This window comes from Notolepis coatsorum (assembly GCF_963971535.1).
Source record: "Notolepis coatsorum genome assembly, chromosome: 13".
Lineage (NCBI taxonomy): Eukaryota > Metazoa > Chordata > Actinopteri > Aulopiformes > Paralepididae > Notolepis > Notolepis coatsorum.
In genome coordinates this window covers 42,051,852-42,196,030 of record NC_140177.1, presented here as the reverse complement: position 1 = coordinate 42,196,030, position 144,179 = coordinate 42,051,852, and the positions used below count along the sequence as shown (strand labels likewise).

At 43.4% G+C, this 144,179-nt stretch overlaps 1 protein-coding gene across 1 annotated transcript; it reads right to left on the bottom strand.

The window, feature by feature from the left end:
- Positions 1–72,267: 72,267 nt before the first annotated feature.
- On the bottom strand, positions 72,268–143,260 carry LOC311238646 (F-box-like/WD repeat-containing protein TBL1XR1). Its single transcript, XM_084326779.1, has 16 exons — positions 143,093–143,260; positions 140,870–140,932; positions 126,144–126,247; positions 114,682–114,827; positions 110,398–110,617; positions 109,460–109,592; positions 97,307–97,448; positions 90,775–90,838; positions 90,554–90,651; positions 90,361–90,421; positions 85,541–85,662; positions 84,865–84,939; positions 84,589–84,716; positions 77,535–77,700; positions 76,957–77,058; positions 72,268–72,959 (listed from the first exon to the last, which is right to left on the bottom strand). The coding sequence occupies exons 3-16, from the start codon at positions 126,199–126,201 to the stop codon at positions 72,933–72,935; spliced, it is 1,542 nt and encodes a 513-aa protein (XP_084182905.1). The 5' UTR covers positions 126,202–126,247; positions 140,870–140,932; positions 143,093–143,260; the 3' UTR covers positions 72,268–72,932.
- Between the last annotated feature and the right edge of the window lie 919 nt (positions 143,261–144,179).

The window sequence follows — 144,179 nt, the reverse complement described above, 5'->3', positions numbered from 1 at the left end:
CTAGCAAGGTCAGTTTCCCCACTGCTAGGACTGCCCTTTCAGCTAGCAAGGTCAGTTTTCTCCCACTGCTAGGACTGCCCCTTCAGCTAGCAAGGTCAGTTTTCTCTCACTGCTAGGACTGCCCCTTCAGCTAGCAAGGTCAGTTTTCCCCACTGCTAGGACTGCCCCTTCAGCTAGCAAGGTCTGTTCCCCACAGCTAGGACTGTCCTTCCAGCTAGCTTGTTCTCTCTTGCTGTTCCAGCCCTGTCTGCTAGCCTAGCTCCGGCAGCCAGCGCAGCCTCTATGTTAATGTAGCATTACAGCTAGCATAGGCCCTGTAGCTATCTGTGCCCTGGCTGTTACCCTTCAGCTACCCTAGTTACCCCTCAGCTCCTCTGGTTACCCCTCAGCTCCTCTGGTTACCCCTCAGCTCCTTAGTTACCCCTCAGCTCCTCTAGTTACCCTTCAGCTCCTCTAGTTACCCCTCGGCTTCCCTAGTTACCCCTCGGCTACCCTGCCCCTTTGCTAGCCCCGCTTTTGGTGTAGCTTCCCCGCTAGCATGGCCCAATTTTTTGTTTTGTTGCCTTGTCATTTCCCCTGCCCCTCTGTCTGTATTTTTGGGTCGCCCGGTGGCTCCCGTGGAGGGGGGAGTACTGTGAGGTTTGCCTTTCCCTGGACCTTTAATTCCCTGTTCTCCTCACTTCTCCAGCCCCCACCCTCGCGCTCGTTTAGCCTCGTCTGCTCTTCAGCAGCCCACACCCTTGGACTATCTGTCAGTATCTGTTTGATTGGTTCGTGCCGAACACACTCTTCTAGTTCAAGTATCAATTACCTTCACGCACCTGATGTGTATTCTAATTAGCGCCCCTGTGGGCTTTAAATACCTCACTCTTCCCCTCAGTCCTGGTCGGGTCGTTCCGTATCATATCTCTATCAGCAAACTCCTACGGGAGGTTCTCAATCTGTAGGCTCCTACGGGAGTTTCTGTTTCTGTCTGTTATGCTGTTTCATCTCCGGCGTGAGATGCGCTCAAGCCTTCGCCACCTGTCGCCGTTTGCCTGGAGGGAGACACTGTACTGCGCTCTCTAATCCTCTACGGGAGGTATTCCAGTGTTCCACTCCAGACCTCCGAGCCAGACGCGCTCTTCACTCCAGACGCGCATCCAGACGCGCATCCAGGCGCACTCCAGACGCGCATCCAGACTCCGCGACAGACGCGCTCTTCACTCCAGACGCGCATCCAGACGCGCATCCAGACTCCGCGCCAGATGCGCTCTCCGTACCGGCGCGTACTCCAAGCAGACGTGCACCACTCAGACCTCCGCGCCAGATGCGCTCTCCGTACCGGCGCGTACTCCAAGCAGACGCGCACCACTCAGACCTCCGCGCCAGATGCGCTCTCCGTACCGGCGCGTACTCCAAGCAGACGCGCACCACTCAGACCTCCGCGCCAGATGCGCTCTCCGTACCGGCGCGTACTCCAAGCAGACGCGCACCACTCAGACCTCCGCGCCAGATGCGCTCTCCGTACCGGCGCGTACTCCAAGCAGACGCGCACCACTCAGACCTCCGCGCCAGATGCGCTCTCCGAGCCGGCGCGCTCTCCTACAGACGTCTAGCCTGCGCCCTCCTACTCCTCCCTGTAAGCAGCTCCAGCCCTCGCCCTGTCCAAGGCCTTAACCCTGTTTCTCTCTGTCCCTGTCTCCAGCCCGCCTCCGCGGGCCTCTGTCCCTGTTCCCCTCCAGTGCCCCAGTCCCTCGCCCAGTCCAAGGCCTTTACCCTGTTTTCTATGTCCCTGTCCTCAGCCCGCCTCCGCGGGTCTCTGTCCCTGTTTCCCCTTTCTAGTCCTCCTAGTCCTCCCTGTCCAGTCCTTCTAGTCCTCCTAGTCCTCCCTGTCCAGTCCTTCTAGTCCTCCTAGTCCTCCCGGTCCAGTCCTTCTAGTCCTCCTAGTCCTCCCTGTCCAGTCCTCCTAGTCCTCCCTGTCCAGTCCTCTCTAGTCCTCCTAGTCCTCCCTGTCCAGTCCTCCTAGTCCTCCTAGTCCTCCCTGTTCCTGCCCTGTCCCTTGCCCTGGCCCTATCCGTTAGCCTTTCCCTTAGCCTTCCCCTTAGCCAGCTCGCCTCTTAATGGCACTGTGCCTATTTTCCCAAGTTCTTGTTTTTCCAGTATTTTGTGTTCTCCCTTAAAGGGACAGTGCCGTTTTCTGTTGTTTTCAATAAATGCCCAGTTCTTGGCTTACTCTCATACCTGTCTTGTGTTGTGCGATTGGGGTCGGTTACAAACCATAACAGTTTATGTGATTATGTGATATCGCTGTTAGACTGTGCACGCCCAGGGAGCGAAATTCACTTTTTGACTCACCGGCCAGTGGCGGGTAGATGGGAAGAATCTACCCGCCAAGCATATTTCTTACCTGCCAAATTTTTTTGATTAAAAAAAAATATATATATATATTTTATATAAAAAAATTTTTTTTAAATAAAATATATATTATATAATCATACTTGTAGTTGTATTATCTGCGAGACATTGCCACATTTGTTGTAAGTCAAAATGCTCGCTATCTGCAAACAGCTCCACTGTCTGTGTATACTTGAGTAGCCTCCAGCTCCAGCAAGGATTCTCCGGCGATGCAGCTAGACCCTATACTAATACTTTACATTCAGCATGCAAGGATTCTCCGGCGCTGCAGCTGGACCCTATTGGTATAATGTTACGGTTCTTTGGTCAAATCACATTCATCAATCCCTCAGCTAGAATACGCATTGAATCAATGTTATAAGACATTGATATCAGGAGCTATCTGTAGCTACTGCTAGCCCGCTAGATAACGTTAAGACAATTTAGTTTACTGGGACATATAGATCTAACGTGAGCTAGCTAACGTGAGCTAGCTAACGAGGGAACGGAGGTATTATGCACTCGAGTCGACTATTGCTGGAGCATTTGTTGATATCAGCAGCTATCAGTAGCTAGCCAGCTAGATACCGTTAGACAATGCCTCGTCATGTATTAAACTAAAAGTGAATAGTTGACTGGGTCATTGTTTAAACAGTAACGGTAGCTCATGGAGGTCCGCTCTAGACTAGAGCAGACTGCCTCTGTGTTGATACGAGCAGAAGCCTTCAAGCCAATAGTATCCCGCTGCAGGGCTGGGCGGATATGACTCGTTGTCACGTTTTTTTTCAAGATAAGAGTATCATACGAACCGAATGTTGCTAACTGCCGGAGCCATCGATATTATGACTGGGGCTGCGCTTGGGGCGGAAATGAGACTCGCACAGATTTTCAAAATAAGAGTATCGTTATGAACTACACGCCACACGGCGGGCAGACCTCTCAGTGGCAAGCGCCAAACGTAAAAACTGAGCGCCAATGGCGGGCGGCGGGCTTAAATTTCGCCCCCTGTGCGCGCCGTCAGGAAATAGGAGCAGCGATTATCAGCGCACGGCACGAGCGTGCATGCATACACATATACTATCGATCATCTAGCGTTTATTTGAAAACGATTCATAAATAGGCCGACAAATGACAACGTTCTAGAATATTCCAGGAAAAGGCGATTATCAGGGAATCTCTTCTTTTTTCAGTGAAACCGAGTGCTTTTCAGAATGGTAGAACACGGAAATTAAGCGATAAAAAAACAATCTGCGTTGACAATGTTGACTGGAAAACGAGTCTTTGATAAGCGACGGGCAGATTAGACACATATAGCCATCATTTAAAACATAGATTAGGCGATATTAACGTTAACATTGAAGTGGCCCTGGGCATTCAAGGGACTAATAATGAATTAACCTTGGGCAGTGTAGTAGTTTTCCCAACAAACTGTTTAAAATTGTACTGTACAACACGGACTCAGAATGGCGAATTGGACGGAGGTAAATTGCAACATTACATTCATAACTAACTCAAAGCTACCCCCCCCCCCTCCATTGCTCTAAACTGTCCTTATTTGATCTCCTGGAGAGGAGGCAAATAAGAATAAGCAGCTGAGTGAATTAGCACATACTGACATTCCTACCATAGGCGGCTGTTTACAAGCCTTAGGATCAAATAGACTTCTTGGAAGCAACATTTAGAGATAATGTTGATTGTAAAGAGCCAGACAGTTGGTCTCAAACTATAAATAAGATCAGAGGAAGCCTTTTGTTGAGGGGAGGGGGGAAACACGTAGGTGTTTTGCACCAGACCCCTGAGAACAGACCACGTGAGCGGATCGGCGCGGCCGAGAAATCCGCTCTTCGCTCTTTAAAGCTTGGTCCGCTCCGCTAATCACTCATGTTGACCCCGCCCCCAAGTCGCTCTCCGCTCGCTCCCCGCTCACCTTGAATCGAGCGCTCCCCGCTCCCCGCGCCAGATCGCTCGGCAGTTTTTTTTCTTCTTTTTTTGGAGCATGGTGTAAATGAGCTCAAACTACAACAGTCTACACCCCCTGGGCCCCTTAACAATTGTTTGTATTGAGCCGCATTGTAATTGTAGCCATTCTGCAATGTTAAATAACGTTGTTTATCCATTCACTATCTCTATTAAGCGATGATAGGCTAGCCGAGCCACAATGCTATGGTCGCTGCCATTAACGTTAGCATGTAAGCTAACGTCAACAACAATGGCGTCGATATACTTTTTCTAACTAGAGTGAGTGTGGGCGTCTCTACAGTGACAAAGCCTGAACGAACAGCCTATCACAGGTTCACCCTTCTCATTGGTTGAAAATGGCCTTCATGTTTGTACATCGCCATCTGTTGCTTTGGCATTGTACTGCATGTATATATTACATCAGTGTTAAACCACTGTGAGCGGCCTGGAGTGGATTGGAGCGGAGGAGAACTCTCGCTCCGGACGTCGCGCCGACTCATTTTAAAACCCACTCCTCGCTCACGTCAAAACCGGCCGCTCCGCGCCCCGCGCCGCTCGCGCTCCGATCCGCTCACATGCACTGCCTGAGAACAAAAGCAAGTCGGAACTAGCTCAGATTAGAAAGTACCCCTTTAGAAACCGATTCTGCAGCTGTGTGGAACACCCCTTCTTTTAGAAACTGCTAGAAAACTCCTAATAAGGAATTCCGTTCTGTCGCTATTCAAGGGTGGGTAGCCTATTAACAGACAGGGCTACTGGTCTTCCAATAAGGGAGCTCGGTAACGCTCAGAACGACCCGCCCTCATGACGTAATGTTGGGGGCGGAGACCTAGACTTTAAGATGGCGTGCTCTGAGAGAGAGCGACAGAACCCCCACGAACGACAGACAGCAAACAACAGCCAATCTACACTCTTCCTCCACTCGACAAAGAAGACAGCGGCGAGACGCCCCGGAGCAGACGAGAGATAACAACGGAAGAACGAGAATAGACGTCGAGCCCATCGATATTGAATATTTAGTCTGAAGTCTGATGAACCTCGGCATAGAGAGGGCATCCATCAGGTTTCATTGCATTGTTCTTTCAAATCATTGATTTGTATTGATTGAAATCCTTTTTCATTAAACACGGATTCTTCAAAATATCAAACTGCTCAGACCTCACTTTCTCAAGCCGTCGTAACCACCGGTGGCCGTGCCGCAGCAGCAAACCATTACCTGGTTTGCTTGTTTGTAAATATAGTACTTCAGGGCTTTAAAGGTTTAACACAACGCAGAGCAGATAGAGGTTTAGTTTCTGATAAAATCAGAACAATAAGCTAGAATAGTACTACATTTGGTGTCACGACCCCAGAACGAGAAGCGTCAGTGAAACGAAATTTTTTTTCTTCATTCGTCAACCTCATCAAACAACAACGTCGACCGGAGCTGCACCAGTTTCGATCCTGAAAGTAGGTGAGTGATGAAGAGAATATGTGGTCGTTCAGTTCGAACCAAAGGGGGGGTTGATAAGGTATTACCTCATATAGATAAATATATGAAGAAGCACTAGAAACCACTCGTATTGGGATATATGAGTAACGTTGAGAGCCTCGTATAGAATAAACTATACGAAGGAGGGAAGGCATACGACTGTTGTTACAGCATGATCATAGCGTTGGACTGCAGTGGGTGCATTGTTTATTGAATCGTGAACATGATGTACCTGGAGTGGCAAAGTCCGATCGGGCGCATTTTGGGTAGTGAAAACACCTATTTCATAATGACCTAGAAGGTGGAGCGCAGATGAGGTAGCTATTTTTTTACATATCGAAGCAATGTGGGAATCGTGTCTATGCTGAGTTTGTGGGTCGGAGTCTGCGCTAGGTAACTGACTCAACGGCACCAGCGGGGATTCTGGCCCGTAGGCAAAGTATGGGGTCGTTAAACACACGAGTTCGAAATTTTTGGATCATGTAAATCAGAATGAATAAAAGCGAATTAGATCAGTGTAATAATAGGGGACATGTTATGCGATTACAGGAAGGAAACGACACGATTAATATGAGCGAGGGCTGGCTGGTGGAGGCGGGGTTAGGGAGGGGATTAGGCACCCCGAACCTCTAGCCTCTAACAGGCGGCAGTGGGCTCGCAAGAGTCTGGGCGCACGTTAAACACATCATATAGTGCTGGGGAGTTACTGAAGGCCCTCGTGCGTAACGAGGTATGAATTAACATACCACTGTGGAACCGCCTAGTCGGCCCAGGAAACGTTGCACGTAAGTTGGTGTGGGCACTGGGTGGTACGTGGACGACAGTCCACACCTAGGAGCAGGGCGGTGCACCGGAGGGGGCACGGCTCCTGCCATGAACAGGCTAGGCTGGCGAAAACGGTCAATATTTCCATGCCCAGAGCAAGCGGGGTGGGGACAAGACCGTCGGTTTCTAAACTGAGTGGCTGATAGGTACTACGGACAGTCAGCCGCTTGGGGTCCTGACTTGATGACGGACTATGAGGTCGCTATCGACTGGGTCGCCAGCCGGTCAGGAGAGCGTTATGACCCCTGCTTATAGTCACAGAAACGCAGGAAGTGGGACTGTGAGTGACTGGACAGTATGGGCATAAATGCACTTGGCTCAATGTACAGTCAGGCCACAGTAACCTTACTAGCCGGTACAGGGTTAGTAGGCGAGCTGTGCTTCTGTCTTCTTCTTTCGTGTAACGTCAGAGGTCCAACTCCGTATCTTGTAGCCATGCCCTTAACTCTGGTCCCACATCAAAGAGGCTGGCTTCCGAGGGTGGTTTGTATAGGGGGCAGATGGTCAGGATGTGTTTTTGAAAAGAAAATGCTGGGAAGCAGAGGGATGAGGGGTGTCAATTCAGAGGAATCTGAATTGTCTCTCCTAAGATTGGAAAGGGACCCAGCCTTAAACTGCACCTGAAGGTAAAATAAGGGGACTTCTTCTGTTCATGTGGGGAGACCTTAGCCTGGAAGTGGAGGCCTGTATCCTTAGTTGGGTGAAAGGGGGTCCAGTGTAGGCGGCAATGCGGCCCTGAGAAGCCGGTTTCCCCACACGTGGCATCTCCTGATCCTGGCGGGGAGAGGTGCATCTAAGTAGGGCAAGAAGTGCATCCGAACGGGAGGAGGGTACTCTTAACTGGAAGGAGGTTAAAAGGGTCAAAGCGGGGCGTTGATAAACTGAGTAGTAAAGTGGTATGGACCGAGGATGGCTTACGGGCATTTGAAACAATCAAGTCCCGACTGTTAGAGGCGCCGGCCCTGGCTTTGCCTAACTATACCAAGAAATTCATACTCTACGTCTCTTCTTCTCCAGATCAGAAGCAGGCGTGCGCGGTGTTGGCCCAGAACACAGGGGTGGGGGCGCGACCTCAGCCGATGGCGTACTACTCAATTGCCTACTCGGAAGTAGAGATGGGGATGGCTCCATGCTACCGAGAAATGGCTGGAGTATATACAATGTACGAGAAAGCCGCAAGTATTATGATGGGATATCCAGTGGATATCATGGTGAGGCATGACTTAAAGAGTCCGGTAAATATGCACTAACGATGCCTCGCATTAAACATTACTACAGGCTTTTGGAACAGGAAGACGTGACGCTGGTCAGGTGTTCCATAACGAACCCGGCAGCCGACATCCCTACGCCTGAGGATGGAGAACCCCACGACTGTGTAGTCGAAGCAGAGAGGTACTCTAAACTCAGAGCAGACTTGCAGGCGTTTCCATTTAGCAGTCCAGATCTGGAACTATGGACTGACGGCTCTTGCTATCGAGTTGGGGAGGGACTAAAAGCAGGCTACTCCGTGATAAGGTCACAGGGCGAAGGGTTTGTGGTGGAAAAGGCCGAAGCATTATCACAACCCTGTTCAGCCCAGTTAGCAGAATTGGTCGCACTGACGGAAGCATGTAACATGGCAGAGGGCAGAACTGTAAATATTCATACCGACTCGGCCTACGCGCATGGAACAGCATTCTTATTTGGCACAGTGTGGAAAGGGCGAGGTTTTAAGAAAGCTGATGGAAGCGCCATAAAACATTGTAGTCAGATTAAACGGTTGTTAGAAGCAATTATGAAACCAAAGCAGATTGCGATAATCAAGTGTGCTGCTCACCAGTCAGACGAGTCCAAAATAACTCGAGGGAACAAAAGAGCAGATGAAGCTGCCAAGGAAGTGACAGGTGCCGACAGGGCAGGTAAGGTTTTGGTTATCACACACGGAGTTGAGTTAGAGGACAAGATAACCTACAAGGATGTTTTGACTTTCCAGGAGGAGGCTAGTCAGGTAGAACGGAACCTCTGGATAACCAGGGGAGCTTGTCAGGATGATTCAGGTTTGTGGCGCGACATCAGTGGATTTGTGGTGGCTCCTGCTGGCCTGGTCGGACTGCTGATCCACACGGCTCACGACTTTTGCCATGCGCATCGGGGAGAGGTAAGGAGAAAAATCAGAGAATATGGCTTTTGGGCGCCAGATTTAAACAGTCAAATTGATCATGTGATAAAGAGATGTGTAGTATGTTTGAAAAACAATATACGTAAGGGGATTAGTGTGTCACCAGGACATATCCCCACGCCCAATGGCCCAATGCGAGACCTTGTAATTGAATACATTGACATGATTAAACCAATTAATCAGAAGAGATATATTCTTGTCGTTGTCTGTCGTTTTTCAAGGTGGGTGGAGGCGTGCGCCACCCGGCACAAGGATGCAGCATCGGTGGCTAAGTTCTTATGCCAAGAGGTATGTCCCCGTTTTGTGCTAATGGACAGAATCTCCTTTATCATCCGCAGAGCCAGGGGTTGGTGGAACGCATGAACGGGACACTAAAAAACAAGTTGGTAAAGATCTGTCAACACACAGGATTGAATTGGCTAAACGCTCTCCCTTTAGCGTTAATGGCATGCCGGTCAAGCGAAATTCGCGGACTGCGTTTGACACCGCACGAAATGATGTTAGGTCGCTGCATGGTAGTACCAGGTTTGCGCGCGACAGGCAAAGGTCCAAGTTTGGACATCCTGGACAACGATATGCGTGAGTACATAAAATACATGTCAAAGATACACACAAATATTCTGGATCATGTCTCCAGTAGACAGGAGCATGAAACCGGGGAGGAGGTGAATAGGCAGACTACACCTCAAATCATACAGGGCGACTACGTTTATGTTAAAGTATTTAGACGTAAGTGGTTTGGCGCGAGACGGGAAGGGCCATACAAAGTCGTCCGAGCCACCGAGAGGGCTTTACAGATTCAAGGATCACCGATGTGGTTCCACATTTCTCATTGTGTAAAATCAATAGATACGGGCCAAGAATGGGAACCTGAACCACGGGACCTTGACGATGAAACCGGGGCGTCGCAACCGTTACATGAAGGCGAAGTGGAAGCGGCGGATGATGAAATTGGGGTGGCGCAAACCCCAAACGAAGGGGAAGATGCGAATGATTATGGCGAGCCAGACCGAGGGGACCACGATTGGCCACTAGTAGAGGATGAGGGGTTTTTACAGGAGCCAGACAGAGGAGAGGATTATGAATTGGAACATAATAATTTCTCCTCTGTGGATTTGGAGAGTGTACCAGAAGGACCGGAGGAACCAGTGCTTAGCACAAGCCCGGAACGAGATACTCGACCACAACGAGTCATCAAGAAACCTCAAAGGTACACATAGGCGAAAGAAGGGATAGTGTAACTGATAGGCTATGGAGAGAGCGTGTATATATTTTTTGATTTTTCATTATTGAGCTCTCTCCTTTTTTAGAAATGTTTAGAAAATGAATGCAATGTAATAATCTTTTCTTTCAGAGTGGTTCGCACAAAATAGACATGTTTGGTTAAGAAACACATAAGTATAGTCTAAACCCGGTAATTGGTACGATGCCCTTTTTGTATAAAGGGACGGACCTAGACGGAAGTGAAATTGGAATAACTGATACATTGTGTATAATCTGCAAATAACTGGAAATTGTTAAACGGTGTGAGTGAATTGAGAACTGTGTAAACATCAACTGATTCATAGTTGTTCATTGGGTAAGGGAGCTAATGTGGGTGTTGAAAGCAATTGATACTAACAAATATGAAATATGAGCTAGAAGGATGCTGGAAATATTTGGTTCTTGGGTGATTTGGCTAAACAGTAAAAAGGTTAAGGAATTTGTAACATTTTGGTTGAAAAAAAGACTAACAAGTATATTGGGGATCATTAATCCCCAAACCGGGGAAACTGTAGTAGTTTTCCCAACAAACTGTTTAAAATTGTACTGTACAACACGGACTCAGAATGGCGAATTGGACGGAGGTAAATTGCAACATTACATTCATAACTAACTCAAAGCTACCCCCCCCCCCCCTCCATTGCTCTAAACTGTCCTTATTTGATCTCCTGGAGAGGAGGCAAATAAGAATAAGCAGCTGAGTGAATTAGCACATACTGACATTCCTACCATAGGCGGCTGTTTACAAGCCTTAGGATCAAATAGACTTCTTGGAAGCAAGATTTAGAGATAATGTTGATTGTAAAGAAGAGCCAGACAGTTGGTCTCAAACTATAAATAAGATCAGAGGAAGCCTTTTGTTGAGGGGAGGGGGGAAACACGTAGGTGTTTTGCACCAGACCCCTGAGAACAAAAGCAAGTCGGAACTAGCTCAGATTAGAAAGTACCCCTTTAGAAACCGATTCTGCAGCTGTGTGGAACACCCCTTCTTTTAGAAACTGCTAGAAAACTCCTAATAAGGAATTCCGTTCTGTCGCTATTCAAGGGTGGGTAGCCTATTAACAGACAGGGCTACTGGTCTTCCAATAAGGGAGCTCGGTAACGCTCAGAAGGACCCGCCCTCATGACGTAATGTTGGGGGCGGAGACCTAGACTTTAAGATGGCGTGCTCTGAGAGAGAGCGACAGAACCCCCATGAACGACAGACAGCAAACAACAGCCAATCTACACTCTTCCTCCACTCGACAAAGAAGACAGCGGCGAGACGCCCCGGAGGAGACAAGAGATAACAACGGAAGAACGAGAATAGACGTCGAGCCCATCGATATTGAATATTTAGTCTGAAGTCTGATGAACCTCGGCATAGAGAGGGCATCCATCAGGTTTCATTGCATTGTTCTTTCAAATCGTTGATTTGTATTGATTGAAATCCTTTTTCATTAAACACGGATTCTTCAAAATATCAAACTGCTCAGACCTCACTTTCTCAAGCCGTCGTAACCACCGGTGGCCGTGCCGCAGCAGCAAACCATTACCTGGTTTGCTTGTTTGTAAATATAGTACTTCAGGGCTTTAAAGGTTTAACACAACGCAGAGCAGATAGAGGTTTAGTTTCTGATAAAATCAGAACAATAAGCTAGAATAGTACTACAGCAGTCAAAGTGTTAACAATTGTGTGTATTGAGCCGTACTGTATTATACCCATTCTGCAATCTGTTAAATAAAGTTTTCATTCATTCATTCATTGAAATGAGTAACCAAGCAATCAGTCATTCCACCTCTGGTTTCAGTTTGGTACTGTTAGATCCTGATCAATCTGGCCAGTATCACGTCTTCGTCTGTTTGGCTCTCCATCCAATTCCTCTGCGTTGTGTCATTTTAATGGTCCTGACGTCTCCTATACTGGCAGATAAGATCCTTATCTCTCCCCGTTAGTACAATCCGCAAACCATAATAATTCTCCACCTCCGTAAGAATCCGACACTTCGACAACGTGAAATACCTTACAAGGAAAAGCGTGGTTTTATTTGATAAACAGAAAACCTCAGCTCAGATGTTAACAGATTGTATTGTCCTTGAAGAGTCTATTCTAATGATCTCTCGGTGTGTTCAGATTGTCCTTTCAGTCCAATAGTGGTCAGGCCTAGTCGTTAGCCAAGACCATCCTCGTGGTGGCCGAAGCTAATGATGATGTGGCATTCTCCCCCCCCCCCTCCGTGATAAGAGGAGAGAGTCTCTTGGTCCCTTCCCTCCTGTGGGATTCGTTTCTTTGGTCCTACCCGGAACCACCGTCAGCTTTATAGGATCTTCGTCATAACTATGATAGCCCACCCCTTTCTGGTTGTCATGTGCCGCGTTGTCATGACAACTGTGTTAATAACCTTTCACACCATTAAACATTTCATTCACTGTTGCATTAAAGAGGTCACCCCTCTCCCTCGCTCTGTACCGCTCCTTATCTTTGTTTTGTCTTCCAATCGGAATTCAAAACAAACCCCCCCCACTGGCAGTGTGCTTGTGAAACCTCTTCTTCTCCACCGTCAATATCATCCCGTGATGATAATGATATTACCCTCTTAAAGCGTCTCTTTATATCAGTTTTATAAACCAAATATACATTGAAAAAACCACCATTTTCTCTCAATCCCCCCTTGATTCTTATCACCCCTTCAGAATCATAATTCATTATTTGGTTTTTTAATTAATTATGCCAAAAATAGCCTGTGGTTGAAGCAAACCAACCTCATCTCTCGTGCACAAGAAATTAAGACGGCCCACGGTCAACCCAGTGATCTTGCTGCCTGATGTCTGTTTGCGCCCCCCTTCGTGCACAAAGGGAACCGAAACCGACCACCAACACCAACAACATCCAACGACTCATAAAAATTAGAGCTCCTCTGTCTGCTCCCAATAATTCTATCCTGTTGTTTTACTGTTTTCCCTCTTATCTACCTTCTATATATATATATCCTTCTATACATATATCTTCTATATGAATCTTCCATTTATATCTCATACTCCTAATCAATGAACACAGGACTTCTCACTGTTGTCTCGTCTCTCGATCTCCTGATTGACTCTGAAAGGAAGTCCCTGCTTGTCCATGATTCACTGCGCGTTTTCTGTTGTTTCAAAACGCTCTCTATACAGCCCCCTCCGATGTCCGCCTCGTTCTCCCCTGGGCAACACCGCCTGCGACCGCTGGACTCCGCCCCGTTGGCCGTCTCCGCCCCGTCGGCCGTCTCCGCCCCGTTGGCCGTCTCCGCCCCGTTGGCCGTCTCCGCCCTGTTGGCCGTCTCCGCCCCGTCGGTCATCTTGGTTGAGGCTCATCTCCACCGCCGTCGGCCCTCTCCAGACTCTGAAAGCAGAAACACCACGCCGGCAGTTTTTCTGTACACTCGACCCTGTGTTTTCTATTAGTCTACCGTGGCTTTGGGCCTGCAGCTCGTTCCCTATATATTTTTTCCTCTGCAAGCCCCTGCCATGGCCACGCCCTTTCAGACTGTTGGACGGTGTGAGTGTCCTACAGCCCAATGGCGCTATTTGTTCTCTATTAGTCCCCCACCTTCTCAACACCCATATCTAATCCTACAGGGCTGTTCCCTGTTTTGTTGTCTTCCGGCGTGACACCAGCAGCTAAACGATACCCACTCCGCGCTCTATCTGTTCGTCCCACGGATGACCCCCAGCGCGCGCCAGTTCTTTCTGGTGACGTGTCCCCTCAAGACTCTGCCTATCTATTAGGTGTGAGAAGGCCCCACTGGAATTCAAACTCCCTCTTTATTCCATAATTGACCCATACAAATAACTGCACCTCCTCTGTCTGTGCAATTCTTATTTAATCCATTGTATGATTAAACTCTATTTAATTAACCTGTATATCAATATTATTATTATAATAGATCCACTCTCTGTGCTGCAGTAGATTGACTATTGAATCACTCCCCCACTCCGCCACTAGATGGTAGTACAGGCCTATATCTAAATATTCCCCTATGGGTAATGAAAACTCCCCAGCACTACCCCCTCTCCGCCACTAGGTGGCGACCTACTCCTCCTCTATGGTGGTTTAGTTGACGTGTCACTTCCTGGTTCTTATCTGTTATCTCCTCGTGGCTCACGGCCATCTTGTATCATCCTCCTCGTGGCCCCTTTTGCGGCCATCTTGTCTCGCTCATAATGGCTACTCTCTCAAACAAATGGCCGCTGCCCTCCTTTTTCAAGGCCTAACAACAAAACAACTGTTTCTTAGAGTCTCGTCGGCCAAACAGATCATAATGATGTCTGCAGGTCACATGACAATAGATGATCTACTAACATGCAAGTACTGAACAGGTCAAAAATAGACTGAATGCCAAATGACGGTAGGTCTGAAAAATGTAGGTAGATACTCCCGACTCACAGTCCCGCGTTCCCGCCTCTTGCGAGGAAAACAACCCTTACATTACAGACCAACAAAAATGGAATTAACCCCGTAGAACACTGCCTTCCTTCACCGGCCCGTTTGTTTTTCATTCCCTGTAGATAAAACCCATCTTGGTTTTTCAAAACACCATGGCTCTCTGCTCATATTATCACAGCTGGCTTCTCTGTCGCTACTTATTTACGGATGCACTATCTGTTCGTTTTTATTTGGCTTAAAAGATCAAAACAACCGTGTGTGCACAGTGAACTCACATCTTTCTCCTAAGCGCTGTTTCTCCTACAGCGCTGGTCCGCCTCATGACCGTTCGACTCGACGCTCTCTCCCAGGGCTGGCCGGCCTTGCTCGATCATGATTCTCCCACACACGATGACTGTTGTCCACTGTCGCCCCATTATTGAAAAAGTATTTATCCGTTGTTCTTATCTCTTGCAAATCCGGCTGTCATCATCGGCAACCAACTGTTCCCGTTGTTTTTATCTCTTGCAAATCCGGCTGTCATCGGCACCAACTGTTAGATCCTGATAAATCTGGCCAGTATCACGTCTTCGTCTGTTTGGCTCTCCATCCAATTCCTCTGCGTTGTGTCATTTTAATGGTCCTGACGTCTCCTATACTGGCAGATAAGATCCTTATCGCTCCCCGTTAGTACAATCCGCAAACCATAATAATTCTCCACCTCCGTAAGAATCCAACACTTCGACAACGTGAAATACCTTACAAGGAAAAGCGTGGTTTTATTTGATAAACAGAAAACCTCAGCTCAGATGTTAACAGATTGTATTGTCCTTGAAGAGTCTATTCTAATGATCTCTCGGTGTGTTCAGATTGTCCTTTCAGTCCAATAGTGGTCAGGCCTAGTCGTTAGCCAAGACCATCCTCGTGGTGGCCGAAGCTAATGATGATGTGGCATTCTCCCCCCCCCCCTCTGTGATAAGAGGAGAGAGTCTCTTGGTCCCTTCCCTCCTGTGGGATTCGTTTCTTTGGTCCTACCCGGAACCACCGTCAGCTTTATAGGATCTTCGTCATAACTATGATAGCCCACCCCTTTCTGGTTGTCATGTGCCGCGTTGTCATGACAACTGTGTTAATAACCTTTCACACCATTAAACGTTTCATTCACTGTTGCATTAAAGAGGTCACCCCTCTCCCTCGCTCTGTACCGCTCCTTATCTTTGTTTTGTCTTCCAATCAGAATTCAAAACAAACCCCCCCCACTGGCAGTGTGCTTGTGAAACCTCTTCTTCTCCACCGTCAATATCATCCCGTGATGATAATGATATTACCCTCTTAAAGCGTCTCTTTATATCAGTTTTATAAACCAAATATACATTGAAAAAACCACCATCTTCTCTCAGTACACATAAATGAGTTAAATCCCCTGGTGTTAGACTGGGGAGAGGTCTTTCTTGCTAACAGAACCTCAAAACCAATTACAAAAAAGTTTCAAGTTTCAAGTTCAAGTTGCTTTATTAGTTGTCATACAAAAATACAGAATACTTTTATATGAAATGCTTTTTCCTGTTCTGCTCCTGAGAGAGAGATTCACATGGCGGCCATTTTGCTTGTATGTGAAAACATGTAGGCTTAAATAAAGTACTAATCTCAACCACAGGAAAAAGGTACATTGTATGTTATGTTATAGCCAAAAGTAATATGTTGAAGTATGTACAAAAATGTAAATGTACGTATTACAAATAAGTACATATATTACATAATATATATAATTCACATGTTTCCCTTTGAAACTTGATTTGTATTAACTCCGTCAGACACACAAAAAAGTATATAATTCTAATTATTTCAGTCCAACAAGAATCTAAAGTTCTGAAGTATGTTGTAATAGTGTTTAGTTACTCTGGCATGCAATCAAATATATAAACCTCAGGTGTAATTTCACACTATTCTGAAAACCTAGATTTAGATATATTTGCATTTTCAAACTTTGTTTTTAATTTTGATATGATAAAAAAAGATATCATTAAGTAAATAAGACAAGAGGATGAAGATCTGATGCTCCTTTATTACTTAAACAACATAAACTGAAGAAGAAATGAGCATTTTCCCCAAAATTAACAAAAACAAACATCTGACGGTGTTGACAAAGATCTGACGGTGTTGACGAGAAACTGACGGAGTTGACAAAATTGTATATGCATCTCTGATAAATGAACACATGCATTTTTTTTAAACAGATGGAAGTGACAATGATAAGAACTAATAACTCCTTGTCTTATACTGAACATTTTGTTAACTCAATTGTGATATCAACAAACTTTACATACACCGTTTCCAACTATTACAAAATGCACTGTTTCCAACAACAAAAACAGTAATTGAGACCAGGAGCCCTTCTTCTCGTCCCTATTTTCATCTACCTCTTCTACACCACTTCCTGATCTCTACTTTCTCACCCACTTCTCCTCTTTGTTTCCTTCTGCATTTCCGATTAGTTTCACTATGATGTCTTGAACTGGGCAGAAACAGAACCTTTTCTGTTGGACCATGGGGATGCAGAAATTCCACTTTCACATCTTGTTGATCAGTATCCACATCGATGGTCTTGGCTAGCCACCAGTGGTCATCATATTAGGGCGGGCCATACTTTTGTGCAAACATGAATTTTAAAGAAATCTTAACAGGAGGGGTGTCTAAAATATGTGTTTCTTGTGGGGAATGCAAATATAGGATATTTTTTTGGATATAATAACTCTAACCTACATCATTTTGGATTTCAAATGGCAGATTTGACCATTTTTCACCCCTTCGCAGGGCCGGACTGGGAGAATTATTCAGGCCAGGAAATATAGTGCGAAATATAGCCCAAGTCAGGCCACTTTTTAAGCAGGGGGTCTGGGGGTCCCCCACCAGGAAGATTTTTGTTACAAAGACTTAATTCCCTGCATGCTGGTGCAGGACCTTTAAAATGTTTACCCTTTAAATGCCATTGTTTGTGATGGCATCACAAATTATTGTTAAAAAAACACACAAACATTTAAATATTTTCAATATATCAAATGCAAAGTGGATTTTTCTGGGGGGGATTATTACAGGCTAATAATTGTTATAATCATCATGTGTCAATGATTGGCAATGATTTGTTTTTGTAATGTCAGACTTAACAACTCTTATCAGAAAAGTGAGAGTATTTCATTTTTAATCTGACATTACAAGAACAATGAAAAATAAAAATGGTTATGATCAGGACTGAAGTTGAATAAAAGATGTATGGGGGAAAAAAAGTGACGATGATGATGATGCATGGTAACTGTTACAAAGGGTCAGATTAAACCGAATATATGTATTTATTGATTGATATATATTGCATAATATTTGTATATCGTTTGATATCCCTTGTGTATTCTTTGTACATATACACGGAATATCCCTTTAACCTACTACAGACCATAATATTTCGTTCTCTTATTGGATGGCGTGCCACCAGCGCCAGTGTCTTACCCCCAGAGTCGAGTTCAAAGCTACCGTCAAGGCTTGTCTCAACATGCCCGGTTCTGCCCAGGACTACGAGACAGGAATAAGGCTGGTACTAGTTTGTTCCCCCAACATATAAATATGGCGCAGGTGAATACAGAAGTAGTTCAGTCCGCAGTTCAGTCCGCAGTCCGTTCAGTTCAGTCTTAGTAACAAGTGAAGCCTCACCCACTATGCAACGTGCGGTGAAGTGGGCCCGTATTGCCCCAAGATAGAGTCTTGTTTATCCTAATACGTTTGTTCAACGTATCGTTCGCTCCTTACTAGTAAAAGCCTTCATCACGAGTCAAAGACCAAGTGAAGTGAGCAATTGTGTGTCTAAATAGAGCACTTATAGCCGCGTGCGAATAGGATAGTGGAGTATCAGAGCTTGGTTGAGTAACGTCAAGTTCAACTTGGTTGGTGTGGAGTACCGCGCACCGGAGGATCTACACCGGGGAATGCAGACCCCCTCTCCGGCTGGATTATTATTCTTATTGCTTTTTAACCATGCTGTTGGAGCGGAGAAGAATCGTCTACACCCACTGCTGTGGGACCTGCCCGTGAGGACCATCATTCGAGCCCGTCTCTATTGGAGGGGCTGACCGGCTTTCACCTGTGCGGCGCGCACACTGGGATTACAGCTGCCTTTCGTCTGCCGAGCAGGGAGTAATATACAGTACCGCCTCCAGGAGCCTATTGAGTCCCCGCTGACCCGGACTTTGCATTAGAGCATTGCCTCCCCCTGCTGGCTTACAACCGGTGGAACCCCCCTACCAGTATCCCATAGATATAATTCCTAATATTCAAGTTGTATTCTTATCTCATGCGTAACCAGAGAATGGACATTCATTATTGATTTGCCTACGCACATTCCTTTGCCTTATAAGCGCATTCAAGTAAAGTATATTATGTATTCTTGCTGCTAATAAATACTTAAAGACAACTTTGTGTAGAACCGATTCATTGTGGGGAAGTGTTCTCATCATATACTCGTGTACGGTATGGCCAGTATAATGTACATAAGACGGTAGTGGTTTAATGATACCATACTTGATTAATACAGTCAGGGAATTGTACCCCTCAGTTACAGTAACGTTAGCTATGTTAGCTAGCTAGCATGTTTATTTTTATTACTGACTAACCTGGTGGTCCCGTGGTGCAAAAAAACATTTGGTAAATGTTGCCACATTTAGCGGCATCTCCTGCAAGGGCCTTTATTTTTATTTCCCTCTCCCTCTCTGCTCCATGCTTCCTCTTTTTTTCACTGTTGAAGTGTTGAAACATTTAATTTCCAGTAATTTCCATCTGACTGTTCTGTGAAATACAAGCAGTCAGCAGTATGTATTTTTCTCTCCCTCCCTCTCTGCTACACCTTCCTCTTTTTTCCACTGTTTTTATTTTTATTTCTTTTTCATATTTAATTAATTTTTTTTTTAAATCATACACATAGACATAAACATGACAACATAAAATTAGATATACAAGCATTACAGTACACATCCAATGAAATCACCATTTAAATAAATGTATTATACGAGCTATACACCTAATACTTGCTATCTAATACCCTACACACATATGCTCTCGCTCGCTCCCCCCCCCCGGACCCCCACTTGGATAATCCATCCATTATCATTCGCTCCTAACCAGGCACTACAATTCATATGCTAGCTTTTATTCTCTCCACCACTTCTAACCACATTGCAATTTTGGATTCACTGACACCTAAAATTCTTGCTGTAGATATTTCTAGATAAATCACATCGAGATATGTAAGAATCCAAACCTTCCAGCTAATTTTTTCCGGTTGAAACCATCGTGATGCTATCAGCTTTTTAGCCGCTGTGATACCAGATAAAACGAATCTCTTTAGCTGTATAGGGACTGCTAACTCAAAAACATCATTCAACAGCAATACAGAGGGGTGTACAGGTATATTCAGAATTAAGAAATTTGATAATTGCTGGGACACTTCTTTCCAGAATATCTTAACTGGTGGGCAATCCCAGTACATGTGCATAAATGTACCCTCATCCCCATTTGTACATAAGGAGCATCTGGAGTCTTGTTTAAGTCCCATTCTGTTCAATCTTATAGGAGTCAGGTATGTCCTATGAATATAGTTAAGATTGATTTGTTGATGGTCCGGGTTACGTGACACAAGTCGAATGTTTGCCCAGGCTTCTTGCCAATCAAAATTTATTTCCAGGTCTGGTATATCCCTCCTCCAGACTGAGTCTAGGTGGAGGATTCCATACGAGGACGTTAGTAATTGATGATAAAAATCTGATACAAAACCTCTCGATGTCTCTCTTTCATAGAAGAATTTGTGGTATCTGTGGTGTTCAATTGGTATCCTTAAGGGGACTCCATGAGCCTTCAAACATAACAATAACTGTGCGTAAAAATAATATGTGGAACTGGTGAGAACATCTCCTAATGTGTGTATGCCCTGCTTTTCCCATTTAGGGTATCTTATAGGTCGTTTTCCAATCAGGAGTGCATTGTTATTGAATAGGGGAGTATGACTATGCCATTTATGTGGGTTCGAATATTTTTTTTGTGTTTCACGCCATATCCGGATCGCATGAGTAATAATGGGGCCAAATTTCAATTCGCATTGCTTAATTGATAATTTGGTGTATACTATATGTCCTGCAGTCTATGTGGTGCTACTATATTTACTTCTAAATTTCTCCAGGATACTGATGCTTTGGGATCAAACCAGGTTGTCAGTGGTCTTAAAGTGTACGCCTTAAAATAGTGGTAAAAATCTGGAAATGCCATACCTCCGTCGGCTTTGTTTCTCTGTGCGGTGGATCTTTTTATACGTGGTGGTTTGTTATTCCAAATAAATTTGTATGCGGTAGAGTGTAATTTTTTCCAGTAACCATCTGGAGGGGGTAACGGTAGCATTGAGCTAATGAAGTTGATTCTAGGTAGGACATCCATCTTAACTATTGATACCCGTGCCTGTACTGAGTTTTTAAGTTTTGACCACCTGTCAAAGTCGTATTTGATCTTATTTTGGATTTTTATGTAATTGTACTTCACCGTTTGGCTTATAGTAGGGAATACTTCAACTCCCAAACATCTAAAGTGTTTAACCATTGGTATTTCTTCTGGAAGGAGTATATTTTTTGCAGGGGCATTAAGTGGAAGGAAAGCCGACTTTGGCCAATTTATCCTAAATCCCGATAGATTGCCAAAGTCATCAATCAACTTGAGAAGATGAGGCATTGCGGTGTTAGGGTTTTGCATGAACAGTATTACGTCGTCCGCATATAAACAAATTTTATGTTGTGTGCCCTTGATTGCGATTGGTTCTATGGATTGGGATTGTCTTAAATATTGTGCTAAAGGCTCTAATGATAAATCGAATAGTCCGGGACTAAGAGGGCAACCCTGTCTAGAAGAGCGTGATACCGGAAAGATTTCGGAGGTGATTATACCTGTTGTAATCATGGCCGATGGGTCTTTGTATAATACTTTAATCATATCAATGAATCCTTTTCCTAACCCCATCCTTTCTAATACTGCCCATAGATAAGACCATTCTAACCTATCAAAAGCTTTCATCGCATCCAGGGACAGCATCGCCTTAGGTGTGGTGTCATCCTTGCTGGCATCTAGTACGTGTAGTAATCGTCTTATATTATCCGTGATCAAGCGGCCTCTTATGAAGCCAGTCTGATCCGGATGAACTAAAGACGTCATATGCTTTTGAAGTCTGATGGCTAATACCTTAGAGTACAGTTTGATATCGGTTCCGAGGAGGCTTAAGGGTCTATAACTACCGCAATCGGTGGGGTCTTTGTCTTTTTTAAGGAGGACTGTTATGAGTGCAATATTGTCGTTCTTATGGAAGTTCCCCTCCTTGATTGAGTATAAAATCATATCCAATTACGTCCCAACATGAGAGGTACATTTCTGGTGGGATACGTCTCTTCCAGGAGCCCTACCACTTTGCATTTCAGATATGGCGTCCCTGAGTTCATCTAGTGTGATGGGTGTTTCTAACTGTTTAGCGTCATCCTCTGATAGTTTAGGGAGGTTAATTTGATTAAGATATGTGTCCATTTTGTTTTGATCGAAGGTCGTTTCTGATTTATACAAGTTGGAGTAGAACTCTTTGAATGTCTCGTTGATTTTTTTAGGGTCTGTAACAAGTCCTTGTTGTGCTTTAATGGTAGTTATATCTGCAAATTTTGCGTTGACTCATAGCTAGTAGGTGACTTGGTTTAGAACCTTGAGAGTAATGCTGTTGTCTTGTGCTACGTATTTGTACTTCAGATTGTTGTTTATAAATGGCATTAATCTCTTTTTTTTAACACATTAATTTGAGTTTCCAGTCGACCCGAGTAGTTGTATTGTAAAGAAGAAAATAACGTAGAGTAAAGCGTTTCCAGCTCTGCCAGTTTTGAGCAACGATTCTTGCGTATTTTGGAGGAAAAGCACCCGGTAAAATCCTTGATCAATCCCTTTACCGACATCCATAATATTCTGGGGTCCTGCACCGATTTCGCATTCTCCAGTAGGAATACAGAAAGAGCTTCATTGAGTTGTGTAATGAATTCCTTGTTATTCAGCAATATCGAGTTAAATCGCCATCTTGGGGCTCGGGATGACAGTATACCAAATGATCCTTTTAGGAGTAAATAACAGTGATCTGATAATGCATTGGGTACCATTTCCACGTCATAGTTATCAAATAGTCTCGGGGATGCAAAAACATAATCTATTCTGGAAAGTGTGTTATGTCTTGCAGATCGACAAGAGTACTTCCGGGTCGTGGGGTTGAGTGATCGCCATAGATTATTTACACCTGTATTCTTCGACCAAACCTTTAACGCATTAGATGTATTTTTCTGTTCGTTGGAAAAGGTGGGATAAGATTTATCCATCCCAGGATCCCAGATGGCATTAAAATCCGCACCAATTATAAATGAGTATTCAGGAAGGTCTAACATTGTTCTGGTAAGTGTAGTGTAGAAATTAGCTTCGTACAAATTTGGGGCATATACCGCTACCAACGCTATTTTCCTATTCCTGTATACAATCTTAGCTATGATTATCCGACCATCTGCATCAGACCATACTCCCTTCAATTCAATATTCAACTTCCGTTTCACGACTATAGCAACTCCACGGGTTCTCGTTCCAAAGGAAGAGTGACTAATGTTATGGTATATGTTGTCCGCTAACGTAGCTTTGTCTTCCACTAAAATGTGCGTTTCGCTTAGAAGAGCCACGTCAACCCGTTTTCATCAGTGTGAGCACGCTTTTGCGTTTATGTTGATTATTTATTCCCCCAGTATTCCAGATCATTATATTCAAACTAGCCATAATCTATACATGTTGTTTTGTAGTTGTTGGTAATGCTTCTGGAGTGCGAATTCACAATGGATTTACATCCTACTATTGAGGTCCCGTTGAGAGCCGAGCATAAGAACATACATATATACAAATAAACCCCTGATCCCCCCTCCCTTAAAGAGCCGTACAAGGTACCTATTTGATACCTCCTTCGCGTACAACTCCATCCTATCCTGCACCTCCGGTCAGCCCAGAATGAGCAATTTATCCTAAACTTTCCTATGTAAACCATAGAATCTAAACTTTTAATTCTAATTTAATAGAATGTCACCTGTGGCCAAGCCACTCTCCCGTTAATGTAATTAAACAAAATGAAAAATATACCTCAATTAGTATACTCATTTAAATTTTTTTTTTTTTTTTTTTTTTAAACCTTCTGGTTAGAACATTTCAGAAATAAAGAAATAAAGAAAAAGAAATAACGATGTTTAGAATTAGATTATCGAAACCCATAAAATCAGGGAATAACTGCTTAAATTATTATATATATTTTTTTCAATAACTTTGCATGTTTACACATCTAGATAACAAGGAGGTTTTTAAATACTTGTATGCAGATCGTCCCCCGTCCAAGAGTGATCATTAATCTGTTATGGTGGTCGCTGTTCTTCACATCTATTTCATGACCAAGTCTCATATCGTTGTTATTTTCCAGGGCCATCATTGAAAAAGGTATTGTATTCCAGAATGCTCTCAGCCGCGCAGATTGTTGTTGTAATGTTCCAGTACATTCCTCGTGTCATAGAACAATATCAATCCAGTGTATTCCAGTATATTCCATTATGACTCATAGCCTTCAAGTAAAAAAAGAAAATAGAAAATTCTAGAATGTTCCAAAAAAGTCGGTATCAAATCATGACCTGCATATTACCATGAATCTATATATATAGTGTTTAGCGTTTTATATTAAATTACTTATACCTCAATGTTGTCAAAAGCTTGTATGATGCCGTTTTTGATGTCCGTGCGATTGCAAAGTTATCCAAAAAAGATGAATCTTGTCATCCACTTTTTGTATTCTTCATGTAATCTTCTGCCGCCTCAAGCGAACATAGCACAAATCTTTTTCCATCTCCCTCCACAATGGAAAGATTAGCTGGATAACGTAGGATGGGGTGGAGACCTTTCTCATAGAGCTGATGTACCACATCCTTGTAGCGGGCCCGTAGAGTTATAGCTTCCTTGCACATGTCCTCATAGAACCACACTTTTTTCCCTTTATATATCAGTTTTCCCCATTTCTTGCGTGCTTCCCTGATGATCGTGTCTCTTGTTTCAGTTTCACGTAGGCTAGCAATGATCACTCTTTCTTTGTTGTTGTTGTAGTTTACGGTGCCTATTCTGTAGCGTTTGTCCACTATTGGTTCTGTAGGTAGGATTTCAGGACCTAGAATTTCGACTAGCACTGCAGCAAACGTGGCATCTGTGCATTTGACTGATTCATCCAAACCCACTATACGGATGTTAAATCTGCGGGCGTGACGTTCGATTTCGAGCAATCTGACCGTGTTTTTCTCGTTGTTGTCATGGATCATCTGCCAAAGCTGTTTGTCCCCCACTTGCATCCTTCGATACTTCGGCGATATTCTCATATAGATCCTTATTCTTCTCCTCTTGTTTCAGTGAGTATTCGTTCACAGTATTTGCAACTGCCGTTATGCGATCGGTTTGTACTACAGCCTCTGCCCTGATGTCTTCAAGTTTAGCCTCTATAGCTAACTTAAATGCGATAGCATTAGCTTCGGCTCTCTCAACAGCCCTATCCGCTCTGTCAGCTATATTTATACCAGCCTTGGCATCAACTTTATCAACCTTGTCGGTTAAGATCTTTATCAGAGTGGTCAGCGTTTTGAAATCGGGTGAAGTATTCTCCATGTCTGTCTCGGATGAGGTCGTAGGAACGTTGAAATCCATGGGATTGTCGAACTTTTTATTCTCAATCGCGTCCGCTTTCTCCTTCACAGTAGAGCGCGTCACCGCAGCGTCTACCGTTAGATTGTCTGCTTCACGGCTCTTTGTAGTATCTTTCTTTGCTGGCATGTTGATTTTTCCTGTTGATATAGTTAGTTGAAGGTCTTAGTTAATATATACGTCGAGGTTTAAACACATTAGTGTTGTAAAAAGTAGGTTTTTAAGTGAAATTTACAAAAACGGGAGCGGAGCGTGTGACCAATGCGACCGTCACATGCTGTCGTCAAACCGGAAGTCCTCTTTTTTCCACTGTTGAAACATTTAATTTCCAGTCATTTCCATCTGACTGTTCTGTGAAATACAAGCAGTAAGCAGTATGTATTTTTCTCTCTTTCTCTCTCTGCTCGACCCTTCCTCTTTTTTCACTGTCCATTTTCAAGCGCAGGTTATGCTTGACATTTTTTGTCTTTCGTTGTCTCTCCCTGTCATTTTGCAGAAGTGCCATCTGCCATTCCATTCGCCATCTCCACTGTCAATCAGTTGTATGGCCTGGTCCCGCCTCCACCAATCACATGCCGCTCCCTTTGTGTGTGTGTGACAGACAGACAGAGCTCCCGATGGCCAGTCCGGGCCTTCGCCATACATGGATGCCAACATGAATCTGAAGGAAATCCTAACATGCAAAGTGTCTAAATGATGTTTCTTAATGGGGAATTTAAATATGAGTACATTTTTGGGATAGGATAACTCTAACCTACATAATTTTGTATTGCAAAATTTCCAAATGTACCCATCCCCTTTCGAAGATTTTAAAAGATATGGGAAATCATTTATAATGACAAAGCCATCATTAGCACTATCCATCGTCACACATCGTCACACGTGCAGAGTTCGGGAAGAAATCCTGGACATGGACAGTCTGTGTTATACCCTGTATGAATGTTGGCTTTTTCTGAGGATGCTCCCTTTCTCTCATTAACTTATAGGTTAACCCAAACTCTTTCATTTGTTGAAGAAGACGATACTTTTTAAGAATCGTGCCTGATGACACATTCAGTGCTGGTTTTCGGCGCCGTGGGCCAGGAGTTTGTTTGTTTGTCTTCAGCTCTCTTCTGAGGATGTGGTGGAATAGCAGGGCCTTTTGGATTTTCCTATTCCTTACTTTTCTTCCTGATAGCATATTCTTTGTTTTCGTACCTGGAGTGTCCAGTGGTGATGTATTTGTATTTTGTAGCCTTTTTTCAGCACATTATTGTTTTTCTCAGGTTGTTTTGTTGCTTTGTTACATTTGTAATCTTCTCTTTTAAAGTTTGTATTTCTCTTGAATGCCTTTTTCGCATTTTATTTTGTTTCTGTTCCTGTCTGAGAGACTCTCTGCGCTGTCTGGCATTGTTATCTAGAACAGTGGTTCTCAAACTGTGGTACGCGTACCACTAGTGGTACTTGGTGGTACTGCTGGTGGTACTTGAAAACATTTCCAAAAAAGCTAAAAAAATATATATATATATATATAATAATAATTTTTGTGCAGTCAGGCCACTGAACTTAGAAGCAGGCCAGGCCAGTGTTTCTGGTTGCGGCGGCGCGATAGTTAGATAATCTAAGTGGGGAACAACCAGGAGATCACTGTGACAGAGAGTAATGCAGTCTAAACAGTCATAAATCTTTAATTAAACTTCAGCCCTGATCATAACCATTTATTTTTATATTTCTTGTAATGTCAGATAAAAAATGAAATACTCCCACTTTTCTGAAAAGAGTTGGTGTTAAATCTGACATTACAAAAAACCCATCAAAATATGTGTTGCTGCTAATCATTGACACATGCCTAGCCTGTAATAATCTCCCCCAGAAAAATGTACCTTGCATTTGATATATTGAAAATATTTTACTTTTTGTGTTTTTTTTAACAATAATTTGTGATGCCATCACACAAACTGGCATTTAAAGGGTAAACATTCAAAAATGTATTGAATATGTGTTTTCTTCTTTTTTACAATAATTTGTGATGCCCATCACAAACACTGGCATTTAAAGGGTAAAAATGCCTGCACCAGAATGCAGGAAATTAAGTTTTTGTAACAAAATAAGTGTGTGTGTGTGTGTGTGTGTGTGTGTGTGTGTGTGTGTGTGTGTGTGTGTGTGTGTGTGTGTGTGTGTGTGTGTGTGTGTGTGTGTGTGTGTGTGTGTGTGTGTGAGAGAGAGAGAGAGAGAATGACGGACAATTGCTTGCTGTGTGAGAGAGAGAGAGAGAGAGAGAGAGAGAGAGAGAGAGAGAGAGAGAGAGAGAGAGAGAGAGAGAGAGTGAGAGAGAGAGAGATAGAGAGAATTAAGTACATTTGCTGAAATACAGTTGTTCTTAATTTTCTCACTTGCTATGTGAGAATGTTAGTTATTATGTTCTCAATGCCCCTTGCATTGGATGAGTTGTGTGGAAGCGTAGTTCTAGTGCTATCTCTTTGTACATTGTGGCTGTGTCTGACAAAAGTTAACAATAAATAATGGTATCAGGAATACATTTGCCTCCTGCATGAACTGTGCATAGCTGAATAGACTGTATTTTAACGCCGGTCATATGGTGGTACTTGGAGAGCCAGCTACGTTCTCAGGTGGTACTTGGTGTAAAAAGTTTGAGAACCACTGATCTAGAATATCCTGATCTGGGGGGGGTGTTTGCCTCCAGCACTGCACCTTCAGAGGACCTTTTCTATCTGCACCTTTTCTGGACCTCTCTCCAATATTTTCTCCGATACCTCTGTGCCCTGTCTCCCATCTTGTCTATTTCTATAACATTTTTGTCTTGAACCCTCTTTTTCCACCTTTGTCTTTCCTGCTCTTGCAAGGCATGTTTGCTCTCTTCGTCACTGTGTATTTTTTCTCTTCTCTTTCATTGGTACTTTCTATTTCTTCTGCTTTGCTCCTCAACTGACAATTTTTGTCTAGCCATGCTTTCCTATAATACAAAAGTCATGAACATTTATTAGAATAAGACTATAAAATCAGGTGTCTATTTACTAAACATGATTGATTGATTGACGTTAAAGCTGCAGTGCGTAGTTTCTACAACTAGATGTTGCAAACATCTTCACACTGGCTTGTGCAGACAAAATCCATGTTCAGTGGAAGCAGTGGGAGAAAATTCAAGAAGACATGTCATTCCAATATTCCTAGGGTATATTACAACTGATAAGATTGTGACAACTGACTAGCAAAGAATTATCCTGTTGATTACTCCATACCATAATGTATTACACTATGGATGGAAAGTCAGAGAAAGGATGATGCAGCAATCTAGACATGCATGAACCAGTCCTATATTAAGAATTATTATAAAGATATTAAGATGAAATATCCACAGTTTACCACTGTGCACCTTTGCTCTGATGATCTAAGTAAACAGTATAATAACAACAATAACTGTTTTCTTCTGTCTTGTAGCCCTTCTGGGATATGAAAGGGCAACATGGAACTCCTTCCCCGCTCTATTGATTGATTGATTGAAAAGTTTATTAACAGATTGCAGAATGGGTACAGTACAGTACAGCTCAATACATACAATTGTTAAGGGGATGCAGACCAGAGAAAGACTTTCGTCTTGTTTACATCAGGGTCCCCCATTTTCAATTCATCATAACATATATGACATACATGACATACAGATAGACAGTACTGCTACATCTATACATTTATGACATATCAGATTTGCAAATACAGTACTGTTTGTGATACAAAAGTGTCCAGAAAAAGAGTGTATATACATTTGGCGTAGAAACTGTACATTTTATAATAAGAGGCAAGAGTGTAGATGTTTGGTAGTGAAAACTACACACTGCACCATATTTTACATCAATCAATCAATCAATCAATCAACGTAGACAAGTGATATATTTATATTTATTTATTAACACATGTGCTGGGAAAGTAAGACAATTATTCAATAAGCAGACCACAGCCTGCCCATGCTCTAAAAGTCAGAAGTGTATTGTAATGCATGCTATTATATGCACACTTCTGTGCAGATAAAACTCTGAAATAACATTTAAATCCTTTACCATTGTGGTATAATTATGTCCTCATGTAAATATATCCCCCTCCCCTGTGTTCCCTTTACCTGTGCCCCCCCCCCCCCCCCCTCTGTGGAATAAGACACTCCCCTCCCCTGTGTCCCCATTACCTGTACCCCCCCCCCCATCTGACCTATCAAATGGGACCACACCCCCTCCTGTTAACTATATAGATCTCCTCTTGAGATCTAGCCAGGGTTCTTACCTGGGTAATTTCAGCTGATCACCTGGGGCGAGAGCCTCAGCCATTCTCTCTATGTATTCTATCTGTTTGGTTAATAAACCTTGTTATTATCCAAGCCTCGGTTGACTGAGACATTCTTCATCAGGATATCCACAAATATCCCACAATTGGCGTCTACGAACTTGTGACGGACTTTTTGCGTCCTCCCGGCGTGCTGTATCATTCAACTATACAGAGAAAAGTGAGTATAATAGGATGGTCGACCAAAAATGTATGGAAGGAATTAAAATCTTCCCGCTTTTCTCTGTGCCAGGTGAATATTACAGAATGTTGTCCAATATTGAGATCATGGCTGAGTAGAATAATGTGCATTAATATATCTGATCTGTATTGAGAATCGTTACCAGGGCGCGCGTGCACCTGGGTCCTTTATCAGGCGGTTCTGAGAGGATGGGTTATAGTGCTATTCCCAAAAGTTTAGGCACAAAGGTTGAGGTGCTATTCCTGGTCGAGTCGGAGCCGACCGAAAGCTAAGGCACACACAGGTTGTTGGATTGCTACCCCTAGTCTAGCTGATGCAGACTAAAAATATAGGCAACAAAATAGATACGTGAGCTTATTATGATGTGATATCCTTGGAAAACGCTACTCTGTTAAAAACGTTCTGTGATTCCTTTGCAAAGAGGCGGGAAGTTAGGACCGAGAAGCTGATGGAATCATAATTAGAAATTACCAGAGTAGCGTCATAATATTCATTGTTTCAACCTCAAACTAAGCCCACAATTTCATTCCTGAAAACGATGTATTTTGGATTAAATTAACCAATTGATCAATACAGATAGCGGGAAGATGATCACGCGATGTCCTAGTTAGTACATGATTACGCGATGTCCCGGGAGTACGTAAATGTACATTAAACGGGACATCAGTCGCGGAAAGTACATTAAACAGGACGTTAGTCGCGGGTTAAGAGGCCGAGAGTATGATTAAAAGGTATATATAATCTAATATATCGCTGGTAAATTTCGAAGTCAGGTTCGGTCGTTATGATTTTAATAACGATGTGTAGTTATATATCAAGGGTATTAATGCCTTGTCGCAACAGATGTTGGCCGACTAAACGTAAAGCGATCCAATACAGTCAGATATACACACACGTTAACTTATATGTATTATTGTTTGTTTGTCTGTTTAAGTCTCGTTTGTATGTGCACAAGTATTATAGGACCCGTCGCGTTGCTTTATTGAGTCAAGAACCGGCTGCGGATAGCGCGACGAGCATTGAGAAACGAGTTACCGTTATACAAAGAATAACATTGAAGTGCAGTTCACGGGAACAAACTAGGATAGTAATTTCCGGATTCCGCAGAACACCGGCCCGCGGGAACGGCCATTTGGGGAAGTATAGTTTTATCGTTTCAGTTTGTTTACGTTTCACATATGCACAGGCGCGTTCATTCGGTAACAAAACGCTGGTATAGGAATTCCAGGCTATTGAGAGCTCGTGGGAAAAATACTGTATGAATTACAAAGCGTTATTTCCGAGGCGAATGAGAACACACGAACGTCGCATGGAGCAATGACGTGACGCTATGCGCGCCGTGAAGTTATTATTTTATATTAAACTATCCATAAGCGAACGTAAAGTGTAATGTACCCAAGGCCAAGGGTGCGTGAAATCCACGTGTAGTATATGTTTTATTTGTATATGTATGTGCGCGCTGCTATTGGAAAATGTTGAGTTGAGGTGGCGAGATGCGGGTTGCTGACGACACGTAACGGATCCAACCCAACACAACAGCTGTCCCCGGTGAGTATGACAATCATAAATATAGATGCATTGATTGATTGAAAACTTTATTAACAGATTGCAGAATGGGTACAATACAGCACAGCTCAATACACAATTGTTAAGGGGATGCAGACCAGAGAGAGACTTTAGTCTTGTTTACATCAGGGTCCCCCATTTTCAATACCAGATTTGTTTACATCAGGGTCCCCCATTTTCAATTTATCAGAACATATTATGACATACATGACAGACAGATAGTCAGTACTGCTACATCTGTACATTTATGACATACCAGATTTGCAAATTCAGTACTTTTTGTGATACAAAAGGAGTCAAGAAAAGGGAGTCATTTGACGTAGAAACTGTACATATACACAACTATCAGTTAAAGCAAATTACAACTATCTCAGATCACTTGAGTGTTTATGTGCTTTAATTTACACATTATAAGTCACATAAAGCTAATTACAATGTCTGTTTCAGAATTATAATACATCTGTGGGCGTACCGGTCATACTGACCATGGGAGCTAAACAAACACTTCCGGTTCCCAATATATGGCAGTACAGGAATTGTAGTCCACATAAACAGCGTTAGATTAGACTTTATAAGCTTTCAATGTTGAAAACTTGGAACACAAACAACATAGATCATGTTTAAAAGTAAGATGTTTAGGTTATATTCACTTGAGTTAATGTGTTTATCTAAAGAACCAATGAAAGATAACTAGCCCTTTCCATTGTAAGACATTTTAAACATGATTCAAAATGTGTGGGTCCACATTCATATGCTTGTGTACATATGCGATATGATTGATAAATGATAACACTATCATTACATCCAAGAACGGGATGGATGAGATCTAGCTAATGTTTGTTGAGCACACAGACAGTCAAAGAGGATTCACCCAGGTTTTAGAAAAGAGTGGAAAATTAACATGTGTTTGTATTTACAGATCTGGCTCTGAGGCGAGATGCAAAACAGTGAATGACTACACCCAAATTGTATCACAAAAGACAGAAAATCCAACAATTTGCATGTCAACCGAGAGACAGTGCAGAGCTGAGAGACAATCGATTGACCATTTGGAACAAATCTACATCCAAAACACCCACATGTAAATTTCTTCAGAGTGGGCACTTGGGAGACAAAGCAATGCAAATGCCTGCACTCGTGACCACAGACTTGATGAACTCACCTAGCGGTGGATGGCAACAGAGAACCACTTAATTAACATGAATTAGACACCGGTGATGAATTTGCAGTTATGAAAATCTACCTAACTCCCATACTAACAATAACTAACCAGTCGTTTTCATCATCTCTTTTCAAAAGACACATGAATTAGAGAAGTGCCCGAGATGAAAGATTAATGATGAAAACAACTACTTACAATCCCCTCCTTCTATTCTCTGTTTATAACCAATAACATGCATGACTTTCCTTAGACTATTCTTTTAACAACTAATACTTTCCATGATTGCAAAATTATCAACCACCAAAATTGCAGCACAATTATCTAAATGTACAAGATATCAACAACATTGATCATTTAGCTGACACTTTTATCCAAAGCGACTCACAGGTTCTGTACGACAGGACATCAGGCAAGGCACACCTCTATCAGCTGAGTAACAATGGTCATCAAAGTGTTGAGTGCTACAGTGTAGATTAGTTTATTAGGACAAATGCATGACAGTAAGGTTAGTTAAAACGTAGATGACAAAACAAATGATTGTTTTTCATGCAAAAATTAACTGGCTACCTAGATTTTATGTTTTTTCCCCATGCTATGCTATGATGAGCCATACTGAGATGTGAAGAACAACCGAGAAGTCATGGCGAGGTAAGTATCTTGAAGAAGCACACCATCGTACGCGGCCTGAGGTAAGATCAACTTCAATTTAAGACCATCAGAATATGAAGACAAGGAGCTATTTTATCTGATTCAAGACTTTGGCCATTCATTTACAAATTTTATTTAAAGTGTAATGCTGGAAGATCTAGTTAGATACAAGATCTGATAAAATTGTAGTGAATGTGACCTTCTTGACGTAAGGAATCACTGCTAATGCAATTGGCTTGCATTTCCTATTGTCAATTAAGTGATTGTATTTAAAATGAAATGAATTAATCCCAAAATGATTTTCCACTTTAGCAGAAAGGCGTTGAATCATTTATGTGAGGAGTTTTCTAAGGCAGTGTTTATCACCCTCAGATCACGAATTGGTGAGAGGACAGGACGAGTGAGACGATGCGCGACCTGAACCACGAAGCTGCGGACACAACCAATGACGATTCGGACAATAAGAAGAGATCTAAAGACGATAAAGGGCGAGAATGTCTCCTTCACTATCGCAGCAAGCGGGCAGCCAGAGAGACGGTATAGGATTACTAATGCTTTCACCAGCCAAGAAATAGGCCTGTCGCAGTACACCTACCCCATCGCCAAGCTGATGGATAAATATGTGCACCTGCGTCAACTACCTATCCCGCTCATAGACGGTGCCACCCCGACCCTGCTGATAGGCTCCGACCATGCAGACCTCATAGTCCCGATAGACCGGGTCCACACAGGGCCCAGAGGCTGTCCTGCAGCAGTCGAGACCCGCCTAGGATGGACATTACAAGGCCCCCTCGCTAAGTCTCTTAACCGAACAGCAGCCACTAGCTGCCTCCACTCCAGAGTGACAGAAGAAGACACCACCCTCCTACAGCATGTCGAGAGGCTATGGACACTAGAGACAATGCCCTTTAAGAACGAAAAGAAAGACATTCGTTCCAAGGAAGACATTTACGCCATAGCACTCCTCGAGCAAGGGACAAAGAGAGTCAAAGTCAATGGAGTGATGAGATACGCAACTCCACTCTTGAGGCGAGAGGGTATGCCCACCTTCCACGCCCCAAAAGAAGCGACGGAGCGGTATCTATTGAACACAGAGCGGCGCCTAGCCAGAGACCCCGCTCAAGAGACTGTGTACCGCGCTGAGATTAACAAGCTAATCACAGCGGGACACATAAAGAAAATTGACAACCAGAGGCGACGACAACAACCGTGAGAGAACCATCCAACCCAGCCCACAGACATCCCCAAGAAAGTGGAGCAGGGGACCACGAAGGAGACTGACCAAGGAGACACTGACGAAGAGGAGATCAACCTTTTGACAGCCTCCACCCCGGCACTGCAGACCAAACCCATCACCTGCAGATGGGAACCAAGTCCCCGACCATCAAGGTGGATTCCCATGACAAGATTGTCATCCGTGTGAAAAAGAGCGTCCTACTGACTAGCCACTACACCGGCGGGCCCTCGCCCTCCATCAAGTGGTACCGCAATGACGAGGAGAGGACAGCGAAACCAGCACAACACATTCAAAAACGCCCTGACCACCATGTCTCTGGGCCTGATGGGAGCCAAGCGTGAGCACAGTGGCGGATGTGTGGTGGTGATGGAGAACAACATAGGCTGCAGGAAAAGACCACTATAGTTGACTGCTACCGGTGACCCTTGACAAGGTACACAGGGAGCGGACGGCGACCTCCTGTAGGCCCCCTCTGAATGAACGACGACCAGTGAATGTTCCCGACTGCATCGTCAAGAAGAGACATCATCAGAGACCTGTAGAACAAGATACTTCTGAACACACATTGTCCACATTGTTATGTATGTATTGGCCCTGCCACACGACAGACCGAGAACAGATGATCAACACTTCACAGCAACTGTCAGATTCACAAACAAGAACTGTTTCACAGAGTTCATATGTATCTGGAAAATTATTGACTAGGAATATGATGAAATACAATCAGTAAGATTGCATTAACCAATTTTATAATGACAATGAGAAATGATCACAGAGTCACATTACAAAATGGTATTGTTAAACAGGGCAGAACCAGTTGGATTGTTCCAAGACACCAAGTTTGTGTTCAACATTGATAGTATGCACCACAGAACAATGCATAACGATTATCATAATCACCTTTTATATTAACCACTAGGTTAACGGTTTTCAATTTTATTTTGACACATTAGCCACTAAGGTAATGTCTATTGTATGTATTTATTTAATTTTTATGTGTTACTGTTTGGCCCTGCCACACGACCGACAGAGAACACCTTGTCAACAACGACGCAACATCATTCAGATTAATACCTTCACAAGAAGGAAACTTTTCACACAATTGTATGTATCTGCAAAACGATGAACTAGGGATGTGATGAAAAGAAATCAATGAGAAAGCATTAACAATGGTTAGTAATAATGAGCTAAAATGTATTGCTGAAGGAAGAAGTGACCACATGATCACATTACATCACATTTGAATTACTTAGGTTACAAAATTGTATTGTCAGACAAGAAAGAATCAGTTGTTTTATTCTCTCATAGAAGAGGACATGTAACGTTGTTTTGCACCTATATGGTGAACCATTGATAGTATATGCACTAGAATTACATACAGAAGCGATGCATAAGACGTTTTATCTCCTCATTTATAGAGAAGAAATGGAGAAAATTGCCTGATTGTAAGTAAAGACCAACAAAACTGAGGCAATCACAGATGAAAGTGACACTCAAACTCAGGGTAAATACAACTGGATCCTAAGTAATTTCATCAAGAATCATCATAAAACGTGCAAAAATATATATATATATTTTTGAACAGTTTCCCATAATCAATCATGTTAGTTTTATTAACCACCAGGTTAACGGTTGTTAAAATGTTTTTGTACACATTAGCCTAATTATGCACACAATTTTGTTTTTTCACCCTGTGCAATCTGACCACACAGACAGTGCATGTATTTAATTGGTTTATTACGATGCCTGTATGCACAACGATCACATTAGCTCCCCAGAGTCACGACATGAACGACTGAAGGTATGCCAAGATATTTGCACAGCGATAGCTTCAAATGATTATGTTAATTGTTGTTTGATATCAGAGATGAGGACCACTCATTGATATAGGTATTTTGAGCGATTAATAAAAGAAAAGGGTGATATCTATTCCCACATCTCTGATATCAAAATAACACAGACCGCAGTCCAGTCGATCATGTCATGAATCATGTATGTAAATAATTCTATTAATCATGTATGTAAATAATTCTATTTTAAACTATTATCCCCACTTTTACCTGTTCCAAACAATCCTGGTATATTATACATTAATCTCACCCACATTATAAGAAAGAAAAGTGAGTATTGTGGTATAATTATGTCCTCATGTAAATATATCCCCCTCCCCTGTGTTCCCTTTACCTGTGCCCCCCCCCCCCTCTGTGGAATAAGACACTCCCCTCCCCTGTGTCCCCATTACCTGTACCCCCCCCCCCCCATCTGACCTATCAAATGGGACCACACCCCCTCCTGTTAACTATATAGATCTCCTCTTGAGATCTAGCCAGGTTTCTTACCTGGGTAATTTCAGCTGATCACCTGGGGCGAGAGCCTCAGCCATTCTCTCTATGTATTCTATCTGTTTGGTTAATAAACCTTGTTATTATCCAAGCCTCGGTTGACTGAGACATTCTTCATCAGGATATCCACAAATATCCCACACCATGTTGAAAAATAGTATAATAATAGCATATTATGAGGTTATTGATGGATTTGTCAACTCCGTCAGCTTACACGTCAACTCCGTCAGACACAAAATCTGATGGAGTTGACATCTGACAGAGTTGACAAAAGGGCGCACATTTTCCCTCCAAGCCTGTATTGTGCACTACAGCTAGCTAGTTTTTTGGCAGTTGCTAGCTGTCTTAATAATCTCACTAAAACACTTGAATTCAATCCACTATTGTTTTTTAAAAGTATAATAACGGAGAGACGGTGTTGACATGTTCCAGCTGTGACCATCGGAATATTGACATTGTTTGTCTAAAATGTCAAAAAGTGTAAAACTTACCAGACCATGTGTGGTAGTGTTGCATTCACCACATTCAGGGGAAGGAAAAGGGGTCCTCAGGGATAGAGCTGGCCATGCTATTGCCTGATTTAATTAGGTTTATGAAAAGGTCTGACAGAGTTGACATAAACTGAGGACACAACTTTGATAGGTAGATTTCTATGGACAATATTATTTGAGTTTCATGGCATGCATTGTTTTATACATGTATAACCCTTATCTTTGATTTGATATGTATGTTTTCACAAGTGGAGAGGTCTTTCAAGCTTTTTTGGGCTGGTCAATAATGTGACCCCTTGCTGAGGACAAGATAATTAACATGGGAGTTTCTAACCACATATTATACATTTAAACAAATATCCCCCAAAAAACTAATATATGTGCTAAAACATAAAATCAGTATACACAATACCTTTAGCTGTAACTTTGTGAGTATGTCAATCATTATGAATTTCTTAATTTTTTATATAAATTTGACTTTTCTATGTAGGACATGTTTTGTCCCAACTCTCAAGAATCAGTGATATATACATACATAACGTTTTCAGAAAACATTTGAGTTCCCCTGCTGGGCTGAACCTGGGGCACTCACATCGGAGGCAAGTGCCTTTACCTCAAGACTACTGAGACACCCCAAACCCTAATCTTAACCTTAACCACACTGTTATTTTAAACAAGATATTTGGGGGTGCTTAACACTTTCAGTGCCGGCCGTGTTTTCCTTTTTACCCTGTTGAATGCCAATGTTAACGTTAATATCGCCTAATCTATGTTTTAAATTATGGCTATGTGTCTAATCTGCCCGTCGCTTATCAAAGACTCATTTTCCAGTCAACATTGGCAAGGCAGATTGTATTTTTATTGCTTCATTTCCGTTTGATAGCATTTTGAAAATCACCCGTTTTCCGGGGGAAAATAACCCATGCCTATGATAATCGCCTTTGTCATGTACAAAGGTCTAAGGACCACACAGAATAATAACTGGAGCCGGCTGCACATGAGCAAAAACAGCCTCTCTCAGTAAATGCTTTCAAAACAGTCCCGGGCAGGTAGGTAATAATAAACACAAGACATTGTTCCAAAAATAGTAAATTATATTTATTATGCAGGGTAGGGATTGAAACCTCCACTGATATTTAAATAGGCAACAAAGGGAAAAAACAACCCACAAACAATTAACAAACAGGGAGAAGGGTAATGGGAGAACACACAAGGTAATAATAATACAAGTAAACTAAATAAGCGCCCACAGGCACTAACCAACCAGCCAGAGGTTGGTACTGGGATACTGGAATATTCCAGAACGTTGTCATTTGTCGGCCTATTTATGAATCGTTTTCAAATAAATGCTAGATGATCGATAGTATATGTGTGCGCACGCACGCTCGTGCCGTGCGCTGATAATCGCTGCTCTTATTTCCTCATGGCTTTTACAATCAAAACAGCCATATCACATATCACGTAAACGCTTATATATCCGTGAAAACGAGTCTGATTATCCTAACACTGATAACATAAGATAAGATAAGATAAGATAAGATAAGATATTCCTTTATTGATCCCCTTGGGGAAATTCAGGCATCATAGCAGCATGGGGGGGAGGGGGGAGGGGTACAGGTAGTAAAACAACACAGTATACAGGTAGTAAAAGACAACACAGGCAGTGTAAACAATTTGATCAATATGGTCAATATAATTTACTATCTGACTAGCTGAGGAATATTCACATTATTCACAGTGTCACATGAGGTGCAGTATGCAAGAGGTAGTGTTATAATTTACTATCTACTGAGTATACATTAATCAAAGTACCAGGGTAGTCTACTTTGTCCCCCTTGGGTTCCTATAAGTCCCAGGTCAATGTCTGGTAACAGTCGCTGTCGCTGCCCCCTGTTGTGGGGCCTGGAGGCTGCTAGTCGCTGCCCACTGTTGTGGAGCCTGATGGCCGCTGGTATGAAGGACTGTCCGAGGCGGTTAGTTGAGTGTCGGGGGGGGATGAGTCTGTGGCTGAACGAGCTTCTCATCTTGACTAGCTCGTCGTAGAGGGGGTGGTAGGGGTTCTCCATGATGGCATCCAGCTTCCTTATCATCCCCCTCTCTACCATCACCTCAAGTCTAGGTAGCTCGACTCCCACCACGGAGCTAGCCTTCCTCACCAGCTTGTTGAGCTTGTTGGTGTCCCTTGAGTTGATGTAGCCTCCCCAGCATGCCACAGCATAGAAGAGGATGCTGGCCACAACAGACTGGTAAAAGGACTGCAGCAGTTTGTTGCACACATTGAAGGACCTGAGTCTCCTCAGGAAGAACAGCCTGCTCTGTCCCTTCCTGTAGAGGGCCTCTGTGTTGTCCGACCAGTCCAGTTTATTGTTCAGGTGTACCCCAAGGAACTTGTATGAGTCCACCATCTCCACATCCACCCCTCGGATGGAGATGGGAATCGGGGGGGGCCTCTTCTTGCCCCTCCGGAAGTCCACCACCAGCTCCTTGGTCTTACTGGTGTTGAGTTGGAGGTGGTTGCTGTCGCTCCACCCCACGAAGCTCTCCACCAGGGCTCTGTACTCCTCCTCATCATCGTCAGTGATGTAGCTTACGATGGAGGAGTCGTCTGAGAACTTCTGCAGGTGGCACCCGCTGGAGTTGCGGCAGGTCAGATGGTATCCACATGGTTTATTCCAATTTCCGATCGCCATTCGAAAAAATCGATAAATGTATTGATCCATCGTGTGTACAGTATAACACATGATCCGCGCGGCTCAGAGGCTCCAGAATGAACTCTGGTAGACCCCGGCTGCATCAGTGAGAAGTAAAATGTGGAGTCAGAAATCCGTTCTCCCATTCACTTTCATTGAGTCCATTCCAAAAGGTTGATTTACCATCTGGTAAATAGGGGGCGCTTTTTTCACATCTGAGCGCCAGCGGTCCCTGGATCTCCAACGGTAGGCTCGCGTGATGCAATGATTTCAGATCGCTAAAAAATAAAAATAAAAAATACCCGAGAATACTCGTGACCGTGGCATTCAACGGTCGGGGCGTAAACCCGAGAAAAGCCGTGAGTGGCACTCAAAGTGTTAAGGTATTTGGAGGATTTGGAACAAAACAAAATAGTAAATAATTGAATGTGCATGCGTTCTTGTACACACTCTTTCTCACACACACAGACATAGATGAAGCGGAGTGTATTCCTCTAGTTTGCATAGTTGTTTCATTGAATGAAGGCTTTTCACTATGAAATGTATTATCTGAGCCTCCTTTGGTACAATAGGAGACAGTATGCAGCAGCTAAATTATATTTACATGTCTTTTGATTTTCTAAAAGGTTTATTGAGAACAAGTTCTGCCTTCATGCCAGATGCGGGCGCAAAATACATGCAAGCAACAATGTAAACAGCAACATTAATTTTTGACCCTCCAAATTTCTTTAAATGATAAATTCATTAATCAATCGTTTTCTCTCTCTACCTTTCTCCCCCCCCCCTCTCTCTCTCTCCCTCTTTCACTGTGTATTGAGCCGTACTGTATTGTACCCATTCTGCAATCTGTTAATAAAATGTTCAATCAATCAATCAATCAAGATATGAGAAGTCCAAGGTTATTTTCCTCTCCAGTTCTTTGTGTGAAGAAGACATAACAAAGCCATAGACCCATTCTTTGTTTAATTTTCTCACTAGGGCATTTTTGTTTACCTTTCTTGTCATATCTGGGTATCTTATGTACGTCATGTCAATCATGTATTTATTGTAAGTCTGACCAAAGTTCTTTCTCACTTTCTGGTCAGACGTTCGTGTGTCTGATTGTAAACTGAGCTCTGTGGCCACAGAAATAAACTATGTTCTATATTTTCATATACAAATTGACTTGTCTGAATTTCTACAGTTTCACTGTTTGGCTCATTTGAAATATTCCACAACAGCCATAACCCCAAAACACACATACAGTCATAACATCCCAAAACACATGTATGCACATGTACACACAGACACACACACACACATCTATAACTTCATTATTTAAGGTGGGGTTGACGATTGCATGGAAATGGAAGTGTTTTTATGGGTTTGAGTGTGTGTTTTTTCCATCTATGATTCCTTTTTATGTGTGGTGTGCAAATACTGAATTTGAATGCTTCCAAGTGACAAAAAGATTACAAAATCAAAGTTAGTTATTATGTACGATGTGCATGCATGCTGTTATTATTGACGTACTTCATTAGAATGTGACCAACTGAACTCTGTCTATGAGAAGCATCTATTATAGACTCTTTGAAGACATGAACTCTGATCTTAAACTGTAGTTAAAGGGGCCCTTCACCAAAAAGCAATGCAGATTTTCTTTGCACATAATCTCACACACATCCAAAGACTCTAAACAGTTTTGCACAGATTAATTTAGTTTGACAGTCATTGAGAGTAAAATGAGTTTCAATATGGCCACCAGTGATGTCATCGGGGACATTGAATCCTTGTGTTATTACATCAAGTTCAAGTTCAAGTTTAAATTTTGTTTTATTTGTCACATATAAGGTACAAGTACATTACAGTTAAATGCTTGGTTCTGTAGGAGCCTACTGAGATTGTGCTTCATACAGTAAAAAAAAGAGTAAAAATAATAAAGACCAAACACCATACAAAATATTCAATATACAAAACTAAAGCACAAAATGCAAACAAAATGCAAAGAATTAGGTAGAAGACCGACGGCCCCTTTTAAGGGAAAACAACTTTAGGACAAAACACACGGATATACATCACGCTGAAGACCACCCAGAAATATCCATCTATCCATATCCATCATTACCGCTTAGTTTTAGGTCACTTGGAGATTAATAAGCTTATAAGCATACTGATGTTCATTGCTTGACTAGTTGACTTACTGTAACATGATGCACTAGCAAAACAAACGTTTCAAATAATGTAAGCATTCTGCCAACAGGTTTTATAGAGGTCAAATACAACGGTGGTCAATAGGAACAGTGTCTGTAGGCACGGCCGCAAAATAAATCCTAAGTACCCGGGGGGTGCCAGTCAAATGTATTAATAGTAAAATAAATATAAAATAAGTAATATATTATAGGGACTGCTACCGTGTTGTTTTATTGATCATTGTTTTTTTGGCGAAGTGCCCCTTTAAGAAAACTAAATGAGGGGTTTCTTTTCACCAGCCAAGCTATTGATTAACAGTGGGTCATCTCTGGGACAACAGTTCACATTCTTCACCCTGCTTAATGACATTTGGAACCCCTATAAGCACACAGAACACACCCTTCAGACACCAGGATCTCACCAGGATCCTATTGTTGACACAATACTCCTAGCACAGACACACACACACACACTCACACTTCTTTTTTCTATTATCACCTATATCTTGTAGTCTACTGTGTCCACCATTCACTGGTACATATGTATTCTCCTACACTGTTTGCTCTGGTCTTGTTTAACGTGACAATATCTTGAAATCAGGCAGTTTCACATTTTGCTTGTTTTGGGAAAACCCTCGACAGAAGCGCATTTTGTATTGGAACAAGTGAATTCATGATAGTTGCAGGGCATTTAATTTACAGTGAGCAGACATTTACAGGGGCCAGTTTCGAATTGCAGCCTCCCGTAGGTGCTCTTTGAGAGCGGTTTTGAAGGTGGGTAGTGATTCACATTTTTTTACGGCTGTGGGTAGGGCGTTCCACATTGATGTGGCATAATTGCGGAACGTGTTTAGTCCCTTGTTTGAGCCGAATCTGGGTTGGACATGATTTGTGGAACTCCCTCTGGTGTTGTGGGCGTGGTATTCACTGACCTTTGGGAAGTATTTCGACATGTACATGGGTACCTTAGTGGTGTAGTGTATCTTGTAGACCAGGCCCATTGCAAGTTGCTGTACTCTGTCGTCTACTCTAAGCCATCCTAGGTTGTCAAAGTGGGCAGGGGTGAGGTGGGTTCTAGGAGTAAGTGTGGTAACCTTGACTGAGAATTTCATAATCAAAATGTTAGATTAACCCTGAAAACTGAAAATATCTGTAGTGATGGTAATTTAGGCATTACATAGACTCTCAGAGCACATTTCGGAGAAAGCCTGCAGGCCAAGCCTCTATAATGATAGGGTTGTTTACACAGTTGGAGAGAGGGCCATTCCAGTCCCCCAAGAAACCAAACACCTTCTACATGTGACAGTTGAGCACAGCAAGAGAGACCAAAAGCGGAAATGCCTCTGTGAGACCAGAGCAATGTGGTTGAATCTTTACAATAATAGATTCAGAAAATACAAAGTGTCAGTTTGGTAGATGGGGTTTTGGGATGGCTCTTGTGAATTGAATAGTATTAACCTAAGGAGCACTGACTATACTGGGTTAATGTTATATCAACACAAGCACTATTAAGGCTGAAGTCATCAGACCTCATCATGTTGAAAACCACCAGGCGACACCTCTCTAATGACGACATTGTTTACTCAGTCACACACCACAGAAAACGGTGACTCAGTATAACAGTAAGGACAGTTGCCCAACCAAGATAAGGTCACAGGAAAACGATTGATTCATTCAAAGGGGGCCACAGTCCAACCCCCCCTCTGTCCAAAAAGGAGGGGGCCACCCCTGGCTGCTACAGGCACCCACACAACCAGAAGACACCAAATGAGGACTGCCTGTTTTTAAGATACTTGTGATTGGTGGAACTAGGTTAAGAGTAGGGAAGTCAGATAAACTATAAGTATTGGAGGAGTGCAGTTAGTAGAGAGGCCAGCCCACCGTCCCGTTCCCCAGGGGGTCCGGCTGCGCCTCCATCGGTCCACCAGAGAATGTGCCGTTATACATGTGAGTAGAATCATGGACTCTTATTGTTGGTTAGAGTAAAATGTACAGATTCCTACCTTAGGACCAGGTTGTGCTCATGTGTATGGCTTAGTACATTCTCAGTTCATTAACATAACATGACTAATATTTATGTACAGTACTGTCTTTGATGTAGAGAGCCAACGTGTGAGAGCTATTGTGATTTACCTCATCAAAACCTTTTGTACAATCATGTATTATGCTTGAAGTTTCCTGTATGTAACCAATGCATTATTCCACTCTCGGCCCACGCTGCAATTAAATGAATATTGGACCATAGCTACTGGTTGTCTGGCTGTACACACTTATTCTCTACTGGCTATTTTTGGGAGCCCAGATGAGGACCATGTTTCTATCACACTGTGATCTTTCCCTTCCTCTAGTTAGCACCCTCATTGTGCTGTAATTAATAGATATTCATATAGGAATATACGACATAAGGTCAAGCAGTAGTCAGACCAATTTGTTTTGTGATGTTTGCAATCTTGTTTTTAGTGCCTTTGAGGTGCTTTTGTGAGGGCTCGAGGGGCGAGCCAATCAATCAACGTCACGCACCTGAGATTGATTCACAATCAGCTCGTCGGGAGGGTTCATATACGCTGACTGCCTGCCACTCGTCGTCGGGTCGTTTTGTGTTCACTCATCCTTCTGCTGTTACTCCCGAGGTCTGCTGTTACTCCCGAGGTCTCCTGCGCGAGACGCTCGCTTCCCGGCCACCCCGAAGAGTTTTAGCTGTTAGGTCTCCTGCTAGACGCTATCGCTTCCCCGTTGGACCTGTGCTTTTGTTTACCTTTGACGTTGCCCCTGGTGAGTCTTTGAGAGGACTTTTTCCCCTGAACATTATCCTGGACTCTGGGCTTTCGTCCGCCTTTGTTTGTTATTCCTAAATCCCTTGGAGGAAGTGTTTAAGTTCTTCGTGCTATTGACATTTTCCCTTAAAGGGGACGTTCCTATTTTTTCCCCTCAATTCTCTGGACGGCTGTTTTTTTCTCCATTGCATTTTTTGTCCTTAAAGGAACAGTTTTGCACATTTCTGTTGTAAGAATAAATACGCCCTTTGTGTTTGGCTAACTCTCATCTACCTGTCTGTGTTGTGCTGTTGGGGTCTCATACAAACCATAACAGCTTTGGTACCATGAGGTGCAAGCATAGTCGTAGTACCCTTGAATGAGGGCTCCTGTTAAGAGTCTTCAGGGTATTTTTGTTTACCAGAGAGGAGATTCGGTACAAGAATCTTGTTCGTTGGTTGACTTTTTTGATTACATTGGAAGCCATCTTGTCACAGGAAAGATTTGCCTCTAGGATGGAACCCAGGTATGTAATTACTCCCGTGGTCTGCTGTTACTCCCGAGGTCTCCTGCGCGAGACGCTCGCTTCCCGGCCACCCCGAAGAGTTCTGCTGTTACTCCCGAGGTCTCCTGCGCGAGACGCTCGCTTCCCGGCCACCCCGAAGAGTTTTAGCTGTTAGGTCTCTTGCTAGACGCTATCGCTTCCCCGTTGGACCTGTGCTTTTGTTTACCTTTAACGTTGCCCCTGGTGAGTCTTTGAGAGGACTTTTTCCCCTGAAGATTAGCCTGGACTCTGGGCTTTCGTCCACCTTCGTTTGTTATTCCTAAATCCCTTGGAGGAAGTGTTTAAGTTCTTCGTGCTATTGACATTTTCCCTTAAAGGGGACGTTCCTATTTTTTCCCCTCAATTCTCTGGACGGCTGTTTTTTTCTCCAATGCATTTTTTGTCCTTAAAGGAACAGTTTTGCACATTTCTGTTGTAAGAATAAATACGCCCTTTGTGTTTGGCTAACTCTCATCTACCTGTCTGTGTTGTGCTGTTGGGGTCTCATACAAACCATAACAGCTTTGGTACCATGAGGTGCAAGCATAGTCGTAGTACCCTTGAATGAGTGCTCCTGTTAAGAGTCTTCAGGGTATTTTTGTTTACCAGAGAGGAGATTCGGTACAAGAATCTTGTTCGTTGGTTGACTTTTTTGATTACATTGGATGCCATCTTGTCACAGGAAAGATTTGCCTCTAGGATGGAACCCAGGTATGTAATTTCAACCTGTAACTTGTTCTTGTCAGAGACCAGCAGGGCTGAGTTGTCCGCAAACAGGAACAAGTTGCAGTCACAAGCTGACGACATGTCATTTGCATAAATTAGGAACAGTAGCGGTCCTAGGATGCTTCCTTGTGGAACACCACAGCTCACTGGGAGGGGGGGGGGGGGATAGGGTACCGTTTACCTCCACCATCTGTTCTCTCCCCTCCAGGTAAGATTGCATCCAGCTCACTGATAGACTATCAAAACCAATTGCTTTTAGCTTGTCAATCAGAATGGAGTGATTGACAGTGTTGAAGGCCTTTTGTAGGTCCAGCATGACCATGCCGCAGTATTTGCCCGCGTCCACCTCTTGTTTGATGTGGTCGTTCAAATACAGAAGGCATGTGTCAGTGGAGTGAGATGTTCTGAAGCCAGATTGGAATTCGTATATTAGATTTCTTTCAGTGAGGTACTTTTCGACCTGTTCGTAGAAAAAATGACATTCGAGATGGAGGTAAGAATAGAAACAGGGCGGTAGTTGCCTGGGTCTAATTTGCTGCCTTTCTTTGTGCAGGGGGGTCACTCTCGCAATTTTGAAGTCTTTGGGGACGTGTCCCTGTTTTATGGATAGGTTTGGTAAATGGCTGCTTTTTTATATAGCGCTTTTATCCAAAGCGCTTTACAATTTGTTACTCACATTTTACCCATTCATTCACACATTCACTCACACATTCACACACCGACGGTGGAGGCAACCATGCAAGGTGCCAACCTGCTCATCGGGAGCAATTAGGGGTTAAGTGTCTTTCTCAAGGACACATCGACAAGCTGCCCGGGAGGAGCGGGAATAGAATCTGCTGAGTCTCTGAGGAATTTGGAGGGGATATTGTCATGGCCAGTGGCCTTGTTAGGTTGGAGTGCTCAGTTTTTGTATCTGTTGTTACCAATTCAAGTTTGAAGTTGTCTTTGCGGACCCCTAGGTTTTTGTAGTATGCTAGGATGTGTTCTACCCCAAAATGCCCTGAGTGGGAGGGTAGTTTATTAACCAGAATTGTGGCTATGTTAGTGAAGAATGTGTTTAAGTATTTGGCCACATCCAGCTTGTCTGTGATGAGAGTGTTTTCTGTCTTTATGTTTATAAACCTGGTTTTTAGTTTTTTGCTGCAGCCTTGGTTGTTGAGTAATTTCCAAAGTTCACAGGGTTTACTGCATTTATGGCATAGGGACATACAGGTATATAGTACTGTTACATTTGTGACATATACGATATGCAAATATACAGTACTGTTACCCATAGATCCTAACAGAGATATGCAAATATACAGTAGCCTACTCATCAATTTACGTATTTAATCAATTGATTAAAGAGGGGGTTTAATTGTTTATATGTTTATGATCGATCAGCATTTCGATCCAAAAATGTGTACTAGTAGACTATTAGAAAATAATCTTAGGTATTACAATTTCCTAAATGTAAAGATCAGTTGATCTAGTAACGTTATTGAATCACCTACCTTGGCTTTCACAAGACACATGTCATTGATTAGCTGGTACTGTGCCTCTCTCACCCATCCACACACCATCTGGTTGTAGGCATCCAGCCCTTTGTAAGCCTTAAGATCTTCATCCGTGTATGGGCTATAGGTAGTTGACTATATATGGATAGGCAATAGAAGGCAAGATTGTGGGGTCGCAACTCCAAGACGACGCAGCTAGCTCATATGGATCTTGATCACCTATTCGTCTGAGTTTGTCACAATATCGCGCCCTTTCCTGCTGACCAAGTCCTTCTCTATATGTTCGAGCAGCTTCCAGCTTACTTTTTTTGGGTTTAGACATATCTTAAATATAAAATTCATCGCGCAATTCATTCATTCATTCATTCATTCAATCACCCGTTGTTTATATTAAAGTGTCGCGCCAAAATGGCTGCGCATCTGGGCTACTGACCAAATCGTGACGTCAGTGCAAACACTCTATACCGGCCGCATCCCACCAGGCGGCGGTATTGGACTTTTGCTATCTCAGACTCATTCCCTATGATAACACCAGGCTCCCTGGATGGATAATGAATGGAAATAGCGAATAAAAGAAATAACGATCAAATAAGAAATAACGTATATATACGTGGTTGCCGCTCAAAGGATGGCGCGCAATAGCGTATATAATCGTTGTTGGCAGGGAAAGAGTTAAACAGTACAGTATATTTGTATATCTTGTATGTCATAAATGTCTGGATGTAACAGTACTGTATATCTATCTGTATGTCGTGTATGTCATAAATGTCATGATGAATTGAAAATGGGGGACCCTGATGTAAACAAGACGAAAGTCTTTCTCTGGTCTGCATCCCCTTAACAATTGTGTGCATTGAGCTGTACTGTATTGTACCCATTTTGCAATCTGTTAATAAAGTTTTCAATCAATCAATCAACAGGTGTTTCTGTTTGCACTAATATGGAAACTTAATATTGACGCATTGACTTGACTTTCATCAACTTTCATAAAACACTGTAATTCTATTGGTTGGTCAAATCAAAAACAAAAAAATAAGGTTTTTGCTTGCTGCATGTTGTTGATGGTCTTCTCACACCATAGGCAACATAAAGTAAGAAGGGGTGCCATTGACCATATTCACATGGTGGCCATTTTGCTCTTATCTCATGCTCAGTTTGGATTCCTTTCCACCTGTTCCACTTTGGGTTGGAACACAGCAATACTATGATGATGGTTCATTTTAACGTTTAACGGTTATGGTTAAGATATAAAGTTAGGGTTTGGCAGTTTTGTTTAGTCTAACCCTTTCACTACCACACTACCACACTACTAACCGTCTGTAGTGTGGTAGTGAAAGAGTTAACCTTCTGTAGTGTGGTTGTGAAAGGGTTAAAGGGGAACTCCAACATTTTGGGAAATTAGCTTATTTAACATCTTCCCTGGAGTTAGACAAGAAGATACATACCTTTTTTGTCTCTGTGCGTGCATTTAGCTTTGGGAATAGACGCTCCGTTAGCATAGCTTAGCTTCATCACTAGAAATGAGGCAGATCCGTAGCCTTACAGTGCCTTACAGTGTATTGCAAGGTCTGACATTGACCAAACTTGATATGCATGACCTTGGTGGGCTCTAGGTCAACTCCTGAAAAGGGGGTCAATGTCAGACTTTGCAATCAAAAGTTAGGGGGCTAATAACCCTTGCCATAATTTCAGTGCGCCCCCTAACTTTTGATTGCAAGGTCTGACATTGACCCCCTTTTCAGGAGTTGACCTAGAGCTCACCAAGGTCATGCATATCAAATTTGGTCAATGTCAGACCTTACAATACACTGTAAGGCACTGTAAGGCTACGGATCTGCCTCACTTCCAGTGATGAAGCTAAGCTATGCTAACGGAGCGTCTATTCCCAAAGCTAAATGCACGCACAGAGACAAAAAAGGTATGTATCTTCTTGTCTAACTCCAGGGAAGATGTTAAATAAGCTAATTTCCCAAAATGTTGGAGTTCTCCTTTAAGAGATACTGTGTATGTGTGTGAGAGAGAGAGAGAGAGAGAGAGAGAGAGAGAGAGAGAGAGAGAGAGAGAGAGAGAGAGGCAGTGCGTAGAAATATATAATTACATTTGTTCAATTGCATAAATATATTAATCATGACTAATATTTGATTAACTATATTTCCTATGCATAAAAGAAGCAACACGCCTCTTCATTGGCTCTAGCGGAAGGAGGGAAATGGACGGGTGTTTCCACATCTTGATGATGTACAGTAAATGACTAAGCCTTTGTCATTTACTGTACATCATAAAGATGTGGAAGTCACAAAGGCTATGCTATCCTTCTGCCCCCCCCCCCCCACCAGGAAACAAAAAGTCACTACTTCCCTATATCAACGATTATATGTATATCTCACTAGAAATGGAGATCCTGTTTTACTACTTTTGGCGACATTGCATTCACTTTCAACATTCATTCCCTAGCTAGCCCCTAACTCCAACCTTAACCATGCCAATTACACACCTAACCCTAATCTTACACTAACCTTAACCACTGACTAAAAAATCAGCATCCTCATATATATTTGTAAATGGGAAGCTTCTCAGAGACTGAATTCTCACAAGTGGGGTGATAACAGAAGAGGGAATGAAACCACAATGGCTGTTCTGAGAATTAAACCACACTTGAGAAACACAAACACACTGTTTTCACACTCAGACGAAACTGTTCCAGTATAGGCTATCACCAGCATAGCAATTAGCCAATAAGAGCATTACTAAGAGCAAATAAACAGTGCCCTGTCAATAGCCTGAGGATAGAAGACTCAAGTTTCAAGTTTGTTTATTAATTATCACAATAAAATACACATACTTTACGGTGAAATGCTTGGTTCTGTATGAGCCCCTGAGAGTGTGCTTCATACAGTAAAACAAGTAAGTAAGAAAGTAAGTAAAAAGTAAGTAAAGAGGAATATACAATATACATATATACAATATACAGTACAATAATATATATACAATCTAAAGTACAACCTAGGTACAGTGAGTAAAAATGAGTAAACAGTGAGGTACAATGCAGAAAATTAGGTACAAAACTTTGAGGTAAGGTGCAATTGCAAATGAGGTATGAATGTATTGCAAATCTCTTTAATAATAGATACATATAATGTAGTGTTAAAGTCTCTAAAGTGAGTGTTAAGGTGAGTGTTTGTTTAAAAGTGAGTGTGTGCATGTGGCTGTGTGTGCACTGAGTGTAGACTTAGGTCGTCTGCATAAGTACAAGGACAAGGAAGAAGCACCAAGATCAAGTGCAAATAGAGGAATGAGGGAGGTGAAGTATTCCTCGCAGGAGTTTACAGTAAACGACACACTGACAACAGTGAATTGCCTGCCCGGCAACTTTTAAGTCTTACGCAGTATTTTCCCACCCCTTTAAACATCAGTGCAGTGTGTGAATGCCATTTAGCAGGTAGGCTCAGATCCACTAAAATGTACACCGTATACATTCATTCAAGACAGGGACAATCTCCAGTGATGGCAAGAAGTACAAAAGAAAAAAAATAATTACACTATTGGTTCAATGCACGGAAAGTCCCATGTGCCGTCTTGATGTTACGTCACAAGACTATACTGTCTTCATAAATGTCATAATCTGCCCTTTGGACTCAGGAATCCTTTGGACTCAGGAATTCTCTGAACAATAAACATTACCCTCTGGCACCACCTTTCGAACATTACCCTCTGGCACCACCTTGTGGTTTATCGGGGAGTGAACTCCTCCTGTCTACTGTGACCTCAGTCCTTGTGTTGTTTTGTTTACAATGTTTAATTCCTGCCTGGCCTATTAGTATGTGTTCCTATTATCCCTGTTAGTCTAGTGTCCTTGTATTAGTGTCTAGTCCCCCCTTGTTGTTTTGTTACTTCATGTTCCTGTCTAGTCCTATCTTCCCCGTGTTGTTATGTTACATTGTATTGGAACCTGGTATTAGTGAAATGAAGGTGGCCATGCCCGCTTCGATTGTGCAAAGTATCATTAAGTATCTCGAGGCTGGGGCCAGCATGTCCTCTTTTTTGGAAATCAAAATATGGTCACCCTATGTTACTTCCCTGTCGGTTTGTAAACGTATCTTGTGTCGTCAGGTCGAACAGGTCGAAAAGTACCTAGCGGAAAAAAATCTAATCTACGAATTCCAATCTGGCTTCAGAACATCCCACTCCACTGACACATGCCTTCTCTATTTGAATGACCACATGAAACAAGAGGTGGACGCAGGCAAAAACTGCGGCATGGTCATGCTGGACCTACAAAAGGCCTTTGACACGGTCAATCACTCCATTCTGATTGACAAGCTAAAAGCAATTGGTTTTGATAGTCTATCAGTGAGCTGGATGCAATCCTACCTTGAGGGGAGGGAACAGATGGTGGAGGTAAACGGTACTCTATCCCCCCCCTCACAGTGAGCTGTGGTGTTCCACAAGGAAGCATACTAGGACCGCTACTGTTCCTAATTTATGCAAATGACATGTCGTCAGCTTGTGACTGCAACTTGTTCCTGTTTGCGGACGACTCAGCCCTGCTGGTCTCTGACAAGAACAAGTTACAGGTTGAAAAAACCCTCAGCTCGGAACTAGGCAGAATCTGCATATGGCTCGCTGATAACAAACTATCATTACACATGGGCAAAACAGAGTCCATTCTCTTCGGTTCAAATAACAAACTCAGCAAGACCGACGGCTTCTCAGTTACAGTGGGTGACAATATTGTCACAAGGAAAGATGAAATTACCTACCTGGGTTCCATCCTAGAGGCTAATCTCTCCTGTGACAAAATGGCATCCAATGTAATAAAAAAAGTCAACCAACGAACTCGATTCTTGTACCGGATCTCCTCTCTGGTAAACAAGAATACCCTGAAGACTCTGGCAGGAGCACTCATTCAGGGGTACTACGACTATGCTTGCACCTCATGGTACCAAAGCACCTCAAAGGCGCTAAAAACAAAATTACAAACATCTCAAAACAAACTGGTCAGACTACTGCTTGACCTTACTCCTAGAACCCACCTCACCCCTGCCCACTTTGACAACCTAGGATGGCTTAGAGTAGACGACAGAGTACAGCAACTTGCAATGGGCCTGGTCTACAAGATACACTACACGACCAAGGTACCCATGTACATGGCAAAATACTTCCCAAAGGTCAGTGAATACCACGATCACAACACCAGAGGGAGCTCCACAAATCATGTTAAACCCAGATTCGGCTCAAATAAGGGACTAAACACGTTTCGCAATTATGCCACATTAATGTGGAACGCCCTACCCAAAGCTGTAAAGGAATGTGGATCACTACCCACTTTCAAAACCTCTCTCAGGGGACACCTACGGGAGACTGCAATTCAACACTGGCCCCTGTAAATATCCTAACCCAACCCCCTCCAATGTACAGTCATTTACCTAGTATGGTTTTGTCAATAGTCCAATGTACAATTTTGTTTGTTTGTACAGTGTCTCCCCCCCCCCCCCTCAATGTACAGTTTTGCCAATGTACAGTCATTTACCTAGTATGGTTTTGTCAATAGTCCAATGTACAATTTTGTTTGTTTGTACAGTGTCTCCCCCCCCCCCTCAATGTACAGTTTTGCTTGTTTATACAGTGTGCCCCCCCCCCCAACCACCTCCAATGTAGATTACCCAGTATGGTTGTCAATATCCCAGTGTACCCAACCCCCCCCACCCAACCTCCTCCAATGTACAGTTTCTACGTCAAATGTATATACTCCCTTTTCCTGACTCCTTCTGTATCACAAACAGTACTGTATTTGCAAATCTGGTATGTCATAAATGTATAGATGTAGCAGTACTGACTATCTGTATGTCATGTATGTCATATATGTCCTGATGAATTGAAAATGGGGGACCCTGATGTAAACAAGACGAAAGTCTTTCTCTGGTCTGCATCCCCTTAACAATTGTGTGTATTGAGCTGTACTGTATTGTACCCATTCTGCAATCTGTTAATAAAGTTTTCAATCAATCAATCAATCCGTTGTTGTCAGAACATTATTATTATCATTATACCATTGTGGTTGTGATTTCTAGCAGCACCCTTCCGTGCTCTTCACGTTTAAACCCTTTGTTGTATATTCATTATCTGCCAGCTTAGGCTGTGGTACGTTTGTTGTTTTGTTGTTGTAGTTTTACTGTAAAGAGCGAAGTAAAGCCTCTTCTCAACTACACCCCGCTTGTGTCCTGCCTCTCTCTCATTCCTGTATTGCGCCAGGGTCCACACACCACCAACAACGAAATTCTTACAGAACAAACCGACCATAAATTGGACCCAGCAAGCAGGACGAGGGAGAACTGGCACAACCTCCTCCACCGGCCTCACTTCCAGCGCGACCGCCGCGGCCAGCGCCGTCTCTACCTCAGAATGACGCAACCAGACCTGGATTCAGCAGACTACGGGAGAGACCAAGCGAACGACGTATTGCTCACCATGGAGCGCTTCTTCCAGGGAGATTTCTGCTCTTCATCCACGTGGGAGAGGATGCAGCTACACGCGCTGCTCTCCGGTGCAAGCGCGACGTGCGGCGCAGAGCAGGCTCCACTGCTCGCGGAATACGACCGCCTGCTGGGAATGGTTATTCGTGCGCTCTGGTCCCCTGCTCCCAACGAAGCCACGGCTACCAGCACGCCTTCCTCCACAAGTAAGGCCTCTACTGCCACCGCAGCAGTTAGCGTTGGTCCCGCAGCCTTCACTGCCCAGGCCGTTAGCCCAGCCGTTAGCATAGCCGTTAGCCTCCCCAGCTGGTACTGCTAACCCCGGCTCCGTTAACCCAGTCCATGCTACTAGCACAGCCATTAGCCTAGCTTCCACAGCTAGTGCTGCTAGCGGCTAGCGTAGCTTGCGCTGTGCGTAGGTCTCGGAGAGCTGGTAGTGCTAGAAAGGCTAGCTTAGCCTCACCTGCCAGGCCACCGGTGGTTAGCACCTCAGCTAGTCCTACTAGCATAGGCCCTGCGGCCCTCACTGCCCCGGCAGCTAGCACAAGCCCAGTAGCTAGTACTGTCCCTGTAGCAGTTAGCACCTCAGCTAGTCCTACTAGCATAGGCCCCGCGGCCCTCACTGCCCCGGCAGCTAGCACAAGCCTAGTAGCTAGTAGGGCCCCTGTAGCAGTTAGCACCTCAGCTAGTCCTACTAGCATAGGCCCCGCGGCCCTCACTGCCCCGGCAGCTAGCACAAGCCCAGTAGCTAGTACTGCCCCTGTAGCAGTTAGCACCTCAGCTAGTCCTACTAGCATAGGCCCCGCGGTCCTCACTGCCCCAGCAGCTAGCACTAGCCCAGTAGATAGTACTGCCCCTGTAGCAGTTAGCACCTCAGCTAGTCCTACTAGCATAGGTCCCGCGGCCCTCACTCCCCCGGCAGCTAGCACAAGCCCAGTAGCTAGTACTGCCACTGCAGCAGTTAGCACCACAGCTAGTCTTACTAGCATAGGTGCCGTGGCCCTCACTGCCCCGGCAGCTAGCACAAGCCCAGTAGCTAGTACTGCCACTGCAGCAGTTAGCCTAGGCTCCGCAGCCTTCACTGCCCAGGCTGTTAACACTGCCCAGACAGCCAGCTCAGGCCCTATAGCTAACAAGGCCTCTGATGCTGGGACCGCCCCGTCGGCCGGCAAGGCCCCTGTGGTTAGCTTGGCCCCTGTGGTTAGCTTAGCCCCTGTAGATAATGTAGCTTTGGCAGCTACCCCCTTAGCTCTCTCAACAGACACGGGCCCCATAGCTAACAAAGCCTCTGATGCTGGGACCGCCCCGTCGGCCGGCAAGGCCCCTGTGGTTAGCTTAGCCCCTGTAGCCAATGTAGCTTTGGCAGCTACCCCCTTAGCTCTCTCAACAGACACGGGCCCCATAGCTAACAAAGCCTCCGATGCTGGGACCGCCTCGTCGGCCGGCAAGGCCCCTGTGGTTAGCCTAGCTCCCGTAGCTTGCACAGCTAGCAAAACCTCTGCCCCCACAGCTAAGTCAAGGTTTTATTCTGTTAGGAGGCTCAGGCTGAGGTTACACCTTTCGTATCATCTTCGTATTGTTTTCTTATACGCATCGCAGCGTATCGCCGCGACGTCATGCGCCTCGAGTCACACTTTCGTTTTTTTTTCGTTTTGTCACCAGAGCACACTGATGTAGTACACTGCCAAAGCAGTAGGTGGCAGTAGGTGGCAAACATGAAGGCAATTTCAACCAATCAGAACGAATGTGCCAATACACTTCCTGGAAGCTCCAGCAAAGAAAATGTAAATAAGGCAGGCGCCTATGCCGCGCCACCATCTTGCTCAATGCAGCAATTCTTTTTTCAGCAAAGCCTAATAAAAGTGCAATAAACAAAACGGATACATTCACTGTGTGTTCTGCCTGTCATTTGTTGATGAAACAAAACTAACATCAACACAAGTGACCACCAAGAGCGGATAGTTTAGGCTAAAAAACGATCGGATGCATTGTAGCATTGTTAGCTGCATGCTAACGTCAATGGAGTATTGTGGCTAGAAGCTACCGTTAGCTCACGCTACTTAGCCAGCATCAAAACTGATGATATCGCGAGCTATCAGTAGTTAGATAACATTAGAGACAACGCTGTGTGTATTAAACAAAGGTGAATAGATGACTGGGCCATTTTGTTTAATGCTTCTTAAGTTGAAAGAGGAACTCTGAGCTAACAGGGTCTGAATCCTGATAGCTCACGTTAGCCAGCTGCTCATGCCATCGGTAATGCTAGCAGAATGAATGGATGTAAACTTTATTTAACATATTGCATATGGGTACAATACAATACGGCTCAATACAAACAATTGTTAAGGGAATGCAGACTGTTGTAGCTTGGACTGGGGTCCTTATAACAATAACTTGACAACACATGGTAGCTGAAGCTATTTGGGACACGGAGCTCTGTCCCAAACACACACACACACACACTCTGCTGTCACCGGAAGGGCACGCAGATGGTATCTACTGCGCATGGGCGTTTTCGCAACAACGGCTAGCGTGCTGACTACACGCTGTTTGTCGACTCGTTTTTTTGCGTATCTCCAAACGCAAACACAATTTTGCGTTTCAGCCGTATCCACAAAAAAACGCCAAAATACGCGTTTCTGTGTAGATAGGACATCATACGTCGTCAAAAACGTATAAAAAAACGCCAGGAATACACTAGTCTAACCTCTGCCTCAGGCTAGGCTTGTTCTCTACCACTAGCTTACTCCCTCCTGCTACTGCTAGCGAGGCTTATGCAACTGGCAGAACATTTGGTGATAGAGCAGCCTCTGCAGTAGCTACCTACCTAGCTGCCCTCGCGTGCACAGGCCCTATAGCTAACGTAGCCTCAGATGCTGGGACCGCCCCTTCGGCCGGCATGGCCTCCGTGGTTAGCACAGCCCCTGCCGCTAGTGTAGCCTTGGTAGCTACCACCTCAGTCCAGTCCGCTAGAGCCCCGCCTGCTAGCGTAGCACGCACTTCTAGCAGGTCTCAGAAGGCTAGCAAAGCTAAGAAGACTAGCATAGTCCCTCCTGCTAGTGTGGTATCTACAGCTAGCACCTTAGCCCTTCCTGCTAGTGTAGCATCTACAGCTAGCACATCCCCCACTGCTAGCAGACTCTCTGCAGCTAGTACTGCTCCTGCACTTAGCTCAGCCCCTGCTAGCGTACTCCAGGGTGCCTATGTAGCCTCTACCACCAGCATGTCTCCCACTGCTAGGACTGCCCCTTCAGCTAGAAAGGTCAGTTTCCCCACTGCTAGGACTGCCCCTTCAGCTAGCAAGGTCAGTCTCCCCGCTGCTAGGACTGCCTCTTCAGCTAGCAAGGTCAGTTTCCCCACTGCTAGGACTGCCCCTTCAGCTAGCAAGGTCAGTCTCCCAGCTGCTAGGACTAGTGCTAGTGCCCGGCCTCCGCCGTTGGGCTCCTGTCCCTGTCTCCAGCCCCCCTCACCGGGGCCCTGTCCCCGTCTCCGGCCCCCCTCGCCGGGTCCCTGTCCCCGTCTCCGGTCCCCCTCACCGGGTCCCTGTCCCCGTCTCCAGCCCCCCTCTCCGGTCCTCTGTCCCCGTCTCCAGCCTCCCTCACCGGGCCCCTGTCCCCGTCTCCAGCCCCCCTCTCCGGGCCTCTGTCCCTGTCTCTAGCCCGCCTCTCCGGGCCTCTGTCTCTGTCCCACTCTCCAGTGCCCCTGGTCCCGTGCCCTGTGTGCCCTTCTCCGGGCTCCCCTCTGGTCCTGTTCCCCGGCCCCCCGGCTCCAGTTTTCCGTGTCCTCGTCCCCAGTTTTTTCCGGGGTCTCTGCCCTTCGCCCTGCCTGTTCCTGGTCGGTCTTGTGGGTCGTCTGGGAGCCTCCCCTTCGGGGGGGGGGGGGGGGGGGTACTGTCGTAATCTGCCCTTTGGACTCAGGAATCCTTTGGACTCAGGAATTCTCTGAACAATAAACATTACCCTCTGGCACCACCTTTCGAACATTACCCTTGTGGTTTATCGGGGAGTGAACTCCTCCTGTCTACTGTGACCTCAGTCCTTGTGTTGTTTTGTTTACAATGTTTAATTCCTGCCTGGCTCAAGACCTGGCTGCCTATTAGTATGTGTCCCTATTATCCCTGTTAGTCTAGTGTCCTTGTATTAGTGTCTAGTCCCCCCTTGTTGTTTTGTTACTTCATGTTCCTGTCTAGTCCTATCTTCCCTGTGTTGTTATGTTACATTGTATTGGAACCTGGTATTAGTGTCTAGTTTGTTCCCTCTGTATATTCATGCTCCTGTGTGTGTGTTGTCCACTCTATTCCCCGGTCTGGTTTAATGTTGGTGTCACTGTTAATGTCAGCAGGGCCCCGTTCCCCGTACCTGGCTAACTGAGTTAGCCGGATAATATCCAGCATAGCCTGACTTAAGCCAGACCTTTCCATTCCCCGACGCTCGATTGTCTAAATCACTATGACAACAGATCAAAAAGTTTGAGCCTGGTCGAGAGCAGGGTTAAGTGCAGTTAGCTGGATGAACCATGGCCACGCCCCCGCAAAGAAATGCCAGCTCGCTTCCTGAAATGATTCTCACAGTCTAGATCTGCATTATACCATTCTGAATTATGTTCTTGTGCTTCGTTTGAAATGTAAAATAATATGTCTGCAGTAACGCTGATAATAAATCATATTCAGCCTATGAATTTACTTTGTCCTATATAATGCACGTCATATTTATACGGATACGGCGCTCGCGAGTCGCGACACACAGTTATTTTAATAACGGACTAAACGGATCATTGCAAATGTGAATCCCGCTGGGATATTTTTAATGAATGAAACCTATCGGGTGTTTGGCTCTGATTAGTTTAATATTCTTCGCTGTGTATTTGCTTAACGGAGCACCCGGATGCGTTTCATTCAAGCTGAAGCGTCTATGCGCGGATTGTGGATATGAATTATGAGGAATCTGAATCTGTGGAATATTTAATTGTATCACTGTGATAGTGTCACACGTTATTGTGATATTGTAACTGGGATTAAAATATATGAGGAGATGCGCTGTTTGATGGATTTGATGACGTGACGTGACTTGATAAATTGAATGAGCCTTTGACGTTTTTGATGAATGAATTCGAGAAAATGCATTTATCTTTTCAAGCACTGTTATCTGATGATGAACATGAGGTGTCACTGGTATAAACCAAATGGTAATCAATTCAATGCATGTATGGATTAGGTCCGAAACAGATTAAAACCTGATTAATAGTGTAACTGCAAGCCTCCCTCCAAGCCTCTCTTTGGAAACCATGTATTTATATAGTACATAATATTAATACCTAAGCACATACAGATATCCTCATGATATAATTCGTATCAATTAGATATACTATTTGGGCTTGTTTTTATCGTTATTCTGAAAGAGCTGAACTAATTATTTTCGCTAGCAAGATCTCATTTGATTATTCATTCCATAAGCCTATACTGCCAGCAGGCACGCCCATTCTGCAATCTGTTAATAAAGTTTTAAATCAATCAATCAATCAATGCCGTTAGAAGATCAGGATTTCTGCTATCGACACTTGCTGTCTTTTCAGCTGAGGCGGGCGCGCGCAATTATCCGGAGTCTCAAGTCTGGTTCAAATGAACGAGACTGAATCCACCTTCGAGGAACAGGAAAATCCCGGATTCAAACATCGGGTTAATTGAATCTGGATAATGGGACTCTTGATCGACTTAGTTGAACCAGGTACGGGGAATAGGGCCCAGGTGTGTCGTGTTAGTAATCAGTGTGATTAGTCCTCCTATATATTCTGTGCTGTCCTGTTACTTCCCTGTCGGTTTGTAAACGTATCTTGTGTCGTCCGTTGTTGTCAGAACATTATTATTATCATTATACCATTGTGGTTGCTCTTCACGTTTAAACCCTTTGTTGTATATTCATTATCTGCCAGCTTAGGCTGTGGTACGTTTGTTGTTTTGTTGTTGTAGTTTTACTGTAAAGAGCGAAGTAAAGCCTCTTCTCAACTACACCCCGCTTGTGTCCTGCCTCTCTCTCATTCCTGTATTGCGCCTGGGTCCACACCACCAACAACGAGATTCGTACATAGAGGCCATTAAAATGTATTGAGGGGTGTTGGTTTCAATTAGCAGGGAAGACAAAATAATATCACAAAGGCCCACTTAAGACTTCCAGATGAGGGACTTCCGGTATGAGAGCAGACGGGTAACACACGTGCGGTGGAGCTCCTGGTCAAAAGAGCGAAAAACAGATAAATAAAGACCCGAAAAGAGTTTAAAAATAAAGATGCAAACGAGAAGTAAGGAAGAAATAACAATTGTGAAAGAAAGAGAAATGGAGGACTCACGAGAAGAGGAGAGTTTGATGGAACAGAATCCCCGAAACGAGGCAGAAGAAAAGCAGGCGGAAGAGGGGGGAAGACCGGCCGAGACAGACATGGAAATGCCAGGATGGGCCGTAGCCATGCAGGCCGGAATATTGGCGACCATACAATCGAACACGGACACGATAAGGAGAGATATTGAGAAACTACGGGAGGAATTGAGGAAGGAACAGGAAGATTTCAGAGGCGAAATAAATAAAGAACTCAAAATGGTGGATGATAAGATGGCGGAACAGGGTAGGGGAGTAGCCGAGCTACAGACAAGAGTGGCGCAAACTAAAGAATGGAGCACAGAGATACACGAGGTATTAACAAGAGCGATTCAACAACAAGAAAAGATGGAGACAAAGATGTCGGACATGGAGGTGAGGTCACGGAGAAATAACATCAGACTATGGGGATTGAAAGAAGGGGTCGAAGGGGAATCGATGACCCTATATGTGGAAAAGCTTATCAAAGAAGAATTGAAGGAGACGGGACTGGAAAAAATGGAGATACAGAGGGCCCACAGGGCGCTGGCTCCGAGACCACAACCGGACAGACCCCCGAGGGCGGTGATTATTAACTTTCTGAGATTCGAGGTTAAGGAATTGATACTTAGAACCGCGTTGACCGAGAAGATAGAAATCGAGGGGAAAAGGCTGTCGTTTGACCACGATTACTCGACAGCGGTGGCAATAACACGCAGGTCTTACGCGGGACTGAAGAGAATTCTGAAGGAAAACGGAATGAAATTCCAATCACCCATGACCTCGCTACGGATCCACTGGAAGGAAGGGACTGTGACATACGCGACGGCGTGGGAGGCGGCGAAGGAGATGAGGCGGCAGGGGATGCAGACGGCGGAGGACGGAGACGGAAGGAGACAGGAGGAACAGACGCTGAGCCTGCAGCAGAGACTGGAGAAAGCACGCGGGTGGACCAGAGTAGGAGACCGGAGCCCTGGAGAGGAGAGAGGAGAGAGAAGAGGGCCGAGGTGAGACGTGATGGACCGAAGGCGGAGACAGACGAGGAGGCCAGAGACGGAGACGGAGAGGAGAGGAGGCGAGAGGAGACGAACGGGATGAGTACACGCACAAGGGATAGAATAAACGGCCCAAATAGTGACAAAATATAGGAACTGACGTAACATATACATGAACACACACTCCCAGGTAGAGACAAGGTATAGGAACAGACGTAACATATGCATGAACACACATTACAAACGCTGATGGAGGAAACAAATGGGAATATAATTAGACGAGGACATGTGAAATGAAGGTAAACAGACATTGGCCAGTGGAGGGAGCCGTCGTTCCAGCGAAGGCCTGGGGGGGATACCACAGCAGAATCACACACTCACAGTGGGAAACAACAGGGTCGAACAGACATGTCCAGAATAATAGACGAAACACAAAGCATATTGAAACAAACACATAGGCACACGCTGCGAGTAACACAGATGGAAGTAATTAAGGGGATAAATAAGCACCACATAGAAAATAGAGGGGGGGGGAAGAAAGAAAAAGATAGGCAGAGGGGTACACAGAGGACACCACACGCTTGTTTGGGAGGAAGGAGGGGCAATGGAACATGTGAACCACATTAAGAGAGACCTAGGAAATGGGGATCTTTGGACAGAAAGAAGGACACACAGCGCTTTTGACCAGGAGCTCGACAGCACTAAAAACAGCAAGAATGCTGGACGATTATGACGAGCGGTTGGGGGTAAAGGTTTCAGACCCCCATGCCGTCAGGAGGAGGCCTCTCACTAGGAGAGCAGTTACTCCTCACCCACCAGCAGGGGACAGGGGGGGACACAGGGACCCCCCGAACGCCTTGGGAGCACTTTATGTAGAGTTTATGTTTTTTATTTATGTTAATCATTATATGTATTCGGTAAAGAGAGCGGAGGCTACGACCGGAGGTAAAAATATGTGTGACATGGGAGGGACTGACAGACGAACAAAGAAGAAAGATGACAAAGGTTAAAGGTATAAAAATGATGTCGTTAAACGTTAATGGAATGAATAATCCGATAAAGAGGGGTAAAGTGATGTTGAAATGTAGAAAAAGTGAGATGCAAGTGATTTTTTTGCAGGAGACACATTTGATAGCACAGGAACATCAGAAACTGAAAAGATTTGGATATGAGAATGCATACTATAGTTCCTTTAAACGGACCCTGAAGAGAGGAGTAGCCACGTTAATCAAGAACACAGTAAAATTTTAATTTATCAAAGAAGTAAGAGACAAGGAGGGGAGATTTGTTCTGGTGAAGGGGAAAATGGAGGGTCAAATGGTTACGTTAGTGAATGTTTATGCACCCCCAGAGAGTGAGAGGTATTTATATGAGACCATTTTTGATATGATAGCGATGGAACTAGAAGGGATATTGATATGCGCGGGAGATTTTAATGTGGTATTGAATCACGACTTGGACACCACAAGTACTAGAAAAGGAAGGCCGCAAATCAGCAGGTATATGAATATACAAATGACGGAAATGGGAATTACAGATGTTTGGAGGGGGATGCACGCCCTGGACAGGGAATACACACATTACTCACACCCACACGTGACATATGCGAGAATAGAAATTTTTTTTGATGACGACGGGGGACAGTTACAGGGTGCGGGAGAGCAGAATAGGAGTAGTGGACATATCGGATCACAGTGCCATATATCTGACAGTAGATCTGGAGGGGAGACAGAGGAACACGATCTGGAGACTGAATGTGGGAATATTAAATAACAAGGGGGTGGTGAGTCAGATTAAGGAAGAGATAGCCAGGTATAAGGAGGAAAATGACAACGGGGAGGTCGACCCGAACATTCTATGGGACACACTGAAGGTGGTGATAAGGGGGAAATTGATGGAGAAAACAGCACTGCTGAAGAAGGCCAGAACGGAGACATATCACAATCTGATAGGGAAGCTGAAGGATCTAGAGGGGAGACACCAGATATCGAAAGAACAGGAAACGCTCGGAGAAATCAAAGAAGTAAGGGCCAGGATAAATAGGGAATTATTGACGGAAATAGAAAAGAAAGCGAGGTTTATGAAACAGACATACTATGAAGGGGGACCAAAGGCGACCAGACTGTTGGCTAGGAGAATCAGGACGCAACAGAAGTTAAACACGATACACACAATAAGGGATACAAAGACTAATGAAATATTGAGGGACCCAGCTGAAATAGAGAGGACATTTAGAGAATACTATGAGACACTATACACACAGCCTAAGGCAGCGGGAGAAGAGGAAATAGAAACTTTTCTGGAGAAGCTGGAGTTACCATCGATAGGCGCCCATGTTAGGGGCGGCATTCAGGCACACGATGGAAGAGGGCAAAATGCCTCCCTCGTGGAAGGAAGCCGTAATCACCACGATACCGAAGGAAGGGAAGGATAGAGAATTATGTAGTAGTTTCAGACCTGTGTCCATACTCAACGTGGATTATAAGATGTATACATCAATAATATCAAAGAGATTCGAGACGTTTATGCCAGACATTATAGATGAAGATCAAACTGGATTCATTAAAGGGAGACAGACACAGGACAACGTGAGAAAGACATTACACATAGTGGAGGAGATACAAAAACAAGGTGGTAGTGCGGTACTGATTAGCCTAGATGCAGAAAAGGCATTCGACAGTGTGAGTTGGACATTTTTATATAAGGCATTGGTGAAATTCGGGCTAAACGGGAGGGCAATGAAGATGATCAAGGCACTATATCAGGAACCGACAGCGAGAATTAAGGTGAATGGCAGCCTGACGGATAGAATCAGATTAGAGAGGGCTACCAGACAGGGATGTTGTCTCTCACCAACGCTCTTCGCCGTTTTCATAGAACCACTGGCACAACTGATCAGACAGGCCGAGGACATCAAGGGAGTAAGGATAAAGGGAACGGAATATAAACTAGGCCTATTTGTGGACGACGTGATAGTATACATGAGGCAACCAGACAAGAGCTTCCCGGCACTGATGGATCTACTGAAGGAATACGGCCACTACTCAGGATACAAACTAAACGTGACAAAGACACAGACATTAGCATGGAACTTTACCCCAACGACGGAAATTAGGGAGGAGTACGGGATAAGGTGGGACATGGACAAGATTAAATACCTAGAGGTGAACATCACGAGAGGGGTGGGGAAACTGTTTGAGGCGAACTATACACAGATAAATCAGAACATCAAGAGAGACTTAGAGAGATGGACAGTAATGCCCTTGGACTTCAATTCAAGAATAGAGGTCATTAAGATAAACATACTATCAAGGTTACTATACCTGTTTCAGTCACTACCGATACAAATACCACAGAATCAATTCAGGGAGTGGGACAGACTGATATCGAGGTTCATATGGGCGGGGAGAAGACCACGAGTCAGATATAAAACACTACAACTACCAAAGGAAAAGGGAGGGATGGCAGTACCCAGCCTACAAGACTATTATTATGCAGCACAACTGAGAGCAGTGACGTGCTGGTGTAACGACAGATATGAGGCAAGATGGAAAGACATTGAAAAAGAAGGGGAGGGATACAAGGTACAGGCTCTGGTGGGGGATAGGGAACTATTCAAAGAAAAAGAGGGAATGTTAGATCCAATCACCAAGTGCACCTTGACCATATGGAACAGAGTAATAAAAACACACAAATTGGAGAAGCAGTCAGGGGTTCTGAGATGGGTAGCACATGACAAGAGATTCAAGCCAGGGAGGTTGGACCATGGATTCAGAAGGTGGGAGAGGGGGGGGGGGGGGGGGGGGGGGGGGGCAACAGCGATATGCAAAATGATAGAGAAGGGGGAAATGCAAACCCTACAAAAATTAAAGGAGAAATTTGGACTAGAAAACAGGGACCACTTCAGATATCTACAGGTTAGAGATTACTACAATAAAGAAATAAGAGGAGACAAGGACGAAGAACAGAATGGAATAATCGAGATGATAGTGTGGGCATACGAAGGGGGAAAGGAAGGGTAATTTCAGCACTGTACCAGGCTATAATGAACAGCAAGGGACACACGACCGATTATATAAGGGAGAAATGGGAGAGAGAATTAGAGATAGAAATAACAGAGAAGGAATGGGGTAGCATATGCGAGGTACAGCACTCAACAACAGGATCAAGAGTATGGAAAGAATTTGGATGGAAAAACATAATCAGATTCTTTATAACCCCAGAGTTGAAGGGAAAGTATGCACCAACACAAAGGACATGCTGGAGGATGTGTGGGAAGGAGGGGGCAAATCACACACACATATTCTGGGGATGTCAGAAGCTGAAGGGGTATTGGGAGGAGATAGGGGAGGCAATGATCAGAATATTAGGATACGGGTTACCACAAACGGGACTGGTGCTTTACTTAGGGGACCTGACGCACGAGGGAATACAAGGGGGGGACAAGTATTTAATAAAGATAATGTTGATATCGGCCAGAAAAGCAATAACGAGACTGTGGTACAAAGAAGATCCACAGACAATAGCACAATGGATAGGAATAGTAGAGGAGATACAGGATATGGAGAGGATAACACACATGCTGAGGCTACAGGAAGAGAAATTTGGGGAAAGATGGGGAAAGTGGGAGGATTATAAGGGGAACGAAAACGACATCACAGATGAAGAAACAAATGTAACACAAGAGGGCGAAGGGTAAAGGAGGAAAGAGGTTCAAGGAGGGTCTCTGAACCCATGTCGCACATTTTTGCTTTAGTTAGTATTTTCTATTTCTATTATTTGGGTATGACAATTGTTTTATGTTTTTTCAATTTATTATTTATGTCTGTGGAACTTTTGCTTAAGTCAGTATTTTTTATTTCTGTTTTTGGGTATTAAAATCTTTTCTTTATTGTTTATGTCTGTTTAACGGTGTTGTACATTATGTCTATGTATTATGTACCTGGAAGACCGACTGATATGAAAATAATATTCAAAGATGATGTTGTTTGTATGCTTGTGATCCAAAAATTCAAATAAAAATTGAGTTTAAAAAAAAAGACTTCCAGATAAGACTCAGATGAAAAATAAATCTTAATCACAATATATGTTAGGATTTCTTGAGGTATGTCAAGTGTAACATGCATGCTGTGAGAAAAATATTTCTTGATACTTTCTTCTACTAATTTCTTATAACACTTATAACTCAATTAAAGGTTAGATTTCTCATACTTTGAGTGTGAAATAAAGCTGACGAACAATGACATTGTGACCAACAGCTCTATAGCTCACTCTGTTGGTTGGTCCACAAAAGTGTCCCGTCCCCCACCCTCTAGAAGCCACCGTTTCCACTCTAGGAGGCTGAAAGTTGACATCATAGATATATATATATATAGTTGACATGGTGGTCAAGGGTTTGTGTGAATCACATGTGCCTGTGGTGAATGCGATGCACATACGCAGTCGCAGCTGATCCAGACTAACTTGTTTATTCATATTTTGTCAATACTTCTGCATTCTGCAAGGCTTGAACGTTTGATATAGTTGGTTTTAGTTGTATATACTGTATATACAAACATTTATGACAACTTATATGTTAATTCAAAGGCATCCGTTTGACACAAGGTCATGATCAACTGCTGTCTCATGTTGTTGCGCAGAAGGCGTCCCAGTTTGAGATCATACTCTGAATACGGTCACTTCTACAGGAAGTATCCTACTTCTCACTCCAGTTACCTTTAATACGTGTTTGCAGATCTTTTTTTTTTTAATTTATTTATCCTTTATTTATCCAGGAATGTCCCACTGAGATACAAGATCTCTTCTTCCAGGGAGTCCTGACCAACACGGCACACAACAAGTTTCAACATAAAACAGGGCATTAAACAAAAAAGATATAATTCAAATATAAATACAGAAGGTAATTTGTGCAGTGGCAAGGAGCATAATCACATCAACAATAGCATCAGGTAAAACAGTTACATGTTTCGTGAAGGGCTAATCGTAGCATACCTTTAAAAGCATTTACAGTAGCAGTAGTAGTAGTAGTTTATTTTTTCAGTCATCATCACACACAGTACAATATACATCATCATTTATCAATATTTGATTATTTACACTCAGTGACTGAAAAGGTACAGACTGAAGCATAGTGCTTATATGTGCTTGTCCTATATTCTTACCAAAAATTACAAACATTTAGACTCCAAAACAGTATTCTAAAAAAAAAGAAAAAAGAAAGCAAAACAGTATTTTTCACCCTTGTAGTTTTTCAAAATTTAGCTTTACAAAAAAATACAAAAATGTAGATTCCAAAACAGTATTCTAAAAGAAAAACAAACAAACAAAACAGTGTTATTCACCCTTGTAGTTTTCAAAAATAGCTTTACAAACCTTTTTCTTAAAAACCAAAATCGAATTACTCATTCTTAACTGTATATCCGCATTGTTCCACAAATTAACCCCAATAATAGAAATACACCTCCTTTTAATCCATTTCTTAGCTTTTTGAACAGTAAATGTACAAATATCTCTCAAATCATATTTTCTTTCATGTGTTGAAAAAAACCTTTGCACCCCATCTGGGAGTAACTTCGCTTTAGTAGGAAGTGCCTCTAGACATAGTTTTACTTGCAGCGTATTCCATAAAAATGGAGCATAGTGGGATGCAGTTTTACCAAGCTCTGACTGCATCAAAGGAACATTTAAAAGCATCCCATTTGCTGCTCGTCTGGTATTAAAAAAGCAAGTATAAAAGGACAGAAGTCTGGAGATATATAAGGGCAGCTTACCTAGCAATGACTTAAGGATAAAAATCAACATGTGTGATTGTCTTCTTTGGTACAGAGAGGACCATCCTAAGGACTGATACAGAGTGCAGTGGTGGGTGCGAGAGCCTGCACCTGTTACAAAACGTATGGCAGTATGGTATGCAGAATCCAGCTTTTTAAGCAGGGAGGAAGGAGCATGCATATAGATCACATCGCCATAGTCTAATACAGGCAGAAAGGAACTCTGCACAATTCTCTTCCTGGCTTCAGACGGGAAACATTTCTTTAGACGGAAGAAAAAGCCCAGTTTAGGTCTAAGTTCTCAGTAGGTTCCCAATATGAACATCAAAGGCCATCTTGTCATCAATCCATATGCCCAGATATTTGTAGGATGTTACTTTGTCAAGGCATGTCCCTTCCAGTGTCAGAATCGGAGGGACAGCTGTATTAGCTCGAGAGCGAGAGAAGGTCATGTACTTGGTCTTTTTTGCATTAAGGACCAGTCTTAGCCTTAGCAAGGAGTGTTGCAGTGTATTAAAATCATCCTGTAGTGTAGAAGCTCTATGGCCTGAGTTAAAGAGGAAGCCACTGTGTAAACAACTGTATCATTGGCGTATAAATGAAAACGTGCTGGGTTTACCCTCATTTATAAAGATGGAGAATAAGACAGGGGCCAAAATAGAACCTTGTGGAACACCTTTGTTTACAGTAAGAGCAGCTGAGGTATAATCTTCTACTGAAATAAGCAAAACAATTATATACTTTATTACCAACCCAATTAAAGAGACCACCATCAGGACAACCATAGCTGGACCATCAACTCTTTTAGCTTAACCTATAGGTTAAAGGGGCCCTTGAAGAAAAAAACTGCTTTGCATACATTCATTTACTTCGAGTTATTGGGAGTAAATTAGTTTGAATATTGGTCACCAGGAACATTGAATCCTTGTGTTGTTAATTACAGCTCAGTGAAATCATCATGGTGATTTCATTGAGATGCAATTAACACAACACAAGGATTCAATGTCACCATGATTTCATTGAGCTGTAATTAACACAACACAAAGATGCAATTGTCCCAGATGACATCACTGGTGGCCATATTCAAACTAATTTACTCTCAAAACTGAATGTGTTCAGTTTTTGGATGTGTGTGAGATTATGTGCTAAATAAATCAGCATTTTTTGGCAATGTGCCCCTTTAATGCATCAGATATAGAACGCTGCTTTCTACTGAAATATGAGGAATATGTTTATTTTTTAATGCAGCTGTGACTTTTTCTGGCATTACATTCCAAAAAGAGCTAATTTGGCCGGGAACAAATAAAAAAGCAAACAAGAAAACACGCCTTGGTATTATCAAAATAGATTTTATTCTAGACTTTTGAGATCTGAGTGATATTACAACAGTCAGATCAAGGGTTGCAGACTCTGCAACGATGTGAGTGAGAGAGAAAGAGAGAGTACAACATAGGTGAGAGGGCAAAGACAACACAACACATATCTGCAAATTGGTATTTACATGGTCTGGGTGTTATGATACATCAACATTGATTTTCAGATTAATCTTTTTTTTTGTTTTTTTAATACGTAGCTACAAATAAATCAGAATTATAAAAGTTTTTCAAAGAGTACAAAACCTTCAAGGGCTTTCAGACATAGCAAAGATAGAATTAGTACTTTAGGTAGGAACAAAAAAATAGCAAACACACTTGAATGCAGTGTAAAAAGCTTATCGTCTAAAAACAAAACATTATAAAATACCATTTCACGGTCATAGGCGCCGTGTGAAAGAGAGTCTCTGTGGCAATAATCCACTCACTGTTGATCATATCAAAGCAAACTTCAAAATACTCTTAGCATCAGTACAAAAGTTGTTTGTAAAACAAGAAATATAGCAAACAAAGCCCCCCGAAAGAGGAAATATAATTTAACAAAATTGTTTTTTATCAGGCCGCAAAGATGTCGGGGCTAAGAGAATAAATTTGGAATGCCACGAAGTTGGCTCGGTTCCAATACGTATCTCAAGAAGTCAACAGTCTAAAGACACCATTAGCTCTTCTTTATAAACTCACAATGAAACACTGCACACTCGGTATCCATCCTGATTAGTCTTAAGAGAATTGTTTTATCATCCAGATGTGTCTGTAAAATGGCTCCAATAAACACATCTCCCCTGTTTCTCCATTATTATAATTTTTTAAGTCTAAAGTGCAGGGGCCCGTGCGCAGGGGCCACTCTTTCCGGTTTCAGCTATGACTGTTTAATGGTATTTTATAAAGAACCATTCCTCATGGTCAAAGAACCCACATGATGCATAAGAATATCACATAGTTCCCAGCGTGTGTCTTCAAAAAAGAGTTTAGACAGAACTTTAAAATCCACCCTGTGCAGACGAGTGGCATATAAAAGAATCCCCTGTGAGCACAGATATATATTATATGTAGTTACAATGTTACATCAAGTCATATGTTTCGCAAGTCTCGCTTCCTTTTCACCCTGCCTAAAAAAAACAAAAACAAAAAACAACACAGACTTGCTCCGAAAACGCCATCTCTGAACACTAACGGGGTGGGTGGGTGGGGATGGGAGCGCCATCAAACGGTGCATAGGCCTCAATGTAGCCCGTCTCCAGAAAAGGTTTGTTGGCGCTGGGCAACAGTTGTCCAACAACAGCACATCAAAAAAGCACTGTAGTGTATCATGTGAGCGGAACACTGCACATCAGAAGCTGAACGGCAACACAGACACTGACCCCCCAAAGACAAGGTCCGACATTTCAGCTCAGTGAGCGTCAGCTTAACGCGACAAAAACCTGCAATACGAAATCCAGCATCGTGGATCGATCGACCACGCCACGTTGCGTGTGTGTGTGTGTGTTGCGAGCGAATGTCACACAAGCCCCTTTTGGAAATGTCTCAGCTAGTCCTCGCGAGGGCGTACGCCGTGTTTAAAAGAAGGTGCCGTAAAGACTTTATGCTGCAAGCGTCTATAGAAAGGGTTATTCCTGATAAATGTCCTGATAATATCTAATGACCGAGCAAGCGAGGCGGCAAAAGCAAAACAGGAAAAAGAGGACTTAATTAAACACAGGCTTAGTCTGATTATCATTCAGCATTGGTTAGCGTCAAGCCACGAACTGAGGAAACACCAACAACGATACTATGAAGAGCCCCCGGACCAACGCATGTTAGCTAGTGGTTATGTGGCCCTGCCCTGTCCTCTGTTTCTCTCTCTCTCTCTCCCTAAAGATCCAAATAGCATCACTGCCATCAGAAAGCAAGCATTCATGTGTCCTAAATACCTCACAGATAACAAAAGCACAGCCCTACACCTGGAAGCTTTAAGACACAAATCCTTTCCATCAAACCCTTACAGTCACAGTAAGTGGGGAGGAGGGGGGCGGGGCGTGCGAACATGACACTGACTGCAGATCCAACGTTTATATGTTCCTGCCATTCCTTGAACCTGAGCCCAATAGCCTGAATACAGCCCCCTGAATTGACCTATCCCAAGTCCCGGCCTTTTTCATGTTCCTCCAATCACAACTGTCGCTTCCTTCAGACAAACATTGAGATAGGTCAATTGATGTCAGACATGCCCACCTCCTTTTACCCCCCCAGTTAAATTCAGAACTCGCCCTGTGGGTGGTGGGTGGGCGTGTCTGCTGACTGCATCTTCAGGGTATGAATCCAGGCATGGAGCCCAACATATGAGCATGTCAGAATGGGGTCTGTAACAGCCACAGAGGAAATCTGTCAACTAAGAGGTTCTAGAATCAATAGAGCTCTTTTTTTTTTTTTTTAACCTGATAAATATTGAACACCTGAAAAACAATGTTCGAGGTCCCGCAGGAAAGAATAAAAATGGATAACAACTTTCCCTCTCCTGAACTGCTTTCTGATAAAAAAAAAAAATTAAAATAGAAAGAAAGAAAAAATAGCTGAAGGGACAAAATTACAAAGTGAAAAAAAATTCTAACCCATTTCCACTTTTAAAATATATATGATTTCTTGAAACAAAAAATGTAATATATATATATATATATATATATATATATATATATATATATATTTCCCCCCCCCCCCCCAAGAAATCATATATATATATATTTCAAAAGTGGAAATGGGTTAGAATTTTTTTCACTTTGTAATTTTAACAGTTTGGAACCTAATCATGAACAAATTAAATAAAATAAAAAGGCAAATCATTTCCCCGACCGACCTCTCCTCTCTCTCACCCGACACGTAACACAAAAACCTACAGAAAAAAACAGTAAAAACCTAATTCAAAAAGAACAAACAATGGCCACAGGACAACACGTGCTGACATGTACAATATGCACACACCAACAGAGAGAGGGACAGAAATCCTTACAATTCTGGTACAAAGGATTAAAAAGAGCAAGGGAAAAAAAAATAAAAAATATGCTGATATTTTGGTATGGATGTGATGGGTCCTTTGTGTTTCTCTTTTGACCCCAGAGAAATCGGGTTGTTTGTTTGTTTTTCCTCTTCTTTTCTTCTGACAGGTCTGTGAGAGCAATACAAATGCCCATAAGCAGAGACCTGTTACTGGATACAGATTCTAACGTGTGTGCAGAAGCTCTCATGTGTATGTGGTGGGGGAGGTACGGGGGGTTGTGGTCCTTGTGCGTGTGGGGAGGACGCTCCGTTGGGCTGCGATGGTGGGCCATGGCTTCTGATGGGACTACAGCAGTGTGGCAGACAGGCAGGGACAAGTCAGTCATTTTGGCTATGTACACATTCGTAGTCGGTCCATGGCTCCCCAAACGAGCGTCATTTCCTCAGGTCTAATACGCAAACCTGGAAAACAGGAGGGAACACCAGTTAGGGCTCGGCTGTAAAACGTCAATGAAAAAGAGTCCCGTATAGATGCCCGTCCCTTTTACTGGCCGGGTGTGGCTACACGTTTTGACAAATAAAGGCCGGTCTCAATTAGAAGCCAGGTCTACATGAATTGTTTATCTGGTTGCCATTGACGCTGTGAAGCAGTTTATTATTATATTATATATATATATATAATTTTTTTTAAACTTGTATTCAAACGTCAGTCATATTTGCTGATCACCATGGCGACACACAGTCACTAGAGCTGTGAATCTTCACTGGCCTCACAATTCGATTCAGCTGTTCACGATTTGATTAGATTATATGATGCATCTCGATGCAGCTCAATAATATATTACATCCTCAATTGTATAATCTATATTACTGCACATGGTTACTTTTTCATCAATTAATACAAGCAGTCAGATAAATTAACTTTTATTTAGAAAGTTATTAAATCAGAACGTCAAAATAAATGTCTTTACTAGTGTTGCATGATACAGATACTAGAAAGGTATCTCGATACCCAGCTGTTAAAAACATCACACATCAACGATCAACGTTAGTAGGCTATAATAATTAGGGGTGTGTACATTTCTCGATTCTAAGATGCATCGCGATGCGTACGTGGACGATTCTGCATCGATGCAGTGACAGAACATAATCGATTATTATAGCCTACAAATGTTGATGTGTGACTTTAGGCATGCTAATCAATTTGTTGAAACAACATCTTTGTTTTAACGTTAGCAAGCTAAGTATGCATAGCGCGACCTGTGTAACGTTAATTAACTTGTGGGAAAGACTGTTCATCACTGCATACAACTTGATTGATTGAAAATTTTATTAACAGATTGCAGAATGGGTAGAATACAGTAAGGCTCAATACACACAATTGTTAAGGGGATGCAGACCAGAGAAAGACTTTCGTCTTGTTTACACGAGGGTCCCCCATTTTCAATTCATAGTGAATTGTAAGTAGGGTGCAACTAGCCATTCTTTGTGGATCTAGCCCTCTGTCTGGGTTGCTAGCTAACGGACTAGTTTGCAGACAGGAAAGCATCCGCGTGGAACCCTTATTCCCAACAACAGTTCTGTGGGTGAATTATGTCTAACCACCACAGTATTGAAGCATTTTTAACAGCTGGGTATCGAGATACCTTTCTAGTATCTGTGTATCATGCAACACTAGTAAAGACATTTATTTTGACATTCTGATTTAAGAACTTTCTAAATAAAAGTAAATGTATCCGACTGCTTGTATTAATCGATGAAAAAGTAGCCATGTGCAGTAAAATAGATTATAAAAATAACAAGATAAATAATAATACAATTTATTTGTATAGCACTTTTCATACAGAAGTTGCAGTTCAAAGTGCTTCACAACAGTAAAGAAATACAGGCATAAGCGAGCATAAAAAAGATAGAGAGGTAGCAAGGTAAGGTAAATCACAGTGTTTCACATTAGGTTCTAGCATCCCAATAGGCCTTTCTGTTTACAGTTTCATTCAGTAATACAAATAATAAAAATAGAATAGACAGAGTAAAAACAAAGTGCGGTGTGCGGATGCATCGTACAATCGAAGACAGCTGAATCGTAATCTAATCGAATCTTGAGGCCAGTGAAGATTCACAGCTCTAATAATAATCGATTATGTTCTGTCACTGCATCGATGCAGAATCGTCCACGTCCGCATCACGATGCATCTTAGAATCAAGAAATGTTCACACCCCTAACAGTCAACGTCTGTCCGAGGAAGATGGTAAAAGGGCGAGACTGCATGGAGGGGGGAGGAAGCTTATTACAAGCTAAAGTAAACTACATGGCAGGATCATAATGTCTGGCCAGACTGGCCGTGGTAGCGGAGCCTGCCTGTGTCTCAGACAGTGTGCCAGCAGTGAGTGAGTGAGTGAGTGAGTGAGTGAGTGAGTGAGTGAGTGAGTGAGTGAGTGAGTGAGTGAGTGAGTGAGTGAGTGAGTGAGTGAGTGAGTGAGTGAGTGAGTGAGTGAGTGAGTGAGTGAGTGAGTGAGTGAGTGAGTGAGTGAGTGAGTGAGTGAGTGAGTGAGTGAGTGAGTGAGTGAGTGAGTGAGTGAGTGAGTGAGTGAGTGAGTGAGTGAGTGAGTGAGTGAGTGAGTGAGTGAGTGAGTGAGTGAGTGAGTGAGTGAGTGAGTGAGTGAGTGAGTGAGTGAGTGAGTGAGTGAGTGAGTGAGTGAGTGAGTGAGTGAGTGAGTGAGTGAGTGAGTGAGTGAGTGAGTGAGTGAGTGAGTGAGTGAGTGAGTGAGTGAGTGAGTGAGTGAGTGAGTGAGTGAGTGAGTGAGTGAGTGAGTGAGTGAGTGAGTGAGTGAGTGAGTGAGTGAGTGAGATCAAATTAATGATTCGTAATTGATATGTTATTAGATAGCTAGCTACATTACATACATGAAGTGATAATCATACTAGTTTAAATAAACAATTTGATAGTATTTCCCATCTTTGCTGAGCAAAAGTTTTGTGCAAAAGGAATTAAAGGCATGCCGGTTGAGTTCAGTGACTGAGCAAATAAAAGCCTGGCCGGGCTATTAATTGAAGTTTTACGGCATAATATCATCTACCTATGTTATATCTAGGGATGACCCCCGGACCCCGGTTCTAAACGGGAACCGGTACTATATTAGAAAAGACCGGAGTATTTATAAGCTCCGACGTCATCGGTACTGCTATCGGTACTCGAGAAATTATGGAATTTCTTTTGAGGAATTTAAACGTCGCAAACTAATCTTGTTGGCCGTTTTCTAGATCTCTCCTCCCTCGGTCTCTCTCTGCCTGCGCGAGGAGCGAGCTGTGCTGTGCTCACACACACACACTCACTCACACACACACACACACACACACACACACACACACACACACACACACACGGGTGCTGTTGTAGGCTACAGAGTACAGACAGCTCTGCTCTCATCATGGCGGACAGAACGAAACGTTCAAAAGTCTGGGTCTATTTTACTAAAGTCGATGCGGACAACGCTCGTTGCCACAAGTGTAACAAGACATTTGCCAGTAATGTATAAGCGCTGGTACTTGTCAATGTGGCTGGCGGGGAGCTAACGTTATTAGCCTGAGCTCCGAGTAGAATAATGGCTGACAATCCGGAAGTAAATAAACGAACGAGAGCTTCCGATTGGTGGTAAGAAGAGGTGGGTGCAAGCGGTGTGACGTAATTGGCAGATCGACTGTCAATCAAAATAGTATTGTATGACTCCAACTTTTTTATCTTACATTTGTTGTTAATTATAAAAAGTCTATAATTCAGACACATTTAAAACATTGCTGCTGCTGTTGCTGCTGAAGAAATAATATTTATTTATATTTATATATATAGTTATATAAAAGAATAATAAAGCAATGTCGATTCTGTTCTTAATTAATTGTTTTTTTTTCAGGAACAAGTTATTGGGTCTCATTCTCCAAGGACTTATGACAAAAAGGGCTTTCTCTTAGGGCCATTTGAGACCTTTTTGGGCCGATTTTGGGATTCACCAACCGTCCCAATAAAACATATATAATTAATATTATATTATAATATATTGTCTATATTAATTTCTTGCCCGAAAAGGTCTCAAATGGCCCTAAGAGAAAGCAATTTTTGTCATAAGTCCGTTGGGAGAATGAGACCCATTGTTGCCGGCCAAACCCTCCCAAGTCTCATCAACATCTATGTGTATGTGAAAGACAACACCAATATCCATGTTCAACACACACACACACACACACACACACACACACACACACACACACACACACACACACACACACACACACACACACACACACACACACACACACACACACACACACACACACACACACACACACACACACACACACACACACACACACACACACACACACACACACACACACACACACACACACACACACACACACACACACACACACACACACACACACACAGCTGGCAGCTTCACTCACCGATCCATCTGATGCACTGGCTCCCACTTTGTCGCCTGTGGCATTCCAGCAAACCTCAAAGATGCCGCCTGTTCCCCTGTAGCTGTGAACTAAAGCCCCCGTCTGGACACGCAGAGACAGTACTTTAGTACTAACAGACACACTGTGTTATTACAGACAGACATATGGTACTAACAGACAGTGTTATTACAGACAGATATTTAGTACTAACAGACCGTGTTATTACAGACAGATATTTAGTACTAACAGACAGTGTTATTACAGACAGACATTAGTACCAACTGTTATTACAGACCAACATTTAGTACTAACAGACACACTGTGCTATTGAGTTACTTTTAGTATTATCAAGAGCAGAAATGTTTGATACAGATGCCTTGAATTATATACTGATACAACAATACTTTTTTCGAGTGTGTGAAGGTGAACCTTATAGCCTAATAAAAAGAAAATTAAGCATAGTTGTGTCATGCAAGTTGAATGTGCAAACAAACGTGACGACTATGTAACTCCAAGGCCTTGATAGTCTTAGTGTGTATGTGTGTTTTATTATAATCTTCTTGGTACATATTCCATACCTGTGTGTTCCAGATGTGGACACACTTGTCGAAGGAGCCGCTGGCCAGGTGCCTCCCGTCGGGGCTGAAGGCCACACTGTAGACGGGCTCCTGGTGGCGGGTCAGCGTGTGGATACACACCCCGCGCTCAACGTCCCACAGACGAACCGTCGAATCGAATGATGCACTGCCGGGGGGGGGGGGGGGGGGGGGGGGGGGGGGGGGAGGAAGGAGGAGATGTCAGTCCGGTCAGGGGGACATGGTATGTACTGTATGGGTGGGGTGTTATCATATCCTAAGGCTGTCAATATTGAAGGTGCACTATGTCGTTTTGGGGAGTGGGATTTGTTCACATTTGCATAACCTGTACAAAACAATGTAATCCTTACAATGATTGTATCTTTTTTAAATTTATTCAGTCCGAGAGAAAGAGAGCGAGAGCGAGCGAGAGAGAGAGAGAGAGAAAAGGACGCCGGGTCCGGGAATCGAACCCGGGTCGGCCGCTTTGCGACGCAGCACGTTACATGGTTCGCCACTTGGGCGCCCCACAATGTCATCATACATCAAAACAAACTGTGAACCAAATGTAAGCCTTATTTGGATGTTTGTAAAGGGCATTGCAGGCCCTGCCATAACTGCAATGAAACAGACAGATTTCTAGCTTCAGTGTCCAAGGAGCCAATCCTCTGACCGTTTATTCAGTTATGAAAACATACCATATAATTTTCTTCTCAATTCTCTGAGTTTCACATTTCTCTTCCAAAGCTGCATAGTGCACCTTTAACATTAAAATGTTGCAGATTCATTTGAAAGCCTTAACACTTTCAGTGCCACGCCACTTTGACCATAATAGGGCTACCGTGCCAATAAGGAAGTCAATGGGAGGTTGGTGAAATTTGCGAAGGCTTAAACTATATCTTAACTTATGGCTATGGGTCTAAAACACCCCTCGCTTATCAATGACTTGCTTGCAGTCAACATGTACGAAACGGATTGTTTTTTTCATTGGTACATTTCTGTTTTATACCGTTTTGAATAAGAGTATAGTTTGAGAGTTCTAGTAATTCCAGAGAAATTCCGCGATAATAGCTCTTTAGTGGAATACACAAAACACGTTGTAATTTTTCGGCTGATTCATGAATCGTTTTCAAATAAACGCTAGATTATCGATAGTATATGTGTACTTATGCACGCTAGAGAAGCAGGCTGAAAAATCGATTATTCATGCCGTGCTTAGCGCTAACGTTACGCACACACACACGTTGTGATTGCTGTGAAAAAAACATCTGATTAACTCAAAACTGGTAAAATAGAGTCCTTACCTCACATCAGATGTTCTGCAAAAAGATTAATCCAATTCCTGATCGCCATTCCAAATATTGATCGCGTTTATTGATCCAACGTTATAGTCCAAAACACATAATCGAAAGCTGCTCCCAGCCTCCCCAGTGAATGTGGTAAAAGATACTGCTTGCCAGAGAAGGGAAAACCCCGGACCGGACTTTTTTTCTGATGCACATGCCCACCCCCAATCCAATGATGTGCAATACCATCCGGGAGATGATAGGCAGCGGTATTTGCCCTTTTCGAGCTCAGACCCATTCCCAATGATAACGTCAGATTGGATGGATGAAAAATTTATGGATATTTCTAATAAAAGAAATAACGATTAAAATCAGAGTTTTCTCGTTTTTTCTCGGGCCTTGGCATTCAACGCATGGCGAGTTAACCCGACTAATCTCGTCATTGGCACTGAATGTGTTAATAAGTAATAACGCAATATAATCACATTACCCTTTTTGACCCCAACCGCCTCCCATAACGAAGGTTATCCTATAACCCTAGTTATATGAATATGGCGAGCGCTCTGCTCTATTGGAACTGTCCCTTTAATCATATGCTATCATGAAAACTTTCAACCACGTGCACGCACCACACCTGCCTGACCACGCCCACATCCACTCACACATAAGCGGGGTCATGGCCATACTACCAGCTCCTTCCCCAGTCTTTCACCGCCGAAACGGAAGACACATGGGGTCCTCAGTGAGTCAGAGCAGAGCGCTCGCCATATTCATATAACTAGGGTTATAGGATAACCTTCGTTATATTTCATTATGGCTTTGCGCTCTGCTCTATTGGAACACAAGAGTGGAGCAGAGCGGAAAGCCAGACAGATGTACCCGCTGAGGTCCCCTACAACCATCAGAATACCGGGGAGGATCCGGGCCCCCCCACCCCCCTAGTGAGGGACGGGAGGGAGACCGGACCCGACTGTGCGAAGAGGGAACAGTACCTCAACGCACAGGGCGAGCAGACCGCGGGACTCACCTTTGTTTAGAAGGGCCCGCGACTACTCGGACGCGCATCCCGCATGCCACCAGGGAACGGACGTGAAGCAAAAAACCCACTTCACAGCCCCCAACATCGGGTCAAAAAGCCCCGACCCCGCGGCAAGGCTGTAGCAGCGGGGGCGCGGAGGAGGCCCCAGCCCCAGGCCACATCCCGGGGGCCAGGACCCCCTGAAAAAGGGGCCTGGCGAGGTCAACGAGGCAGCGGCATCGAGACCCCACCAGACGGTCACTGGTGACACCACCCCCCACATCGCCAGCGTATCGGACAGGGCCTACAATAGGTGAAGGCCCTTCTCCACCTGGCACGCCGCTCCGAAGCGCTCCAAGGAGGCTTCCCCCCCAATGTCGTGGGGCCAGCTGGCGCACCGGGGAGACAACCCTCCAAGGAGGTTGATCCCTCAATCCAGGCCGACAGGTCAAGAGCAGAACTCGACCTGTGCCCGGAGCACTGCGGACTAGACAGGCGCCTAAGGGGCTAACTGTAAGAACAGTATCCCGGCGGAAAGGGTGTTCGGTATGCCGTGCACCATGTCACAATCCCATGGGGTCACGAACCTCGCGGAGTCGGAGTCAACCAACTCCGCCAGCGAACAAATTCCACCACGAACCCTGACCCTGCCAATTCATTAATCCTGCAGGGTCGAGGTTCAGAGAAAGAGTTTGACACAATTGGCAGACGTCATAAAACATGCGGGGCATACTCTCGGGCAGCCGGGGTCAGACCCGGGCTCAACCGGAGAGTTGACTCTGCTACCAACACACCGGGGAGACAACCACCCCCCTATGTTTATTAACAGAAAATGGTTGCTCCCTTAACCCATTAAGAAACCCCGGAAACATAACTGTGCGTATACACAGGCTATACATACTCAGCTAATAGAGTTGTGCCCTTCCTGATGACTTGTCGTACAGAACTTGTAAGTTGCTTTGGATAAAGGCGTCAGCTAAATGACCAAATGTAAATGTAAACACGGGAATGTATGCATGGAAAAATTATCTCTTTTTTGCATGTTGACGGGAAGAAACAGCGTCGAACAAGAATTCCCCCGCCCCCTCCATGTAGTCCTCTGTTTCCATTGGACACGATGGAGAGGAGACAAGGGAATCCCCGCTCGGCGCCGGCCCGACACAGCCGCTAAACTGTCCGCCCCCGCCGCTCATCGCCGAATGACGAGAACGAGCCGAGGCGAAGAGCTTGCGCCGCAAATCACCGTCCACCAGAGGGACCGCCAGCTTATCAGCCGATTGCCTTCTGGCGGGGGGACCAGAGCCGGAACTCGGCCACCTCACAGGAGATGGGAGCTCGACGGCCCCTCGGCGACGCGCACTCTCCTCCTCCACCTGCCTGCCACAACCGTGGAGCCAGGAACGCCCCACGATGCACGGAGGAAGCCGCGACTGTGAAGCGCCGGTGGAGGTCAGAACGATAGTCATCTAAACCCTCCGGTGGTGAAGACATTATACCTTTCTTTTCTCGAAAATTAACGAGAGAGAGAAAACTATTTTTTGTTTCTATTTTTCTCCCATCCCAATTTTGTATTATCCAATTCTACCCTCCCCTGTCTCGAACGTTGTTAGACCATGCCTCCCACTGGTCGGCTGCAATGTGGACGAAGCCTTGCATCACGTGTCCCCTCCGGTACACGAGGAGGCAGCCGTCGCATCTTTTCACCTGCACAGCGCGATCTCTCAGTGGCGAGGAGTAACGCGTGGGAGGCTCACGCTGCCCCCGATACTTCCCGATTCTGCTGTACAGGCGCACCAACCGACCTGTAGGAGTCGCTGTCCACAACGTCTGATCCCCACCCACCGGCTTTCCCACCCCCTAATACTGCCAATTGTATTAGTATGAACGACCAGCCAAGCCGGAAGCAACGCCGAGAGCTGGGCTCGAACCCAGCATCTCCTGCGTTAGTGGCGAGTAACCCGGTTCTAAACGGGAACCGGTAGTAAATTAGAAAAAAAACAGAGTATTGATAAGCTCCGACGTTATCGGTACTGCTATCGGTAGTCTAGGAGTGGATTAGCTACGGAGCTAACAGAGTGTACCATCCATCTGCAACGCAACGGTGGCAGCAACAGTGGACACAGAGTAATTTTAACGTTATGTCGAGTTCATACTACACTACACGTATGAACTCGACATAACGTTAACGTTACTCCGTTTCCATGAAGTGTTTAATTAGCAGCAATCTGTTGTTGAAAATTTTACGTTAAACCGGAAAAGGAAATGCGAGGACAGGAAGCCATCATGAAATCGTTGTAGTCATATTGTAGTCTTTTAGTCTTATTAACTAAAATATTTTAACAAAATAAAAAGCAGCAGCACTATTGGATAACTGAGTGACTCATGTTTGCTATGTATTTCTTTCTTTAGGGGAGTAGGACATTTGTTTCACAGTTTTAGCATGGCTAGGTTAAACACAGGTTTTTGTTTTTAAGAGGGGGGGTTTGATTTGATTTGATTGAAGTGTATTTCAAATATGCAACACAACAAACAAACATCAAGTACAGATATAGCCTTAAGCCGTTCAAATAATAAATGTATACATATTTTTTTTAAATAATAATAATCTAAAAGAACCGATAAGAGTATCGAACCGTTAAGCAGTATCGATAAGAGTAGTAGTATCGATAAAATCCTAACGATACCCAACCCTAGTGGCGAGCGCCTTGCCCACTGCGCCACTTAGCCGCCCTGAAAAATGTATGTATCTTAACACTCCAACATTTTTGGAACCCTGGAGTTAGACAAGAAGATGCATACCTTTTTCTTCTCTGTGCATGCATACCTTTTTCTTCTCTGTGCATGCAGTAGGAGTAGGAAGACGTTGGGAACTAGGCTAATGGAGGAACCTACTTCCAGTGACTGACGCTAAGCTAGGCTAATGGTGCGTGTCTTCCTACTCCTACTGCATGCACAGAGAAGAAAAAAGGTATGTATCTTCTTGTCTAACTCCAGGGTAGATGGCAAATAAGCTAATTTCCCAAAATGTTGGAGATTTCCTTTAAGCACTGAACTTGAAGAGGTGCACTGTAGCACGTACTTCACGCTGGTGAAAGTAGGGAAGGAGCTGGTAGTATGGCCATGACCCCGCTTATATGTGAGCGGATGAGGGCGTGGTCAGGCAGGTGTGGTGCGTGCACATGGTTGAAAGTTTTCATGATAGCATATGATTAAAGGGACAGTTCCAATAGAGCAGAGCGCAAAGCCATAATGAAATATAACTTCAAAAGCAAGCCACGATGGGAAGTGTGTTTACCTTCCCATTTTCTCTGACATAACATTTTTGTGTTGAGCTATTACACCAAAATTTGGTTTATATTCTAGCATTGCTAGAAAGTCTGAACCAGAATTAAAACCTCATTTGGGTGTAAGAGATCAGACAAACATTTCATGGCTTCACAAAGTCAAGAGCTCCATTCATTGTCTATGGAGCAGCCCCAGATTTTACATCCCAGTTTCATCACTGATTGGAAGGTTCTCTCCCCGATTTCTAGCTTTAGCGGAGTGGTGCTTGTTCACAAATACCGACTGAACTGCCCTGGGGCACAGGAAGAACATATGTGAATTCTTAAAATGGATGGCATTTCCCTTAAAATTAGCTAAGGGACTGTTAATCCGGTATGTGGGTATCCTGTCTCACCTGGCCAGCATCATGAGGTGTAAACATGTGTTAACTCAATCTGCGCCAACCACGTATTATTATTACGTGTTTGCTCGCCAATCGTTGGGCGCCAAAAACGTAATATTACGCTTTTGGATAGTTTTTCCTTTTTTTCGATTTTAACCCTTTTCTCGCCAAGAACGTGTTACCACGTCATTGCTCGCCATGCTTATACTATTGTATAGTTTACGAGCCCGGATCACTCGTAAACTATACAATATTCACTGCGGGATAACGCGCGAATGTATACATGAAAAAATTATCTCTTTTTTGCATATTCGACGGAAGAAAGTGACTGTCAAATGACCATAGTATTGTCTCCATAGCTATAATATAGATCTAGCTCTCCAAACATAGTGACGCACGGTGAAAGTAGGCTATGGACACCTGGCGCATTAGCTACAAGGATAAGGTATGTGGGTATCCTGTCTCACCTGGACAGCATGAGGTATAAACATGTGTTAATAAACCACTAAGGGAGCGATAATCAGGTATGTGGGTATCCTGTTTCACCTGGCCAGCATGAGGTATTTTTAAACATGTGTTAATCAGGTATGTGGGTATCCTGTCTCACCTGGCCAGCATGAGGTGTACACATGTGTTAATAAACCACTAAGACTGTTAATCAGGTATGTGGGTATCCTGTCTCACCTGGCCAGCATGAGGTGTAAACATGTGTTAATAAACCACTAAGACTGTTAATCAGGTATGTGGGTATCCTGTCTCACCTGGCCAGCATGAGGTGTAAACATGTGTTAATCAGGTATGTGGGTATCCTGTCTCACCTGGCCAGCATGAGGTGTAAACATGTGTTAATAAACCACTAAGACTGTTAATCAGGTATGTGGGTATCCTGTCTCACCTGGCCAGCATGAGGTGTAAACATGTGTTAATAAACCACTAAGACTGTTAATCAGGTATGTGGGTATCCTGTCTCACCTGGCCAGCATGAGGTGTAAACATGTGTTAATCAGGTATGTTGGTATCCGGTCTCACCTGGCCAGCATGAGGTGTAAACATGTGTTAATCAGGTATGTGGGTATCCTGTCTCACCTGGCCAGCATGAGGTTGGCACTGGGGTTGTTGGTCCCGGGCCCTGTGGGGCTCCACTTTATGGTGTAGATTTCTTTACTGTGAGCCTGCAAGTCGTGGACACAGGAGTCCTGCTTCATACTCCAGATCTACAAGATGAGAGACAAAGTCTTCAATTCATTTGACATTATGATTCCGCGTACGACTGTGTGCTTTATCTTGGCCATTGCATTCACGGTGAGTGTGTGTGCGTGTGTGTGTGTGTGTGCGTGATACACAGTACTGACAGACACTGACCTTCAGAGTCATATCATCGGAGCAGGAGGCCAGCAGGCTGCCAGTGGGGTCCCACTTGATGGCATTTACTTCATTCTACAGGGAGATGATGAGATAAGACGGGCACAACAATATGTCAGGTGATTCTGCTTTAACTCATATGAAGACAACAATATGTCAGGTGATTCTGCTTTAACTCATATGAAGACAACAATATGTCAGGTGATTCTGCTTGAACTCTTTGGTTATCCATGTCACCAGTCCATGCCATTCATTCCCAATTAAAACAAAATAGGTGTTGATTCACTGAAGGGTTTGTACTGTAATCTATGCTTCACCTCCCAATGTGATGACAATAGAATGTGATGCTATCCACCGACAACATCATGAGTAGAGACAAGCACAGTGAGGTGCAGCCATATGTTCCATCTAAAATGCTGGTTTTAAGAGGCAGGTCAGACCGTCAGAGGGAGAGGTACGGATGTAGTGATGGCTCTCCGATAGAACAAGAGATGACATTCACCAAGTTTAAATCGCTGATTCATTGTTTGCATGGGAAAATTATGAAAAAACCATTTCCGATCTGATTTTGTCACCGTTCATGAGTTTGTACGTATTGGCTTTGGAACCATTCAAACGATATCTAACCCCTAAAGAAAATGGCACAGAGAGGGAGAGGAGGGGAGTCAGTTCCTACCGTGTGTCCCTGGAAGGTCTTCACAGGTCTGTCCTGGCCCATCTTACACACATGGATGCACATGTCTGTGCTGCAGGAGGCAAACGTGGTGTTATTCTGCCAGTCCACGTCCAGAGCCGGCGCTGTGGGGAGGGGCAGAGTTCAGAACGGTGTCATAGTCAAGCTGGGACGGACACAGGAGGGGGACTGAGTACAGAACGGTCTCATAGTTAAGAGTTGAGAAGGACATGGGTAGAGGACTGAGTTTAGAACTGTCTCATAGTTAAGAGTTGAGAAGGACATGGGTAGAGGACTGAGTTTAGAACTGTCTCATAGTTAACACAGTCTGTGCCAAAAACGTAAGAAGTCATTATTGGGCGCCGACGGTTGAGTGCCAAAAACTTAAAAAGTAGTTATTTGGATTGTTTGATTTTTCTACTTTGATTCCCGCTCTACAGACTTGCCCAGAGCGATCTGCATCATTTTCGACCATCCCCACACATTAGAACTGCAATGCCGATCGACTATCACAAGGTGGCGGTATCGTCCGTGTCTGAACTGCGATAGCTTGGGTTGAATCACACTAACTTTCATTTCTGCTTGGCCAGTGGCCACTCCTCCTGCAGGGACATAGATTCACATTGATCGCCTAGAAATTCCGTCGCCTAAGCGTATTTGACCATCGAAACGTGTATAGACATATACACTGGTAATCGCAATGGCGATGCGATCACTTGGAATTATTCTTCTTGGAATACTTTCTGGCTAAGGTAAGGTACATTCTATGTCTATTTTACCGAATCTGAAACGTGTTTTTCTAACGATCACAGTTCTGTGTTTCACCGGACTAAAAACATGCTCGGCAAACACGATCATAGTTTTGAGTTAAAACGACCCCCCCCCCCTTGATGATTTTGTGATGGAAAAATATACATATCATAACATACCTTTGATTTGGGAGTATTCAGGGTTTCAGGGCATCAGCCAGAACGGTTTGGGCTTATTGCACATAACCCGTTTTATCTCGCGATCTATGAAAAAATACTGTATTATCTTGGAAATGCTATGTTTAGCGTGTAATTACATCGTGTGGAAACAAACTATTATTCCCATGCTGGACTACAAGTAATGTTTGTCAAAATGGGCCACACCATGTCTCTACAGCTATAATACAGAACACAAACACAGCTTCGCAAACATAGTGCAACGACCACGGAAACGACTAGAAGGCTGGCATTCTAAGGGTAAAGATAACCGAATAGCGTGGCAGTCAAAGTGTTAAGAGTTGGGAAGGACATGGGTAGAGGACTGAGTTTAGGGACGGTATAAACGGTATGAATTTGCACTACGGTATGGATTTTGACTATACCTTCATACCTTGTGACCGGTAGACTAGAGCAGCTAGGTCACAGCAGTAGCAATGACGTTAACGTTACTTGACGATTCACTCGACGTTTGCAGTGGTTGTTGCATAGTGTTTAATTGTACTGAGTTTTTCTCCACTTGCTCACGGACCTTTCCATAAAGTTTGGGCATTTCAATTAGGCTAAGGAGGCTGAGAGGAGACTTGCTTTAGCGCAGCAACGGGTTAACGTTAGCCGCTAAGCTAACGTTCTAACGTGACTCCGCGGCAGCAGTTTCATTAGTTTCAATACCCCCCCGTATATTGACGAGGCTTGACAACAGAGGTTCAAAGATAACTTCACATTTATTGGTTATTCGTTTCTTTATATCGCTTTATCCATCGGGCTGCTCTCGTTTCCAACTCTGTGTGTTGACAATGACATCCTGGTGTGACATCATCAACTACGGCAACTTAGGACGCTCAAAACTCAAACCTATTACACGACGCTCTCTCACTCTCTCTCTACGTTGTCAAACATGTACACTAAAGTTAAGTTATGGAGTTTTATTGTGTTTTGAGTTCTTTGAGGGAAAGAAACCTCCTGTCCTGCAGTCGTTTTTATTTTCACTTTGTGCCGCTTGATTTGATTGTATTTCATGAAAAAAGTGTTTTTCAGAGATGGAAGTAACTTGAGAAAAGGTTTTGCATTTTCTATTGCAGTTTTGCACCATAAATGTTCTTAAAATACATCTACCTCTACTATGTGAAATATGTCCTTGTAATACAAGTGTAGAGTAATAGCTGCCAGTGTTTTACACCTTCAGAAGCATTTATATAGACATTTTAAGATAAATTAATATACCGTGATATATACCGATACCGTCTATGCTTCAAATTATACCGTGATATACATTTTAGACCATACCGTCCAGCCCTACTGTATCATAGTTAAGAGGGACATGGTTAGAGGACTGAGTTTAGAACTGTCTCATAGTTAAGAGTTGAGAGGTACTCCCTCATGAGTTCAGAGCTATCTCATGGCAGCTCAATCTCGCTTAAAATATGTAAATAAAGTACTAAGCGACCACAGAAAAAAAGGTAGATAATATACATGATATAAGTGATATATGTACGCATTGTATCAAAAATGTAACATGTATGTATTACAAATAAGTAGATATATTACATATTCAAAAGATTGAAACTGGTTGCTGCGTTTGTTTTGGACTTTTGCAGATACAACACGTAAATATAATAATAATAATAATATATTTGATTTGTAATGCGCTTTATAATTGTGGAGCAAATCTCAAAGCGCTACATTTTAAAAGAACATAAAAACTAGCAAGAGTAAAGGAAGAAAGAATAAGAAATAGGCAAGACTAAAGTTAGCAAGGAGTCAGAAGAACACTAAAACTAGTAACAGAGTAAGAGAAACATAGAATAAATAAAACTGCTAAAAGAAACTGGTAAAAGAACATAAAATGTGTGGAGCAAACATTTTGATAAAAATCAACAAAAGGCTCTATTAAAAAGATGAGTTTTGAGGCCCTTCTTAATGTAACGGAGGTACCGCAGTCTATCCACAGTCACGAGGTACAGTATGTGAAGTGGCTGTGGACGTTAAGCGGTACTGCAAGTAAACTCACTCCCCAGAGGCATCCAGACCCAGTAGCAAGAAGTGAATTCACCTCTTGGTATAGTGGTCTGTGATGCTGCCCGCGACGCGAGAGACCGGGGTTCAACTCCCACTCAGGGCGATCCCTTAACAGGGGTCGAATCGAAACAAACACAAATCAGTAAGATCACACCGGCTACACGTGGTGCCGTGACCCGGATGCCCTGGGTGGAGTGAGTTTAGGGGGGGTGAGTGTAACAGAGGTATCGCAGTCTATCCACAGTCACGAGGTACAGTATGTGAAGTGGCTGTGGACGTTAAGCGGTACTGCAAGTAAACTCACTCCCCAGAGGCATCCAGACCCAGTAGCAAGAAGTGAATTCACCTCTTGGTATAGTGGTCTGTGATGCCGCCCGCGACGCGGGAGACCGGGGTTCAACTCCCACTCAGGGCAATCCCTTAACAGGGGTCGAATCAAAACAAACACAACGCAGTAAGATCACACCGGCTACATTAACACCTTGGTTGCCACTTGTTAACATGGTAAAACATGGTTGAATGCCACCACCCACTTGAATAATAGCGTTGTGAAAGCATAATCTCTGTCTTAAATCTGCCCGTCACTTATCAATGACTTGTTTGCAGTCAACATTGTCGAAACGGATTTATTATTATTATTATTATTTTTTAAATCGGTTCATTTCCGTTTTATAGCATTTTGAAAAGCCCTTGTTTTCTTGGAAAATATGTAACATGTATGGAAAAGAAATGTATTCAGTCGTTATTCAGTTATTCAGTCGTGAAAAAAAATCCAAACTTCAAATAACTACAATTTCGACAGTTTTCGGCTTGCCATTGCTCCGACTGCTTTGTTGTTGAATCAAGTCAAATCCTAGGTAAGCATATATTGTGCGTGTGAACGTTGACATGAAAAGAAAAACGGTACAAAAAATAATAATAATAAGTATATAAAGGGAACTTGAATCGATACTCGGTAGTACCGACGTGTTTCGGTTCGGTACCTCAAAAGTACCGAATTCGGTACCCATCCCTACGTGGCACTCAAAATGTTAAAAGCATCCACAATCTGTGGTGCTCTCAGGTGGTCAGGGAGAGCATTCCACAGACTGGGAGCGTAAGAGCAAAAATCCTGATCTCCCATAGTGCAGAGTTTGGTCCTTGGGCGCTGGAGGTTTGACTGGCCGGAGCAGAGATATATTATTTATGGCTATAACATTACGTACAATGTGTAGCTTATTTCCTGTGGTCGATTAGTACTTTATTTACAGTTTCTAATGAGACCGTGTTGCTCGTGGATAAGAACATGGTCAGAGTGAGAGGACTATTTCGAATAGGGCAAGTTAAAGTTACAATATGTAGTATTTTGATCTACTTAAAGGGTTGCACTGATAGTTGCCCAACACATGTTTTTCCAGTACACATGACGATCTCCAGGGTGATGACAGCACATACAAATGCCCTTGGGCTGTCATTTGGTCGGTCTATTACTTCTCCCTCTGAATCTAACGAGCCAACTATCTGTCAATCAAAAGGAGGTTGTTGAAAGTTGAAAGGCAAACTAAAAAAGCACGTCAACTATGCAAGAGCAAAGGCGACAGCGGACGGCGCAATTTTTTTTTTTACGGGGTAAGAAATGTATTTGGTTTGTAGATTAGGGACGCCGATACACACTCCCAACTATTTGGGGGCGAACGTCAAGCAGGTTCATCTGGATATCATGAAGCCCACTAAAGAGGTTAAGATTTAAGGTTATTATTTTTGCGTGACATGTGGTCTGATATTCAGAGACGGAAACATGCGTTTAAGAGGAGCCATGTGGCGCGGAGAGGGCGGGTCCAGCTGACTCCTGTCACTCACCTGAGTGGAAGGGGAACTGCTGCTTGGCCTCTCCTGTGTGGGCGTCCCAAATGATGGTGGTCTAAGTGGAAGAGACCATTACATTCATTTACTTTACACTATTACTCATTTTAAAATACACATTCCCCAACATATACAAATTTTTTTTTTTTTTTTTAATAGCTTTTTTTTGTGCAAATTCCCATTGCGTTACCTTGTCTACACCAGCACTGAGGATAAAGTTTCCTTTCTTGTTCCACTTAAGGGCAAAGATAGGACCCTTGTGCTGACCCAGTGTACTGGCCAGGTTACCTGCAGCATATCAAACACAAATCAAAACAGTTATGAACAAGATGAGGAGTGTAGGTATGACAGCATGTTTGTATCCAGGATTCTGCTCAACTAAAAACAATTGAATGAAAGTGAAAGTTTTACCATCTTTTGTCCATATTCGGGCGAAGCCGTCGTACGAGCCAGTTGCTAGTAGCGTGCCCTCACTCTGAAAAAGAGAGGACGTGGTGATTGTTGAAGTTTTAAAGTTTGTTTATTAAATATCACAATAAAATACACATACTTTACAGTGAAATGCTTGGTTCTGTAAGAAAGTAAGTTTAAAAAAAAAGTAAGTAAAGAGGAATATACAATATACATATATACAATATACAGTACAATATACAATCTAAAGTAGTAAAAATTAGTAAACAGTGAGGTACAATGCAGAAAATGAGGTACAACACATTGCGATTGCAAATGAGGTATGAATGTAGTGCAAATCTCTTTAATAATAGATAAATATAATGTGGTGTTAAAGTGAGTGATAAGGTGACTGTTTGTTTTAAAAGTGAGTGTGTGCGTGTGGATGTGTGTGCAATCAGTGTAGATGATGGGTTGTTACATGGAGTCATTGTGACTGTGTTGCTGTCAATATAATCGCACACCTTCTTAACATCTTCCCTGGAGTTAGACAAGAAGATACATACCTTTTTTGTCTCTGTGCATGCATTAGGCTTAGGGAACCGTCGCTCCGTTAGCGTAGCTTCATCACTGGAAGTGGGGCGGAGTTAGAGCCTGACGTTCCCTACAGTGCCCTAAAGTCACGAAATACAACTCCAAAACGTTCCTGTAAACATGTTGTGACCTGTGTATTTACCACGTGGAGAAATAAAAATTTAATTCGACAATTACGAAGCAAATATACTCGGAACAATTTTTTGCCTAACGACTCCTCTCTGAGCGCAGTCAGTGATTTCAACGTGTCGCCGTGATTCTCATTCATTCAAAGGATCCGAACCGATTGAAGTTTATGGATACCATGACTTAAAATCCTCTTACTTTGACGATTAAAAGCCTCCCCAATTTAGAAAACAGTAATCCAATGGCTGGTATTGATATACTGCACGCTAATGGAGCTAACCGGACACTAAAGCTAACCGGACACTAAAGCTAATATAATGACTTTCTTTCTGGGGGGTTTCAAAATAAAAGAGCGACGTCTATAGGGCTGGGCGATATAACGATAACGATAAATATCACGATATATTTTAATAATCGATATAGAATATAATTTTTTATTTTTTTTTATACCTGCAACAGGGCAGTTTTAAAACCAGAGACAGTGGACAGACTTGTCTTTCTTGCCTGCAACTTAAAGTAATGGCTTTGCTTGTCCAAATGACAATACTGACCAAATTCAGATTTCTTTTTCTCTTGTCCATTTATTTTGTTTGCTTTCTAATTTAAAATACATTTTGAAACCGTCTGTACACAGTAGGCTATGTGTGCTAGCAGAACTAGACTCCAGTCACGAGTCACAGTGCACATGTGCGGTGGTTTGTCCACCAAAAAAGCGCCAAAAGATCGAAAATAAACTAGCAGAGCCAGAACTGTTCAACTCCTCTGGAGCCACAGCCAGCAGAGAAGCCGGTTTACTTTAGCTTTTAAACCAGCTGCAGCCTGAGAACTGGAGTGTGAGGGGATGTAACACTAAAGATGGCGGCAATGACAAAGAATTGCTGCAAAATAAACATACATCTGTTGTAAAAAAAAAAAAAAAAATTAAAGTTTTTTTATACTTATAACAATTCGATAATTATTGATATCGAGAAATAAAATAAAATTATCATATCGTTATCGCGATATGATTTTTTTCCATATCGCCCAGCCCTAGTCTATAGCAGCGGAATACGTTTATTTTGTACATTATCTAACGTTAACACGAACCTAAACTAACGTTACAACTAACCTAAAGTTAGTTTAGGTTCGTGTTAACGTTAGATAAAGTACAAAATAAACGTATTCCGCTGCTATAGACGTCGCTCTTTTATTTTGAAACCCCCCAGAAAGGAAGTCATTGCTCTCGTTATCTGCTTGAGTGTCCGGTTGCTGGTTAGCTCCGTTAGCATGCAGTATATCAATACCAGCCATTGGATTACTGTTTTCTAAATTGGGGAGGCTTTTAATCGTCAAGGTAAGAGGATTTTAAGTCATGGTATCCATAAACTTCAATCGGTTCGGATCCTTTGAATGAATGAGAATGTCAACAATCACTGCGACACGTTGAAATCACTGACTGCGCTCTGAGAGGAGTCGTTAGGCAAAAAATAGTTCAGAGTATATTTGCTTAGAAAACGTAATTGTCGAATTCAATTATTTTTTATTTCTCCACGTGGTAAATACACAGGTCACAACATGTTTACAGGAACGTTTTGGAGTTGTATTTGGAGTGTATTTCGTGACTGTAGGGCACTGTAGGGAACGTCAGGCTCTAACTCCGCCCCACTTCCAATGATGAAGCTAAGCTACGCTAACGGAGCGACTGTTCCCTAAGCCTAATGCATGCACAGAGACAAAAAAGGTGTGTATCTTCTTGTCTAACTCCAGGGAAGACGTTAAATAAGCTAATTTCCCAAAATGTTGGAGTTTTCCTTTAAGACTGTAGGCCACGGCTCATGAGAAAACGTGCAATAGTGCTCATTTACCTTCATTTATTGATCTATTTTACTGCTGCTACTTTTTTTTCTTGCGTTTTTATGTACCGATTTTATTGTTTGTCCACCACATAGATTTACTCATTTTATTGCATGTCCATTTATGTCTGTCTATTTTAACATTGTCAACTGATGAGAACTGATTGGATACCTGAATCTCCCCAAGGGGATCAACAAAGTATCTATCTATTAAAGTAACCTACGACTGTTGAATATCTAGCTGCGAGAGCAGCACTGACTGCAGAGCTTGGTGGCCACTGTGTCCACTGATAAGCAGGCGTTTCATTCCCTAAACCACCAGGGGGAATAAGGGTTCTTTGGTCACCTGGACGACATTTTGGCTCTGTGTCATTCTATTTAACCTATAATTAACCAGGCGGGCCAATGAAGAACATATTCTTATTTACAATGACGGCCTGGCAAGAGGACAAAAAGGCCTCTCAAAGGATAACGAGGAAAGGGGACAAAAAAAATTATCTAAAAATAGATTTACATTACAGAGGTAGGGGAAATAATTAAAACACACAACAAACAAACAACTAAATAAAATGATAAAGTACATGATGCATGAAGCAGAACAGTCAAATTACAGTTAAAAGGCTGGGTGACAGTTGCAGGTGTGTATAAACAACTTAAAAGTAGGGGATACATTTGTCAATTATTTTATCTTTTGCATCTCCTCCATTCAGAGGAGACGAGACGCCAAGCAGCATTTATTTCGCCTCAATTGGAGAGAAAACCTGGACAGACGATGTCGCTCACAGAACAGTCCTGCGCACCTGCGCAGCCTGCCGTCAAGAGACCTGCACAAGCCGGGTCTACTTCACGTGTGCAGGCTACCACAGGGACGGTTACAAGCCGGGCCTACTTCACGTGTGCAGGCTGCCACAGGGACGGTTACAAGCCGGGCCTACTTCACGTGTGCAGGCTACCACAGGGACGGTTCGCCCACCTCAAGTGGACCCAGTGCAGGGATTAAAGCAAAAAAAAATCTCCTGACTGAACTTTTTTTCTGGCCAAGTCATATTCTTATTTTAACCTCCACTGTTTTTTTTTTTTTTTTTTAATAGCGTTAGCGTTTTAAGGGAGCCTACTTGTAGAGCCTACTGTCCTGACTGTGACTATAGACCCTACTGTTGTGGTTGTTGTGCCAGGCAGGGAGGCTGTGTGCTGGAGAGCGTGAATGCAAGTCTTGTGGCTAGCTTCTGATTGATGGCGAGATAGCACCCTTTTCCCATTACTTTGAACCATGAACGGCTTGTTATCATACAAACAAGGGACTAAACACGTTTCACAATTATGGTACAACAACAATGGACAGTCTCCTCCCCACCGTTTGTATATCTTTTTTACCACCCACCCACCCACCCACCCCCTCCTAATGTACAGTCTCCTCCTCATCATATGTATATATTTACTGTTAGGATCTCTGGGTAACAGTACTGTATATTTGCATATCGTATATGTGACAAATGTAACATTACTATTACTATATACCTGTAAGGCATACATGTCATAAATGTCATAAATGTCATGATGTCATGTATGTTGTGTATGTCATAAGTGTCACTATGAATTGAAAATGGGGGACCCTGATGATGTAAACAAGACAAACGCCTTTCTCTGGCCTGCATCCCCTTAACAATTGTGTGTATTGCTACTGGATTTACAAGATCCAGAGTGAATGAATGAATGAAAACTTTATTTAATACACGAGACCCTCTTCTTGGGACCAAGTAAGGTTGTCAATAATCCAATGTACAGTTACAACCCCCCCATCCCACCTCCAATGTACAGTTTCTTCGTCAAATGTATATACTCTTTTTAGACAATTTTTGTATCACAAACAATAGGCTACTGTATTTGTAAATCTGGTATGTCATAAATGTATAGATGTAGCAGTATTGTCTATCTGTATGTCATGTGTGTCATATATGTTATGATGAATTGAAAATGGGGGACCCTGATGTAAACAAGACGAAAGTCTCTCTCTGGTCTGCATCCCCTTAACAATTGTGTGTATTGAGCTGTACTGTATTGTACCCATTCTGCAATCTGTTAATAACAATCAATCAATATTTAACAGATAGCAGAATGGGTACAATACAGTACAGCTCAATACACACAATTGTTAAGGGGATGCAGACCAGAGAAAGACGTTTGTCTTGTTTACATCAGGGTCCCCCATTTTCAATTCATAGTGACATACATGACATACTACAGGTATATTATAGATAGTAATGTTACATTTGTGACATATATGATATGCAAATATACAGTACTGTTACCCAGAGATCTCCCGGACAAATGGTAGAAAGACGTTTATTGAGCTTAAAAACAATTGATAACGCAAATAACGTTCTGATTAACAAAGGCATTCGTTTTGTGGCATTAACGTTACCTAGATTTATCAACATTCACATTTATCATACACGGAGGCGCAAGCTCACACACGCAACACCACCACCACCAACAACACCACACTGGTTGAACTTGTCGCGTAAATAACGTTCTGATTAACAAAAGGCATTCGTTTTGTGGCATTCACGTTACCTAGATTTATCAATAGCAATAGTAATATATATGTTTCTTTAGACTAGAATAAGTCAAATGAACTTACTGTCTCGGAAAAGTTGCCGCATGTTGATGAGTCAAGTTTACTCTCGAGTAGAGCTAGAGAGCAATGGCGGAGTTTCAGAAACTCAAAACGAAAAATGGCCGCTTCCCATTGGTGCTGAGCACAGCGGAGGCGGGTGAAAGGAGTAGGGGGTATCTGCAGAGCCGCAGAGCCAAATTACTGTTTGGTGCGGCCGCGGTAGGGGAAAAAATGATATTTGACGCCTCTGATTGGCTCAGGTTAAAATCCGTCACGACTCCGAATCAAATGACGGAATCTCCAAATCAAATGGACGGATATCCGTCCCAAGACGGAACGCTTTAATGCCTGCAGACCGCTATCCATCAACTTGTCATTCCAGAGCAACTTGGATGGTCTGAGAGAGAGAGCCCTGGGGCGGGACGTGTCAGGCTTGCTCTGTGGGAGTCCGGTGGCCCGAGTCCCAGACCGACCACATCGACGTTTCCCCCCCTGCATTTCTGAAACGTTTTCACTGGTTGGTGAGAGAACAGCATGTCCCGGTCAGAACAGCTGAACGCTCCAACTTTATGTTCTTTTGGTCACTGAATGCGCGTTGCCTTGTGAACTAGAGAGGGTGGAGAGACGACTGCAGGCCATCCGGAGGCTCAATGACTCTATGCAGCACTAACCCACCCATCTACATTCACTGCACACACGTCCACATGCACACACTCACTTTAGACACTTTAAACACGTTTGAACACTACACCATATTCTTTTTCTATTTATTACTAAATAAATAGACTACATCCACTACCTAATTTTTGCATTTTAAAAGGTTAGCATTTTGTATTTTAGTTTGTATATTTTGTATTGTGTTTGGCCTTTATTCTTTTTACCCTTTCTACTGTATGACGCACAATCTCAGGAGGCTCATACAAAACCAAGCATTTCACTGTAATGCACTTGTACCTTATATGCAACCAATAAAACGGCTCATCCAGAAAATCCTGCGATCACCGTCGACTAGTTAATTTCTTTAGTCAAGGGCGGCCCTAATACAGACGGTCCAATTAATTTTAAAAGGAAGGATTCTATTAAAATGTGTATGTTGGTCTGACATCCTCCAGTAACTCTAGTACACAGAGACAAGGCAGTCTGGAGCGGAGCAGCAGAGGGAGACAGTTTATCCATGGGAGTGACTTGCTCCCATATATCCGGTTGGGAAGGCCAGCCAAGGAATGCCTTTGGCAGAAGTAGTGGTCACACGCACAACACGCACACGCACACACACACGCACCACAGATTAAATTACCAAAATCTGCCCTCACTGCATGTACACACACACTGCTGTCATACTGTACAACTACACACACACACACACACACACACACACACTCACATTCCAGTCCAGTGAGGTGACGTCTTTGTTGCTGGGGACGTCTTGGCCCCCCTCTCGTATGCAGTGTCTGAGCACCAGCTGGGTGGAACCGCCTGTGCTGTTCTCACTCAGGTTCCAGATCCGCGCTGTAGAATCTCCAGACCTAGACACACACACACACACACGTGCATGCGCACAGTGAAGCATCCGCATTAGTGACAGACAGCATAGCTCTCGAATTTAATGCAGCATTAAGTAATGGAAATCACATTACTATTCTCTTTTTTGCTCGAGAGTAAAACACCGCTACGAATGGGAAGAAGAAACCAGCGTGCTTCTGTCCTTCTCTCTCAGTGGGCATTATCATTACCACGCCCACGTCAAAACCACAGGCTAATGCACAGGCGTTGCTCCGGGTCTGCGCCATGTGTGACAAAAGTATAGAAAGCGTGGTGTAATAGCTAATTGGCCGTGTTGCAAATGAGCAGTCAGCAGCAGCAACTCAGTGGAATCAGCCAGACAGAATGTACCAGCATTTATTCAGACCCTTGTTGTGCTTCTGGGTCAAATTGAATGGATGGAAAACTTGAAACTCATGAATACACTAATGTAACTCAGCGGCATCATCTGCAATTTTCCCTGGAAGAGCAGATGTGGTTTTGTTAGCCATGGGGAAATGTCAAATAAAGCCTTGATGATTGGCTGGCTCTGCGCAGAGCTAACCGACATGAACCCTCGCAAGGGAGAACCTAATACAAATCTGTTTTAACTTATGTAAATGTAAAGAGTGTTGCTTACGCTCACGGTTAAGACGGTATAGAATAGGGACAGGAGCGGTTATTTCAATATTCGACTATTCAAAATGATGTAGGTATTTAGATATTTATTTTGAAAGCAAAAACCGTTGTCACGCTTTAATTTTTAAGGCAAAATCGCTATGCCGAAGGTGAAACTGCTGCTGTATGCCTAGCTGGTATAACCAACCTCTTCATGTGTCGGTTCTATGCTAATTTTATATGCACTGTAATTTTAAGAGAACCATCTTATCACACTTTTTACTTCTTACTGATGCACTGCTCTGTTGTATGTTAAATACCCTGTTGTATGTCCGTTCTATTTTATAATTTTTAGACTATTTTTAAACTGAATCATTTTAAACTATTTTTATTATTTGTATTACTGAATGAAACTGTAAACAGAGAGCCTATTGGGATGCTAGATCCTAATGTGAAACACTGTGATTTACCATACCTTGCTGCTACCTGTCTATCTTTTTTATGCTTGCTTATGCCTGTATTTTCTACTGTTGTGAAGCACTTTGAACTGCAACCTCTGTATGAAAAGTGCTATACAAACAAAGTTATTATTATTATTATTATTATTATTATTATTATTATTATTATTATTATTACTATGTTCAACCGCAGAAAACAAATGCTCGCCAATTGGGTGTGACGTAAAGTAAAGATGTGAAATTACATTGCTGTCTTTGTTATTACACAGTACACACCCATAGATGCGCCAATGGCATGAAGTTGCAATATTCAGTTGATCGTTTGTAAAGTGCAATGTTTATAATGTTTTCCTCAAACTGAGCAATGCAGTCTTTGACACGTGATTGCATTTTCAAGTGACCTGACAAAATGAGGGTTCTTATGAGTTTCCCTAATTTCCCTGCTGGTCACTTCATTTTTGACACGACCAAGCCACAAGGTAGTGTCATAATAAAACCAACAAAGTAATTTCATGTCTTTATATTACGTCAAATTGGCAAGCATTTGGTTTCTGACCTATGGTAATTTCACCCAACCTCATACTATTGTGGTTGAGCATAGTAGATGTTGGGTCTACCAGCTACTGTGTGCTGCTGAATGAACAGGGTTTTGTGATTGTTGGTTGACAGGAGGCTACACGCTAATGTAAGGCATTAAGGCAGGCAGCTGTTTATTGAACTATTTATGGCAAAATAATTCTATACAAGCTCCTAGTGAGGTGAAGACAGTGAAGCTAACAAGTTTCTGTGGAGGACGTTAGCCAGGGAGCCATTGGAGCTATGGTGAGTTATTTTCCCTCTATGAGCTCCTGGAGAGGTTTCAGAATGGATGCACTTGAGATTTGTTAACTTGCCAGCTACGTTTTTAGTTGTGGCTAACGTTAGTAACTAGTGACTGATTGCACTGTAGCAGACTGTGTGTTGCCATGTTGCACAGAATATATATATGAGAGAGAGAGAGAGAGAGAGAGAGAGAGAGAGAGAGAGAGAGAGAGAGAGAGAGAGAGGCGACAAGAGAGCGAGAGAGACATGCATATACACAAATGAATGTTGAAGAATTACGATTGTCAAATTACGCAGTGCTCATATTATTTATCCAAAAGACTGTGACACATTTATTGGCAGGGAGTACTTAGGCCTAACAAAAATAATGGTTGGTTTCAGGTTGCCGACCGACCCTGCCGATTTAGGTGCGACCCAATATATTTTACGAGTTTTTTAAAAAAATTATATATTTATAAAAAAAAAAAAAAAAAAAAAAATCAGATTTTTTTTTTTTTTTTTTTTTTTAGAATAAAGTTTCATAGAAATCTTAGTCAAACATTTAGTATTATGGATATTAAACATGCTGGCAGAGTACATGCATCCATGTTGTTGTGAACATTTTAATTAAATAAAGAAATTCCCTATCCATAGTCGCCGTGGGAAAGAATAAAATAAAAAAATAAAATAAAATAAATTCCCTACCTACCCATGGCCAAACTGACAACCAACCTGAAACCAACTATTATTTTTGTTAGGCCTTAGGATATTCGATTAACCAAATATTTTTCAGTAGTTAAAATCTAATATTGATATGGCTTCAAATTCCCATCCCTAGTATAGAATGAGTCATGGCGGGGTGATACATCACATTTACACACACAATGATTAAGATTAATTACTTTTAATTAATGTACAACTGCAAAAATTAGAATAGAACATTTTTCTAAACAGATTTGTACAGTTCTTAGTTGCAAAGGCTACGTTTTCTATGACATTTGGAATTTCACGCACAAAAGATTTGCTTGAGACCCACTGAGGCGGACCATGCCAAAAGAAAAAAAAACTGCTCCTGGCCTTTGGTCACCAACAGAATTAAATTATCTGGGACAGTTACTCCTGTGTGTTTTCATCTTAAAATGGCTGCTCTGTGGTGCTAGGGTAGCTGTTCTAGGGATATGTGTGTCAGGAGGAAGAGAGAGGGATTAGAGTGTCAGGAGGAAGAGAGAGGGATTAGAGTGTCAGGAGGAAGAGAGAGGGATTAGAGTGTCAGGAGGAAGAGAGAGGGATTAGAGTGTCAGGAGGAAGAGAGAGGGATTAGAGTGTCAGGAGAAAGAGAAAGGGATTAGAGTGTCAGGAGGAAGAGAGAGGGATTAGAGTGTCAGGATGAAGAGGGAGGGATTAGAGTGTCAGGAGGAAGAGAGAGGGATTAGAGTGTCAGGATGAAGAGGGAGGGATTAGAGTGTCAGGATGAAGAGGGAGGGATTAGAGTGTCAGGAGGAAGAGGGAGGGATTAGAGTGTCAGGATGAAGAGGGAGGGATTAGTGTCAGGATGAAGAGGGAGGGATTAGAGTGTCAGGAGGAAGAGGGAGGGATTAGAGTGTCAGGAGGAAGAGAGAGGGATTAGAGTGTCAGGAGGAAGAGAGAGGGATTCGAGTGTCAGGAGGAAGAGGGAGGGATTAGAGTGTCAGGAGGAAGAGAGAGGGATCAGAGTGTCAGGGGGAAGAGAGAGAGATTAGAGTGTCAGGAGGAAGAGAGAGGGATTAGAGTGTCAGGAGGAAGAGAGATGTATTAGAGTGTCAGGAGGAAGAGAGAGGGATTAGAGTGTCAGGAGGAAGAGAGAGGGATTAGAGTGTCAGGATGAAGAGGGAGGGATTAGAGTGTCAGGATGAAGAGAGAGAGAGGGATTAGAGTGTCAGGATGAAGAGGGAGGGATTAGAGTGTCAGGGGGAAGAGAGAGAAGGATTAGAGTGTTAGGAGGAAGAGAGAGAGGGATCAGAGTGTCAGGGGGAAGAGAGAGAGGGATTAGAGTGTTAGGAGGAAGAGAGAGAGGGATCAGAGTGTCAGGATGAAGAGGGAGGGATTATTAGAGTGTCAGGAGGAAGAGGATTAGTGTCAGGATGAAGAGGGAGGGATTAGAGTGTCAGGATGAAGAGGGAGGGATTAGAGTGTCAGGAGGAAGAGGGAGGGATTAGAGTGTCAAGGGGGATTAGAGTGTCAGGATGAAGAGGGAGGGATTAGAGTGTCAGGAGGAAGAGGATTAGAGTGTCAGGATGAAGACGGAGGGATTAGGATGAAGAGGGAGGGATTAGAGTGTCAGGATGAAGAGGGAGGGATTAGAGTGTCAGGAGGAAGAGGGGGGGATTAGAGTGTCAGGAGGAAGAGGGAGGGATTAGAGTGTCAGGAGGAAGAGGGAGGGATTGGAGTGTCAGGAGGAAGAGGGAGGGATTAGAGTGTCAGGATGAAGAGGGAGGGATTAGAGTGTCAGGAGGAAGAGGGAGGGATTAGAGTGTCAGGAGGAAGAGGATTAGAGTGTCAGGAGGAAGAGGATTAGAGTGTCAGGATGAAGAGGGAGGGATTAGAGTGTCAGGATGAAGAAGGAGGGATTAGAGTGTCAGGAGGAAGAGGGAGGGATTAGAGTGTCAGGATGAAGAGGGAGGGATTAGAGTGTCAGGAGGAAGAGGATTAGAGTGTCAGGAGGAAGAGGATTAGAGTGTCAGGAGGAAGAGGGAGGGATTAGAGTGTCAGGAGGAAGAGGATTAGAGTGTCAGGAGGAAGAGGGAGGGATTGGAGTGTCAGGAGGAAGAGGGAGGGATTAGAGTGTCAGGATGAAGAGGGAGGGATTAGAGTGTCAGGAGGAAGAGGGAGGGATTAGAGTGTCAGGAGGAAGAGGATTAGAGTGTCAGGAGGAAGAGGATTAGAGTGTCAGGAGGAAGAGGATTAGAGTGTCAGGAGGAAGAGGGAGGGATTAGAGTGTCAGGAGGAAGAGGATTAGAGTGTCAGGAGGAAGAGGGAGGGATTAGAGTGTCAGGATGAAGAGGGAGGGATTAGAGTGTCAGGAGGAAGAGGGAGGGATTATTAGAGTGTCAGGAGGAAGAGGATTAGAGTGTCAGGATGAAGAGGGAGGGATTAGAGTGTCAGGATGAAGAGAGAGGGATTAGAGTGTCAGGATGAAGAGGGAGGGATTAGAGTGTCAGGAGGAAGAGGATTAGAGTGTCAGGAGGAAGAGGATTAGTGTCAGGAGGAAGAGGGAGGGATTAGAGTGTCAGGAGGAAGAGGATTAGAGTGTCAGGAGGAAGAGGGAGGGATTGGAGTGTCAGGAGGAAGAGGGAGGGATTAGAGTGTCAGGATGAAGAGGGAGGGATTAGAGTGTCAGGAGGAAGAGGGAGGGATTAGAGTGTCAGGAGGAAGAGGATTAGAGTGTCAGGAGGAAGAGGATTAGAGTGTCAGGAGGAAGAGGGAGGGATTAGAGTGTCAGGAGGAAGAGGATTAGAGTGTCAGGAGGAAGAGAGGGATTAGAGTGTCAGGATGAAGAGTGAGGGATTAGAGTGTCAGGAGGAAGAGGGAGGGATTAGAGTGTCAGGATGAAGAGAGAGATTAGAGTGTCAGGATGAAGAGGGAGGGATTAGAGTGTCAGGATGAAGAGGGAGGGATTAGAGTGTCAGGATGAAGAGGGAGGGATTAGAGTGTCAGGAGGAAGAGGGAGGGATTATTAGAGTGTCAGGAGGAAGAGGATTAGAGTGTCAGGATGAAGAGGGAGGGATTAGAGTGTCAGGAGGAAGAGGGAGGGATTAGAGTGTCAGGATGAAGAGAGAGGGATTAGAGTGTCAGGATGAAGAGAGAGGGATTAGAGTGTCAGGAGGAAGAGGGAGGGATTAGAGTGTCAGGATGAAGAGGGAGGGATTAGAGTGTCAGGAGGAAGAGGGAGGGATTGGAGTGTCAGGAGGAAGAGGGAGGGATTAGAGTGTCAGGATGAAGAGGGAGGGATTAGAGTGTCAGGAGGAAGAGGGAGGGATTGGAGTGTCAGGATGAAGAGGGAGGGATTAGAGTGTCAGGAGGAAGAGGATTAGAGTGTCAGGATGAAGACGGAGGGATTAGAGTGTCAGGATGAAGAGGGAGGGATTAGAGTGTCAGGATGAAGAGGGAGGGATTAGAGTGTCAGGAGGAAGAGGGAGGGATTAGAGTGTCAAGAGGAAGAGGGAGGGATTAGAGTGTCAGGAGGAAGAGAGGGATTAGAGTGTCAGGATGAAGAGGGAGGGATTAGAGTGTCAGGATGAAGAGGGAGGGATTAGAGTGTCAGGAGGAAGAGGGAGGGATTATTAGAGTGTCAGGAGGAAGAGGATTAGAGTGTCAGGATGAAGAGGGAGGGATTAGAGTGTCAGGATGAAGAGAGAGGGATTAGAGTGTCAGGATGAAGAGGGAGGGATTAGAGTGTCAGGAGGAAGAGGATTAGAGTGTCAGGAGGAAGAGGATTAGAGTGTCAGGAGGAAGAGGGAGGGATTAGAGTGTCAGGAGGAAGAGGATTAGAGTGTCAGGAGGAAGAGGGAGGGATTGGAGTGTCAGGAGGAAGAGGGAGGGATTAGAGTGTCAGGATGAAGAGGGAGGGATTAGAGTGTCAGGAGGAAGAGGGAGGGATTAGAGTGTCAGGAGGAAGAGGATTAGAGTGTCAGGAGGAAGATGATTAGAGTGTCAGGAGGAAGAGGGAGGGATTAGAGTGTCAGGAGGAAGAGGATTAGAGTGTCAGGAGGAAGAGGGAGGGATTAGAGTGTCAGGAGGAAGAGGATTAGAGTGTCAGGAGGAAGAGAGGGATTAGAGTGTCAGGATGAAGAGGGAGGGATTAGAGTGTCAGGAGGAAGAGGGAGGGATTAGAGTGTCAGGATGAAGAGAGATTAGAGTGTCAGGATGAAGAGGGAGGGATTAGAGTGTCAGGATGAAGAGGGAGGGATTAGAGTGTCAGGAGGAAGAGGGAGGGATTATTAGAGTGTCAGGAGGAAGAGGATTAGAGTGTCAGGATGAAGAGGGAGGGATTAGAGTGTCAGGAGGAAGAGGGAGGGATTAGAGTGTCAGGATGAAGAGAGAGGGATTAGAGTGTCAAGAGGAAGAGGGAGGGATTAGAGTGTCAGGAGGAAGAGGGAGGGATTGGAGTGTCAGGAGGAAGAGAGAGGGATCAGAGTGTCAGGATGAAGAGAGAGGGATTAGAGTGTCAAGATGAAGAGGGAGGGATTAGAGTGTCAGGATGAAGAGGGAGGGATTAGAGTGTCAGGATGAAGAGGGAGGGATTAGAGTGTTAGGAGGAAGAGGGAGGGATTAGAGTGTCAGGAGGAAGAGGGAGGGATTAGAGTGTCAGGATGAAGAGGGAGGGATTAGAGTGTCAGGAGGAAGAGGATTAGAGTGTCAGGAGGAAGAGGGAGGGATTAGAGTGTCAGGAGGAAGAGGGAGGGATTAGAGTGTCAGGAGGAAGAGAGAGGGATTAGAGTGTCAGGAGGAAGAGAGAGGGATTAGAGTGTCAGGAGGAAGAGGATTAGAGTGTCAGGAGGAAGAGAGGGATTAGAGTGTCAGGATGAAGAGTGAGGGATTAGAGTGTCAGGAGGAAGAGGGAGGGATTAGAGTGTCAGGATGAAGAGAGAGATTAGAGTGTCAGGATGAAGAGGGAGGGATTAGAGTGTCAGGATGAAGAGGGAGGGATTAGAGTGTCAGGATGAAGAGGGAGGGATTAGAGTGTCAGGAGGAAGAGGGAGGGATTATTAGAGTGTCAGGAGGAAGAGGATTAGAGTGTCAGGATGAAGAGGGAGGGATTAGAGTGTCAGGAGGAAGAGGGAGGGATTAGAGTGTCAGGATGAAGAGAGAGGGATTAGAGTGTCAGGAGGAAGAGGGAGGGATTAGAGTGTCAGGAGGAAGAGGGAGGGATTGGAGTGTCAGGAGGAAGAGGGAGGGATTAGAGTGTCAGGATGAAGAGGGAGGGATTAGAGTGTCAGGAGGAAGAGGGAGGGATTGGAGTGTCAGGATGAAGAGGGAGGGATTAGAGTGTCAGGAGGAAGAGGATTAGAGTGTCAGGATGAAGACGGAGGGATTAGAGTGTCAGGATGAAGAGGGAGGGATTAGAGTGTCAGGATGAAGAGGGAGGGATTAGAGTGTCAGGAGGAAGAGGGAGGGATTAGAGTGTCAGGAGGAAGAGAGGGATTAGAGTGTCAGGATGAAGAGGGAGGGATTAGAGTGTCAGGATGAAGAGGGAGGGATTAGAGTGTCAGGAGGAAGAGGGAGGGATTATTAGAGTGTCAGGAGGAAGAGGATTAGAGTGTCAGGATGAAGAGGGAGGGATTAGAGTGTCAGGATGAAGAGAGAGGGATTAGAGTGTCAGGATGAAGAGGGAGGGATTAGAGTGTCAGGAGGAAGAGGATTAGAGTGTCAGGAGGAAGAGGATTAGAGTGTCAGGAGGAAGAGGGAGGGATTAGAGTGTCAGGAGGAAGAGGGGGGGATTAGAGTGTCAGGAGGAAGAGGGAGGGATTAGAGTGTCAGGAGGAAGAGAGGGATTAGAGTGTCAGGATGAAGAGGGAGGGATTAGAGTGTCAGGATGAAGAGGGAGGGATTAGAGTGTCAGGAGGAAGAGGGAGGGATTATTAGAGTGTCAGGAGGAAGAGGATTAGAGTGTCAGGATGAAGAGGGAGGGATTAGAGTGTCAGGATGAAGAGGGAGGGATTAGAGTGTCAGGAGGAAGAGGGAGGGATTAGAGTGTCAGGATGAAGAGGGAGGGATTAGAGTGTCAGGAGGAAGAGGATTAGAGTGTCAGGAGGAAGAGGATTAGAGTGTCAGGAGGAAGAGGGAGGGATTAGAGTGTCAGGAGGAAGAGGATTAGAGTGTCAGGAGGAAGAGGGAGGGATTGGAGTGTCAGGAGGAAGAGGGAGGGATTAGAGTGTCAGGATGAAGAGGGAGGGATTAGAGTGTCAGGAGGAAGAGGGAGGGATTAGAGTGTCAGGAGGAAGAGGATTAGAGTGTCAGGAGGAAGAGGATTAGAGTGTCAGGAGGAAGAGGATTAGAGTGTCAGGAGGAAGAGGGAGGGATTAGAGTGTCAGGAGGAAGAGGATTAGAGTGTCAGGAGGAAGAGGGAGGGATTAGAGTGTCAGGATGAAGAGGGAGGGATTAGAGTGTCAGGAGGAAGAGGGAGGGATTATTAGAGTGTCAGGAGGAAGAGGATTAGAGTGTCAGGATGAAGAGGGAGGGATTAGAGTGTCAGGATGAAGAGAGAGGGATTAGAGTGTCAGGATGAAGAGGGAGGGATTAGAGTGTCAGGAGGAAGAGGATTAGAGTGTCAGGAGGAAGAGGATTAGAGTGTCAGGAGGAAGAGGGAGGGATTAGAGTGTCAGGAGGAAGAGGATTAGAGTTTCAGGAGGAAGAGGGAGGGATTGGAGTGTCAGGAGGAAGAGGGAGGGATTAGAGTGTCAGGATGAAGAGGGAGGGATTAGAGTGTCAGGAGGAAGAGGGAGGGATTAGAGTGTCAGGAGGAAGAGGATTAGAGTGTCAGGAGGAAGAGGATTAGAGTGTCAGGAGGAAGAGGGAGGGATTAGAGTGTCAGGAGGAAGAGGATTAGAGTGTCAGGAGGAAGAGAGGGATTAGAGTGTCAGGATGAAGAGGGAGGGATTAGAGTGTCAGGAGGAAGAGGGAGGGATTAGAGTGTCAGGATGAAGAGAGAGATTAGAGTGTCAGGATGAAGAGGGAGGGATTAGAGTGTCAGGATGAAGAGGGAGGGATTAGAGTGTCAGGATGAAGAGGGAGGGATTAGAGTGTCAGGAGGAAGAGGGAGGGATTATTAGAGTGTCAGGAGGAAGAGGATTAGAGTGTCAGGATGAAGAGGGAGGGATTAGAGTGTCAGGAGGAAGAGGGAGGGATTAGAGTGTCAGGATGAAGAGAGAGGGATTAGAGTGTCAGGAGGAAGAGGGAGGGATTAGAGTGTCAGGAGGAAGAGGGAGGGATTGGAGTGTCAGGAGGAAGAGGGAGGGATTAGAGTGTCAGGATGAAGAGGGAGGGATTGGAGTGTCAGGAGGAAGAGGGAGGGATTGGAGTGTCAGGATGAAGAGGGAGGGATTAGAGTGTCAGGAGGAAGAGGATTAGAGTGTCAGGATGAAGACGGAGGGATTAGAGTGTCAGGATGAAGAGGGAGGGATTAGAGTGTCAGGATGAAGAGGGAGGGATTAGAGTGTCAGGAGGAAGAGGGAGGGATTAGAGTGTCAGGAGGAAGAGGGAGGGATTAGAGTGTCAGGAGGAAGAGAGGGATTAGAGTGTCAGGATGAAGAGGGAGGGATTAGAGTGTCAGGATGAAGAGGGAGGGATTAGAGTGTCAGGAGGAAGAGGGAGGGATTATTAGTGTCAGGAGGAAGAGGATTAGAGTGTCAGGATGAAGAGGGAGGGATTAGAGTGTCAGGATGAAGAGAGAGGGATTAGAGTGTCAGGATGAAGAGGGAGGGATTAGAGTGTCAGGAGGAAGATGATTAGAGTGTCAGGAGGAAGAGGATTAGAGTGTCAGGAGGAAGAGGGAGGGATTAGAGTGTCAGGAGGAAGAGGATTAGAGTGTCAGGAGGAAGAGGGAGGGATTGGAGTGTCAGGAGGAAGAGGGAGGGATTAGAGTGTCAGGATGAAGAGGGAGGGATTAGAGTGTCAGGAGGAAGAGGGAGGGATTAGAGTGTCAGGAGGAAGAGGATTAGAGTGTCAGGAGGAAGATGATTAGAGTGTCAGGAGGAAGAGGGAGGGATTAGAGTGTCAGGAGGAAGAGGATTAGAGTGTCAGGAGGAAGAGGGAGGGATTAGAGTGTCAGGAGGAAGAGGATTAGAGTGTCAGGAGGAAGAGAGGGATTAGAGTGTCAGGATGAAGAGGGAGGGATTAGAGTGTCAGGAGGAAGAGGGAGGGATTAGAGTGTCAGGATGAAGAGAGATTAGAGTGTCAGGATGAAGAGGGAAGGATTAGAGTGTCAGGATGAAGAGGGGGGGATTAGAGTGTCAGGATGAAGAGGGAGGGATTAGAGTGTCAGGAGGAAGAGGGAGGGATTATTAGAGTGTCAGGAGGAAGAGGATTAGAGTGTCAGGATGAAGAGGGAGGGATTAGAGTGTCAGGAGGAAGAGGGAGGGATTAGAGTGTCAGGATGAAGAGAGAGGGATTAGAGTGTCAAGAGGAAGAGGGAGGGATTAGAGTGTCAGGAGGAAGAGGGAGGGATTGGAGTGTCAGGAGGAAGAGGGAGGGATTAGAGTGTCAGGATGAAGAGGGAGGGATTAGAGTGTCAGGAGGAAGAGGGAGGGATTAGAGTGTCAGGATGAAGAGGGAGGGATTAGAGTGTCAGGATGAAGAGGGAGGGATTAGAGTGTTAGGAGGAAGAGGGAGGGATTAGAGTGTCAGGAGGAAGAGGATTAGAGTGTCAGGAGGAAGAGGGAGGGATTAGAGTGTCAGGATGAAGAGGGAGGGATTAGAGTGTCAGGAGGAAGAGGATTAGAGTGTCAGGAGGAAGAGGGAGGGATTAGAGTGTCAGGAGGAAGAGGGAGGGATTAGAGTGTCAGGAGGAAGAGGATTAGAGTGTCAGGAGGAAGAGGGAGGGATTAGAGTGTCAGGAGGAAGAGGGAGGGAAGGGGAATCTAAAGCAGGGTTTCCGCTAGCCATTCTAATTTACTGGCCACATGTAAAATTGAACGGCCATATGTATGTGCAGTCATAAAGAAATGCATAAAAACATGGTTATGTTGGTCATGTGCTCGTCGTCGTTTTGCTGGATATTAGGTTTGTTTTCCTTTCTTTTTTTTTGCTGGCACTGCCCCAACATTTCTGCATGTTCCTCTTCGCAGATCTCCTCTTCATTGTTAACGTTAGTAGTGGGTTTTTTAAAGACCTTTCGTAAGGGACGTCTGTTTGGACCATTACCGTAGCCTACCACAACGAAGGGCTTTGTGTGATTGTTGCGAGTGTGTGTCGCAGAAGGGCAGTAGTGGTCTATACATTCAATAACCGCAGCTGCTACGCACACTAACGCAATGACAATTCAGTGAATGGCCAGTAAATACCAGCTAACGGATCAAGAGACAAAACATTTTAAATGCTAGGAGGGAAGGGGGGGGGCAGAGAAGAGGAAGACGAAGAGGGAGAATGGGGTGTGTGATTCTGACCCGGAGGCGAGGAGGTCATTGACAGGGTTCCAGGCACAGATGAAGACCTCGGACTCGTGGCCCCTGAGGACCATGGCCTTGCTCTGGGGGATCTCCACATCTCTGTCCACCTCCATCATCTCCGTGTGGTGGTCTACAGGAGAGAGAGAGAGAGAGAGAGAGAGAGAGAGAGAGAGAGAGAGAGAGAGAGAGAAACACGATTCAGGTTACACACAAATACAAGATGGGAACAATCAAAACATGTGAATAAAATTCACCCTTTATCTATTTTTGTGATGGACAGGAAAAAGATCCTTCTGAATGCCCTGCCCCCCCCCCCCCCCCCTTTCTCATTCAGCCGTGATGGAAAAGCAGATAAGCAACAACTGGGTCAGCAGAGAAACAGTTTGGCATTTAAAAACAGGTTTCACTTGGACTCTTGCTATTATTGAAGGCTAGATGTTGATTGGCGGTTTTAGACATGAGTGATGTAGACCAGTGGTTCTCAAAGTGGGGTCTGGGGACCTCCAGGGGTTCTTGAGGGGCTTCCAGAGGGTCCCCAGAAAAATGGATATAAGAATGATCTGACTGTGTTCAAGCCATCCAAGGCTGTACAATGCTGAGCAAGTCTTTGGGTGGGGAATGTTTTTTGGGTCAAACACAAAAATGTGTTTATTAGGCTGTGTGTTCTATTCTTAGGATACTTGGCGTCATATCGTGTTTAAACATCGCTATCTGAAAGTCTGATCTCTGTCACAATCTTGTACAAACACGACGTGACGAGAGCAGAAATGAATGTGATATTCACAGATAGGGCCAACACCCTTTTTTTTTTTTTTTTTTACGTCAAACTGAACCACAGCTTCTTTGTGTAACCGAGAAGTAATGTCTTGGATAGACTGTAATATTTTCCACAGTGCTGATTCAAGGGTTCCTGTCTAAGCCACGCAGTTTCTTACTGGCTAAGGCGTGAGCTCCGTTCTCCTCCCCGTTGGCAGCTCCTTCTCCATTCTTGGCACCTCCCTGGGGCCCTGTGGTGCTGCCGCTGCCCGCCGCAGCCTGCTGTTGCTGGGCCAGCTTTTCCCTGTAGGCCTGCTGCCTGGTCTGGACCACGTCGGGCATCACGGCGTCGATCAGGGACAGGGACTCGATGGGCCGCCCGTCGAACAAGGTCCCATCCTGCGCGAGACGGGAGGACACTGGGAACTGAAATCACTTCCAACCGATGTGAAACATTACCGCCTGCGATGGGTTTTCTTCTGGGTTGGTTAACAAATAGGCGGTTTTCGACTCGACAACGTTCTAAATGGACATACATTTGATTTCCTGTCAGCTATTGATATTAGCAAACAAACAGGAAACAAAACGTGGGTCCGAGCTGTTCCCTAGCAACGCTATTCCACAGAAACCATCTATATAGAGTACATTGTAAATGCTTGTCATAATAGCTAATCATACGAGCAAAAAACAGACAAAAACTAAATACAATACAGTTGCAGACCAGCCAACCCTGGACCATTTTTGGAGTACCACTTAGGCGGCACAGATACGAGCCAGATGCAAACTACTGCTATTCGCACAATGAATATGAAATAATTGTGGTAGCATACACCCAGCAGGAAAATACAGTGCTCAAACAGAGAAAAAAAAGTTGAATGGAAGTTATTGGCCGATATCAATAACCATTTGTTTATATAAATTCAAATAATTCTGCACATACCGAAACCTTTTTGAGTGCCAGCCTACTATCACTGCTGTAGTATTATCTATACCTCTACACACCAGCCTACTACCACTGCTGTATGATCTATAACTCTACACACCAGCCTACCACTGATGTATGATCTATACCTCTACACACCAGCCTACTACTACCACTGCTATATATGATCTACACCTCTAGTCTACACACCAGCCTACTACCACTGCTATATATGATCTACACCTCTAGTCTACACACCAGCCTACTACCACTGCTATATATGATCTACTCCTCTAGTCTACACACCAGCCTACTACCACTGCTATATATGATCTACACCTAGTCTACACACCAGCCTACTACCACTGCTATATATGATCTACACCTCTAGTCTACACACCAGCCTACTACCACTGCTATATATGATCTACACCTCTAGTCTACACACCAGCCTACTACCACTGCTATATATGATCTACACCTCTAGTCTACACACCAGCCTACTGCTATATATGATCTACACCTCTAGTCTACACCAGGGCTCTACAGTGCGACCAAATTGCTCGCATATGCCCCTAAAAATATGTGTGTGCGAACCGTAAAAATCAATTACGCGCACGCTGTGCGAGTACAGATTACAGCCTCTCTCGTCTTTTTTTTCCTCCGCCGCGAGAATCGTTAAAAAACTACAAGTCCCACATTGCACTCAAGCCAACGGTCCAATCACAGTAGAGTGACGTGACTGGTTTCATGAGAAAGAAAACAAATGACCAATCGGAAGCTCTCATTTGGCTTGTTTACTTCCTGAAACGCCACCATTGCGATATGCGAGAGTTTCCCGAGACATGTAACTTCTAGTCTTACCAATAGCAATATATTTTAGAACACCTAGATTTAGCGATAGCAATAGTAATATAACGTTAATGCAACAAAACGAATGCCTTGCTTTGTTAATCATAACGTTGATGCAGTAGCGTATGCCGTTGTGTTGACTGTAACGGACATGATAACAACATAACACTGTGTACACATTCAAATTGCGATAATCGATTCTAACATTTTCAAATCGATGCAGTTGAATTTTCCCCTTAGGATCGATGCATTGTTACACCCCTACACCAAAGTAACTGCCGGCCCACTGTGTATGTGTGTACAGCTAACTTGGCTAGCGTTATGAACAGCAGAGGTGGGCAATAGGGTCCAGCTGCAGCGCCGGACGGCCGGAGTGCAAGCGGTGTGACGTAATTGGCAGACTCGACTGTCAATCAATGGTCTACCTGACACGCAAACTCATAAACAATGTTTCTGTACTGGAGGTGTACAGTATTTCAATAGGCAACCCTGAAAGGATTATTTCTCTAGAAGAGCAACACAGCCAAAACATAGACATTGTATGCATAAAAGGGGCAAAAGCTAATTAAGCTAGTTAAGTGACTGTTACTTTTGTAGCAGTAGTTTGATTTGATAGTTTATTTGATAGGGACAGCACATGTTAATGAACATCAAGTACAAAATACAAAATGTAAACATGCAGGGTTGTAGCAAGAGCTAATTTACACACATGCACGCAGAGTACAAATATACATTTATTTTTGAAAGAAAAAAAATCTTTTACTTGAAATATTTTCACTGTGCTCCTAAATATTTTTGGGTGCTCCTAAATTTCTTTGTGTGCTCCTAACTTTTTTCATTTAGGAGCACCTGTGCCCCTAGTGAAAAAGGTTAGCGTAGAGCCCTGTACACACCAGCCTACTGCTATATATGATCTACACCTCTAGTCTACACACCAGCCTACTACCACTGCTATATATGATCTACTCCTCTAGTCTACACACCAGCCTACTACCACTACTATATATGATCTACTCCTCTAGTCTACACACCAGCCTACTACCACTGCTATATGATCTACACCTCTAGTCTACACACCAGCCTACTACCACTGCTATATATGATCTACACCTCTAGTCTACACACCAGCCTACTACCACTGCTATATATGATCTACACCTCTAGTCTACACACCAGCCTACTACCACTGCTATATATGATCTACACCTCTAGTCTACACACCAGCCTACTACCACTACTATATATGATCTACTCCTCTAGTCTACACACCAGCCTACTACCACTACTATATATGATCTACACCTCTAGTCTACACACCAGCCTACTACCACTACTATATATGATCTACACCTCTAGTCTACACACCAGCCTACTACCACTACTATATATGATCTACTCCTCTAGTCTACACACCAGCCTACTACCACTACTATATATGATCTACTCCTCTAGTCTACACACCAGCCTACTACCACTGCTATATATGATCTACACCTCTAGTCTACACACCAGCCTACTACCACTGCTATATATGATCTACACCTCTAGTCTACACACCAGCCTACTACCACTGCTATATATGATCTACACCTCTAGTCTACACACCAGCCTACTACCACTACTATATATGATCTACTCCTCTAGTCTACACACCAGCCTACTACCACTGCTATATATGATCTACACCTCTAGTCTACACACCAGCCTACTACCACTGCTATATATGATCTACACCTCTAGTCTACACACCAGCCTACTACCACTGCTATATATGATCTACACCTCTAGTCTACACACCAGCCTACTACCACTGCTATATATGATCTACACATGTACACACCAGCCTACTACCACTGCTATATATGATCTACACATGTACACACCAGCCTACTACCACTGCTGCATATGATTTACACCTCCACAATAACTTTTTCTTTTATATATATATTTTTTTACAGTAAACCTGAAATTATTTCCAAGAGATTGTCAGCTAATCGTAAAAGATGACGGCAATGTAGGCCTTTGCCGTTGTACCTACAGCCTAACCATGGCCTAAAAATACCAACTATAACATGGCTACGGTGAAATAAAAATATGCTGTGTCTCTGGGACATACAACTGATACTCTCAATTTACCGTATAATGACCCAATAACAGAACACAGAGATGGCTGAATATGAACATGGCTGTCATATCCCTCTTTACATGACATGTACATAGTTGGCTATATCATGTCAATTTCCCTGCATGTCTAGCCAGTGCTATTGATCCACAAGCATTCATCATTTTCCAGAGTAGAAGGTAAAACGGTCATTGGTAATTTTTTTAATTGGTAGAAAAGATTGAGAGCTTATTGGTAGAAGAAGAAACTATCATCGTAGCTTCTTGGTTGTATTTCCCCCCCACAAGTTAGTATACAAAGATTAAAAGAAAGTAAAGAAAATAAAACTCTTTGCGTATTTTAACTATTTGTAACAAGCATACTTTTATGTCAAAATACGTACATGACTCCGCGCAAAATGTGTACAGGTTGGCAGGTCTGCAGTGGGTATCATTTACACAGAAGGGAATACGGTAAGACTAGGGCATGTTCAAGTCAAAACCCGGCCTAAAGCTACCACAGTGCAGCTCTGGTGCCAGAGTGTTGGAAGGTTAAACTGGCTGTACGGGGAGGAGCGGCGGGGCTGACCTCATTGATGCTGACTTCAGCCTCCACATACTGCAGGCCCTTCTGGATGATGGAGATGAGGGCAGCAGGGGGCACCAGGGCTCCGTTGATGTTGGACTGGCTGATGTGACTCTCTATGCCAAAGGTGAACGCTGAGTGAGAGAAGCCTGGAGGAGGAATGTAACCGAACCATGGAACAAGGGATGGAGGGAAAGCAGGAGAGGGGGAGGTGGGGAGAGAGGAAAACGGGAGATTTAACAGATGTAGTGCAGTGTCCTTCAATTGACGTCGCCCTTTTTTCTTGATTCTCCAATTATAACTGTTGCTTAGTGTAAGCAAGACAGTTGTGATTGGAGGATAAAAAAGAGGGCAGGGTTTGAGGTAAATGACTATACCCCTGTTATTATGAAATGTATTCATGTCCTTTTAGATTACATTTAAAATATAATGTTTTATAGCTAGGAAGATTACAGTAGGTTGGCAATATGAAACACGAGCAGAAGATCAAACATAGTGCTATTTCTAATGTGCATATTTGATCTGCAACGTCTAGCAGTAGGTTGACAGTTTGATCTGAATTTCGTTCGACAGTACAGGCTTGCGCACCACTGCTAGATGTACGATAATTATCGCATTTGTACGATAAAGTGGCTAGCTTTTTACACTCACAGAAACAGCCCAGTTGAGAGCAGGACTAAAACAGATGGGTAGAGGTTGGTAGAATGCATAATCAGAGTGCTTTTTTCATTACAAAAAAAAAGTTTTTAGAATCTCAAAGAACTATATTAACTTGTTGAAAAGGACTAAAATATGTCCCCTTTAAGGAATTAAATAGATTTAATTTTTCTATAAATACAATGAGATCAAAAACATAAAACAAATAAAAAGAAAAAAGAATAAAAGTCTAAAGAAATTTTTTAAATAGTCAGGGTTGGGCCAAATTTGCCATCTTCTGTACGTTTTGCATAATAACTGAATGCTGCTTCACCGTGTTTTGTCTCAACTCTAGGAACAATTAGCAGATTGGTCCCAGATGACTTAAAGAGGTCTAGAGGGTTCACGTGGTAGAAGCAAGTAAAAGAGATGTTTTACATTGCTTTATGGGATACGCTTTGCATTGTTGGCAATTGGCATAGACATGCATAATGTGCAGTAATGCGTAAAGTTCAGCGTTCCAAGCAACCACTGAATCGCAAAGGAGGAAGGAGTGTTTTCTTATGGGTTAGAAACCAGGTGGAGTTTTCTGAATTTGCCAAACATTTTAAATAACTTTTTACATACATTGTATGTATCAGCATGTATAGAGGCCGTTAACACTTTCAGCGCCAGACCCGGTGATAGTCGGGTTATCTCGCCAGTGGTTGTGCGCCATACCCGAGTATAGTCGGGGTTTCATCGGTTTTTCTTTTATTCGATTTTTTCATTCATTACAGGTTCACGGACCTCGGTGTTACCATAGGAAATCATTCTGAGATCGCTAGAGTGCAATACCGGCCGCATCATGCTAGGTGGCAGTATCGCCCACCCTTTGAAACCTTATTTCACACCGTGTGTTACATCTAAACCCCTCCGGGTGGAGAATTTTGGTCCAGGCAAGTGTAGCGGTTCACCCGATCACATTGGACTGCATCCATGGCCGCTCGATGCATGTGTTGTGCCGGATTATGTAGGGGACCCGATGGGACACCAATACTGGAAATCGCGATCAGACAATTGGAATATTCTTTTTGGGATACCCCCGATCAAAGGTAAGGACTATCTAACATCAATTCCACCTTGATCCAACAAGGATTTCATATCGATCCAGTCGATCAACGTATGTAGTATTCAAAACGAATGCCGTTGATGATGATCAGAGCATCAAAAAACGTTCTCAGGAATTAGCCAGGATCACTCTGAAACTATACAATATTCACCACGGTATAACACATTAGTGTTGTCACGATACTGGAATTTCGACTTCGATACGATACCTTGAAAAGTATCGATATTCTATACCATTTTCGTTACCACGAAAATACAACATTTATTTTACAATCTTTTTTTTTGCTTTTGTTGCTGGTTGATTATCCTCAGCTTCTCTCTGGTACTATAAGAGAAGATAAATATAACACTTTTAAAACCCTTTGTTTCTCTTTAGATCAGACATTTAAAAATAACTAAATTATCTAATCTAAATCAAATCCCCCCTCTTAAAAACAAAAACCTGTGTTTAACCTAGCCATCTATAAAACAGATCACAAAAAGAGAAGGGCATTTGGCAGTAAGGGTAGTGCAGGAGGATCAGGGAAAGCAAGATAGGGAACAGGGTTTTAGAAAACGGCATTTGTCAGTAGAGGAAGTACAGGAGGAGAAAGAGAGGGTGTGGGGGGAGAAGTTGAATATAGTGGACTTTGTGGCAGGAGTAGTGAATACAACAATGATGGTTAGCAGTAGAACAGATAGGATAAAGTTAATAGTTAAAGCAGCAGTACAACACATGGGTATGAAGGGGTTAACATTGGGGGAAGTAGTAAGGGAGTTAGAGAAGGGGGTTGTTGTGAGTGATCAAGTAAGAGAGTTAGGGAAGGGGGTGGTGAGTGATCAAGAAGGCCAGAGTCAGCCCATAGGAGGCAATGAGTGACTCATAGATTAGGTTTGGATAGGGTGGCGATGTTAGGGATGGGTTTTTTGTTTTGTGTTTTATGGGGTTGAATGGATTGTACAGTAGGTGGCGGTATGCGCCTTTTGTGGTCGCAATCTGCCATTAAACCCATTGAAGAAGAAGAAGAATTTCATGACGGCTTCCGGTTTCCGGAGCGCGGAGCTTTGCTCTGAGCATTAACGTTACATTTTCAACAAGATTGCTGCTAATTAAACACTTCATGGAAACGGGGTAACGTTAACGTTATGTCGAGTTCATAATACGTGTAGTGTAGTATAGGGCTGGGCGATATGGCCTAAATATGATATCACAATATTTTCTGACCTTTCGGCGACACACAATACACATCACAATGTTTTTCTTTTTTTCCCCAAACAATTCATTATGAGGCTTACCAAGACAGTATTTGAGTTTGCAAGCTAACATTAAAGACAAAATAAAATACCCATGCATTTAGCATTTTTATATTATATTAGATTTAGATTATTGGATTATTAGATTATATATTGCATATATTTAGCAATGAGATATGATTTAGATATGAAATATGATGAATTGAAAATGGGGGACCCTGATGTAAACAAGACGAAAGTCTTTCTCTGGTCTGCATCCCCTTAACAATTGTATGTATTGAGCTGTACTGTACCCATTATGCAATATGTTAATACAATTTTAAATCAATCAATCAATCAATCAATCAATAGCATTTTAGCATTTTTATGAAACTACTGTATATTTGTATGTCTCTAAATGTTTTGATGAATTGAAAATAGAGGACCCTTATGTAAAAAAGCCGAAAGTCTTTTTCTGGTCTTCATCCTCCAGTCCACTGTTGTTGTATTGAGCTGTACTGTATTGTACCCATTCTGCAATCTGTTAATAAAGTTTTCATTCATTCAATCATTCAGCCGGCAACAGAATATTTTTGATTGACAGTCAGTCTGCCAATTACGTCACACCGCTTGCACCCGCCCTGCTGTTCTTAGCACCAATCGGCAAGCGCTATTCGGTTTTTACTTTCTTGAATGTCCTCCATTGATTTTGACGAGAGCTCCAAAACAACAACAACGTTAGCTCCCCGCGGCCGACGATAAGATTACCAGCACACCGCAGCATGACTAAACGAGGCATAATGATTTTATTGCAACGAATGTTATAATAAAAGTAGAGCTGGGCCGTTAACGGCGTTAACGCTATACTAGTATCGCGCGATAATATAATTAACGCATTAATCTTTAAAAAAAATAAAAAAAAATAATACCTTTATTTACCCAGGGTAGGTTCGCTGAGCACGGCCCTGTTCCCCGTACCTGGTTCAACTAAGTCGATCAAGATGTCATTATCCAGATTCAGTTAACCCGATGTTTGAAGCCGGGATTTTCCTGTTCCTCGAAGGTGGATTCAGTCTCGTTAACTCAAGCCAGACTTGAGACCCAGGATAAGTGCGCGCGGCCGCTCCAGTTGAAAAGCCAGCATTATCGATAGCAGAGATCCTGATTCTCTAGCGGCATTGATTGATTAATTGATTTAAAACTTTATTAACATATTGCAGTACGGCTCAATCGCCTCGCCGACAAGTTAAATGCGTTATCTATAGGCTAATTTTAAGTCCCTCATTACCTCAATCAATCAGATTATATTTCTTTAAACTTGCCTGCTGGATTGAATAATCAAATGAGATCTTGCTAGCGAAAATAATTAGTTAAACTGTTATACAGGATAACGATACGGCTCTCTTCCCATTGATTGATGTATGGTCGATCTTTTACTTATCTCCACTGTGGTGTAACGGGTTCTTCTTTTGACTTTCACGCAGACGACCGGGGTTCGAAACCTAGTCTTCCCCTTCTTTTTGCGATGTAGGAATAATTCAATTTGGTGCACGTTGAGAGCTATATGAAGAATGACATCCTCAATGCATGTAGATTTATAATATTTTAACTTAAAACCAGGCTACTTTGGCGTATAACCATTAATATTATATTCCAAAAAATTATATTGGAAACACGGGGTTTCGAACACCGGTCGCTGGGTTGCCAGGATTGAGCACTACCGCTGCGCCACTGTGCCAGATGGGATAAATTCATTGTTTATACATTAATGAACGAGAGACCCGTGTTTAGAATATTCTTTTTTTTTTAATTAAGTTTTATCTCTTTATCCTCATTCATTAATGTGACGTCAACGGCTCATTCAATTTCTCAAATCCGTCAAACAGCGCATCTCATCAGACATCTTAATCCCAGTTACAATTAAAATAACCACATAATGTGTACATCGCACCGAGCGAGCGCCACGGTATATATAACGTGCATTATTTAGGACAAAGTGAATTTAGTATCAGCATTTTGGGTCTATTTTACATTTCAAAAGCCCCCTCTGGAAGAATGGAGCACAAAAACCTAATTCAGAATGGTATAATGCAGATCGTAGACTGTGGGAATAATTTCAGGAAACGGGCTGTCACTTCTTTGCGGGGGCGTGGCGATGGTTCATCCGGCTAACTTGAACTCAAACCCTGCTTTCGACCAGGCTCAAACTTTTGGATCTGTTGTCATGGTGATTTGGACAATCCAGGTACGGGGAACCGGAAAGTCCGGCTTAAGTCAGACTTCACCGAAAGTTATCCGGCTAACTCAGTTATCCAGGTACGGGGAACGGGGCCCTGATGTTCTTTTCCATTCACACCTGGGAGCTGCCCAGTACAACCACAGTTGACACCATTGGCCACTGAGCAACTCCACTGGAGCAGTTGATTCAAGCCATGTCACATAGTTCAAGTTTGAAATGATTCTTTCTGTTTTGCTCCTGAGAGTGTGCTAGATACTGTACTGTACTGGTAATATTATGTATTTGTGTTAACTTCTGAATAAAACAACTTATTAAACACAAGTACATCTTATTGAACATTATTTTGATATTTCATTACCAATTATCATAGCAAAACAGCTTTTTCAAACAGTCTGTAATGCATTTTGGAAACGGGAGATGGGCTCATGGTGTAATGGGCCACCTGGCCTGAGAAACATAAGGAGGAAAGAAAAAGTAAGGACTTACTTCTGGTCATTATTTGGGTAGAACACACATATTTTGAATGCCTTCGGCAGGTTTTTTCTTTTTTTTTTGAGCCATTTTAATCTAGATTAATCTAGATTAAATCCAGGATTGCAGATAGATTAATCTAGATTAAAAAAATTAATCTATGCCCACCTCTAAATAAAAGCCTTTCCATACATCTGTCTGATTGAAAACTTTATTAACAGACCGCAGAATGGCCACAACTCAGCACGGGCTGAGATAGGAACGAGTAATGCTTGCCATCTATGTCGTCTTCGGACGTTGCTATGTTCGGGTAAATACGCTGATGTTATTGAACGTGTAACTATTAAGGCTGTCAAATATATCGCGTTAATATCGCGTTAACTCCCGATTCTATTAATGTCACAAATTTTTTTAACTCAAGATTAACTAAAAAAAAAAAAAAAAAAAAAAAAAAAATTTTTTTACTAGACTTCACTCAGGTGTATTATTGATGCTCTCATTGATACTATGTTTGTTTCTGAAGTGTGTGTGTGTGTGTGTGTGTGTGTGTGTGTGTGTGTGTGTGTGTGTGTGTGTGTGTGTGTGTGTCAGGGTTTCCGTTAGAAAAAATTGTTGCCGGTCTCCGTGACCTGCAAGATTTCAATCTACCGGACAAATGAGATTAATTCCGGTCATAGTTTATTTAGCTTTAAAACAATTGATAGGCAGGCTATATAAAGAATGTCATCCTCAAGGCATGTAGATTTATAATATTATTACTTAAAACTAGGCTACTTTTGCGTATACAGTCATTAATATATTCCAAATAAAATAAGTCCCTCGATACTCCGTGCTGCTGCTGACTTGAAATAAAATAGACCGTGTCTGTGGACAGTCGGTCCGACACTAAACAGCAGTCTGTTATAATCACATTTTTATGAGCTAACGAATTCCGTTATATTGGACATTTGTATTAATTATATCAAGCGAAGAACTGAGAAAGCAGAGAGACGGCAACATTATCGTGGTTTGCGTGACGACTCTCTCCACCTCGCAACGACTTATTTGCAAAGAGTATGGCGCTGCAGGGCAGCTGTTCAGCTGTTATTGGCTCTTTTCTGGGAACCGCACAACAGCGCCCCCCACCCAACATTGGCTGAAAATGGCTGAATTGGAGTACTGCTGGAATATTGCATTGTACTGCTGGTACTGCGGCTCTACAGCTTCAGAAAAGTCCGCACAACCAGCACTAAGCTCTCGCCGACAACGTCGTTGTCATTATTAGAAGCAACGAGGAAACAAATGTAATGATCGTTTCGTTCATCGCATAGGCTATTTAATTTTAGCCTATTTTAATACAATTCAAATAATCAAATTGTGCTTAGACTCAGGGAATTATTTTCACCAGACATTAAGACCGGAGAGATCAAATATGTCGGACTTAAACAGATTTTGCCGGTAAAATACCGGTAATTACCGGCTAACGGAAACGCTGGTGTGTGTGTGTGTGTGTGTGTGTGTGAGATATAGAGAGAGAGGGGGGTGAGAGAGATGAGGAAGGGGCAAAAGAGAAAAAGAGCTGGGAGAGTGTGTGTGAGGGAGAGAGGGGGGTGTGTGATTAATCAGCCCTTGTGTGTGTGAATGTAACAAGTTCCTAACGTTTTCTTTCCCCTATTATTTGATGCACACTTTATTCATTGTTTTAAATTATTATTTTCTTTTAAGTTATTTTGTGCATCACTCTGTTTTGAATTTGATGCAAATTTGCAATGCATGAGGGTCATCCTTTTGTGTTAAATGGCTGCACAAAGCAAGCATTTGTTGACTCGCATGTTGATAAGAGTATTAAAACTTGGAACTTGAAAAAGATCTGTTTAATGTATAAAAACATTTTTTAAATAAAAATGCGATTAATTTGCGATTAATCGCGAGTTAACTATGGACAATCATGCGATTAATCGAGTTAAATATTTTAATCGTTTGACAGCACTAGTAACTATATAACGTTAATGTCACAAAACGAATGCATTTGTTAATCATAAGTAGTAACTTTGATGCAGTAGTGTGTGTGTGGGGGCGGCATTGTTCAAAAGTTTAAATGTGTGGACCAGATTGACACGACACAATCCTCTTGGGCAAAACATCACGATATCCACGATACGTTAAAAAAGTGTATCGTTAATGAACTGTACCCGATATTTATATAATATCGTCATATCGCCCAGCCCTAGTGTAGTATGAACTCGACATAACGTTAACGTTACTCCGTTTCCATGAAGTAATTATATTGTGAATTATAAGGTGGCTAGCTAGCATAAGCTAACGGAAGAACGAATAGCTAACGTTAGCTGTAACGTTACTAACAACGAATCAGCTGTTGATATTATGAGCCATCAGTAGACAACGTCTCATGGATTAAACTAAAGTTAATGGTTTAATGTTTAATGCTTTGTTGACAAGAAGACACTGAAGACGGGCAAGCGTGCTCTGCAGCAGCGTGTGTCTGTCTGTCAACAACTTGCGGTAGAAGACTGCGAGCAAGCCAGCTGGTATTGATACTGCAGAAAGTATCGATATTGCGGGAAATGAGTATCGAAACCGTTTTAAATATTCAGAATCGATATGTATCGATTTTTTGATATTTTTGACAACACTATAACACCGGTTCCTGACAGGCAGCGAGCGAGCGAACTGGAGACGAAATCGCGCGCGACACTGTCCTGATATGACGCGGCGCTTGTCCGAGTGTGTCTGTGTGTGTGTATTTACCTGGAAGCACAGGGGCAAAGCAGCCTGCGATTCTCGACCAATAAAAAGTGTTTAGGGGCGGGACTCGGCCGCGTAATCGCTCAACTAGAGACACAGCGAGCGAATATTTGAGGGGGGAGCGACATCGCCGCTCAGTTCGCTGTCGCTCGCGGTAGGTCAGGATAGTCTGATTGAAACGAATACATTTAAATCATTTTCACAATCACGCTCGCTCGCGTCGCTCCCTGTCAGGAACCGGTGTAACACATGAACGTATACATGAACATTTTTATTCTTTTTCACATGTTGAACGATGGATAGTTAATGTCAAATGAGCCATAGTATTGTCTCCATAGCTATAATATAGAATATAGATATAGCCCTCCCAGGGTTAGAAATTAACATTTTTTTTCAAGGGCTTTTTTTGCCCCCCTTAATTGCTTTTCGGGGGCTTTTTTTGTATTTCGGGGGCACAACATTTTTATAATGAAAATTAACATAAAGATTATAAAACATTGTTGACACTTTTTTTTACAGTCTTCGTCCCTATGTTTGATAACGTAATGTTAATGTCTCCATATATAGGGCTCTACGCTAACCTTTTTCCCAAGGAGCACATGTGCTCCTGAATAAAATGTTAATAAATAAAATCTAAATACAAATTTAGGAGCACACAGAAATTTAGGAGCACAGTGACAATTGTTCAAGTAACACACACACACACACACACACACACGATGTGTGACATCATGGCTTGGTTTCATGTTTTGAGGTACCTTCAATTATCTGTAAATAATACATACATACTCTATCTAAATAGATTACATATTATTGTCCCTGAGTGAGGGCAAGTTGTGTTGTTGTCTTGATATAATAACCGGTTGCCTCTGGATCAATGAATGTCTAATATTGAATAATATTATTAGATATTTTATTTTTAACATCCCTAATTCCAACAGTCAAGAGGCTTGTTTCAAATTGATGAAAAACCCCACACACGCAACGTTTGTGAGTATAGGCTCTGGCCAGGTCGATCAATGAAATACGTTGCGCGCTCAGCGCTGTGGAATGAAGGAAATGCGCATCGGGATCGGATTTGGATGTTATTCTTTTGGAGTTGTGTTACAAATGGAATGGTCTTTCCCCGCCGAACACAAGTTACTTAACGTTACACAGCCAGGTCGCGCTATGCAGATGCTTAGCTTGCTAACGTTAAGATAGCAGTGTAATGCTTGATGAGAGCAGAGCGCTCTCTCTGTGTTCGCAGCACCTCTCAAGTGCCTGGAAGCATCTCCCTGTAACACGCAGCGGGCCCCGCCTCCCTCCTCCTTGGAACAAACATTCCACCCAAAAACTGAATTTCAGTCCAGTTTCAATCTGAACTATTAACAGCGGAGCTGTTTTGTAATTCTTCATAATCACTCGTCTGTCTCCACACTGCAAGTAAATGATTTTTCCGCTTTGCACACACACATATTATTAGGGGCAATACGAGGGAAATGCTCGCACTGTAGAGCATATATATAATTATATATATAATTAGTAAACTGTCTGGGGCTTTTTTTGCCCCCCTTAACTGATATTCGGGGGCATTTGGTCAATTTTCGAGGGCATTTTGCCCCAAGCCCCCGTTAATTTCGAACCCTGGCCCTCCAAACAACGCGACGCACAGTGAAAATCCCTATCTCTTAAAGCGGTGGCGCAGTAGGTACAAGGATAGTGTTAAATGGGGCACGTCGCCAAGAAGAAAACAATGCCGATTTATTTTGCACACACTCTCACACACATCCAAAAACAGGTTTTCACACATTCATTTAGTTCTACAGTTATTGAGAGTAAATTAGACACCAGTGATGTCATCTGGGACATTGAATCCTTGTGTTGTGCACCATGAAATGTACAGTAGATGTTGATGCAATACCTTGTCTTATAGGGACTGCTACCTTATAATTTCATTGAGCTGAAATTATGACATCACTGATGGTCATATTCAAACTCATTCACTCGCAATAAATGTCAAACTGTGTGCAAAACTGTTTAGTTTTGTTTTTGGATAAGCGCGACTTTTTGTGAAGTGTCCCTTTACAAACATAATTTTTTACAAGCCTGACTTCAGCTGCATGTATAGAGAGGCCTTTAACACATTGACCGCCGGGGGTTGAGCCCATCTCAAAAAGCCTATGTTAAAAGCCTATGGAGAGGTTTACCTTCTTTGCAGGGCTATAACTTTTTTAATTGTATTGCTATATTGACATTACTATGGCCCATTCAACATCGATTATCTATCGTTCAGGATGTGGGAACGTTATACTTTTTCATTCATAGATTGTTGTGTTAATACCTTCGAGAATATAAGTATGTTTTTAATCTTTTCTGCTGTAATTCCAAAAACGCTAGTTATAGGCCCAAACGCATATGATAGATTATCGATTGCCGTTTCTTTCCCATACACGCTATATTAAAAGATTCAAATGTATATGATCGGTATACATTATGCTTCATCATGCGAGGAGGAAAGGGGGGGGGGTCGTTTATAATTCCTTGATCATCAGTAACGGCTTTATGTAGTATGGGTGATATATTGATCAGATGGTTTGCAGTGAAATGAATAAACAATCGGGCTGAAAATAACGTTATATTCCCCTTACCGTGGGCCGATCGCCTAGGTCCATTTCCGGTTTGTATGGCGCAATAAACGCCGAAATCATATCGATTATTAAGTTTAGAAAGCAATCCATATGTACTATAGTGTCTGTCAGGAGTCCCGTAGCAAGATGTGACTGCCGGAGGAATTTCCTTGATGCACCGATGGCATTCCGGTTTTTGCGAGAGTGTAACTCGCACGACCATCCACCAGGCGGCGATATTGAGCCGTTGCAGTCACATCTAGGGTCCCGCTAGGGCATCGGGGGTTGGCTGGATGAATTATGAATGCCATGGCGAAAAAATTTAATATTAATCTAAAAAACGCTGTACAGCGATCTTGGCAGACAACGCATGGCGGGCAATACCGCTGGACAGCGTTTTTGCCGCTGGATGTGTTAATGAAAGACCAATCAATGAGACCTACCTGACTCCTGCAGGTATCTGTACACCAGGAAGTTGACCTCATCACTGCTTATGCTCATTTTTAGTCCTGGTGGTTAAACCATTGGGTCAGCGCAGGATAGGAGCCTAGGAGAGAGAAACAGCACATGTTAGAACACAAAGTAGAGAAGCAAATTACTACTCAATGATTTATTTGAGTACTTTAAACTAGGGATGCACCAATATGAAAATTCTCGACCGATACCGATTGTTCAAAATACACAAGGGGCGCCCAAGTGGCAAACCATGTAATGCGCTGCGTCGCGGCACGGCCGACCCGGGTTCGATTCCCGGACCCGGCGTCATTTGCCGAATGTCTTCCCCCCGCTCTGTCTCCCGTTCTTCCTCTCTCTCTCTCTACTGGACTGCCCAGTAGTAAAAAGCGATAAACGCTAAAAAAAATATATATATATATACACAGTCGGCCGATACCGATATTTAGTTATTTGCTTTTTTACTTCCTGAAAGTCCGCCATTGCTCTACTCGAGACTCAAAACAACTCTGACTTTTCCGAGACACTAAGTTAATTTAACTTATTCTAGTCTAATGACACCTAGATTTATCAATAGCAATAGTACTAATATATATGCAACATTAATGCCACAAAATGAATGCCTTTGTTAATCATAACGTTGATGCTAGGGATGTCCCGATCCGATCACGTGATCGGGGCCGATCACATGATTTTCCGAAGATCGGGATTGGCAAAAAAATTCACTTTTTTTTTTTAACAAACATGACCATGTTCACGTCTTAAACTCATACTGAGGCCTTAGTTTTGGTTTTAAATTGCATATCATCATTCATTTATTTATTGTCACACAGAGCAGAAGAATTTTGCCAAAACAAATCAATAGTATCCAGCTGCAGAACGGCAGACCAGCCACACTCTCAGACCCAAATTTAAAAAAAAATATATATATATATTTTTTTAATCCCAATTTCTCACATTACATTCACCCTGAATGTTGACGTTATCCAGGTGAAAAGTTAACTTCATTCAAGCGAGGCATTGCAATCCTTGACATAAATCATTTGATGTATAATTAAATCAAAGGAAATGCGTTTGGGTCTGAGAGTGTGGCTGGTCTGCCGTTCTACAGCTGGTACTATTGGTTTGTTTTGGCAAAATTCTTCTGCTCTGTGTGACAATAAATAAATGAATGATGATATGAAATTTAAAACCAAAACTAAGGCCTCAGTATGAGTTTAAGACGTGAACATGGTCATGTTTGTTGAATAAAAAAAATAAATAAAAAATTTGATCGGATCGGGAAAGATCGGTATCGGTAGATACTCAAAATCACATGATCGGGATCGGATCGGGAGCAAAAAAACGTGATCGGGACATCCCTAGTTGATGCAGTAGCGCATACTTATAGTGCATGATCGTGTATTTTGTGTGTGTGGGGGGGGGGGGGGGGGGTTGTGCAGTTCGTTACTGAAGGCCCTGACTGAAACCACACGGTACGCTACTGAAATTGACGGATAAGTATCAGCCACTGCCATCGGTAAATTTTATCTTATCGGCCGATAAGCCGATTGCAGTCCACAAGGCACATATCGGCCGATACCAATACGATATATCGGACCACTACTTTAAACGGATGCTGAAATCGAGCTTTGACAACCTTTTTAGATGCGAAACACCTCCATGGCAATGTCACTAACTCAATGTCACTAACTCAATGTCACTAACTCAATATCACTAACCCAATGTCACTAACTCAATGTCACTAACTCAATGTCACTAATGGTGGCCATGTGCAGCTGCTATGTTTATGTTACAGCAAGTACATTAAATACTAGGGCTGGGACAATACACTTATCTCACCATTCAATACTACAACCACACTTGGGTGCCGATTCGATATGTACTGCGATTCATTATTACAATGTATTGTTTTAACACTGGACCATTATAACCTACTTCCAGAGACAAAGCATATTATTATTTTTTTGATCAACTTTTTCTCCCATTTTCTATTTTTCTCAACCGACCTGTAGGAGTCGCTGTCCACAACGTCCGATCCCCACCCATCAGCTTCCCACCCTCCTAATACTGCCAATTGTATTAGTATGAACGACCAGCCAAGCTGATAGCAATGCGGAAAGCTGGGCTCGAACCCAGCGTCTCCTGCATTGGTGGCGAGCGCCTTGCCCACTACACCACCTAGCCGCCAGACAAAGCATATTATGAGTCAGATTTACTTTCCCAGATGCTTCAGTATCTTTCAGTTGATATTGAAGCCTTTGGATAGGCCTAGGCTCTGCTATGGAGTGACAGGGGACTAGTGTGTGATGGCTAGTGCTAGCAGCTATACGCTAAAGTTGCTATGTTGAATTTATGTACGCCTACTAAAACAGGAGCTTTAGAACTGAACCCTTCACAAGCCGTCTTTGCACGCACTGGAACTCAGCTCGGTGAAATTGTGGAGATAGAATGGGCAGCGGCTGCAGCGCTCTCAGTCAGAGATGTGACAAAACTGTGTGCGTAGACAAGATTTGGCAGAAAATTGAAGATATGTTATAATAACAGCTACCGGTTCTCTGTATTCAGACGCGTCTGTGGCCGCGAAGGTGTCCCACACAACAACTCAACAAATACCAGGAGGTTTAAGGCTTAAGCAGCTCTCAGGTGTTCTAACATCACATCTCAGTACAATCATCTCAAAATGCATGTGGTGTAACTTATTTCTAATGTGACCCATAATATGAATGCATTAGCATATCTATTACTGATCATGATTAGAGTACAGGCTTATTATTGTTCCTAGTAGTGTTGGTGGTATCGGCACATCCTTTTACAGGCTGTATCGGGTATCCTTAAAAATAGATTAGGGTGACATTAGAGTACTCAAACTTGATTCTGAAATTTGCGTCATCACTTGATCTGTGGTAAAGAATCGTCAAGTCAAATTAGGGCTTGGTTTGAAGATGTAAAAAAATATGTACATCACTGTTCTTCCATAAAACAAAACCATACAGATGGATTGCAAATAGTGAGATCAGATGACAAGCTGAGGCACTAAGCCAGATATACAAGAGAGAGCTGTCATACGCAGAGGGAGGATAATGCAACACTGCCAGCTAACCACGTTACACACCACCCAATGGGCAAGAACACATGAGAGAGAGAGGGGGGGGGGGGGGCACAATCACCTTGCTTGACCTAGATCTGGCAAATTCATAACAGGGGAAGAAGAGGGCTAGCGGCGGTTATCCTTTGCCGCAGCAATAATAAAGTTAAATTCCTCTTTTCAGCGTTTGTTGGTTGCAGAAGTCTCCTGGCCCTCTGGGCAGAGCACCAGTTTCCATTCATTAACCCACAACTGGAAATAATTACCGGGCCTCTCCGAGAGGCAAGCGCGACTCTGTGGACTAAATCCTCTGGAGGAAGCAGGGTTTAAACTCAGGCAGTACTAGCCCATGCATAGTTTGCATCCCTGAACTGTATGTATTCAAGCGGAGCCAGCACTGTTTAGAACAGGACTGTGGGAATAAACAAGGGCTTTGGACGGAGGACCGAACTTCCACCACTTCCATAATGCCTGCCCACTGAAAAGTCAACACGTCTCCCCTAGCCCACCTCCCTAAAGCTGAGCTCCAGGACTAATCAAATCAAGAGGCCTGGGATCCAGCAGAAGCTCTCCGCTGTTGCACACAGACGGTCTCGTCATGACACAGTAGTGGCTTGAACCACTTGAAGCGTTTACCAGCAGGCCCAGGCGACTGCTTTCGTGAGTTTAGATATCCCAAACAGATGACAAACGTTTTTATTCGAGATGGCACTGACCACAACTAACGAGAACAAGACAATTTCGGATGTGGTGGGAAATAAAAACTCATGACCTCAACCCGCTAAAAATGCACTTTTCCACTGCCGATACAGAGACTAGTGTTGTCACAATACTGGAATTTCGAACTTTGATACAATACCTTGAAAAATATCAATATTTTAAATACTTCAGTTTCTTAGCTTAATATGAGTTTATCTTTTGTTATTAGTTCTTGAAAATAACTAAATTATATAATTGAATAATCTTAGAAATTAAGTAAAAATGTATCACCTTCTTGCTTTATTATAGAGGTGCACTGTGTTCTCAAGCACAGCAGCATCTTTCCTAAATTAATTACTGACCATAGTCAAAGTCAAATCAATTGCAACCCAGCTGTCTCATTTCTCAGACCTGATAGCTCTGGGGGGGGGGGGTTAGCTTAGCTTTTCTGGGACATCTTGTTTAATGCTTCAGTGATGTTGAAACAAGGGCTGTGACCAACCACTTGACTAGAGTTTGGAGCGTCTGTCCTTTTAACATTAGGTGCTTTGCTAATGTAATGCCGTTCCTTCGCCTCAAACGCAAAGCATCTCCTAACAGGAGCCCTGTTGTTTTCTTGTTCAATCAAAACTGGTCGCGGAGGCTCTTGTTGTCATATTTAACGAGCAAACAGACAAGATCCGCAAACAATGTGAAGTGAAAGAGAGGAGACGAGAGCCGATCCCTATGATTGGAAGGAGCGGGGCTGTGTGTGTGTAGCACCCACCGACAGCCCCTAGTATGTCTGTCACTGTCGGAGTGAGAAATATGCAGGCGCAGGCAACTGGTATGGATAGCAAGGAGGGTAATATAGTGCAGCAAATGAGCACTGAAACCGTTTAAAATATTCAGTATCGATATATATTGAAAGATCAATATTTTTGACAACACTAATACAGACCTTTAACATCTTAAGCCCTAGCCATATTTTCAGAAAAGTACATACCCAAGTAAATGAAAGATTGCTCCACTTCTACAAGGACCATTTGCATGTTCTTGGTATCTAGGGACATCTATGGACCTCAGGGAATGTATTCCCAGTGTCAGAAATATTGTGTCTGTTACTATGTTTGAGTAAATTGTAATGAACCAACGGAGATCTTTGACAGTGAATGCTAACACCATGCTAACATTGACCAAAAGTGAAACATTTAATTGAGCACATTCTTGATATCAAGTGTACTAAAAATCTAAGCAAATGAACAAAGGACAGATGATTTACAGGGTTATTTGTAGATACAGTACTGAATTTTACCATCCAGACACATGCAATTTGAAATGTGAATAGTGAATATAGAATATCAGGCCTATAAATTACCTTATCATGGCCATGTCATTTATTGATCGGGCCAAATCGCCTCTTTCCAATGGCAGAGTTAAATCTGGATGTAGTACCAACAGGCGCCCGTTACAGGGCAGCAAAGACCGCAAATGAAATCTACTGTAAGTACAGTTACTTTTGTATAATGTCCATAGCTCCGAAAATCTTTTTCAGATTGCAACGAATTTTTTTTCTAGACATTCACAGAAAAGTAAAGAAACAATATCCGTTGTGTTTTATGGCAATAACGCTGAGGTTTGTTCAACCCGTGAGATATAAACACGACTTCCATTGTCGGCGGCTGGGTAGTGTAGAAATTCCGACGTCCATCGAAAGCCCTGGGTCTCCTCTTTCTTTTTTTTTTTAAACTTTGGCCATTCCCCTGGCTCTTTAATACGTTTATCGCATTTATACTGGTCAAGGTCGACCGACAGAAACAGGCTGAAAGGGTTCAGATGGGGGGGAAGACACTCTGGGAAAGGCACGGCTGCAGTCCGGGATTCGAACTCGCTAAACCCCAGATCCGTGACGAGCACGGTTGTCCCCGGCGCTGAAATAGCGCTCGCGGTACGTGGTGAGCTACTGGAGCTCCCCTGGGTCTCCTCTTTCTTAGGACTACAACGATTTCATGAGTGCTTCTTCTTCTCACGTCGAAATCGTCCGTGCGCTGAGCGCCATAGTCGGGTTTTCGATCGTTTATCGTTTTTTCTTTTATTCGATTTTTTTATTCATTACAGTCTCACGGACCTCTGTGTATCATTGGGACTCATTCTAAGACGCCGAGAGTGCAATGCCGCCCGAATCCTGCTAGGTGGCAGTATCGCACACCCTTTGAAACCTTATTTCACACTGTGTGTTACATTATATATGGTCCGGGCGGAGAATTTAGACCATGCCAAGTTAATCGCTTCATCCGAGCACTTTGAAACGCGATCAGACAATTGGAATATTGTTTTTGGAATAACCCCGATCAAAGGTTAGGACTGTATGACATCAATTTCGTATGTAGTATTCAAAACGAATGCCGTTACTGGCGATCAAAGTATCAACCCCCCCCCCCCCCCCCCCCACTTTCATGCATTCATGATGAAACATAATACCTATTATATACCTTTTATTTGGAAATAGTAACGTGTCCAGGCGAGCATGCGAATGCCTTTAGCAAAATTCACATAGCGCTCCATAACGCAGCTTCCAGGAATTAGCCAGGATCACTGTGAAACTATACAATATTCACCACGGGATAACACGCAAACGTATACACAGGGAACAAAATAACTGGGCGCCCATCGCCAAATGCGTGTAGATTTACCGTCTGGCGTCTAAAAATAATAGTCTGCCCGCCAGCTGGCGTGTAATTCATATCGATACTCTTATTTTGAAAATCCTGTGCGGGTCTCATTGCCGCCCCAAGCGCAGATCCAGTCATAATATCTGGGCTCCGGCAGCTAGCAACGTTCAGGTTAATATGATACTCTTATTTTGAAAACCCTCTAGCAACTCCGCGAGTCATATGATATCCGCCCAGTCCGTGTTGTTTCTTGAAAACAGAGCAGCGTTGTAAACAGAGCAGCGTTAACACAGCAGTGCGCCTACAGGCGCGAAATAAGTCTGTGATGTTTTTTTTCTTCTCACAATGAGTCCAATGCAGCTACATGCTTTGCACCGTCGCCATTCCTTTATGCCCACATCGCCCGAAATTAACGTTTATGTACCAATCACTACAATGTTAACGTCAGCTAACAAGCTAATCCTGATGATCAGACGAGGCAGAGCCACAGTAAACAGCACTGAGGAAAGGGAAATGGGGGGGGGGGGGGGGGGGGGGGGCACTCTCCCCTTCCCTGTGTGTGTGCGTGCGTTTGGAACGACGACGGAGTCACTAGTCAGGACTCAGGACAGGAGTATATTATAGTAAACTGAGGATTACTGAGGATGGACAGATAATGTTGATATTCAAATATAAAAAAATTTGAGAGGAGTGGAAGTTTGAAGACAGACTACAATATGATGCGGGGGTGGTGACTGAGTTGAAACACAGTGTGTGTGTGTCCCGACCCCACTTCTATGTTTCAATAAATTATTTGCATTTAAAACTATTAACGCTGACTCATTCCTTCAGTCCACTCAAAATTATGCTAATATTCCTTATGTTGTTTATGATATTAATTGAAAATAGCATATGAGAGTATTATATGTAATAATAACACATGGCGATATACTAAAAAGCTATTTATCATTTTTGGCTAGTAAAAAATCTACCCGGCTGGTACTTTTAAAAATCTACCAGCCAAATGGCTGGTAAGTCAAAAAGTTAAGTTTGTTCTCTGCGTATACATGACATTTTTTTACTCTTTTTTACATGTTGGACGATAGATAGTGACTGTCAAATGAGCCATAGTATTGTCTCCATAGCTATAATATAGAAGATAGATATAGCCCTGCAAACATCGTGACGCAGTGAAAATCCCTATATTTTAAAGCGTGGCCCATTGACTACAAGGATGGATAAAACGTCTGGCACTGAAAGTGTTAATACGGACTGTATTGATCTATTTATGACATGAAATAAATCCCGTACCAGTACCGGGCCTAAAGACAAATCAGCATTGCAGGTTGAACAACCATGTGACTGAGGAAGCCATCAGGTGCTGAGAACACACACACACACACACACACAGCAGTTATGCAGGTGCTCCTTCCTAGCACCTAGAAAATCCTCCTTTTTTCCCATTCCCTAACTGTCTAACATGCTTTTATGTGCCAAAATGCGGAAATGCAAGTTGCGTTGCTTTGATATCTGACACGTTACATGTGGCTCTTGGCATGATATTTTTGTATTAAAGAGGAACTACACCCAAGTTCACAAGTCATACATGTTATTCCCGTGATCTAAGACAATCCAGAAATTGTAGTGAACATGAACAGCTCTCTCCAAAATCAAAGTCTTTAATTAAAAAGAAAAATTATTTGTGATGTCATCAAGTATAAAGTCTGAAGCTGCTTTGTAGACAATGCTTCAATGATGGAATTGGGAAAGATGGTAAAGGTGACAGAGCACCCAGGGGAATGTTCAGAGTATATATGTACTACTTTAGAAAAGAAAAAATAATTCTGTGGGTCTATAAAATCACTCCGCCATGCAGCTCCCGACTTTATACATGATGACATCACAAGTTTCAGTCTTTCTTCTCTGGTTTCTGGCTTTGGGAGAGTAGCTCATGTTCACAAATATCGATTGAACATTCCTAGGCCATGGAAATAACACATTGGAATTCTTAACCTGGGTGGTGTTCTCCGATACATCCTTGCTGCACGGCACACAACAACTACAAGTGAGTAGATGTGGTCAGAGGCCTCTCTGTGTCAAGTCAGTCCATATTTACTACTGGTCCAGACAGGGTAGCCCGGGATTAATGGGGTTAAACCAGATCCTCACCTGATTCTCCCTCCGTTGGGAGAACACCAGGGCTGTACAGTGCGACGAGATGGTCGCGAATTGCCCCTTTAATTGGCCGTTGCGATTGGTAAATATTATCTGGGGGCGGGCTTGCGAGTAGTGCTTTCAAGCCTTGCATTCGCATTTCACTCCTAAATTATCCAAGGCGTGTGATGACGCGATGCCGTCACTCACGCGAGCTGAGCAGTGAGCACTCAGCAGGTATGATCAGCGGGAACAATCGACTGAGCACTCACTCTGATAGACTGGCTGATTTAGCTATGAAGAAAAGTAAAGTTAGTATCGCTTCATATTTTCGACGCGTTTGACCTCCTATAGTGAGCCGAACTGAACTGAACTCAAGACACACGGAGAGAGCTGCGGCGTCTGCTGCGCCTCCTCCTCCAGCGCACCCGTGGCTGTTGTAAACACTAGTCTGACACTGGGACCTCGGTGAGCCTGCCAGCCGCTAGCTACTGATATCAACAAATGCTCCAGCAAGTCTATAGTAGTGCATGATAGCTCGCGTTAGCTTACTGTTCAAAACGAAACGTCCCATTAAACTAAATAGTTCAGATAGCTCCTGATATCAATGTCTTATAACACTGACTCGATGCGTATTCGAGCTGAGGGCACGCTGAATATAGTCAATAGGGCCCAGCTGCAGTGCCGGAGAATCCTGGCCGTAGCTGGAGGCTACAGTATAGGGTCCAGCTGCACCTCCGGAGAATCCTGGCCGTAGCTGGAGGCTACTCGAGTAGACACAGACAGTGGAGCTGGTTGCATATAGCGAGCATTTTGACTTATTGCGTGGTGGCGATGTCTCGCAGATAATACAACTACAAGTATGATTATATAATATATATATATTTTATTAAAAAAAAATGTATATAAAATAATTTTTTTCTCTTTTTTTTTAAAAGAATCAAAAACAATCGATATAAATAATGGTAAAATTGTTATTTAAAAATGTGCCCCTAGTGAAAAAGCTTAGCGTACAGCCCTGAACACACACACACACCACATCTGACATCAAGAACAGTCTAGTGTCGCAAGTCATGCCACTTGCCATGACCTTGAACCCTTTTTTGTTTGTAAAGTCTATATACGATGAAATGTAACAATGTAAGCACCGTCACCGTCAGCAACCTTCGGTGGAAATCAATGTCTCTGCAAAAAAAGAAGAGTGAAACTGAAAATATAGCGTTGAAAGTACCACACTCACCTCCCTTCTGTCACACGTCTCTCTCAAACACATACTGTAAAAGCATCAACTGAGCTCAATTTGTGCGCTACATTCCAACCTTAACTCCCTGCAAGGGGCCTTGAATGCATGTGGTTTGGGAGGGGGGTGTCAACTCCAACAATCCACACGGGGATGTCGGCCTGACGTGTTTGTCTAAGAGCATCACGGATGGAGAGCTACTAACCCCCACGTACAAACATAACACACCCAGGGATGGATGAAAGCAACTACATCCACATTGTTTACATACCGTTTTTGCAAAACAACCAGAAAGGATGGAAGCACTTATGTCCACATACAAACGATTACAACACCCTGGAATGGACAAAAGCCACCAGATCCACATACAAATGACTACAGCACCCTGGAATGGACAAAAGCCACCAGATCCACATACAAACGACTACAGCACCTGGAATGGACAAAAGCCACCAGATCCACATACAAACGACTACAGCACCCTGGAATGGACAAAAGCCACCAGATCCACATATAAAAACGACTACAGCACCTGGAATGGACAAAAGCCACCAGATCCACATACAAACGACTACAGCACCTGAAATGAACAAAAGCCACCAGATCCACATAAAACTACTATAGCACCTGGAATGGACAAAAGCCACCAGATCCACATACAAACGACTACAGCACCTGGAATGGACAAAAGCCACCAGATCCACATACAAACTACTATAGCACCTGAAATGGACAAAAGCCACCAGATCCACATACAAACTACTATAGCACCTGGAATGGACAAAAGCCACCAGATCCACATACAAACAACTACAGCAGCAGCATAAACTACTAGATGCTCCGGGGCATTGGTGACACAACAATAATAATAATAACTGGACTTTGAAGAAGTCTTTATTCGTCATGCAGTGACACACACACACTGCATTGTGGGCGGCACACACACAATTTGTTTTGGGTCGCCGATGAGATTTAGTCTCTGCGCTTGACCCATCCCGCCGTCCTTCCCCCCAAGGGCAGCCAGGAGCAGATCAGATCAACAAGTCAGCCAGGTCAGGAATAATGGTCGCCCAATGTGGGTTTTTCAATTGCCGATGCTCATATTTAGAGAGCAGGGCGGCCAATATATAATGCTGATGTGTTTTTTTTGCATCTGATAAAATACAACAATTTAATTATAAAATGAGACACAAAATTGTTGATTTAAATGAACATTTATTTAACACTAATGTTATTGTCTGTGTGTTTGTAGATCTGCATTGTCTCTGGAGTGCACTTATTTTAAATTGTTCACTCACATTGTACAGTCTGCTGTCTGCTCATATCATCTACCAAGTAACTAATGTTAGAGGCAACAACGATCTTGATAGAGCGGAGATTCTGTTCTGCCAATCCACTATTAAAACACTGTGCCAAGTTAGTTTGGTGTATTGAAGGCAACACACACACACACACACAGAAATAGAAATGCAAGCACACAAGTGCAAGATGTGTCTGCAGACATTTTTTGTTTATCAGCCTCGTGGGCTCAGTATCTCAAAACGTCAAATATTGGCCTGGATCGAGCCCAGCTCTCAGCATTGCTACCAGCTTGGTTGGTCGTTCATATTACTGACACAATTGGCAGTGTTAGGGGTGGGAAGCTGGTGGGTGGGGATCGGACGTTGTGGACAGCGACTCCTACAGGTCGGTTGGTGCGCCTGCGCAGCAGAATCAGGAAGTAACGGGGGCGGCGTGTCCCTCCCATGCATTGCAGACCCTCGCTGCTGAGAGATTGCGCTGTTCAGGTGAAAAGATGCGACGGCTGCCTCCTCGTGTACCGGAGGGGACACGTGATGCAAGGCTTCGTCCACATTGCAGCCGGCCAGTGGGAGGCATGGCCTAACAGCGTTCGAGACAGGGGAGGGTAGAATTGGACAATACGAAATTGGGATGAGAGAAAAATAGAAAATGGGAGAAAAAGTAGATAAAAAAATATATATTGGCCTGGATCGGGGGCGGCTGGGTAGCGCAGTGGACTAAGCACTCGCCTACCACTACAGAGACTCTGGGATCTAATCCAGCTGTCAGCGGTACCTCCAGATTGGTCAGTCGTCCCTACTAACACAATTGGCAGTGTTAGCAGGTGGGAAGCCGGTGGGGTATGTGTCCTGGTCGCGTGAATATTAAAGGCAACCAACTTGTGTTCAGCTTTTCGTTCAGCGTTTCTCTGATTGGCCACACGGCCAATCAATCCACTAGCACACGCCCTTGCGGCAAGAGAGACGCGGCAGGCAGAAGCGCTGGTCGAACCAGCGGTGTTCTGTTGTGTGACTGTACTACAGCGGTGTTCTGTTGTGTGACTGTACTAAACTCTTCCACCACATGACCGACATTTGACATACAGTACACCTCCTATCTATGTTGGGATTATGTTTGGTCATGACAAAACAATAAAAATCGCTACTGTTAGTAAGCTGCCACCACCCACTTCAATGACAGAGCTCTCATATTTGCGAATGCATAAACTATATCTTAAATTATGGCGATGTGTCTAATATGGCTGTCGCGAAGTCATTGATAAGCGACAGCCATATTAGACACATAGCCATAATTTAAGATATAGTTTATGCATTCGCAAAATATGAGAGCGCTTGTCATTGAAGGGCTTCCTACAACGGAGGAACGGCCGCTGCTGCTGCTGGAGCTGAACCGAGTCAAGCCGCGGGCGGCGCACGGAAGCCGGGGAAAAAACAACCGCGTCGCCCCGCTGGCTCTTCATCAAGCAGCCTCCACAGCTCCAGTTAACCTAATTTATACCGTAATGAATCATTAAAAAATATACCGTTAACTGGAATATGTTGTTTCTTTACACATATGTTGGATTATGTAATTGGGTTGTCATGACAAAACAATAAAAATCGCTACTTTACATCAGGGTGAACGCTGTTACACTGCCACCACCCACTTCAATGACAGAGCTCTCATATTTGCGAATGCATAAACTATATCTTAAATTATGGCGATGTGTCTAATATGGCTGTCGCGAAGTCATTGATAAGCGACAGCCATATTAGACACATAGCCATAATTTAAGATATAGTTTATGCATTCGCAAAATATGAGAGCGCTTGTCATTGAAGGGCTTCGTTCTACAACGGAGCACAGTCGCTGCTGCTGGAGCTGGACCGAGTAGAGCCGGCGGCGGTGCACGGAAGCCGGGGACAAACCACCGCATCGCCCCGCTGACGTTAAAAACGCGAAATAACGTTACAGCTTACAGTTCCACACTGATGTACAGTGACACCCAGAGTTTCTAGTTACAGTAGTGACGCGCGAATCGAGATAGTCCTAACACTGTAACAGTGTTTATTATTAAGAGTCAGATAGTCCTAACAGTGTTTATAGTCCTAACACAGTGTTTATTAGTAAGAGTCAGATAGTCCTAACAGTGTTTATTATTAAGAGTCCTAACAGTGTTTATTATTAATTAACGTCATAAACGAACTACCAGATGTATTTTCTAGTTCAGCGCATTTCATAACTGTATGGGCTTTGTTTATACATGTACAGTGACGAGTGAATCTACTGTTGGTTGTTAAAAACGCGAAACATAATAATCAGTCAGCAGCGCTCCACTGCTACCGCAGCCCAACACAAGTGCGTTGGAACAGCAGCCCAACGGTACACAAGTTGGTTGCCCGCGCTGCCGCGCTTGCTCCTTGGATTTCATTTGGGACGTGGGACGGCTGCGCTTGCCTGCGCGTGGGGGCGGGGGGGGGCGCGGCCAATCAGAGAAAAGCAGAACACAAGTTGGTTGCCTTTAATATTCACGCGTCCTGGTCGCTGTAAACTGCGACTCCTACTGGTCGGTCGGGGCGCCTGTTCAGCAGGGAGGGGATCTGGGGGAAATAGCGTGAACCCCCGCACGTGTTACGTTCCCCCAGTGAAACTCCTCACCGTCAGGTGAAAAGAAGCAGCTGGCGACTCCACATGTATCGGAGGATGCATGTGGTAGTTCTACACCCTCCCAAGGCTGACAGTGGGGCAATGCGCGCAGCGACCAGTAAGGGAATTGGCATAACGACTAAATTGGGATGGGTGAAAAATACAGAAAGCCTAAAAATAGTGGGCGGCTGGGTAGCGCAGTGGAGAATGCACTCGCCTACCACCACAGAGACTCTGGGTTCGAATCCAGCTGTCAGCGGTACCTCCGGCTTGGTCAGTCGTCCCTACTAACCAAAATTGGCAGTGTTAGCGGGTGGGAAGCCGGCGGGGTTATGTGTGTGTCCTGGTCGTTGTAAACTGCGGTTCCTACTGGTCGGTCGGGGCGCCTGTTCAGCAGGGAGGGGATCGGGGGAAATAGCGTGAACCTCTGCACGCGTTACATTCCTCCAGTGCGACTCCTCGCTGTCGGGTGAAAAGAAGTGGCTGGCTGACTCCACATGTATCAGAGGAGGCATGTGGTAGTCTTCACCCTCCCTAGGCCGACAGTGGGGCAATGCGCGCAACGACCAGGAAGGGAATTGGCATAACGACTAAATTGGGATGGGAGAAAAATACAGAAAAAGTGAGAACAAAAAATAGATAAAAGATTAAAAAAAAAGCCCAAAAATAATAGAATAAACATTAAAAACAAATATTGGGCTGATTAATCGGCCTATCACTAGTCAGGAAGGCCATGTGTGAACCACTCTCCCACATCGTCTCTTTGGTCAGTTGACAATAACATTTGACATGAAACACATGCAGTCCCTTTCTCTGCATGACTCCTTTTCAATTTGAGGTACTGCTTACGCTGAGAGAAATCTCCTGCTTAATCGAGTCAATCGTAGAAGGATTCAGTGATGAATGATAGGGAAAATGCATACATGGTAAAAACATGCGAGAGTTGATTGACATCATGTGGATGTATTATATACTCACCATGTGAGTTGTCTTTAGATGCTCATCCTTACTCCTCTATCTCAAGGAAGAAACTCTGAGCTTCTAGGAGAAAAGGAGAGGAAAACGACTTAGTTAACACCAGCTTACAATTAAGGATGTCATACACTGGCAAAAAGGCCATGTTCTACCCACAGCATATAATTAATACCATCACAAATGTTTCAAGGAACACAAAAAATATATACATTTCATATTGACATACTTAACATACTTTCTTAATTGTGGATCAAATTAGTTATGTTCACTATGAGCAGTATTTCTGTTATCTGATGCTTTCAGACCAATCAGCATCTCTGAGAAATGCACAGGTCAAGTCTTAGGTTTGTGGGCTTGTGCTGCATTCATTTATGGTTGGAGGTGGGAAGTCTGAAGTGGGAAACAAGTCATCCCCGACCTACGTGTGTTTGAGCTACAATGTTGGAAAAACATGGATGTTTGCGCTAAACTTTGTGTTTAACCAACTACAGTATTGGTATGCCGATTGGTCTGAAAGCATACAAAGTTGAAAATAAAAAAAATTGTTAAATTCATACAACCATATACGCATACAATTTCCGACTTCCTAGTTAGAATTGAACACATATTTGTTAACAAGGTCTTGGTTCCATAGCACAAGGGTAATGCAACAGGAGTTCTTCGTTCAACCGAAGATAGCAAGGTGGATGTTTAAATATCGGATTTGGTATCACATCGTCTAACTGTCAAATTTAATGGAAATCTCAGATGAAAATGTGCCAGTGAGTGAGTGAGAACCCAGACATAGGAAGGCCTTATGAGCAAAGGGGTGTGTCACTACACAATCAGAGAAACTGGGTCAGCAGTGTAGAGGCCAAAAACACCAGTGGATATTTGTGCTGCAGGCCAGTTAGCTAGGTGTAACTTTTAAGCACAAGCGGATACAAAGAGAGAGAGACTTGTATATTACAAGTACCGGTGATGATTGTGGGTTTTGAGGAATCTTATCTAAACTAAAAACTGTAGGTTGAGTCAGGCCATGGTATGGGTTGAATTAATTCTGCCTGAATGAGTTCAAATTCGTCAGTGATTCAGAATTACTACCAACTTAGGCTAATCAACTGAGTTAACAGTGCTTATTAGTCTTAAGAGCAAGTGGCTGTTTTTCATCAACCTAAAGCTAATTAAACTAATCTACGTCATCTTAGATTTGACTCTTTGTCGCCAGGTTAGAAAAGATGGGTAACGTTATATATGGGGGTGGGTTAAACTGAGCAGCCACATGCATTGTCTACTGCATTAAAGTTATGTCACCATCATGTTAATTGATCTACCGGTAGCTAAACTAGCCAGGTAGCATGGCTCGCTAACTCCTTGCGGAACTACAAAGCCCATCCCCCACAGAGGGTGCTGGTGTCGGGGCTCAGACGGCAGCCAGCGTGGTGCTCTCGGAGCTAGTAGGAGGTAACGAGCTAACGTTAGCTAGCGGTCAATACTCGCCGGGACGCTTTGCTCCTCGGAATAGCTTAATAAGTTAGCATTGACTTGACACATGCGAATAAAAAAACAACGTCCCCACTAATCTTTAAGTGATACTACTCCAGCTTTTACAAGTTACTGTTATATAAGCGTGTCAACTGTCAATCATAAGGGGGATGTGTTGGCTACCATTTGCCCCACATGTCATGAAGTAGTGACTGAATGGAACTTAACGTTAAGTTAAAATGTACGCTGGATGGGGAAATCCGATGGGAACATTTTAAACACCAAATTAAGTTAATTGGTGTGTTAACCCGGTAGCATTGGCAAATGGTGCCAGAGCCTTTTGCCCGAGGCATCCGCTTAGAACTAACGTTACCGGAGAAGGTAGCAACAATTAAGTTATAACCAAAAACGTTAACGTTTAGCAATCCACCAGCCGAGCTAACGAGCCGAGCCCATCATCACTGCATCACATGCCGGGTAACGTCAGGGGGCTTGTTAGAGCTGGAGATGGGTCAGGTACAATAAATAAGTTAGCTAGCTAGACATGTTTTGGTATTGGTAATAAATCATAGCTAATTTCAACCACCAAACAAAAGAAAAACAATCCATGATAATTTTTTTGCCAAGTATATCTGGTGGCAAAGTTAGCTAGCTATCATTCAAAGCTGGCTAGCGAATTGAGCGTTAGCTAAGTTAGCCTAGCTAACGCTAGCAGGCTAAGCTAAGTTAACCGACAGTGGTCTCGTAATCCCGCGTACCTACTTGTCTTAACCTTTCAATAGACAATTTCTTCTGTGATCCTCGTGTTTAAATCAAACCATGTTATCCCTCTGTATCGATTGCGAGATTGATTATTTCAATCGCACAGAAATTGATCATATTCACGTTAAAGCTAAAGACACAGAGCTAGGCGCTTCGAAGCCAGCAACGGCTCCAGAGACATTCAACACAGTGCGGTGACTTTCCCTACAAAAATGAGCTGCCTGTAACGGTACTGTATTATTTCCAAACATCAGTCACTGAAGCCGCGTATGAAGACACTCGCGACACAAATGTACAATATGTTCGACCACTTGCTGAGAAAAATACAATAAACTAGAGACTCTACCAAATGTTTTTAAATATCAATATTTTGAACCCATATTCAATAACATAACAACTATTCTTGATTGTCAATCATTTGCTATTGATTGCAACATATATTTTGGAATACACCCGAGTCAAATTGTGTTTAACAATAAGTATTGTAATTAAAACACAAACAACTCACTGTCTGATAATTGAATAATCCCTTCCCTTGTAAGTAGGTTGGTCGTAGTTAGCTCATGATCCGTTTCATAGCAAAATGGTACCATTCCCTCGCCATTCGCCAAGCTCTAGCAATCAGCCGAAAAGGGGGGGGCGACCTAGGCCTCTCGAAGCTTGTCCCGCAGCCAAGCACCAGTCACAACAACAGTGCCTCGCTCATCCCCCACTACCTCTCATTTTCGCCTGGCTGGTCACCACTAGCCATAGATTAATTACACCCCACCCCCCATCATTTGCTCAGTCATTCAGACTGGGAAAGTCAATAACAAGCTGACATCATCATTGAAATCTGTTTTACACTGCTATTTTTTGTTTGTTTTAGCTACATATAACCAACCACTTGTATGTTTCCTGAGCGTTGTTCCCAACCAACCAACTGTGGTGATCACAAGGACATGCATACAAGAAGAAAAGACAGTGTTTCACAAGTATGAACCTCTTTGTGTCATATTATTCCATCTCTAGGATTCACTGCAGCTGTCTCCAATATTCCACAGCATGAAACCTCCCCCCTGGTTAAGAACCCAACCCGCAGAGTGAC

Coding starts and splice junctions, on each gene's coding strand:
- LOC311238646 (XM_084326779.1), bottom strand. CDS start 126,201: ATGAGCATAAGCAGTGATGAGGTCAACTTCCTGGTGTACAGATACCTG. Junction 90,839..97,306: donor TCACCTCACTGGACTGGAAT/GTGAGTGTGTGT, acceptor TCTCTTTTTCAG/AGTGAGGGCACGCTACTAGC. Junction 77,059..77,534: donor TCCACATCTGGAACACACAG/GTATGGAATATG, acceptor CTGCGTGTCCAG/ACGGGGGCTTTAGTTCACAG.